This window comes from Meles meles, chromosome 18, assembly GCF_922984935.1.
Source record: "Meles meles chromosome 18, mMelMel3.1 paternal haplotype, whole genome shotgun sequence".
In the NCBI taxonomy this organism is placed as follows: domain Eukaryota; kingdom Metazoa; phylum Chordata; class Mammalia; order Carnivora; family Mustelidae; genus Meles; species Meles meles.
The window spans coordinates 63,056,072-63,177,967 of NC_060083.1; the positions used below are offsets into that span (position 1 = coordinate 63,056,072).

The window sequence follows — 121,896 nt, forward strand, 5'->3', positions numbered from 1 at the left end:
GGACACCGGTGACCAGAGTGGACATGTGCTCAAGAAGCCCACACTTGGGGCGCCTGGGTGGCTCAGTGGGTTAGAGCCTCTGCCTTCGGCTCAGGTCATGATCCCAGGGTCCTGGGATCGAGCCCCGCATCGGGTTCTCTGCTCAGCAGGGAGCCTGCTTCCTCCGCTCTCTCCCTGCCTGCCTCTCTGTCTACTTGTGATCTCTGTCTGTCCAATAAATAAAATCTTAAAAAAAAAAAGCCCACACTTGGCATGCTGGGACCGTCCCGTGGACTTGGTGGGCAGGTGGGTATCAGCAGCCTCTGCCTCTCCAGGAAACTAGCTCCTGCTCTGGGTCCCGAGTGCACCCCCTGCTCCCCGGGGAGCGCCCCATGTGTCACACTAGAGCGCCCGCCAGGCAGACAAAGGCAAAACCAGGGCCGCCAACACTTCCTGGAAATAATCTGATCCTTGGTGCTTCCAGAGGGCAGTGATGTCGTGGGCCCAGCTGAGACCCATTTTCGTGGGGGTGGCTCCCGACCTTCCCAGGCCCCCAGTCCCTTGCCCCGTGCCCCTGCTGGGACCTCTCTGGATGGCCTGTCCTGGGGGACGCCCCCGCCTGCCTCTACTTCCGCCCACGCTCCCTGGGACACCCTGGCCCTTTGTACTCACGTGTCCCTCCCACACTGGCTCCTGCGGGTGCTCCCCTTGGGGGCTCCCCCATGTCCAGCCTCCTCCCGAGGACACAGCCTCCAAATGCACATCCTGGCGGCTCAGAGGAAGGGCCAGTCCAGCCCCAGTGCGGCCGGTTTACAGGCCCACCTGGGGCTCTCACTGCGAGTGCCCAAGTCTGACTCTACACTTTACTGGAAGCAAACAGTGGTCCCAGCCCCTCGCAGGGAGGCCCTGCTGGGGGACAGAGCCTGGCCCCAGCCCCTGCGGACTGTGGGATGTGGGCCGTGGCTCACGTGGGAGCCACACTGGGCATCAGGACCACCCGGTGCCCCCCCCACTCCCTACTCCACTCCTACTCCCCCCCTTCCCTTCCCCCACCCCAGACAGCCCCACCTGGCGAGGGAGGGGCGCCGGCCCAGGGGTACCTGCCGCCGTCACACTGGAAGGACGGGTAGAAGGCACCTTCCCAGGACGCAGCAGGGCAAGGACAGCAAGAGGGATGTAGGTTAGACCCTGGGATTGAGCAAGTTGCTGCCAAAGGACACGGGCTGCCTTCTCGTTTGGCTTCAGGAGGTCCGGCCGGCCGCGCCACCCAGCGGGCCTCACTGCCCACCCCGCCGCAGCGAGCCGCAGACTGCCGGCCCACCCCGGCAATGTCTCCTGCTTGTGCCCAACGCTTGCGGCCAGGCGCTCTGCCCACCCCACCACGTCCGAAGGCTGGGCGGGCCGAGGGAGCGCCCCCATGACCTGCGCGTGGCTGCTCTGACCGGCCAGCCGGGCCGGGCACCTGCCCCGACTCCAGGAAGCCCCGCGGTCGGCAGGCTGACCTGCCGGGGGGGTTGCCCCCGAGCCCCACTCTTCTTCAGAAGGACACATGCGTGTGCCTCTGCCCTTTCAACCCAGATAGGCGAGCCCCGCACGCTCAGGGGGCTTCCCTCCACCCTGTGCTGGCGGGGTGAGGACCAGCGACGGGCGGGGGCCCCACGGGGCACAGACCGAGCCTGCGGCTGGGGACCCCAGGGGGCACGGGCCGAGCCTGCGGCTGGAGCCCGTCACTGGCGAGCCCTTCCTGCCCACACGGCTAGGGTTGGAGGGAAACCCTCCCTTCCAAGGCCAGGCCAGGGCTGCCAGTCTGAAGTCTGGGGACGGAGGGGACTCGGTTCCCGGGGGACCCCTGAGTGCCGCTGACGTGGTTCGCTCCTAGAAGGAACCTCACCACCTTTCCCGCTTCCTGTCCCACGCCGGCTCGTGTGGGGTCACCCTGGGTGTGCACGTGCCCACATAGTGAGGAGCACACGGGAACCCCTACCAAAGCTAGGCCCCCAAGATGGGAAAACGCCCTAGAAGACTCTGTTCCTGGCCACTGGTGGGACAGGTGCTCCCCACAGCTCCAGACACCCTGGGAGCCTACCGAGGGTGAGGGCACGTCACCAGCTCGGAGCCATGGGGATGCCTATGACCATCAAGGCCTGGGGACTGCTGGGCTGCAGGGGGAGAGGGGACCACTGACGCGGCTGACGTTTCCCGCCCCGCACCGTGTGTCTGCTGACAAGTGGGTCTCGGTTCTTTGGGGCTGGGGGCCTGGGCTGCTTCCCCTCAGCCCAGAGGGGTGCTCTCTGCACGCTTCCTGCCCCAGCTCCGTGAGGCCTCCTCGAGGCCGCAGCCGGGGACCAGTGTCTCTGCCCTTCAGGGATCCTGCTGATGTGCTCTCCCTGTTGGGCCCTGAGGCTGCAGCGGGCCTTGGAGGTCTGCTCCGGGAAGACCCAGAAAGGAGGAGGCTGGCCAGGCTCAGGACCTTCCGGAAGGCTCTGAGAGGCTCCTACCCACCCAGGACAGGGCCGTTCCTGGCCCTCACACCCCCTCTCTCCTCTGCATTCCTGGGCCAGTCCAGGGGCTCTGGTAGGACATAGACACAGAGACAGGTCAGTGCCACCGGACAGGGTCACTCTGAGAGACAGTCATGGCCCAGAGTGACCTCCATAGTACCAAGCCTCAAGTCCCAGAGCGAGGATAGGCCTCCCAGGATGGAGCCATGGGGAGGCCGAGAAGAGTGGGGCTGGAGGGGAGAGCTTGGCTTTCCCCTCTGTGTGCCGGGGACCAGCGCGGCGGCCTCCCTGACGTCTGACACGCCTGAGGTTTCAGGCCCCGGATCTGTCTGTTCCTGGAACTGACCGTGTCACGGCCAGCGCTGGAGCAGAAGGCCGGTCAGAGAGAGCCAAGGATCCCAGGGAAGGAACAGCAGGGCCAAACGTGGGCAAGTAAGCAGAACTCCAGGAAAACCGCGTTCTGGAAAAGTACTCTGAATGCTCAGGAAGCATTAGAAACACCCCTGCTAACGAGCCTTATGAGATTACGCTGGAGGACCGGTAAACACCATCATCCGATAGCGAAAGGCGAATTCTCTCCTTACCGCAGCTGTACTGGGGCTCGGGGTCCCCACGGCCCCACGTCTGCGGGGGTCCTGGCGGGCTTGCTGATGCCTGGGCCAGAGGCTGGCAGGCAGGAGCAGAGCGGGGTGTGACCCCTCACCTGTACCCCTCACGCCCAGCAGGCTCAAAGCTCGTGGTTGCAGCAGCACCCGGTCTGAGGGGTCCCCTCACCCACCCCACCCCCACTGCAGGGTCCCAGCACGCTCTGGGCCGGGGCTGGGGCCCGAAGCACGACCCCCGAGCTTCTCTAGAAGAGAAAAGGGCTCTGAGCCCCTGACACCGCCCCAGGAGGTCCCCATCCCCTCCCGACAGGCACATGTCCCCAGACTCAAAGGGGACTTGGTCTGTCTGGTGTAAAATCCGTGCTCAGACCTCATCGACGACCCCCTTCCCAAGTCTGAGCCTGGCCTGAGGGGTGCCCTTGCAGGACAGACCCTGCACCCTCTGCCTTTTCCAAGGGCCTGCAGAGGGAGCATGCCCGCCCCCCTGCAGTGGGAGGGACGACCCCGCCTCTAGGCCCTTCTGCCCACGGCATGGTCCAGGGGTGGGGGCAAGACAGAGGACCCCCACCAGCAGCTGGGCCATCTCGGCCTCAGCTGTGCCCTCCCCGTCGGGGGTCACCAGGCTTGGGACCGCTCTCCTCCAGGGTACAGTCTAGGGGAGCATTCCAGGGACTGTAGCCCGGGCAGGGGCAGGGGTGTGCGGAGAAAAACGTTTGGGGGAGGGGGTGGCCGTCCAGCCTGGCACCCCACTCAGGGCCCCCCAGGGCCCCCACCTGCCCCTGGAAGACCCCAGCGATTGTTTCCTGGAGCAACTGGAAGCCGGGGTCAGCTGGAGGCCAGGGCAAGAGCCGGACGGGGTTGCGGGTGGGAGGCCCTGGGGCCCCCGGAGGGTTGGGGATGGCCCGGCCGGCCCGGGAGCCACAAAGGGCAGGGAGAGTGCAGGGCTGCGGCGAGCTGCCAGCAGGCCTCCAGCAATGTGGTTTCAATCTAATTGTCCCAAAATATTGTTACAGCACGAACCACGTGCCATCCACTCACCTGCAACTAATCAGCAGCAAAGCTACCGAATAAATCGGTTCCACACCCGTGGGACTGGGCAGCCCAGCGCGCGAACCCCGGCACCCAGGCCAAGGCCACCGCAGCTGGGGCCTGTTTCCTGTGGGGGGCGAGAATGGCCGGGACAAGGGGGGCACCCTCAGGGGCTCCTCCTCTCTCTGGGACCCCCACCCTGACTCTAGGGCAGAGCGGGAAGGGCCAGACCCTCAGGTCACGGCCTGTCCAGGCCTTAGAGAGTTGGCCGGGGTGCTGCGGTCACGCTGGGGCCGAAGCCAGGCCAGTCAGGGTCCGCCTGAGCCCGAGGAGGCCTCAGCGGGCTCTCTCCACCCGGACCGCGCCCTCCCGAGACCGTGACCATGGGGACCCTGCACGCTCACAGCCGTGATCACATGTCTGCCTCCCAAGCCACCGAGCCTTTGGGGAAGTATGACTTGGGGGGACCCTCCAATGCTCAAGGGAGCTGAGGGTGTCCTGCTTGGCCGACGAGGAGACGGAGGGCTGCAGAGGACCTCGGACATGTGGGGGTCCGGTGCGGGCACCTCGCGCGCCGCCTGCCAGTCAGACGGGACACAGGCCCTCTTGGAAGGGAGTTCAAAGCCCAGGCCTTGGGCTCCAGGGAGTCAACAAAGCAGAATACTGGGGTCATGGGGCACCTGGTTGGCTCAGTGGGTTAAAGCCTCTGCCTTCAGCTCAGGTCATGATCCCAAGGTCCTGGGATCGAGCCCCATATCGGGCTCTCTGCTCAGCAGGGAGCCTGCTTCCTCCCCTCTCTCTGCCTGCTTCTCTTGCCTACTTGTGATCTCTGTCTGTCAAATAAATAAATAAATCTTAAAAAAAAAAAAACAAAAAAGAATACTGGGGTCCTACGGCTCCTTCCCTAGGACGGTAGCCTTGACCCCCACAGATCTGCCCCTGCGGGTCGTTTGACGGTGGCCAGACAAGGACCCGTCTTCCAAGGAAGCTCACACTCCCAGGTTGCAGGTGGACGTATCTTTTGGGGGGAAGGGGAGTGGGGTTCTCGTTGAAGCCCCTGCATAGAGACGGCCTCGCCTGGACCCCACGCTTGAGAGGCCGTATTCTGAGTGTCAGACAAGTAAGTGCCTGTCCTACAGGCATTCTCCCAGCCCCAGCTGTAGGTTCTTCAGAGGTCGGGAAATGCGGCTCTGAGAGGTTAAGCATCTGCCCTGAGGCAGCACAGCCTGGAAACTGTGGCGCCATCTCCTCCTGCAGGATGCGGTGAGGCCCGAGGGTGACCCTGTGGCTTTGTCCCAGCAGGGGCTCAGTCACGGGCATCCAGCCCCATGGGGGCCGTGAGGGGGAGCTTGGTCCTGGGGCCCCACCAGGAGCCCGAGGCGCAGGCGCGCACAGAGACCGATATTCCTCCCACAGACCCCGTGGGGCGATTTCCGTGCAGCCTCCATGGCCCGGGAAGGGGGCTGCGGGCCCAAACCAGCCCGCGGGCCGTAGGGGACAGGCCCTGACTCAGGCTCGCATTCCTGCGGCAGCCCGTGGGCCAACAGAGCACCCCGAAACTGGGGCCGTGGAGGTGCCGACGTGGGGACCCATAGACGAGGCCCAGTCTGCGTCTGTGCCTACGGGGTCGCCCTTCCCCAGCCATCTCTGAAGAAGAAGGAAGGGGGCAGAATTGCTTTTCGGCTCCTGGGAAGCCGGGCAGGCCTGGCAGGGACTCCAATCCTCAGAGGGGTGGGGCAGGGAGGGGAAGAGCCCAGGGAGACTCTCACCAGGGCCTTTCCTTTACAAATCGTTGTTTTCCTGTGCTAAAGCATATATAACAGATAATCGCACCATTTTAACCATTTTTAAAAAGATTTTATTTGTTTATTTGACAGACAGATCACAAGTAGGCAGAGAGGCAGGCAGAGAGAGGAGGAAGCAGGCTCCCTAAGGAGCAGAGAGCCTGATGCAGGGCTCCATCCCAGGACCCTGGGATCATGACCTGAGCCGAAGGCAGAAGCTTTAACCCACTGAGCCACCCAGGCGCCCCTTAACCATTTTTTTAAGTAAGCGCCACACCTAACATGGGCTTGAACCCACGACGCCGAGATCAAGACCTGGGCCATATCAGGAGTACGACACTCCACCTACAAACCACCCAGGCGGCCTCTGTATATGACTTTGAAGGAACTACCAAACCCCCTTTCTCCTTCAACACATTTTTAATCTTAAAAAAAAATTGGGGCGCCTGGGTGGCTCAGTGGGTTAAGCCTCTGACCTGAAAGGCCACACTCACAGCCCAGGCCAGCAGTGGCTCTGAGCCTCCAGGGGCCCTGTGGGCAGTGGTGTGGGGGCGCTCTGACCCCCCGGTTGCCCGGAGTTTGGACCAGCCTGTATCTCGGTCCCAGCTCTGACACCGTCCCCCCACCCCTGCCCAACCCGGCCCAGTGGAACTCCAGCCCTCTGTGCCTCGGTTTCCCCATCTGTCCAAGGTGGCTAGAACAGGATCTACCTCTCTGGAGGTTCCTGAGTGTGGAGGCAGGTGCGGCACGGGGTTCCTCGTCCGTAACCTTGGCCTCAGGACACACAGCCCCCCTCTGGGGATAAGGTCCTGGCCCCTCCAGCACCCAGCCCGGGGTCCCGGAGACCCTGTCCACACCGTCTGGCTCATCTCCCTCTAAAGTGCTCCGAGGGCCCCAGGGCAGAGCGGGCTCACAGCCCCCACAGAAGTGGATCTGGCCGCCTGGAGACAGGCCAGGCAAGGTGGAGAGCAGGGGACACAGGCTTCTCCCTCCCTCACTGCCTGCCCCTCCCTGGGGGCAAGGGTGCAGGCTTGCAGGGGCTGACCTGCGGCCCAAGGCTCCGTCCAGCAGGGGGCCCTCTGTCAACCTGGCCTTTCCCGAGGTGGGGGAGCTCTTTCTTGGTCCAGCATAAACCACCGGCTCTGGGTCTGGGGTGCGCCCCATGTTGCATCTCCCCTGACTTGCAGAGCCCAGCACAAAGGTCTGGCCATGCTGGTCTCTCCCCACCGTGGACCCCAGGGGCCGAGGTCACTGGGGTCCATTGTCTCACCCTGGGCGGGCTGAGGAGGCACTTGGAAGGGGCTCGTGGGGGGGCTTGTAGACGAGGGGAGCAGCCCAACCAGGTGATCGCAGGGGAGGTATGGGTACCTATGGGGCCATGGGGAGCCTGCTTGGGATGCCTGGCCTTCCACACTGTTCCTAGGGCGGACGGGACCCAGGCCGCCGAGAGAGGCTGCTTCTGGGGGTCCGGCCTACAAGGATGAGGCGGGGGCTCACGACGGGACTCAAGGCCCTGGCCTCCCTGCTCCGGGGCTGCCCAGATCACCCCAACTGCTGCCCAGACCCCCTGTGGGCCCGGCATTTCCAGAGGAGGGATTGGCCTTCCCCCAGGCCAGGCTGCCGGGCACGTCCACAGATGACCCTGCAAAGTTTCTTTAAAATGCGTAACTTAGAAAAAATAAAACCAACACATCACGCCTCCGACCTCACAGATATGCTTGGGACGAGATCAGGTGGAAAAGCCCGTGCACTGAACGGTGGTTCGGGGTCCGGACACACTGAGGTTCAGGGCGTGGCCCCCCTTTCCCACCACGCAGGGGCCCAGGTGAGGAGCGGGGAGAGGCTGGGCAGGGCAGAAGCTGTCCCTTGGGGCCTGAGGGAGCCCCTCCAACCTCCCTCACGACGCTCCCGGCTAGCCCAGCCCCGTCCCCGCAGGTCTTCTGTCTGGAGCCCGGGCAGAGGCAGGGCGGTGACTCCTAGCTGGCCGGGGCCCATCTGCTCTGCACCCTGCCCCGGGGCGGAGTGAGAAGCCTGACCCGACTCCAGCACCGATGGGAAACCCCACCCTAGGGCCCTCGGCGGGACAGGTGTGGCTGGGTGGCAGGCTCCCTCCCACACCCACACCGGCCTCGGGCCAGGGCGGCCGAGCCCAGCCTGGCAGCTTCCCCTGGCAGACACCATAGACACGGCTCCCTGGGCCCAGGACCCAGGATCCAGGCCGGAGTCCCAGGCCCTCGGCGGGGGGGGGGGGCAAAGGGGAGGGCAAAGGGGGGAGGTGGGGAGCCCCCTGCTTTGACGGCAGTGCCGGACACTGGGGCTCCGGCTCTCTTCAGACCCAGAAGCCGCGCCCCGTAGCTTGCCCCCCCAAGCCCAGGGCTAGGTCCAGGCCCTGAGGGCAGGGGTGGGATCCGTCAGTTTCCCCACACCCTCCCTGGTAGAGGGGTCAAGGACCGCTTAGGAGTGGGGGTGTCCCTCCCAGGGGACCCCTCGGGGGGGCTGCTTGGAGCACCCCATCAGCCTCACCCAGGCATAGTGGCCCTGATTCCTCCTCTGTTCCCTCCTCTTATTGGACCCAGGCACCAGGTTGGCCCCCAGGGTTAGCTGGGGAGGGGTGGGGCAGGGTCCAGGCTGCTGTCAGGCGAGGCCTGTCCTGCTGGGCCGGGGTCAGGGGGACACAGGGACACCCAGCCTCTCTGCAGCGGGCGGAGTCCTCAGAGAGGCTACGTTCCTGGGAACCAGGAACAAATTCCTGCCAGAGCAAAGAGCGAGGCTCCGGGGCGGGGCCAGGCAGGCCGGTCTGGGGGACTGAGAAGTAGGACTTGGGACTGTTGTGGGGAGCAGGGGGTGGGAGATGGCCAGTGCCTGCTGGCACTGGGGCGCAGAGGGCTGTGCCCTAAGCCAAGCCCCGCTGCCAGCCTCCCCCTCTGGCTGGGGGACTCCGCTCCTGTTCTTTGGCCTCACGGCGACAGGTAACAGCCATCCTGAGGGGGAGGCAAGACCCGGATGACGGCTCAGAGTCCCCCTCCCGCCCCAGCCCGCCGCCGCCGTCACACAGGGGTGCAGAGTCCTGGGCCCTGGGCCCCTCAGCGGAGAAACACGGTTCTTGTCTCGAGCTTGCTGACCGCGGCCAAGGGAAGGACACACGGATGCAGAGGTGCCTGCCGGCTCGGGGGACCAAGGGGAGCCTGGTGCCATGAGTGAGGCGCACCTAAGAATGGAGGGAGGCAGAGGGGATGTCCTGACCAGGAAGAGGCCCGAGGAGGGGAGGGCAGCCCAGCCAGCCACGGCCGGACATCTCTGGCTGGGCCTGGAGGGGCGGGGGAGTCGCAACGCGAGCTCTGAGGAACAGGCTGTCTGTCCGTCCGCCTGCCTGGAGCTCCCAGGCCCCAGGGACAGCTGAGGCTGCAGGGAGCAGATGGGCCGGACCCAGAGCCCTGTCCCTGCCCTGACCCACCTGCGGGCCCACGCGGCGCCCCAACCTCCGGCCCCTTGCAGGATCTCATGCACAGGAAAAGCAAGTTAAGGGAGGAAGGGCAAAATCTGGTGAGCGGGCCTGGAGGTCTGTGCAGCCGGTGGGGGAGGCTGAGGGGCTCTGCAGGCTGACTGGGGTCTCAAGGAGCAGAAGAAACGGGCTGCAGCCAGCCCGGTGACTAATGAGCAAAGAGCAAAGGCCACCAAGGAGGGTCCGCGGTGGGAGCGGCCTCATGAAAATGCAGAAGGCCCTGTGGCTGCAGGGGCGCTGCTGGGGCGGGGGTGGGGGGGTGGGGGGGCAGACTGTGTCCTATCCCAGGGACGGAGCTCCTTGCCCTCAGGGGCACCAAAGAGCCTGCCCAGGGCCATGGAGCTTGGGGCGGGGGTGGGGGGGTCCCCAGGAGTCCACACCAGCCCACAAGCCCCTGACCCTCTCTGAGCCCGTTTTCTCTTCTGCGGTTTGCTCTTGGCCAGAGAGAGACGCGCTGGTGGCGGTCACGCTCTCAGGCCCGTGTAAGCCCTCCCCGCGGACGGGAGCAGCCCCTCCCCTGCGAGTGTGCAGCGCGGGTCTGGGGCACTGATGTGGGCTGTCAGCCGGGGCCTGGAGCGGGAGGCTGAGTCAGGACCTCACCCCTCCCTCCTCGGGGGCTGCCGCAGGGGAGAAGCCAAGGGGCTTAGGGCCCAGCTCCCTGCTCCCCCACTGGGGGCCTTCGCTCGGCGTTTATATTCCCTCACCCCTGCTTTCTCATCTGCGGAATGGGGAGCAGAAGGACGCCTTCCTCCGGGTGTCACCGTGCCTAGTGAAGCAGGCCAAGTCAGCTTGAGCCGATCAGTCACCAGCTTCTCCGGAGTTTTAGTCTTTCTTGGCCTCAGTTTCCTGTTTAAAAACGCGTTAAGGGGGCTCCTGGGTGGCTCAGTGGGTTAAGCCTCTGCCTTCGGCTCAGGTCATGGTTCCGGGGTCCTGGGATCGAGTCCCGCATCGGGCTCTCTGCTCAGCAGGGAGCCTGCTTCCTCCTCTCTCTCTCTGTCTGCCTCTCTGCCTGCTTGTGATCTCTCTCTGTCAAATAAATAAATAAGATCTTTAAAAAAAATAAAAAATAAAAATAAAAACGAGTTAAGGGGCTCCTGGGTGGCTCAGCGGGTTAAGCCTCTGCCTTCGGCTCAGGTCATGGTTCCGGGGTCCTGGGATCGAGTCCCGCATCGGGCTCTCTGCTCAGCAGGGAGCCTGCTTCCTCCTCTCTCTCTCTGTCTGCCTCTCTGCCTGCTTGTGATCTCTCTCTGTCAAATAAATAAATAAGATCTTTAAAAAAAATAAAAAATAAAAATAAAAACGAGTTAAGGGGCTCCTGGGTGGCTCAGCGGGTTAAGCCTCTGCCTTCGGCTCAGGTCATGGTTCCGGGGTCCTGGGATCGAGTCCCGCATCGGGCTCTCTGCTCAGCAGGGAGCCTGCTTCCTCCTCTCTCTCTCTGTCTGCCTCTCTGCCTGCTTGTGATCTCTCTCTGTCAAATAAATAAATAAGATCTTTAAAAAAAATAAAAAATAAAAATAAAAACGAGTTAAGGGGCTCCTGGGTGGCTCAGCGGGTTACGCATGCGACTTGGTTTCGGCTCGGGTTGTGATCTCAGGTGCAGAGCTGGAGCCCGGCGTCAGGCTCCACATTCCCCGGAGAAGTCTGCTTGGGATTCTCTCTCTGCCTCTGCCCGTCGCCACCCCATCGCACTCTCCCTCTCTCGAAAATAAACAGACAAACAAATGGATAATAAAAATAACCCCAGGGCCCCTGGCTGCCTCAGCCTGGAGACCTGCGACTGGATCTGGGGGTTGAAGTTCGAGACCCGTGTTGGGTGCAGAGATCACTTAAAAATAAAATGTTTACTGGGGCGCCTTTGGGGGCTCAGTGGGTGAAGCGTCAGCCTTCAGCTCAGGTCATGATCTCAGGGTCCTGGGATGGAGCCCCACATCGGCCTCTCTGTTCCGCTTTCCCTCTCCCTTTGCCTGCCCCTCCCCCTGTTTGCACCTGCGCTCTCTCTCTCTCTCTCTCTCTCTCTCACACACACACACACACTCTCCCTCTCAAATAAATAAATACAATCTTTTTTAAACAATTTAAAAATGAGTTAATGACAGCAAACTCCTGGTGTGCGTATTTGAGACAGGACTTTGTAACTACCCTGGTTTCCCCTTCAAGGGCCTCCTGGAGAGCCTCAAGGCCATCGGCCCTCAGGGGTAAGGACACGTGTCCAGGGCTGGGAGCAGTCCTTTCAGGAGCATTTGAGTAACAGAACCGCCCCCTCGTCAACACTGCGGACGCCAGAGCAGTGACTGTTCGGGCCTGGAAACCAGGGCCCACGCTAAGATCCGCGAAGTCCTAGTTGCAGGCTGGGCGCTGCCTGAGGGCCCCGGGAGAGATCGTCCTGTAAGGACATACAAATAAAATGTATTTGTGTATATTGATTCTGTATCCAACAGCTTTTTGGTTTTTGGTTTTTTAAGTTTATTTATTTAAGTAACCCTCTATACCCAACGTGGGCTCGAACCCACGACCCCGAGATCAAGAGTCACCACCCCCTCCCAGCAGCTCTTTTTAAACAGATGCCGTGGCGTCTGCTCCCTCTCCTCCCTTTAAAGCAAATCTCTGAACCACTTGGGAGTCCCTTGTAGGTGCTGTGACCGTGTCCTGCACACCAGGCCGTCCCTCGGGCAGGCATCGAAAAGGCGGGCTACTGATGTCCAGGAAGGGCTTTCATGCATCATCGCACGCAGAGACCAGTGGGCACCAGCTACCGGGTCCCACTCTGCTCCTGGTCCCTGGTCCTGTCCATAGTCCCGGACAGCAGACCCCCCAACCCTGAGGGTCCGGGACACTGCCTGGGCCTTGCACTGCAATTGCTTGTCCCATGTCTCTAACCGCCTTCCCTGTAAGAGACGCCCCGACTTGCGTCTTCCTCGCCGCTGGCCTTGGACAGCCTCCAGAGTGCTTGTTCTGCACGACGTCCTCTGACTGGGGCTTCCCCTCGTCGGACCTATGGCTCGGTTCAGGGTAGGTATCCTGGACGAGAGCAGAGACCGCGCTCCGCAGTGCGGCTGGGTTCCCGCCACGGCACCGTCGGCCACACCCAGGTCCCCCTGACAAGGCTCCCTCATGTGGCGCCTGTGGTGTCTCCTCTGAGCTGCTGGGGGGGGGGGGGGCGCAGCAGGGAGGAGGCGGGACCCAGGAGGGCTAGAGGTGAGGGGCAGAGAGCCTGAGGTGTGGGGCTCAGGGTTCCCTGGAGGCCTGGGAGCAGGGCAGCACCAGGAGAAATCCCTTCCCTCGGCAGAGTCTCCAGGAAGATCCAGAGGGTGTGGCGCAAGGGACCTCGGGGCACAGGGTGGGACCTCTGAGGGGCTGTGTCCCGGGGAAGATGGGAGCAGCCTGACCTCTCTCTCTCTGCAGCCACTGGTACCCGGAGAGGAGGATGAGGATGAGGCGGAAGTGAAGACATCCCTGACTTCCCAAGCTCTTCTCTGACAGAATCCCAGAGGTGGTGAGGCTGGCGGAGAGGGGAGCCCCTGCCAGGTCTGAGCCCCAGGTGTGGGGGCTCAGAGGGCCTCTGGGAAGGCCTTTGCGTTGCTGTCTCTGGCTCTCCCAGCACGTGAGGTACGCTGTGCCGCACCAAGTTCTAGGACACGAGATCAGCGTGTGGTTGGCATCTGCCAGGGCCCCACCGGCCCACCCAAAGACAGCCCCGGGAGCACCTGCTGCAGGATGGAGGGCAGAGGAGGGGCGCCCTCCTGGGGAGGAAGGGCCGGGACAGAGGCATTCCTGGAGCCCAGGGAGAGCAGAGTCGGGAGCCCTTTTCCACCCATCCTGGCCCCACTCACCCAGGGGAGGTGGCCTTGATGCCAGGGGAGCGGCAGCAAACCCCCCCCACCAGGGTCGGAGCCGTGCACAGCAGGGCAGGGGCAGGCGTGCAAGTCAGGCCCATTGGGCCCCAGGAACTCAAATCGATCAACAAGCATAGAGCAAATTCCATTTCAATGAAAACATCACCAAATGGCAGATTCCCAAGCCCCGGGATGGGGTCCGAGAGCCCATGGCCCCAGCTGGGCTCACTCACCCACCTGTCAGCATCGGCCCGGTGGGAAGGGGCATGCATTCCGCTGTACAGCCTGGTTCCCGCATCTCCCCAGCGGCCCAGCGCCACCCTTCTGAACGCCCACCGTGTTGCTGGGCCGCGCTGGGGTTGAGAGGACCAAGGGCCTGTAGGCGGGGACCTTGGGGATGGTCTGTGGATTGTTAAGGTTCCTGGCTATGTGTGGGTTTAGGAGTCGTGAGGAAGGCTGGGTCCGGGAGGCGGCGGGGGGGGGGGGGGCAATGACACATGAGGGACAAGGCTGAGAAGGGGACTTTCCTGCGAGAAGAGACTTGAGGGGCAGGATGGGCGGGACTTGGTGTAACCCGAGGTTAAGGGTGGGGAGAAGGGGCTCTTACAGTCCACATTCTTACCATACCCCACCCCAGGGTGCCTGGGGATGGCCTCGGGCTGGGGCCCTGCCAGGACAATGCCCCAAAGCCCACGGAGACTGCTTGCCAGCTTTCCTGAGGCCAGGACACCATTTCCCACAGTGACTAGAATGGGCCCAGCCTGGGTGCGCCGAGGCCCCCGGTCATGGTAGATGATCCCGAGCCCAGGAAGCCCGGGTCAGCTGGGTGACTCGGGGCCATGGACACAGCCACAGGTGGGAGGAAGGGCCCATCGGGGGCCCTGCTGGGATGACGAGTTTTGTCTTGGACAAAGGCAGGCTTCCCCATCAGGCGGACCTTGTTCAGTCCTGCTGTGTGGCCTCGGGCAAGCGACTAAACCTCTCTGTGCACCTTGTCTTCAAGTTTAACAGTCATTTCCACGGCAGGCCGGCCATGGAGACCCACAGTGCCAATGCTGTAAACGTGGCAGGACAGGGCAGGGCAGCTCGGCAGTGCTCTTAGCGGGCCTGGGGCTGGCAGTGTGGTGGCCCGAAGACCACCAAGCCCACGGAGGGGTCAGCATGGCTAAGGGTAAACAGAGGATGGCTGAGGGGGGCCACAGGTGGTCTCTGCACCTGCCAGGTGAGTGGAAAGGCCTGTCCAGCTGGGGCAGACAGCTGGGAGCCTGGTTCCTGCAGCCCAGCCGGGCTTCTGCTGTTCTCCCTGCCCTGCCCCCACCGTCTGCCCCCATCTTCGCCCCTCCCCCTCCATCTTAGTCTGGCTCTCCCAGCTTCGAGCTGGTCCCATTGCAACCGCATGGAGGTGCTGGGGAGGGCTGGGCGGCGGGAGTGGCGGCAGCCCAGGCCCCTACCCCCTGTGCTGACCCTGCAGCCCATCCAGGGTCCCGGGGGGTAGTTGGACTAGCCACGTCAGAGCCGTCCACAGAGCTCGCTGGTCACCCCCAGGCCTCCCAGGCCTCTCTCCAGGGTAGGGCCTGGGCGTCTGGGTTTTCACCAGGGACCCGAGGGCCCCTGCACGGTCGCACCCTTCGGAAGGCGCTGAAGGCCAGGCAAGGCCGCTGTGCAGGGTCCTGCTGGGGACGGGCGCTGGGCCGGGGCCGGCCCGGGGCGGCTGAGCCCTGATGTGCGGAGGCTCTGCCACAGACTTGACTCCCCTCCCGGCCCCTGCCGGGCATGGCCCACCTGGCCCCGAGCCCAGAGATGAGAGAGAAGGGGCTGGGCCTCTTTACAGGATGGGGGAGTCCCGGGGAAGGTCTCCAAGCACCCAGCACCCTCTGCTGGAGTGGACCTATGAGACCACGGTCACTTGTCTCCAGATGGGGGCGGGTGGCTCTGCTCCCCCACCCCAGCCCCTGGCCACCCTCGCCCGCCTCTCCTCCTGGGCTCGCAAGGGCCTCCTTCACCCCCAGCCTGGAGGTCTCTGGGCATCCAGTCAGGGTCCCCCCCCACACACCTCCCTCGTGAAGGACATTCTCGGCGTCCCCAGGAAGTACTCCAGACACCCCCATGAGACCCAGGTCACACAGAAAGAGAGCCAGGATGGGGGGTGCAGGGGTGGCTCCGCCCCTCCGGAAGCACCCTCACACCTGCCCTGGCTCCGCTGGCCCCCCCCAGGGGCTCAGCCCCGAAATTGAGGGAGGGATTCCCGGCCCCTCTCATCATGCTAATGGCTTTTCAGGGTCCCAGTGCACCGGGGCCCCCGACTCCCCGCTGGCACGATTAGCAGTGAATTCAATGCCAGGAAAATTATTAATTTCCATCCTCAAGTTGACTTCTGGGGAAGTTCGCCAATTGATTCTGCAAACCGAGGCAGCCAGAGTAAAAGGGAGAAGCAGGCAGGGACCCGGGACATTCTTGGTGAGAGGTGGGGGGGAAGCGGGTATAGACGCCGTCATCCTCAGGAGACTGCAGGGCTCAGACACAGCAACCAGGAGCCCCCTCCAGCTCCTACCCACCCATGGCCACCAGCAGGTGGCAGGAGGGCAAAGCTGTCCTGGTCTCCTGGGCCACGGCTCCTAAAGAGTGTGTGTGTGTGTGTGTGTGTGTGTGTGTGTGTGTGTGCGCGTGCGCGCGCACACATGCTGTGGGGGTTGGACTGGGAGCCCCAGCTCTCACAGTCTATCAGTGTGAACAACAACACTGACAGTTTAGCGCCAGGTCCGACTGGCAGGAGCTGGTGGCCTTGGGTCCTATGACCGCCAGGGCCGCAGTGCTCCGGGTTTTCCGAAGTCTTGACGGATGGTCCCCAGTCCTGGTCCTTCGTGTGCTTTCTTTTTCCCTTTTGTGCAAAGCCAGGCCCCTCCACTTCAATGCCGGCTCCCCCAGCTCTCAGGGGTCCCCTGTCCCTGCTCTTGCCTTGTCCCGCAGTCTGGGCGCGGGGTGGGCAGGGTCCGAGTGCTGCGGAAGGAACCAAGGAGACACGCGTGCCGGGCCTGTCTGGGTCCCGGGGCCCCGGCAGAGAGCCTCAGCGGGAGTCGGGGGACCCTCCAGAGGCTTCAGGAACCGGAATGCGATCCACACACAGGGGAAGGAGAAGGGTGGCAGAGCCTGGGGGGGGGGCTCCTGACAGTGGGGGGGAGGGGCGGGAGTTCTAAAGGCAGCAGGCAGGCTCCCTCCGGACCTGAGGAAGCGGCCCTGCTTCCCGCGGGATGAGCAGGGGACCACCGTGCCCAAGAGCCCAGGGCCCTGGGGGGCAGTCCTGCCCAGCAAGCTGCCAAATGTCTGGCTCAGGAATGCTGCCCCCAGCCCGCTCTGCAGCGTCCAGGAACAGAAGGGCAAGGCCTCCGAGCTACTTTTCTCTGCTTTTTCAAAAAGCGGCCCAGAATATTCCACTTCTGCCAGCCCGAGGCCCGGCCTGCCCTGCTGCCGCCTCTCTGTCTCCTGCAGCCCCCGGCCCGCTTCAGCCAGGCCGTGCCGGTCCCCCCACCAATGCCCTAGCTGCCCCCACCAGGCCCCAGAAGTACTGAAAAAGGTAAATTAAAATAAATTGCATTTTGAAATCATGAGGAGGGGCGACGGTATCGCCTTTAGCGCATCACAGCCACTAATGAAGTCCAGTCCCCGCAGCCTGACTCGCCTGGAGACCGGGTCAGGGCCCGCCGGCCACGTGGGCTGGGGGACGCGGGTCCCGGCCACGCACCTGGCGCAATGGCAGCGTGAGTACACGGATGGGCAGAGCCAGAGGCTTCGGGGAAAGTCCTGGAGGCCACAGGTCAAGCCCCTGCCTCCTGAGGGATGGATCGGCCCTGGAGAGACCTGTGGGCCTGGGGTGGGGGATGGGGGGAGCTGAGACCTCCCCACTCGTTCCTGACAGAGGAGGGCGAATGCAAAGACAGCCTTCCCTCCACACTCCCCCCACGCCCCCCGGCACAGGGGAGCAGAGTGGGACCGGCCTGGCAAGGCTCATGCTGGAGTCCGGATCAGCTGCAAGACCCAGGCCCCAGGCCACATGTCCCAGGCCCAGGAGCTAGCCTGGCTTTTCCGGGCCCCTCCTGGGCATGGCCACTTTCCGGGGCTTCTTGCGCCACTATGGGAGGGGCCTGGGAGGGCGAGAGTCCCCTCCTCTTTCTACACTTGCCCTGGGAGTCTGCAGGGCTGAGGCCGTAGGCGGAGTACGGGCAGCGGCGGGCAACAGAGCTCCCCAGTCTCCTCCCCGCGGGCAGGTGGACAGGCCCTGCGGCCCATCAAACCCTCTGTTCAGCGTCGCGGTTGGAACAAGACCATGTGCCCAACCGAGAGAGCGAGAGCGAGCGGGAGACCAAAAGCAGCCAGTACCACGTACACAACTTGTGCCGAACTCCATCCCCGGCCCCCGCCCCAGCCCCCAGGGCCGCGGCCCATTAATCTTTAACTGCCTCTGGGCTAGCGCTGACCCCGAAAGCAAACAGGAATAGGATTCCTGGGGAAGGGACACTCCGGTTAGGAGCTGGGGCGGAAGGCTCCACCTCATCCCCCCTGCGTCGCGCCCCACCGAGGCTGGAGAAGGGCCCTGTCTCCCCAGTTCAGTTCGGAGCCCTGCGGGACCCCAGGGCGGAGGCAGATTTCAGAGCCAGAGCAGAAAGCCCAGCAGGGGGTCGGGGCAGGGGCAGGGGCGGCGGTCCCGCAGCAGCCTGGGGGCAAAGAGAGCGGTGGAGGGGGCGCTTCCTCCAGAAATCCGCCGGGCTATTGTTAACACTTTCCGAGGCCAGGGAATTTTTCCAGGAGGCCGTGACAGCCCAAAATAATAATAATAACGCCCCTCCCCCGGCAGCAGGAATTCTGGAGAAAACAGCTGCTGCCGCGATCCGGCCGAGAAAAAACCAGGTCAGGCGCCGCGACGATCTAATTTAAGGCGCGCACCGGCATCCGCAGCCGCCCGCGGCACGCACCGCCCTCGCGCCCGAGAGCGGGGTTCGCGGCCCCGCAGGACCAGGGCGCGCGCCCGGCCGGCCGCGTCGTGGCCCGAGTCTCGGCGAGGCCCTGGCCTGCAGGGCTGCCGCGGCGGCCCGGAGGCCGACCCCAAAGGGGGACCGGGCGCCGGCAGGCTCGGGGCTCCCTCGTGTCCACAAAGCAGCCCGCCCGTGGGGGAGGGGAAGGAGCGGGGCGACCTCAATCCGAAGTGACAGCAGCAGGGGCCGCGGGCGCGGGCGGGCCGGGCCACCCAGCCGCATCCGCGCCCCTGTCCTGCGCGGGCCACACGGGGCGCCTTGCTCCGCGGGGCGCAGGGCGCGCGGGCTCCGAGGCTGCGGGGGGCGGGCTGGGCCTGGAAAGTTCCTGGAGCTGACGCCCACTCCCCGCGGGCCGCACGGGGTCCGGGCTGGAGGGCGCAGCGGGTCCGCGAACGCTGGGCGTCCCGGAGCGCAGGCGTTTCGCACGCGGTGGCCAGGCCCCGCAGCTCCGGGTCCCCAGTGTCCCGCCGAGGGTCCTGCGCGGAGCCGCTGTCCTGGCAGCCGCTCCGGCCCCCCGGGTGCTCCGAGGGCCCGAGACTTCCGGAGCCGCTGCTGGGCATTTCGACGTTTCCAGCGACCCGGAGGAGCGGCCCCAAGCCTGCTCGGGGGAAAAGGGCACCAGTGCGCGGTACGGGGAGGGCGGGCTGGCGGCGCCGAGCGGAGGAGGCCGCAGGGGACACGAGGTCTGCAGCTCCGGGTGTCCCCACCCCCCACTCCCGCCCCGGGTGTGAGTTCCTGTCTCTGGGGCAGAAATCAACAAACAAATAATTCTCGGTATTTCCCAAACTGGGGAACCGAGGCGGGGGCGGGGGGGGGGGGGCGGGGGGGTGAGAAGGAATGATGGAGAGAGGAGGGGACAGGGTCGAACCCGCTGTTTTTTTTTACTTTAAAAATTATATATTTTATGTCACAATCGCTTTTCGTTAAGACCACAAACATCCAATTTGGCTTGGCGTAATAAAATCAGTCGGAGCTCCCTTAAACGGAGCCATTCCGGTGAATGAAGTTGTGAAATCCAATCTATTGTATCCATAAAGGAGAAGCTTTCGTTGTAAATTCGGGCTATCAGGCAGCCATACCTGGGGCCCGCCTCCCCTCCGGATTTGCTACTTGAAGGCTTATCAAATTACTTCAAAATGTGGGGCTCCCCTCTCCATATCTCATGGCAACAAAATTAAATATGGCAACATTTCTTTTAATAGTAGGAAAAGGTCAGGTACAACCGCCACAACAAGGGGGCATAATTAAAAAAAGACTTTCCCCCCTCAACCCCTCCTCTGTGTTGGGAAGCGCGGTTACTATTTTACCAATTAATTCAGGTTTCTCCAACAATCCAAACGGGCCAAGGCTTCCTTCACGTCCTCTTCAGCTCCGAGGCTGCAGAGCATCTAGGGCACAGCTCTTGGATGGATCGCACTTGGGCCGGGAAGACCTGGACTGCTGGACACCCGGACCTCCGGTCCCCCTGGTGCTGGGACCTCTTGGCTCAGCCCCAAGTGACGGCCGCCTCCCTACCCGCGGCCTGCGCACCTGGGCCACATAAGTGCCTGGGAGTCCCGCTCGCTCGGGCCCCGAGGCCTAGCACGCTGTGGGTCGGGCAGTCTCCGCAGTGGCCCGCCAGACAAAGGAGTCGCTCAGGAGGGGTTAATCCACCCCCAACCCCTCTCCATCCCCACCCCACACCCTCCTAGGGCAGCGTGGGGCAGGGAACGGGGAACACCCTGGTAGTATTGATCTGGTTGGCAAACCGGTCGGGGTCTGGGCTGCTGTTCCTTGCATGGGGGTCCCGTGTCCCAGGCCCTCGCGGTCCAGACCACACCCTCCCCCTGCGACATCCTCCAAGTCTGAGAATTAACTGACTCCAGGCTTGGGCCAGGGGCATTGTGCATGGGCCAGAAGCCGGGCCCCGAAGAATTTTCCATCCATGTCCCCAAAGAGGGGTGTTGGGTATTGGGGGGGCCGGCAAGGAGGAGGTGGAGAAGCTCGAAACTCCCAGGTAACTGGCTCTGTCAGGCCCTCGCAGATTTATGAGGTGCGGTGGGGTGTCGGCCAGGCCTCCCAGCGGCCAGCGCACCCCGCCTAATCTTGGACTTCCATCTAATCATTTTGTTCCTGCCACTTTCCACTCAGTGTCCAGAGAAGCAAACAAAGGGAGATGGGGGATGGGGCCACTCGGCAGCAGCAAGGGATCCGCGGGGCTCTCCCCCCAGCACAGTGGGGGCCCCTTGAGCCCCAGGCTCCTACCCTGCGTGGGTCTCTGGGAAGGCAAAGGAGGGTGATCCTAGCAGGACGTGGGGGACTCACCCTCCAACCCGGCTCAGCCTCCTCCACTGGTTAGGGTGGGAGCCGCGACCCCGAGCAGGTCTCAGAGCCCCACGCAGTCTGCATCGTGTCCAATGGGCCTCCAGGCCGGGATCCTTGGGAGGAATCCCCATGAAGGCCCTTGGGCGGCGGGAGAAAGAGAAAGAAATACTTTCCCCTGAATCGCAATGGAAGGGGTTCGTGGAGAGCGTTGGGCCAGGTGCCCCCAACCGGGGGTGGTAGAGAAGGCAGAGGGAGGCCGGATTTCTTTTCTTCCCACCGGATAAAAATCCGCCCAAGCGGGTAAGACTTAAGGAGTGAAACGCGTTTTTTCATGTAAAAAAAAAAATCTAAAATGGAAAATGGTTTTAGTGGTCACCACCCATAAGTCAACTAAAAACAGGGATAATTAGAGTGTGGGGAATTCGGGGGACCATAAATCTTCGGAGCCTTTTCTACGGGAATCGGGAGCCTTTACGGTTTGTTGAGTTTTATTCCAGGGCTTTGGTGGATGCGGGTCTGCGCCGGGAGCTCCACGCCGGGGCGAGCCGGACCGCGCGCAGCGAGGGCGCCGGGAACCCCTCGTCTCTGTCCCTGGAAGGTGGAAACCGAAACTGCGCGCTCTGCCGAGTGGAGGGGCTTTTCCTGTCGTCGGGGCCCCCTCTCCGCGGCCCTGTAACCGCAACTTGGGACAACGTGAAGCAGGGTCTCGGGGCTGGGTGTTGTACAGAACCCACCCGGGGCGGGGGCCTCCTCTTCTTTCCCGACCAGACTCCAAGGAGAATATTCGAGTGTCCACAGGGACGGGGAGGTGAGGCATTTTTTACAGCGTGCCCCACTCGAACCCCCACCCCTTTCGCCCAGGCCCTTTGTTCTCATTTATGGGGGGGGGGCAGGAGAAAAAGACACGAAATCGCCCCCTCCGTCGCTTCACTTTCAGTATTTCCCCCAAATGGCAAAGAATACATTTCACTCCATGGGGGATTTTCCCCCACCGGGCAGAGACCAAATTTCCAGTTTCCCACGTAGGACTCCTCCTTTTGTGAAAGTCTCCAAACAAAACCACCCCACATCCAAACACCACCTAAAGCCCCATCAAAAGTGGGCAGAAGGAGGTGCGTTCTCCTCCTTAAAGTGCCCACCAGATAAAAGCGCGCCCTTTCCTTCAGCTCTCTCCAACCCTCCCCTTTGTTGCAAAGACTCAGTCCATCCTAAGAACGGGGGGGGGGGGGGCTACAGTCACAATCAGAAGAGTTCTCCCCCCAAAACGATTCTCAGAGGACTTCTTTTGTTTGACGTGGGCATGGGGGAGGGGAAGGAGCGCGCCGGAGGGCGGCTACGGGGCCTCCCCTATCAACCCCCCCAAAAAACAAAGCCCGCGGCCTCTCCTAACCGGCAAGTTCGGGGCTCCCGGGGCTGGGAGGGATCACGACAGAACGAGGGGAGCTGCCGCCCAGCATGGAGCCAAGGCTGGGTCTCCCCGTTCTGAGCTCCCGCCGACCCTCCCCCAAACTGAGCTTCACAGCTCTGAAAAGAATCCGGGTTTTCCATGGCATGAGGGTGAGAAACTGCAGGGAACAAAGCGCCGTCGCCGCGCTCTCGGACCAGGCAAGGCTCGTGGTCTCTTCGGCGAATTGAACGGAACCTGGAGAAAACAAGCTTTTGCAAAGCGGCACGAGGTCCCAGCCCCGAAGCGGAGCGGAGGACGGTCCCCCCGCAGGGACCGCAGGCGCAGCCCGGGCCGGCGTGCACCCGCCTCCTGCGGCCCTCCCAGAGCCCTGCGGAGACACGCTTGCAGCGAAAGGCTCTTACACACCAACCGGGTTTTTATTCGTTCGCTACCGGGTGCGCTCCGGGCGCGCGGGAAACAAGGAAACCACGTACCTGGCGGCGCTCCGAGGGCGGCCTCGCGGGCCCTCCGCCGGCGAGGGGGCCCCCAGAAGCCACTCCCCGCCCGGCCGGTCGCCCCACGGCCCGTCCCTCCCTCCTCGGCGACGCACCCCTCCGGGTCAGGTCCGGAGCGCCGTGCGGGCGCAGCATCCAGCTTCCAGTCCGGGCGCAGCATCCAGCTTCCAGGGCGCCGTCCCCGGGGAAGATCCCCGCGGCCCTGCAGGCCGGGAACGGGCGCCGAGGCCGGGGAGCGGCGCGTTCCGCCGCTGGGCAGGGGCTCTCGCCGCAGGTCGCACCCCCGGCCCGCGCGCATCCTTCCCGGCCTGGGCTCCGCGTTCCCCCGCTCCCCGCCGAGCTGCGGAGACGGCCGCGGAGCCCTCGGGGAAGACGAGGAGGCGGCAGCGGCCGCGGTCCCGGCAGGAGCCCCGGGGCGGGAGGGGTGCTGGGCGGAGGGGCGGCGGGGCGGAGGGGCGGGCGGGCTCCCGGCGCCCCGCGGCCGCCGCCCTCCAGGGCACCTCGCCCCGCCTCCGCTCGGGAGTCCTCCCCTCGCGCCCCGCCCCCCGCGCCCCGCCCCCTCCCCGCGGCGGGCCGCCCCCCCACTCGGGGCCGCCGCGACTCGCCCCCGTCCGCCGCGGCCCAATCACCGCGCGCCGCCGCCGCTCCCTTTGTCTGGGCCGCGGGCTCGGGCCAATGGCGGTGCGCGGACACGCGGGCGGCGCGCGTCTGGCCCAATGGGCTGCCGGGACGGGCCGCGTGGGGCGGGGCCGGGGCCCCGGGGGTCCGCGCGCGGCCGGGCGGCTTCGGGCAGGCCCGCGCCCGCGGCCCGGACGGCGGCCCCGAGGCAGGTGGCCCGCCGGCCGCGGCCCGCAGCGTTGTCTCCCCCTCGGAGTCGCCCCCGCTGTGCGGGAGGGCGGTGGCACTGCGGAGCGGGACGCCGGCGCGCCCTGGAGCGCGAGGCCCTGGGGGATTTGGCCCCCTGCGCCCTGCAGAGAAAGGCAGCACAGCCCGAGGGCGCGAGGGTCCCTGAGAGCCAGCGCCCCTAGGGACGTGCCGCTTAGAGCCGTCTCCTCCCCGAACTGGGTCCCCTGGGGTGGGAGTGGGGCCCAGGAGCCAGTCCCGGCCGCGCTCCCTGCCTGGAGGCTCTCAGGTCACCCTGGATAAGGAGTGGCCCTCTGTCCCCCTGAGCGGGGTCATATTGAGGGGAAATGTCAGAACGCCAAGAGCCGGCACCCACAGCCTCTCAGATCTGGGGTCTGCACCGCCGGGGCTGCACACCTGCTGCCCTTGGGGTCCTTCCGCAGGTGGGCTTCCTCCAGCTCCCCTTGGCGGCCGGTCCCGGCCGGGTCTGCCTGTGCCCTCACCCAAGCCCTGTGGGAGGGAGAAAGGTTCTGACCTCTGTACAGTGTCCTTGTTGCCTCCTCACGGAGGGAGAAGGTGAAAATCTCCAGGATGTCAGATCGCTCCTTCTGGTTCCCTTTCCCCTAGGGAAACACACACACGTCGGCTTGCTTCTTCATGGAGGCTTCTGCCCACACCGCTCTGGTACCTTCTTTGAAAGTAGAAGACATGGTCTTAATTCCACAAGGAGCAACAGCCACCACGCATGGCCCCAGCCTCAGAGAGGGTGGCTTCCAAATCTGGGCTCAGAGTAAAATCACCGATGAACCCGAGTAGGATCCTGAGCACAGTGCTTGTGGGTGGTTCCCTTCCAAAGCACTGGACGTGGAGATTGGGAAGGTCCTGCTCTGTGGGGTGAGTTGGACACTGGGACGAGGTGCTGCCTGCCACAGGGACCTGCCATGTCACAGGGTCCCAGGACTCGTCGGGTTTGGCTGAGGTTTCTCGGTCCACACATCACTGAAGCTGATGTCACCAAAGTCGCCATGCAACTCTTCTGTCTAAGGCCTCCAGACAGTGACCTCCAAGGCCCCACTATGGGGTTCCCCACTCTAGGCCTAGGCGACCCTGAGGCAGGCCTGGAAGGCCAACCCTAACCCTGGTGGCAGCCCCCAGACCCCATCAGCTTGTCCTTGGAAATTTTGCTCCCTGGGATGCAAGTCCTGAGAACTGACCAGGTTCAGATACCACAAGGAGATTGAGTAAAGATGGTGGTCTGGATCCTTCCTGGCAGCCTCTGGACTTCCCCTCAAACCTGGGAAATGACAGAGAAATTTAAAATCCATTCTAACCAGGAGCACAAGAAGGGTGCCCTCAGTGGACCAGAGATCCCAAGGGGTTCCAGGAAGATGGGTGGTGGTGGGACCGGTTGCTCTGCCCCAAGGGGAGAAACCGAGCTAAAAGCAGAGGCCAGGGCCCCTGGGTGGCTCAGTGGGTTAAGCCTCTGCCTTCGGCTCAGGTCATGGTCTCAGGGTCCTGGGATCGAGCCCCGCATCGGGCTCTCTGCTCAGCAGGGAGCCTGCTTTCCCCTCTCTCTCTCTCTGCGTCTCTGCTGGCTTGTGATCTCTGTCTGTCAAATAAAGAAATAAATCTTTTTTTTTTAAGATTTTATTTCTTTATTGGACAACAGGGATCACAGCTAGGCAGAGAGAGAGAAGGAAGCGGGTTCCCTGCCGAGGGGAGCCCGATGTAGGGCTGAGGCTCGATTCCAGGACTCCTGGGATCATGACCCGAGCCGAAGGCAGAGGCTTTAACCCACTGAGCCACCCAGGGGCCCCTAAATAAATAAATCTTAAAGGAAAAAAAAAAAAAAAACAGGCCGCAACTGCTGGCAGGTGACAGGAGCTCCACGGACGCTGCTGGGGCCACAGGGACAACTGTCAGGGCGACCCCAGGGTGGGGGCCTTGTGGGGGCAGCTTCACCCCTGGCTGTGCCAAGCACCAGACAGCAGATAAAGAGGAGAGCCTACGGGTGCCTAATGCCCGGAAGGAACATGGTCCCCTGTCCCCTGAGCGGCCTGCTGGACCCTCCACACAGTGGCCACAGGCCACCGACAATGTGCTGATGGACAAACGGGATGCCTGGCGTCTGAAGAGGACCACAGACCTGGAGGCGGCGACCCGGGAAGTCCCCGAAGCAGGGCAGAGGCCGCAGCTGTCCGCGGAGATCGGGTTCCCCGGTCCCCTGGTCGCGGGCTAGACTCCGCTTCCCAAATTCCTTAGCAAGTAGGTGCGGCCGGGACACCAACCCTTGTCCAGGGGAACTTGAGCAGACGGGATTGGAATGGCCCAAACCCCCCTCCCGGGGGCCTAAATGGTGACAAGCCCGGTGAGGGTGACGGGAAGCTTCAGAGAATGCGGGTCACTGTCCTGGGCTCTGAAGGCCGGGGTTTAGGCCACCGCCACTTGGAGCCCTGGTGCGGCTTCTCCGGAGACAAAGCCGCTCCTCTGAGATCGTGTGGTCACGCCGGTTCTGCGCGCCGGGGCGGGCAAACCCCCGAGCTTCACTGCCCTGCACGAGACTCTCCCGTCCACCTGCAGGCCGTGGCCTCCGGGGCAGTGGGAGGCACTGCTGTCCCCATCCCGCAGTGCGACTCCGTCCGCCCGCGGGTTGTCGGCCGGCGCGTGGGGAGGCTGCACTGGAAGGGCAGAGGGCACAGTGCCATGTGGGGGGGGGGGGGCGCCCGAGGGGCCGCCCTGCGTCCAGGCCCCAGCGACCCTCAGGGCTGCGAGTGTGAGCATCCGCGACTGTGGCCCTGCCGCCCGACGCCGGGTGGTTTGTTTGCGGCGTCGCTGTGGCAACGGCTGCCTAACCCGCCCCCACAGCTAAGGCAGAAACGGGTGCCCAGGGAGCAGGTGTGACAAAGCCTGAAAACATGTGGCTTCGTGCTTAGCTCCGGGGGGCGCGGGGGGAACAGGGAAGCCGACATGGCGAGCTGGAAATAATAACACACTTCCTTTGTGGGTCGTGGCAACGCGTTCGGAAAAACTGGGGCAGTGATCGCCAAGGCCCCAAGTGCAAGGGCACATTGGTGGTCTCTGCGGCTTCCCTGTGGCCTCAAGCAAGCCAGGGCCGGCTGGCCGCGTGGCCAGGGGGGCCTGGGACCTGCACGTTGGAAGAGCCCCGCGCTCGCGCCGCAGAGTGGGAGTCTGCACGGATGCGAGAGAGACTTGGGCTTTGGGCTGGGCCATCTCCGTGGAGAGGAGGTGCTTTTCTCCCTGGGGAAAGCCTGGGTGCTCCTGAACCTCTGGAGGCCAAAGGGCAGATGTCTTAGCTGCCCAGCCCTGGGCCCCACGGCACGACCCTTCCCTGGGTCCCCTTGCAATTGGTGTGACCAGGTAAGCAGTTCTGTCCAAGAGCAGGTGCGAGAAGCAATGCACATCAGCTTCAGATGAGCCCGGAGACCTCTCCTGAGACTTTTCCCGGGACTCCCCTTACCACGGCCGGGGTGGGGGCAGTCTGAGCGACCGTGGGTGGAAGCCACCTGCTGCAAATAGGACCTCCTACCCCTACATGGGACGCTTGCCCTGGGCAGGTGAGAGCTTCAGAAGCTTCTAACGTGCACAGTTGCACGCAGGGTCTCAGTGTTACCGGACTTGAGCTGTGCTGGCCTACAAAGAAGCAAGAGTTCCCAGAACACACGGAACGTGTAAAACAGCGTCCGTAATGCCATCAGAGGGAAAAGAAGAGATTTTATCCTTTGTTTTATTTTAAGATTTTTAAAATTTATTTATTTATTTATTTTTAAAAGATTTTATTTATTTATTTGACACAGAGAGCAAGAGATCACAAGTAGGCAGAGAGGGAGGGGGAAGCAGGCTCCCTGCTGAGCAGAGAGCCCAATGCGGGGCTCGATTCTAGGACCCTGGGACCATGACCTGAGCCGAAGGCCGAGGCTTAACCCACTGAGCCACCCAGGCGCCCCTAAACTTATTTATTTGACAGAGACATACCAAGAGAGGCAACACAGGCAGGGGGAGAGGGAGAAGCAGGTTTCCCGCCAAGCAGGGAGCCCAGTGGATGTGGGGCTCAATCCCAGGACCCCGGAACCATGACCCAAGCGGAAGACAGATGCTTAACAACTGAGCCACCGAGGCGCCCTGATTTTACCCTTTAAAAACAGCATCTGGGGGGCGCCTGGGTGGCTCAGTGGGTTAAAGCCTCTGCCTTCGGCTCAGGTCATGATCCCAGGGTCCTAGAATCGAGCCCCGCATTGGGCTCTCTGCTCAGCGGGAAGCCTGCTTCCTCCTCTCTCTCTGCCTGCCTCTCTGCCTAGGTGTGATTTCTCTCTGTCAAATAAATAAAAAATATTAAAAATAATAATAATAAAAATAAAAACAGCATCTGGGGAAGCAAACTCTCCGATTTTTGTTTTCTTTTTCTTTTTTAGTAATTTTATGTATCACACAATTTTTACAAGAATATGTTGTTTACATGTTCAGAGGAACAAAAACAACAAAACCGGGTTTGTTGTGAAAAAAATAAAAATGAATTTTAAAAGATACCTTCCAGAAGTCAACTATCTGGGGACATAAAAAACGTGGACGTTGAAATAAACAATATGTAAAAAAAAAAAAAAAAGGTTACTCAGGAGCACGTGGCAGGCTCAGTCAGTGGAGCATGTGACTTTTGATCTCAAGGTGGTGAGTTCAAGCCCCACATTTGGAGTAGAGATTCCTTTTTTAAAAATGGGGGGGGGGAGGCCAAAGAGTAGAATAGAAATGATGGAACTACAAACTAGTGCGCTGGAGAATTCTCTAGAACACAGTCAAATGCAAAAAGTTATAAAGTAGGAAGAAAATTTAAGAAGCATGAAAATTAATTCCACAGTTTCCTACATCCCGTTATTTAGACGGAATTCCGAAGCACGGAGACTAGAGGGAAAGCCATCTACTGCAACAAAGAGTCCAAGGAAAACGCCCCGGCCTCGAGAACACACATGACAACACTTTGGAACGCAGACAAAGTGAGCAAATAAAAGCTCCCAGTGGAGGGAAAAAAAAGAACATGTTACTTCCCAAAAAAAGAAAGAAAAGGATAAGCCTGATGTCAGACATCAGCAACTTCGGATTCCAAACAATTCAGGGCACCTTCACAGTTTGGAGGGGAAATTATTTGAGCCTGTGATTCTCTGCCAGGCCTAACAGCCATTCAGCTGGGAGGAAAAACAAACACTTTTTTGGGTCATGCCAAGTGTTCGGAGAGTTTATTTCCAACAAATACTATCTGACATAATTACTAGATTATATGCTCTAGCAAAATGAAAAATGAATCCAAGAGGAAGACAGGGCCTACAGGAGTCAGTGAAATTATTTTTATCGGGGAACTCGTGCTGGAAAATCCTCTCAACAGCCTGGGAGGAAAGTCCCGATGACCTCATCCTGAGCAGGGTGGAGACAGGAGGAGGGAAATAACGCTGGAAAGTGTGTCTTATTCATGGGGACAATCTGGATCCTGATTAATTCTCAACATGGGTAGGAAAAGGTAAGTTCACATACGAATGCTAAAAATTTTAAGTAACCACTCGATGCATAGAAGTATGGTATAAGCCTTCCGAGCCATTAGAAGGGAAAGCTGGAGCAAAGAGGACTTTTGAATCTAAGAGAAACAGGAAATGGGGTGGGTGGGGGGAGGAAGCCTCCACATGGAAAGCTGAGGCTAGATCACAGAACTGGATTTCAGTACCCTGGTGATCACAATAAACGCGAAGGAGTTAAAGTCATGCATTCAAAGGCAGAGACGCGTGGGATAAATAAAGGTTCAAAATCCAGACCCCGGCTGTCAGGGAGGCTGATCCCGGCACCCAGCCTGGGCCCATAGAGAGAGCCTGAGGGACTTCCGGGGCCTACGAGGAGGGTTAGGACAGAGTCATCACCCTTCTCTTCTCTCATTTCCCACTACAACTTGGTGTTTGGTGCAGGCATCTTGAAGTACTGTTTCTGTCCATTAACGCTTCCAAATTTTGGTAACTATGTAATGTATTAATGAAGAAGCTCAAATCACATACGGATGTTTATGATATATTAACACACACGTGTATAAAACATAAAAAATCATATAGACGTTGATGATTGTATTTGTATATAGTTGGTTTCTCTTATAATCCTATGTGTTTTCTGTATTTATTTTTTTTTATTTTTTTTCCCATTTTATTTATGTGTTTTCTGTATTTAAAAACCTTATTCTGAGAAGGGATCCACAGACCCCCAGATGCCAAGAAGAGACCAGGCCAGTCTCCGTGACTCGGCTGCTGAACCCACACCCGGGCAGGGTGGCACGCACACAAAGGGACATGTGCTCCAAGGACTCCAGGACAAGCCCATTACTTCCGTAAGCGCTCCCGCGGGCAGATGCTGTGGTCTTCCCCTGGATCCTGTTGGGTTCGGGTGAGAAGCCTGCAACCACCAGTCCCCTCACCCAGCCTGAGGGCGGTCCGGCCCCTTCCCACCTCTCGGAGTCAGAGCCCAGGAGCCCAGGTCTGCGAGAGACACTGACGGACCCCAGCTGCCAGCTCCAGCGCCCGCCCCCTCTGTCGTGTGAAATGTTAAACTTCATCACTGTTGATGCCAGGGGGAGACGGTGTCTCTGCTTCCTGCACCCCCGCCCAGAAGAAAACATGGAACAAGCAGAGAAAATGGCCAAAGGTGACAGCGGCTAACGGGCTGCTCTGCCGTCTGCCGGGGGCCGCCCTGTGAGAAGCTGCAGGGCCGCCCATGTCCGTTTTTAAAGATTTATTTATTTCAGACAGGGAGAGAGAGAGGGGACGTGCAGGGGGTAGGGGCAGAGGGAGAGTCTTAGGCAGAGTCGGAGCAGCACCGAGCCCTACGCAGGGCTCCATCTCAAGACCCTGAGGTCGTGACCTGAGTCGAAACCAAGAGCTGGTGGCTCGAGCGACGGTGGCCCCAGGTGCCCGGTAGAACAGCACATTTAATACCGGTCCGCGTCCGTGTGTGTGTGCGCGTCCGTGTGTGTGTGTGTGTGTGTGTGTGTCCTTCAGTTCACCGTTTTAAAAAATGCCATACCAGGGGCGCCTGGGTGGCTCAGTGGGTTAAGCCTCTGCCTTCAGCTCAGGTCATGGTCTCAGGGTCCTGGGATCGAGCCCCGCATCGGGCTCTCTGCTCCACAGGGAGCCTGCTTCCTCCTCTCTCTCTGCCTGCCTCTCTGCCTACCTGTGATCTGTCTCTCTGTCAAATAAATAAATAAAATCTTTTAAAAATTTTTAAATTGAATTTAAAAATGCCACACCAATGGTGATGGTTGCACAACAGTGTGACGGCTCCTCATGTCACCGACTCGTATGTAAAAATGCTTTAAATGATGGATTTTGTATGTACAGTTGACCACAACAAAAAGGGAGAAAAATCCAGAGGATCAGAGAAAACATTGCTAAAGCAAATGCTAACAAAAGGGAACATATGTGTAGTGCTAGTAAGAGAAATGGAATTCAAGGCAAAAGGCGTGTAAAGCGATCCCCCAAAGCCCACTGCATTTCCCTTCCAGGCGCTACAGGGCCGTGCCAAGTGCATTGGCTGTCCCGTAGCCATTCAGCTGCAAATGACAGAAAACTTAACAGACACTGACCTGCACGTTGTTTGTCTCATGCGGCAAGAAGTGCAGACATTGTAAGTCTAAGATTAACAGAGCTACCCGAGCAAATTGTCAGGGGCACGGATTCTGCCTTTTGGCAGCATGTGGCTTATGTCCTCATGGTTACAAGATGGCTGCTGTGCCTCTAGTCACATCCTGTTTCCAAAAATGAGCAAGGGAAAGGGCCAAGGGGTAAAGCTTTATTTCCACACAACTTCCCTTTATTTTTAGGTGGAGAAGTCCGCAGAGGTTTCTGCCCACATCTCCTTGGTCAGGACTAGGTCACACAGACACCCCTGTCGTCAAGGGAGGCAGAGTCCGCAGCACCAATCACAAACTGCTATAAACCAACTAACATGTCTTCAAAACACAGAGAGCAAAAAATCACAGGGTTCACCTGACTGGCTCAGTTGGTGGAGCACACGATCTTGATCTCAGGGTTGTGAGTTTGGGCCCTGCATGGGGTGTCGAGATTACTTAAAAATAAAATCTTTTTAAAAATTATAGGGGCACCTGGGTGGCTCAGTGGGTTAAAGCCTCTGCCTTCAGCTCAGGTCATGATGCCGGGGTCCTGGGATTGAGCCCCACATTGGACTCTCTGCTCAGCGGGGAGCCTGCTTCCCTTCCTCTCTCTCTCTCTGCCTACTTGTGATCTCTGTCAAATAAAGAAAATCTTTAAAAAAAATTATAGTGTACACAAAGCTGCCCATAGATCTTAACACAGCAGTCTCAGAAATGGAGAGACCCAGTGCACAGAAAACAATGAAGTATATGACAGCTTTAAAAGGCACAATTAACAAACGTGATCCCGCAGATCTCTGTGAGAGAACGTTGTGGTGGATGAACAGAAGCTCTATTATTTCACACGTATGGACCAGTCACAGAGCTGTCCACTTCTTGGGTCACAAAAGAAATAAATCTCATAGATTGGGGCACCTGGCTGGCTCAGTTGGTGGAACACTGGACTCTTGATCTCAGGGTTGTGAGTTCAAGCCCCACAATGGGTGTGAAGCCTACTTAATTGAAAAAAATATATCGACTAGATTACCAGAGCAGAAATCATGCAGTTCCCATTCCTTGACTACAACGAAGTCATTTAGAAATTAAGAGGAAGTCGTTTACATAAAGATTAATCACGTGGATGTTTAAGGACATCGACATAACTCTTGGCTAAAGGAGGAAATCAAAATAGTAATCGTAAACTATTATAAATGAAGAAGCAATGAGAGTATTATAAGCCTGTGTGCTTATCCCCAAGGAATAACTGAAAATGTGCACCCTAAGTGCATTATGGGAAGGCAAGAAAGACTGAAAAGGAACAAATCCAGCCTTTGAGTGGAGAAGTTTATAAAAAGCAGCAAAGAGGGGCGCCTGGGTGGTTCAGTGGCTTAAAGCCTCTGCCTTCGGCTCAGGTCATGATCTCAGGGTCCTGGGATCGAGCCCCGCATCGGGCTCTCTGCTCGGCGGGGATTCTGCATCCTCCTCTCTCTCTGCCTGCTTCTCTGACTACTTGTGATCTGTCTCTGTCAAATAAATAAATAAAATCTTTTTTTTTTTTAAGATTTTATTTATTTATTTGACAGAGAGAAAGATCACAAGTAGGCAGAGAGGCAGGCAGAGAGAGAGGAGGAAGCAGAATCCCCGCCGAGCAGAGAGCCCGATGCGGGGCTCGATCCCAGGACCCCGAGATCATGACCTGAGCCGAAGGCAGCGGCTTAATCCACTGAGCCACCCAAGCACCCCAAATAAATAAAATCTTTAAAAAAAAAAAAAAGCAGCAAAGAAATCCCAACATTTCAGTTAGGGTTTTTACATTTGTGTTCATAAAGGAACATGGGACCTTGAAATATTTCTGTTGGTTTTCCCCTTTGGGTTGGTAGAAGAATCAGGACGATCCCCGTCTTCTCTGCTTTGGGGAGGGGGGGCCCTATCTGTCACTCACCTGTTCCATGAAAACGTGGCAGAACCTTCCTTAAGGCCACTGGAGCCTGGTGACTCTTCTATGGTAGATTCTCGACAACTTCCACTGATCATTTCTACTTCTTCCAGAGTCAGTTCTAGGCTTTTCTTCCTCCTCGGAAACTCTAGGTTTCGGTTTCTATCTTGTTGGTGTACACGTTCTCCTGCTCAAACGAATAGACCCCCCGCTTTGCATTTGTATGTTTGGTCCCTTTCCCCATCCCGTGCTTGTGTGCGTGTGCGTGTCTACCTTCCCGAGGGGTTTTCCTGCAGCTCCAGAGCGGCCCTCACCCCGACAGTGACTCTCTGCTGCATCCTGTCACCCTTCTCTCCCCACGGGCTCTTCTCTCCATGTATAGACGCGCCCGGGAAGTAAACAGCGTCAGCACAGCAAGCCAGCCCCAAATGCCTCCTGTGCGTGGACTTCCCCTTAGCCTGTGCTCTCCTCCCCTCCCTCTCGTCTGGGCAAAACATCTGGAAAGGGTCGTCAGTCCACTCCAAGGCTTCTATCCTGTTTTGGTGTTTCCCCAGTCCTTTGGAACCGGTACCCCTGTCAAACAGACTGAAATGAATGACTACAGAAATAAAACAAAACCCCAAAGGCATCCACAGTGCGGGCCCTAATTTTGCTGGATCCCACAGCCATCGACCGCCCTGCCAGCTCACTGTGGATGTTGCTAAGTGCTCTCTCTGGGCTCCCGAGCTGCTCAGCTGGGCCTGGTGTCCTGCTGCGAGGGGGATGCTGGCCCACTCTGCAATCCACCGCCCTGGGCCCTGCTTCCACCTCTCCCTGCTTGGCTAGCGGCCTCCAGAGGCTCCGGAAGGCCTCCCCTCCCTGGGCAGCTCCCTCCAGGCCCCCTCTGGGCCTTTCCTTCACTGAGCTTGCTCTCCAGTCTCCCCTCCTTCCTCTGTTTCTCCCCCTTTCTCCGCCCGCCCAGTGCGCCCTCTTCTCTTGGCCCTCTGCGTGCTCTCTGCACGACCACACTGTGGCTGGCTCTTCCACCCTGCGTGCCAAGAACGTCCAGCTCGACCCTCTCGCCTCCTCCCAGATGTCCACTGCACCCCTCTGTCAGCGTCCCTGTGTTGACATGGGTTCTTGGAGCTAACTGGGGAGGATATAGGTTGGCTCACAGACTGGAGTGCAGAGCAGCATAGCTAGGCAGGGGGCAGGGGCCCAGGACAGAAGCAGGGTTGCTCCTGGAATCTAGGGGGCAGGAACCCCCGGGGGGTCTGCTCAGGCTTCTCCAAGGGAAGTTTCTGCCCTGCTCTGGCCGCTAACCCTGCATGACAACCCTGAAGACTCCGCGGCTAAACCCCCACTCCCTTAGCCTCCTGCTTCCGTGAGCTGGAATCTGGACCTGGTGCAGGGGGTCCTGATCTCTGCTCTGCGAGATCTGAGGTTTGGGCTGGGAAGACACCTGGGGGTGACTTGAACAGCCTGGGGCCTGGAATCATCTGGAAACACCTGCATTCCTATTTCTGGTGGTGATACCAGCTGTGAGTCTCTCCTGTGGCCTCCTGCCCTGCAGCCTGGGGCGCCGAGCTGCTTACCGCTCCGTCCAGGCCTCGGAAGGGAGAGAACTGAGCCGAAGCTGCTGGTCTTTTCTGACCGAGCCAACCCGGTCAGCAAGACCAGCCCTGGGTGGACGCGGCTGGGGAGACGCAGATCTACCCACTAACGGAAGGACGATGAAATAACTTGTGAGCAGTTTTGTTTTCAGACGCCGGCAAGAAGGGAATGTCGCAGGAGCCTCGGTCAGCTCTGCTGGAGTGGAAATTCCAGGGAGAATCTGACTGCTGAGCCCCTTCGTATGCAGAAAGGTCCCCGGGGGAGCCCGCTTCTAATGCAGCCTGCAGGCCCGGAAGTTCGGTCCCGGATTCAGGGTGGGGCCTGGGAAGCTCACAGAATCGCTCCCATAGTGATTCTGATGCGGGGTCCCCGGGGGACACTCACTTTGAAAGACATCAGAGCGACTTTCTCCGGGTTTTTCCAAACTTGGTGTGAGCCATCAAAATCACCACACCCGGCCGCAGCCAGAGCTGGTGGATCCGTGACGGACGGGTGGGCCCAGGCCTGCCTGCGGGCGTGAGGGAGGGGTCGGCCATCAGCGGGAGACGCGAGAGATGGGGGCCAGGGGTCATGGTCTAACGCCTTGCTGGCCACCTCACCTCTGTCCCCTCGCAGCCTGCGCGCCCCACGCCGGCAGGGCCCTTTCCTTGTTTCCTGTCCCCCAGTGCAACATCTGCTCACAGCACCCCCACAAATCCTAGGAGTCGTCTGGACCCGCTGTGTGTGTGTGTGTGTGTGTGTGTGTGTGTGTGTGTGTGTGTGTGGCTTAGCCAGGGTTGTGGGCTTGAGAAGACTTTTGTCCCCGGAGAGCTGGTGGTTCTCCATCTGAGTGCACAGCAGCACCAACGTCGGGGGGGGGGGGCGCCTGGGTGGCTCAGTGGGTTAAGCCGCTGCCTTCGGCTCAGGTCATGATCTCAGGGTCCTGGGATCGAGCCCCGCATCGGGCTCTCTGCTCAGCGGGGAGCTGCTTCCCCCTCTCTCTCTGCCTGCCTCTCTCTCTACTTGTGATCTCTGTCTGTCAAATAAATAAATAAAATATTTAAGAAAAGAACCAACATGGGAACCTCCAGAAGGCCATCGGGGAGTCCAACTGAGGCTGTGGAGATGACCCGGACGGCGTTTCTTCCCAAGCACTCAAAGTCGTACCTGCAGGAGCAAACGTACATAATAAACAGCGAACGGCTGTGTATTTGGCAACTATACAAAGTCACACTAGACCCGCGCACATACCGTCGCTTAGGATCTGTTGTTACGCTTTTTATTTTGAGATGATTATGGATTCCCACAGTTGTCGGAAAGAGCGCAGAGAGCGCCGGCCTCCCCCTCCCCAGGTTCCAGCCGCGGTCACACCCTGTGAAGTGATCCCGCAGCGTCCTGACCTGGGTATTGGCCTGGATGCCGTCAGATACAGAACACCGGGTCACGCCAGCGCCCTTCGTGCCGCCCCGCCCCCGTTACCCCCGGCGACCACCCGCCCGGGTCCATTTCTATACTTTCGCGGTTTCACGAGTGGTTTCACGAGTGGCGTGCAGGAGGGGTCACACAGGCGCTGACCTCTGGGCCTGGCTTTCCACACTCGCTGTCATCCTGGGAGCTCCCCCACCCGCCAGAGGTCGCGTGCGCTGTTTTCTGGTCTTGACCGTCACCAGCAAAGCCGCGGCGTCCACTGGAGCTCGGGGTTTGGTGTGAACACAGTGACCCCCACACACGCGACCGCTCAGGGAGCTGTGAGTTCGGTTTTAGGAGACCCCGCCAGGTTGCTGTCCAGAGTGGCTGCATCACAGCGACCCCCACGCTCTCTGGCTGTGGCTTCTGCGACCGGAGGAGCCCTTCTGTGGCCCGTGTTGGAGACTCGGTGTGCCTTTAGCTCCCGTCTCCCTGACAAAGGACCTCGAGCCTTTTCTCAGGGGCTCACTTGCCACCTGCAGGGCCCCTGCAGGGAAATGTCTGTTCACACCCTCTGCTCATTTCCTAACCCAGTTGTTGTCTTTCCACCGCTGGGCTGGGGGACCTGCGCCAGCAGCCCGGGGATGGGTTTGCGGTTTGCGTGTCTTCCTCTAGCCTGTCTTCCTCTAGCCGGCAGCGTGGACCGGCCCGGTGGCTTTTTTTTAACTTCGTACTCTTTTTTTTTTTAATTATTTATTTATTTGACAGGGAGGGAGAGACAGCGAGAGAGAGGACACAAACAGGGGGAGCAAGAGAGAGAGAACCGGGTTTCCCTCCGAGCAGGGAGCCCGATGCGGGTCTCGATCCCAGGACCCTGGGATCTTGACCTGAGCCGAAGACAGACGCTTAACAACTGAGCCCCCCAGGCGCCCCTTAACTTTGTGCTCGTGAGCAGTTTCGAACTTACAGAAAAGTGGCTGTTACACAGTCCCTCTGTACTTCGCCCAGACTCCTCAGGTAGTGACGTTTGGCCACACTGTGTTGCCCTAGCGTTTCACAGCTTTTTTGAACCACTGAGAGTCGCAGACACCATGCCGGTTATCCCTTCACAGTGCGCACGGATTTCCTCAAACGAGGACAGGCTCCCACACCGCCAGGGCACAGCAATCGAAATCAGGACGCTACTACTGGTGCGACGCTACTCCTCAACCACAAACCCCGGGACATTGCACGGATCGGCCCAAACGTGTCCTAGAGAGTCCAGAATCCAACCCCGGGCCACAGGTCGGTCCGTTGTCTCGTTCCTCCGTCTCCTTCGATCTGGGATCCGAGTCTTTCTTTGTGACTTCGTCACGCAGGCTTGGGAAAACTCACCGGCCACACTTCGGTGTGACGATCAGGGTCAGTGCCTCGGCAGTCAGGAAGGCAGGCAAGCTAAGCAAAGCGTGTCGAACAGAAGGGTAAACTGAGGCCATGAAAATGCAGGGGCTTGTTCGGTGCGGCCCGGCTGGTGGACAGCGGGGTTCCCGAACTCGCCAGCCCCTTCCCTAAGGCTGTACACACCTGGGACTCTGGATGTTGCTGTCCGCTGATAAGGCAATCCAGAAGGTCAGAGGACAAAAGGGTCGCTATTTCAAAATCTACTTAAAAAGTGATACACTGGGCGTGCTGCTGGCTCTGTGGGTGGAGCACGAAACTCTTGAACTGCAGGTCATGAGTTCAAGGCCCATGTTGGGTATAGAGTCTATTTCAAAAAAAATTTAAGAAAAAGTTTAAAAGTGGGGCACCTGGGTGGTTCAGTGAGTTAAAGCCTCTGCCTTCAGCTCAGGTCATGATCCCAGGGTCCTGGGATCGAGCCCCGCATCGGGCTCTCTGCTCAGTGGAGAGCTTGCTTCCCCCTCTCTCTCTCTCTGCCTGCCTCTCTGCCTACTTGTGATCTCTGTCTGTCAAATAAATAAGTAAAATCTTTAGGAAAAAAAAATATATATATTTTTTAAAGTAACACCCTGGACCACTTTTTTACACATACCTAAAAATAAGCTCCAAATGGCTTCAAGACTTAAATGTACGAGTTGAAACCACAAGCCTCCTAGAAGAAAACCTAGTAATTTCTCTGACATCGGCCTTCGTGGTATTTTTTGGATCATCTGTCTCCTCAGGCAAGGACAAGGAAAGCAGAAATGAGCAAGCGGGACTGCACGAAAATAAAAAGCTTCTGCCCACTGGGGTGCTCGGCAGACTCAGTCGGTGGAACATGTGACTCTGGACCTCAGGGTTGTGAGTTCGAGTCCCAGGTTGGGTGTAGAGATTACTTAAAAAAAAACACCTTCCGCACAGCAAAGGAAACAGTGAACCGGAAAGGTAATTTACTGAGCAGGAGAGGACGTCTGCAAGTGCCCGTTCCTGGCAAGTGGCTAACACGCAAAATGTGTAAAGAACTTATGTGACTCGATATGGATAAAACCCAAATAATTCAATTAAAAAATGCGCAGAGGACCTGAACGGACACTCTGATGCCCAACAGGCACGTGAAAAGATGCTCTTCATCACTCAACGTCAGGGAAATGCAAATAAAAACCACAATGAGATCTCACTTCCCCCGTCAGAACGGTTAAAATCAAATAGACAAGAAGAACAAGTGTTGGTGCGGGTGCGTAGAACAAGGACGCTCATGTACTGTTGGTGGGGTTGCGCACTGGTGCAGCACTGTGGAGAACAGTATGGAGGGTCCTGAAAAAAACAAAAGTAGAAGTACCGTCCAATCCAGCAAGTCTATGTCTAGGTATTAATCCAAAGAAAACAAACACACGAACTCGGAAAGACTTATGCGCTCCTTTCTTTGTTGCACAATCATTTATGATAGCCAAGACATGGAAACAACCCAAAGATACACAGATAGAGGAATGGATAAAGAAATGCTGTGCACGTGAGCTCTCTCTCTCTCTCTCACACACACACATACACAATGCAATATTACTCAGCCACAAAAAAAGAATGAAATCCTGCCGTTTGGAACAACGTGGTTGGAGCCAAAGGGTATGACGCTGAGTGAAATAAGTCGGAGCAAGACAAATAGCATATGACTTCACTTATAACACAGAAATCTAAAAAACGAAACAAACACGCAAAACAAAACAAAACAAAAGACAGAAACAGACTCAGGTACAGAGCACAGACCGGTGGTTACCAGAAGGGGCATGGACCAAATGGGTGAAGGGGACGGAGGGGGTGATCTTGGGGTTACAGGGAGCGTAAGACACAGGGACGTGAACAGCATGAGGAACGCGGTGCTGATACTGTAACAACATCGTAGCGTGTATAAGGCAGCACCACTCTGTCCTGCACCTGAAACCCATATGATGTTGTCTGTCAACTACACTTCGATAAAAATTTTTAAATGTGATACATCCGGGGTGCCTGGCTCTGCGCTGTGAGCGTGGGACTCTTGATCTCCGGGTCGTGAGTTCTAGCCCCAGGCTGGGTGTAGAGCTTACTTTAAAAATGTGGTAAGTAGAGGCGCCTGGGTAGTTCCCTTGTCAGGAGTCTGCCTTCGGCTCAGGTCGTGGTCCCCAGGTCCTGGGATGGAGCCCCACATCAGGTTCCCTGCTCGGCCGGAAGCCTGCTTCTCCCTCTCCCGCTCCCCTTCTTGTGTTCCCTCTTGCTGTCTCTCTGTCAAGTAATAAATAAAATTAAAAAAAAAAAAAAGGCAAAACAAACTTTAACTTGAGAACTGGTCTTTATATTTCGTGACTGTGATATTCTTGAGGGGTACAAGTGACTGACTTGGTAAGCCATTGCTCCGTTTGGGTTTGTCTGATTTTCCTCCTCGTTGGGTCCCACTTCTGCGCTTTTGGTGAAATCTCCCAGAAACGACATATTGTTCTTCCTGGTGGTGGCACCGGGAGGCACATGACGTCTGTCTGTCCCAGTGCACGCGGTATGGACATTTGCCACCCGGTGAAGATCACGTCTGCCAGGTTTCTCCACCATAAGGTCAATTAATTCGTATTTTGAACTCACAAAATTAGTAAGCAATAATTCCTAGAAACCTGTGAGGCGATGTGCTGTGTCCGCGTGGACACCCCGTTTCTCCAGCCTCTCTCGCTGGCCAGCAGCTTCCTGCAGGCTCTTCCGTGAGCCGCGACTACGTGCCGCCGGCCCCGCTCACGTTCGCCGACTGCCGCGAGCCCTCTGCGTTTCAGGCTCTGTTTCCCATCCCGTTTCTGTGTTCGCTCATCTGTTGGCAGCACGGGTCATCTCTGCGGGGAAGGAGGGTGGTGGCCCATCACGATCTTCGCTCTGTTGCTCCGTTTGTCCCCGTGCGGCCGGTGGGTCCCTCTTCAAGCCTCTTCTGACTCCCACGCCTTTCCCTCCTTCCTTTGCACACGGCCTGCCTTTGTGGCCCCACAGGCCTTTCCAGGCACATCTGGAACCTTCCCTGCCCCAGCTCTGGAACCCGCCAAAAAGCCCTGGAACCCGTCTCCAAAAAGCCCTCGTTCCTTTTAGAGGAGAACGGAGTTTGGAAGTCAAGGTCTGGGCTTCAGGTGTGCTCACTGCCCCCGGGACTTCGGTTTCTGGGCCCTTTGGGCAGACGGAGCCGAGAAGCACGGCGCTCGCACATCCCCGCGCTTGTTTCTATATTAAAAAACCAGTTCATACCAATAGGGGTTCCCCCAAGACGAGGGGCGGGACCTGGGAACCCTGTGCTGGCCTATGTTACCTGACTCCACCTGTCCCCGGGGACGTGCTGGCTGGGGGACCCTCCGCACGGCAGCCAGCATTGAGCCCAGAGCCCCAAAAGGGAACCTGTCTTCATTATTCCAGTCTCAGGGCTGCGGGGCTTTGGGTCTCAGGTCCGGACAAGCCAGAGCCGTCCTCGGTGGGCCGGGGCAGCAGTGAGCCCATGCTGGCCCAGGGCGTCTGAGCCAGTGGCCTCGTGCGAGAGCGGGACACTCCCTGGCTGGGAATCCCAGCAGTGAGACAAGAGGGCTGCACTCCAGGGCCCCTGCCCCATCGGTGCTTGTCCCCTCCCACCACTGTTCAGGCTCTGCTGTGCTCTCAGAGCCATTTGGAACCCACCCTGGGCCTAAAACCTAAAAGACAGCCTGTCCTGATGAGCACAAGCCCTTAGCATAAAGGTTCTGGAACTTGCTCCCTCCAGCAGGGGAGAGGGGAGGGGGGACTCTGTTCGGTGTTGGCCGCACCAGGTCAAGCCTGGCATCTGGAATTCGAGAGGGAAATCGAAGCGTGCCAGCCGCTCTCGGAGGGGGAAACTGAGGCCCAAAGAGAGATGACACACCTGCAAGCCCCGGCCCTGTGCACAGTTCAGTCTGGAGCTCGGGGACCGACCTGGAAAGAGCTGGAAGGCGCCTCCGCCCTCGGAGCTGGAGCGGCCCTTCTCTCCTGACGCGCAGGGAGGCGCGCGGCCCTCTGTGCTCGCAGGTTCATTTGTTTGATGAATTTGTCATAACTTGAAAGGCCCTGGTTTATAACACTCACTTCCTGTCCCCATCCCGCTGCCAACAGAACCGCAGGCCGGTTAACTGCACGTCCATCACCGGCGGGGGGGGGGGGGGGGGGGGAGGTGGGGGGGGGAGGCGGGGGGGGGAGCCTCCTGGGGGGGCCCAGCTGCGCTCGCTCTGGCCGCACCCAGCCCATGGCCTCTTGTGCTCCAGCGCCGCCCCCCCCCCTCCACCGCTTCCTGTGGGGCGGACCCGATGGGGACAGGAGGACGGACACCCTCCGTGTTTGCCAAAGAGGCCCAGCCTTCCTGCAGAGTGGCAGAGAGCAGTCATCGGAAAGCGGCTTGGGCTTGGAGGACTGCGGGGAACTGAGCGGGGAGGCGCAGCAGCGTGGGGCTGGCTGAGGACGGCCAGGGCGGCACCAGGCCCGTGGAGTATCCCTTCCCTCGGTCATCTCTACCGTCTCTACCGCGTGGACTTGGTTTTTAAGTATTATGTTATTTCCCTCGGACCTCCGTGGCACTTTCCCACTCACTGGGTGCCTGAAAGCAGCGGGAATTGGCACTCGGACCACTGGAGAGACCACAGGTCCTAAATCAAGGTGCGGGCGGGGCCAAGCACCTTCCAAAGGCTGGGGGGGATTCTTCTCCGCGTCTTCCGGGGGCTACCCCCCGGTGTCTGCCTCCCCCTCACTGGACTTCTCCCTCCCTGTGCCTCTGAGTCTGAAATGTCCCTCTACCTTTCTCTGATCATGAGGACGCTATCATTGGACTTAGGGCCGAGCCTAAGTCCAGGATGACCTCATGTGAAAATGGGATGTAATTCAGAATGAGGAGGAACCGCGGACCTGGAGCCCAGCCCCCAGTCTAGAAATGCAGGTGCATGGCCCTGAGAGGGACCTGGACCTGGCTGGAGGCCTCAGCACCCAGGTGCCTGTGCGGCTGGGCTGCCTTCCCAGCTGGGTTGCCTTCCCAGCGCCCCTTTCCTTGGGCCCAGGACACCCTGGCTGGGACCAGGGCAGGAAAGCCACAGAGAAGTGCTGAGGTCTCTTTGAGACCAGATCCAGGTGCTGCTGCAGAGACCAAGTGGGGCCAAGGGGTCGGGGGTGCCCGCCTGTCCCAGCGGCCCCTCCTGGGGTGGAGAGCCACCCCACAGAGCCGAGGAGCCCGTAAGGTCCTAGTGTTTGGGGTCAGGCAGCCCTGGGCCCTGTCTGCAGCCCTGGTGTCTTGGCTAGTGATCTCTGCTCCTCACCTGGAGGCCCCCCTCCACTGGGGTTTCCGGGGCGGCCTGTGCCTATTGCTTTGGTCCAGCTACCAGGCTTCACCCAAGACGTGGCCTTGGGAGAAGCGAGCAGGTGGCCCGTTGAGCCCTCCGTGCTCCCCTAGCTCTAGAGGTGGCCAGGCCCAGACTGGGACCCCTTCCTTGCAAAGGTGTAGGGCCAGGGGAGGAGGGAAGGCCAGGGGCCCACGTTCGACAAAGGCTTCATGCACTTCCCCCTTCCGGAAGCGGGATCAGGTCAGAAACTCGCACAGGAGACTGAGGGCTCTGTGTCACTGCCTGCGGGGCCGAGCTGAGCTGAGAGGCGGGGAACCAGGGACACAGCTCAGTGCCCTTCCTCCACCAAGCCGTCTGGGCAGCTGCAGACAGGGGGACGGTGATACCCAGGAGCATGTTGGGGCCCAGGGAGGGGGCCTGCAGCTCTCCCCGCAGGCCAGAGGATCACCAGCTGCTGCCCTGGGCCTGCAGGACACCGGGCCGTGCCTGGCTTCCCCAGGGCTCCCCCTCTGGCCTCCTGAGCTTGGGACAGGAGGGGCTGATTCAGGACATCACCTGTCAGGACTTGGGGCCATTTTCCGCCCCAGGGGGAGCAGCCAGCTTGTCCCAGCATGTCCTGCCTTTTGGGCCCCCGGCTGCCCTAACCCCTCTGTCCTCCCAGTGTTTCTCTTCTAGAGTGGGGTCAAGGGCTGGAGGCCTGGGGGTCCTGAGGGAAGCTGCTGGCCCTTCCTGGGCTGTTTCTGCAAGGACGGCCCTTCGCGCCCACAGAGTCCTTGGAGGGAGGCTGGAGAGCCCAGTTTTCAGATGAGGCTCGGCAGGATCGGAGCCACCCAGGGCCCTCCTGGCCGGGGCTTGGGGGGCTAGAGCCAGAGGGGGAGAAGCAGGGTCCCACGGGCTCCCTGTTCCTGCGGGGGGGGGTGTTCCCCAGCTCCCAGGGATGCAGGTCCTAACGGGGTGACCAGAGTCCTTTCACGTGCATTTCACCACTATCTAAAAAATAAGTAGAAATTTGAAACACAAAAGAAGAGGGAGGCAAAGGGAGATTTGAGACACAGAAGAGATGGAGACTGGCGGGACTGCGGAGACGGGGACTGTCGCGGCCACCAGAGGCCAAGAGGCATGACCCAACTGTCCCTCAAAGCCCCGTGTGGCCTGGGACTTCTGGCCTCTAGAGCTGCCAGAGGACATCTGTGGTTCTGAGCCTTCCGGTGACACTCACACCCAAGTCCTCCGAGTCCTGCCGCTTTGCTGGAATGAGGGGTGGGGGAGGAGGGAACCAGGGCACCGCTGGGGGATGGCAGGCAGGAGCCCTTCCGTCCCCAGCGTGGGTCCGACTAGGGCTTCGGGGAGTCCTACCCTGCCAGGAGGGCTTGCTGTAAGCACAGGGTGCCGGGACACTTTAGGGACACAGCCGGGCTCACGGGGCCCAGAGGGGCTGGACCTCGGGGCTGGGGCCTCCCCACAGGGTGAGAGGTTGGGACCAGGAGGCCAGCTCAGGGAGGGTCCCTGCGGTCCACAATGGGGTGGGTGGTACTTGGTCTTGCTCTTGGTTGACCCAGGGGACCACACCTGCTTGGTAAGACCTTCCTGTTCCAGGCTTCCATTCCCTGGCCTGGTGGCCCTCTTGCCTCTCCCTGGCCCTCCCCACCGAGCCTGTCCCTCCTCACCCCTGCACAGACCTCATCCACACCTCTGCTTTCCATCCGAGCCACACTGGGACACCCCCCCACCCCCTCCCCCGCTCCGCCGACTCTGTAAGCCGGTGGCTGGCTCTCGGCTCTTGCTCACTCCACAGGCACCTGGCTGCTCCAGCTCCGGCCCTCCCCTGGCTGAATGCCCTTCCCTGACCTGCAGCCTCCTCCCCTGGGCTTGCCCCCTCCCCCCACCCAGTGGCCTCCCAACTATGGCAGCCATCTCAAAAGCTGCCCTCAAAGCTCACAAACCTCCACACTCAAAGCTCTCCCCTGGCCTCTCATGCCAGTCTTCCCAGTGCTTGCAAAGACCTCGGGGATCCAGCCACTGGCTCCCTCAGCCCCTTCCTCATCTCGTCTCCCCTCTACCGCCATTGAAGGCCCACTGGCCCCCTTTCATTCCTAGAAGCCTCAGGGCCTTTGCACCTGCCAGCCCCTCAGCCTGAAATGATCCCCTCCCCCTGCCACAACTTTCATGACTTGGTTCCTCATTTCCCTTATTGCTTTGCTCAAATGCTGTCTCGCGTGTGCCCTGTCCGGATCTGCAACACCCCTCCTCCTCCTGGGGGCCACGCACTCCCTGCTGCAGAGTTGACTCCTGGGCAACCTCTCGCCCCACCCACGCCCACTGCAGCGTCAGCTCCGGGGTCAGCCCCTCAAGGTTCCAGCTCTCTGGGCACCCAGGGCAGGCCCGCAGCCGGTCCCGGGCGACAGTGTGCGGATCCACAGGGAGGACTCCTGCCCGGCAGGCGGGCTTGACTTCGGCATGCCCCTTCCCTGCGAGCCACCCCCACTCTCATGCACAGTATCTTCCAGAAGGCGTGCTGGGCCTCGGGAACCTGCCTGGGAGCGGCGGCCGGGCCTCCGGGCCGTGGAATCTGGCCTCTGCGGACACTGCTGTGGGGCTGGTGGTCCTCGGCGCGGGAAGGGAGAAGGCCACAGTCTGCGGCGGAGAGAAGTAAGCTGGGTGGACGGACACTTGGAGGCCTGGCGCCCAAGACAAGCTGTCCAGCGGCCTCGCGGCCTCCTCTGCTCCAGCCGGCAGGAGCACTCACTGGGCAGTGAGCAGAAGCCTCTGATGATCGGCACAAAAACAGCAGAACAGACCAACGGAGCGGGAGGGAGGGTCAGAAGGAGGAACCCCCCAACCCCATCTTCCGATCAGCTGGGCCACCACAAGGGCGGTCTGGCCTCTCATCCGAGGCGCCGTGTCAGCTGGATTTGGGCGGGGGGGGGATGACCCTTGATCCCTACATCACACCATATACAAAAACTAATTAAAAATGGATCACAGACTGCTATGTGAAAAGTAAAATCAAAAAAAGCTTCTGGAATAAAAATAAGAGAACCTCTTCAAGACACTGTCACTGGACAAGATTGCTTTTATAAGATACAAAATGCACTCTCCATGGACGGTTGGACTTGTTGAGTTTAAGGACATTGGCTCATCAAGATGCCATTTAGAGGGACGCCTGGGTGGCTCAGTGGGTTAAGCCTCTGCCTTCGGCTCAGGTCATGATCTCAGGATCCTGGGATCAGGCCCCGCTTGGGCTCTCTGCTCAGCAGGGAGCCTGCTTCCCCCGCCCCCCCGGCCCTCTGCCTGCCTCTCTGCCCACTTATGATCTCTGCCGTCAAATAAATAAATAAAATCTTTAAAAAAAAAAAAAGACGCCATTTAGAGAGTGGAAAGTTAAGCCACACACAGGGAGACAATACCCACTCCATACATCTGTGTATCTTTTTTTTTTAAGATTTTATTTTTAAGTAATCTCTACACCCAGCACGGGACTCGGACTCACGCCCCGAGATCGAGTTGCATGCGGCACGGACTGAGCCAGCCGGGCGCACCCCCATCTGTCTGCCGTGATAGACAGACAGGTACCCAGCCGCAGCCGCCTTCCTGGGCAGAATACATAAAGAACATCCACAAAACCATCAAAACAAGACAATCAAGCAGTTTTGAATCCGGTACGACACTCGGATAGGTACTGCCCAGACCTGTGGGGTTTCCAAGTGGCCAACACGCAGGTGAAAAGGAGCTCAGTGTCCTCGATCATCAGGGAAGCAACCGCCTACGAGAACTGGGTGCCCCTTTTTCCCGTCTCAGGACCCACGCGGAGTCAGGGGACGGCGGGGTTTCCCGCGGACTTAGCCGCACGACCGCGTGGCCGGCTCCTTACACGCACTCCCTCTGTGCCCTGGAGCCCTGCGCCAGTGTCCTGGGGCTGCCATCCCCAGAGGCCCACGGAGTGGCCGGTTCAGAACAGCACAGATACCCCATCCCAGTTGGGAAGGCCGCAGGTGTCCAGCGGTCCCTGTGTCCGGAGCTCCCTCCTGGCTTCTGGGGGCTTCAACAACGCTTGGCACCCTGTGGCTTGCGGTCCCATCACTCCAGTCTCTGCTTCTGTGGCCATGTGGCCTCGCCTCTATGCCCCCTGCCCCCCAGCCCCGCTGGAATGAGGACATTTGTCACTGGGCTTAGGCCCGCTCTCACCACGGTGGCCTCATCTCCAGATGACTAACCAGTTACGTCTTCTCCTAAAGAGCCGCGCGTCGTGGCGCTTGGTAGACTCAGCCTGCGATGGGGCCACGTCACTCAGCAAGTCCCTGCGGCGCAGGCTCTCTGGGGCTCACCTCTGTCCTGAGAGCGCAGAGGAGGACGGACACCTCCCTCCCAGGGACCAGCTCACACCCTCACCGTGCGCCCGGGCGCGGAGGAGCTGCCCGCGGCCAGGCCCGTGTGGGGGTTGGCGTCCTAGGCTGGTCACACAGAGGACCCCAGACCGGGTGCCTGGCTTAGCAGACACGTGCTGTCTCAGGGCGGGAGGCCACGGTTCCAGATCCGGGGCTGGACGGGGCCGCGCTCCCTCCCGAGGCTCCAGGGGCTCAGCCTCCCTCTTTTCCTCCCGCTTCCGGCGACCCTACGAGGTCCTCACCTCCGTCATCATGAGGCCGCCCCGAATGCCCCGTGAATGCCCCGTGCCTCTCTCTTTAAAGGACACTTGCCATTGGGTGTGGGTTTGGGGCCCAACCTGATGCGGAACGCCCTCCCCCCACACTTTCCCCTTGGTTGCATCCACAGAGAAGACTTCGAGCCAGCCCACACCCACAGGAGCCGGGTGGACTCTTTTCTGGGGTCACCATCCAGCCACTCCAGGAGGGCTCCCAAAATATCAGAGCCTGGGGACACAGTCACCCTGGCCGTGTGGTTACAGAAGTGGAGTGTGGGGTCTGAGAGCTGTGGGCAATTCACCAAGAGCCTCAACCCCAAAGCCAGACGAGGACAGGCCTGTGTGGGGAAGGGGCCCCGGGCAGTGGTTCAGGCCGGGGAGAACGCTGGCAGTGGGGACACAGGCCAGGCCACCACTGTGCACACACACTTGCCTCCAGGCTTTTGCATGTCATCGGGACCACCCTGCCATCCAACCTACCTCTCTCGTCCCCACCGAGAGAGCATCTTCCCTGTGACTGTGGGAGACACGCTGGGCTCAGGGAGGTGGGGTGCCCCAGCAGTCCCAGACCTCCTGAGCCCAAGGAGGCCTTTGCCTGCCTGGCGGTGGGCTGAGCCTAAGCAGGTGCAGCTGGGCCAGAAAGAGTTTGCAGGAGGAGAAGGTCCCGCCCCAAGGCCTGGGGGACTTGGGCCCTGCGGATGCCAGCCCCTGAGAGACGGAGGAAGAGGGACCCTGGAAGTGCCCCCAGAGAGTCCATTTCTGGAATGGTGTGTGGTGGGGGCCGGGCACCGGTGCGGGCCCACAGTGGGGCTGCGTGTGGCCCAGGCAGCCAGAGACATGAGGGGCTCGGGGGGCCAACTTCCCCTCCATGCAGCTGGCTGGGGCCTAACAGGGCCTCTCTTGTCTCGTGGCCCAGAACGGACGGGGCCCATGGGGCCGGGGGCCATCGGAGCTGATACGCCCCTCGGAGCTTTGAACTTTGTATCGTGGGTTCACAAATGCTGCGAACCCACCCAACGGAGGAAGAAGCAGGCTGGGTCCCCGCACGTCCCCTCAATCCTGGGGCCAGGCCTCACCCTTGTTCGGTCCCAAGTGCCCTGGGCTCTGGCTCAGCCCCTTCCCCGCAGACCCCACAGCCCAGCTGGCCACCTCCATGCTCCAAGGGGCCTGTCCCGGCGGGGAAACAGTCGAGCACCTGCGACCCACTGGGCAGACGGCAAAGACGCCGCCGTCCTACCCTACCTGCATTTGAGGGGGGGGTGTCTGCGGCATGGCCACGGGGGAGGATGAGGCCAGGAACAGCTGCTCCCCCCAAAACACTCTGCAGAGCGCCCCTTGGCCCTTCAGCCGTCCGGGTCAAGTCGGCTGTCCTGAGCCAGAGGCCAGCAACGGCCCCTGGGAGGTGGCCCATCGCCCAAATCCTACATTTCTCTGTTTTGGGGGCTGGTGGGCAGCAGCGAGAGCGCAGACTGAGGCCCCCGGGCAGGGCCCAGACGCTGGCCGCTCTCCTTCCTGCCTGCGCGGCCTTGGCCGGTGGTGAGGGGTCACCGGGGGCTGCGGCTCAGTGCTCAGAAACCGCCCTTCTCCCTCGTGGTCAGTGAGGATGGTGCGGCTGCTGTGGCCCAAGGCCTAGCGAGGACGCGGCCCTTTCTATCGTCTCCCACTTCCGTCCCTCCCAGCCCCCCTCCAGATTCCTTTTCGTTCTTTTCTTTTTTTAAGATTTTATTCATTTATTTGACAGAGAGAGACACAGCGAAAGAGGAACACAAGTAGGTTAGTGGGAGAAGGAGAAACAAGCTTCCTGTTGAGCAGGGAGCCCGATGCGGGGCTCGATCCCAGGACCCCAGGATCATGACCTGAGCCGAAGGCAGACACTTAATGGACTGAGCCACCCAAGTGCCCCCACAGATTCCTTTTCTGACTCCGTGCAGGGAAATCTCGGCCGCCCCTCCCCAGGGGAGGGCCCTAGGCCTGCTCTGTCCACCCCCAGGCCCCCCGGCACCCCTTCGGCCCAGTGCACGCTAAGCCAGCGATTCCCCGGAGCAGCCTCTCGCCCAGCAGCCTCCGCGGGACATCCCTCAGCTCCCCCACACCTGTCACCCTCATGGGGTCTCCTAACCCATGGCCCTTGATCCCGGGGTGGGGGCAGGGCAGAGTCCGTGGCAGTCCGGCCAGCAATCCCTGTGGTGAAAATAGGGCAGCCGGCCACAGGCCAGGCGTGGTCAGGGCACCCAGCCTCGTGCTCGCCTCAGCTCACTGTGCCCATCCATGAGACATCAGGAAGTTCCTTCCATGGGCTCCCACACGAGGGTGTGCCTGCCTGCGGCAGGGGACCCCAAACCCCGCGTGAGGCTCTCCCAGGGCCCTGACAAGGCCATCACTGCGCAGCTTGCACCCCAGCCACGGCATGGAACGTTCGGGGCTGTGGGCCTCTCACGAGTGGGGCCTGCTGCCCAGGGCTCACTTTACGTGGAGGCTCAGAAGCCAAGTGCCCCACTTTGGGGATGGGCTTCTGGGGGCTGGTGGACCAGACTGGACCCCGTGGATGGAGGGACGAGAGCCAGAGCAGGGGACACCCACCCTGAGCCCAGCTGGTGGCCTCCATAGGGCCTGGGGAAGGGGCTGTAGGGCAAACTGAGGCACCCCAGGGCCTACAACCATCAAGGGGTCGGCAGATGGAGCAGGGATGGGACCGAGGCTCCTGGGGAGGACCGAGAGCACTGAGCTAGTGATCCCCAGCAGTACGGCCAGGGGGGTCTCTGGCCCAGAGATGTGTTGGGGGTCATGCCTATTGTTTTGGATTCTCTGATTGCAAAAAGAATACTTGCAGGGGCACCTGGGTGGCTCAGTGGGTTAAAGCCTCTGCCTTTGGCTCAGGTCATGGTCTCAGGGTCCTGGGATCAAGCCCCGCATCAGGCTCTCTGCTCTGCGGGGAGCCTGCTTCCTCCTCTCTCTCTGCCTGACTCTCTGCCTACTTGTGATCTCTGTCAAATAAATAAATAAAATCTTTTTTTTTTTAAGATTATTTATTTTATTTATTTATTTGACAGAGAGAGATCACAAGTAGGCAGAGAGGCAGGCAGAGAGAGTGAGAGGGAAGCAGGCTCCCTGCCGAGCAGAGAGCCTGATGCGGAACTCAATCCCAGGACCTCGAGATCATGACCTGAGCCGAAGGCAGAGGCTTAACCCACTGAGCTACCCAGGCGCCCCTAAATAAAATCTTAAAAAAAAAAAAAAGAATACCTTTCAAGAGAGAGATGTGAGAAGTCTAGGAAATTATAAAGAAGAGAACCATCCTGCTCCTACCAAGGGGCCTGAGGCTGGAGGGGTGGGCCAGACAGGTATGGCCTGGGCCGGAGACGCTGCGGCCCCGGGCCAATTCAAAGCCTGCAAATCACCCTCATCTGCCCCTCCTGACCTCCACCCGCCCTTCCTGCCTCCAGGAAGCCCTTCCTCACCCCCACCCCCACCCCAACTCGCTTCGAAGTCCCTGCAAGGTCCTCCGGCTTCCAGCCAAGGATGTCTGGGCTCTTCTCCCAGCTGGGTGTCCCCGTGGTCAGGGAAGAGATCCGGCAGGGCTGACAGCTGCCCGAGGCGGGCGCTGCTCCATGACCGAGAGCTCCCCAAGAGTGAGGTGCATGCCGCAGCCGGCTCAGGAACGGGGAGCCCTCAGGTTGGGCTTCTGTTCCCAGACGGGTACAGGAAGGGAATCTGGGGAAGGCTGAGTTCGTCTCAGAGCTACCGACCGCCACCTGGAACCCCCCCCTGCCCCCGCCACCCCCCCACCCCCCGCCAAGGCCCATCCTCTCATCTTCCCCCCCCCCCCAGCTGCAGCCATTTAAATCCAGAAAACATTTGGTTTCACGACACTGTTTTGAACCTTGGGTCCTGACACTGATTTTTACCCTTCTCCTGCATGCCGCCAGCCCCCAACCACAGAGCCAGGCGAAAACTATGCATGCAACACCCACTCAAGGGTTAACTGAGACCAAAAAGCAGAGCCACAGTTGTTCTGCAGGCCCCCAGCCCCGGGCGCTGATCCCTGGTCCCGTGGTGACCACGGGAGTGTGGGTGCAGACAAAGCTGTGTTCTTCCAGCCCCGGGTTTGATGATAGCAGCACAAGGACCCCATTCTCTCTTGTGCCCAGCTGTGTCCCCTCCCCCAGTGAGCCTGACACCCCGGGAGGGCCCCCAAGGGCACAGGCTCAGCTGCCGGGGCTCGGAGAAATTCACAAGGGGCCTCTGCTGGGGAAGCCAGTTCTGCGTGAAAGGTACAGACAGCTGCAAGTCCGCGCATCCAGCCTTGGGTGGGAAACTGCCTGCATTGTTACAACTGATTTTTGAACCTAAAAGTGGAGGTTCATATCCAGCCTGTTAAACATAATCTTATTGCTTTCAGTCCAATGTGACCTTTTGGAATCTGGCTTCCAGATTCTTCCCATATATTAGCAGTTCTCCCCAGCTGTAGAGATGGTGACCGGGCCCGGTCGTGCCTTCATCCCAGGGACTCAGAAAAACAGGCCTGGCTGGCAGACTGCAGAGGGGACTTCCCAGGGAGAACGGGGCCCCTGCCATCCTGCTTGTGGGTGCTGTGGCCCACAGTGTGGGGTTATAAGGCCCACCTGTTCCTGCTCTCCATCTCCAAGCATAAGGGCTTGGAGAAGTCAGGACACAGTCCGCCCGGTGCATGAGTCTCGGGGCTATCAAGGACCCACAAGCCAGTCAATTCATGTCCCGAGGTTTTGCAGAATCTGGGACCCCAGCACCCAGCCCCTGGGTAAGAACACAGGCCAGTCCCTGACTGTCCCTGTCTCCATTTGCTCATCTGTAAGATGGGAGTGACCGTCATGCCATCTGCATCCCAGGCTACTGAGGGATTTAAATGAGGGTCCAGGACACCATTTGGCACCCAGATGTCCATGTAGTCACATAGACCAGAGAGATGGACCAGTGGAATTGGCCCAAGTCTTGCCCTCTGGATCCTGGTCTGGTCCTGCCACCAGGAGTGAGGCCCTCCCCAGGGCCTGCCCCTTCTTGGCCAGAGCCCAGCTCAGCCAGGTTGCCAGCCTGGTTGGTACTGTGTTTTCTCTTGAGGATGTGGGCCTTCCTTTTTGCAAGCTGCCCCCACTGGGGTCCCTCACTCATTCCCTCTCCCAGAAGCAGACCCCTCACCCTCCATGGTTGAAAGCCAGGCCCTTGGCCCCAACTGCACACCGCACAGAACAATCCGCCCCAGCCTGGAGGTCTCAGGAAGCCTCTGGCCTGGCGGCTATTGGGCCCCGGGCGTCCTCCAGGCCGCCAGCAGGGCAGGGGGAGGCCGCGGCGGAATGTTGCCCCTGGGCTGGCGGAGGGGATGGGGGGATAGAGTCCAGCTCACCGGCCGCACCTCCGGCCCGGCGGCGCCCCCCCCCTCCCCCCCGGGCGTGACCTTCGCCGGCGCGCGGACAAAGGCCGGCGGGGCGGGCGGCGCCTTTAAGGACGCGGCGCGGCGGGGTCGGTGCCAGGAGGCGCCGGGCGAGCCCCGGGGGAGCCGCGCGGCGGGAGGAGGAGAGCGGGCGCCCGCGGCCAGCCCCGCGGCCACCCCGGGCGCGCCCCGCGGGTCACTCGCTCGGTGGGGGCGGGATGGGGCAGCCGGGGGCGCGGCGGGGCGGGAGCCACTGCGGAGCGGAACGCGGCGGGGGTCGGCGGGCCGCGCGTGGGTGCGGGGGGGGAAGCGGGGCGCGGTCTCGGCCCCCACGCGTCCCGGCCGCCGCGGCCCCGAGCAGCAGCCCAGCCGGCGTGCGGGGCGGGGGCGGACCCGCTCGCCTCGCGTCAGTGTCCCGCTCGCGGTCGCCGGCCCGTGGCGGGGGTGGCGGGTGCCCCTCCCGGGCCGCGGACCTGCGGTCGAGGCGCCTCCAGCCGCCTGCGCGCTCCGGGCACGGGCGGGACGGGGGAGCGCGGCGGCCGCTTCCCGCGCGGGGACCCGGAGCGGGACCGGATGGGGACCCGGAGCCGCCGAGCCGACGGGCCGCCCCCGGCGGGCTTTTGTTCCCCGCTCGCAGCCGGGACCCGCGCTCCCACCCGCCTGGCGGGCGGCTCCGGGCCTCGGGCACTCGCGCTCCCGGAAAACACGAGCGCAAACCCCGGAACGGGCGGCGCCTCCCCGGGCCCGAGTCCGCGCCTGGGGACCGACCCGTCCGCGCCCCCGCGGCCCCGCGCCCGCCGGACGCCGGGCCCGCAGCCTGGGGCTCGCGCGCTGGGGACGCCGCCGCGGAGGGGGCTCTCGGGGCTCGGGGCACCGGACGGGCCTCGGCGCTGCCCTGGGTGCGGCCCCGCTGCCCATCCTGCCTTGCCCTGCTGGAAAGGGGACTTTCCCGGGGATTCTCCCCGCCGCCGCCCCATCCGCACGCAGCACTGATGCGTCATGGACTGGGCCGCGGTACACATTCCTGCAGGTCAAAACCCCACAACAACAACAACAATAATAAACGGGGCTACTGGATGATCTTTCAATTGAATGGCTCTACTGTCCTCTTAACAAAAGCGGGTGTGCGGGGTGTGCGGGCTGCAGCGGTGGTCCTGTGGCCATGCCTGGGCCAGGCCCTTTGCTAGCCTGGGAGGAATGAGAGGAGAAAGGGCTTTGCCACAGCGCCCAGCTGCTCTATGGGAATTTTGATGGGAATAATTGACTGTTGGTTCATATGGGCTGCAGGCGAACAGGCGGAGGGCTCAACCCCCCAGCAACACGGAGGAAGAGAATAGGCAGATCCGCTTCCTGCCCAGCCCGGGTTTCTTCCTAGACACAGCCGGCTCAGCCTTGGCCATCCGACTGAGAGAAAAGTCCTAGGGAGCACAGGGACAAGGGGAGGTTGTGAGGCGTGCCCACCCCATCGAGCGGGGTCTGGGATGTGAGTGGGGAGCGTGGCCAGCAGCAACTTCACAGCAGGAAGAGAACAGGAGGGCTGCCAGACTGAACCGTCCAGGCCTCTGGCTTTGTGTGTCAGAGGCCAGTCTGCACCAGGCAGCCCTGACCATCTGGAGCCCTCTGCTGGGACAGAGGCAGGAAGGGGAGCCCAGCAGGGTGGTGGGGGGTGGGAGGCTCCCACCTTTGGGAATGTGAAAAAGTCCAACAGGGAAGTTTGCTTCAAGGTTCCTAGCCACTCTGGAGGCTGGGGTGAGAAGGGGCAGGTGCCATTTCCCCCTACATCTGGGGGGAACTGGAGCTCAGAGGAACTGTACTGGTCATGTGTTAGGGGTGGGGTGTGAGGAGCTGGGAGCTGTGGCCAGCTCAGTCACCTGAAGATCGGGCCAGCCTGGTCCCGAACGCGTCCTTTAGGTTTTGCTCCTGGCCTTGCCTGTCTGTCGCGGCTCGCCAGGGCCAGCTGGATTTTATCAGAGGAAGCCCTGACACCCAGCCCGTACCCCCTCTCAGCCCCCCCACCCCCGTGTGAGATCAGGCCCAGGAAGCCCCGCCCCAGAGACCCTGTCCAGACATACCTCCACAGCGACATGCGTAAACACACCCAAACGGCCTAAGGCCGGCTGGGAAGGAGCGGCGCACAGCAGCTGCCCACTTGGCTCTCCCCCCGGTGGGCGTGCGAGGCCTGGTCTGGGAGGAGGCAGGTGTCCTCCCGGAGAAGGCATGTGGCCAGTCTGTGCGGGGAGCAAGGGGCGGGTGCCCAGAAGCACCCTGTACCTGGCCCCTCATGAGGTCCAGCACTTTCTGTCCCCCACCCCGGTCCGGCCCACCCCCCTGCCAGGGCTGTTCCAGCCACTAGGCCACCCACCTCCATTCCACTGGGCTGGGGCTGGGGTCTTTCCACACAGGCAGGAAGAGGAGGGCCTGGTTTGGGCCAGCCTCCTGCAAGGAGACCCCCGTCCACAGTTTTGGCTACGGAGGGTGATCATCGGTGGGGAAGGTGCTGTTGGCCTTTGGGGCGGGCGGCCTAGTACGTGCTATTGATTCCTTCCCAGACATCCCAGTGGGGTCCCTTGCCTTCTTGTAGCCCATGTGAAAAGGTGTCCAGGAGGCTGGAGGACACGGGGCAGTAAGGACGCACTGGGGGGCTCCCTCTCCTCGGGCCCTCCTCACCCCTGGGGGTCCTGGGCGTCTCCCCACCCCTTCCTCCTCTTCAGCAGCACTAACTCACCAGTGGCCTCCCTGCCACCAATCCAACATCTGGGAGGGGAGGCTGGGCAGCAGGGACGCTCCTGCCTTTTTATGAAAATCACTTCGATTTAACCCAGATGGGTCTCCTGTTGATAACCTCACGCAACCAGCACCCTGAATTATACTGTAGGTGTGAACACACTGGGTTATATTTAGCTGCAAATTATGACTCTGTTTAACAAGCACCTTCCCAGAGCTGAGGGGGCTGGGCAGCTTCTGACCTGGTTGGACCAACCAGCGACAGAATCACCCCCCAGGCGGGAGGGGCCTGGGAAAGCTGTTCATCCGATTTCAAAGTCTGGCTCCCCAGCAGCTCCTGCTGCCTTTTGAAACTTCCAACCATATCCCCGAGGCTGTCCTGGAGCCTGTCTGTGGCCCGCAGGGACCAGCTGTGCCCCGGCGGGGTGGGGTGGTGGTGGTGGTGGTGTCTGGCCTCGGCCCCAGGCTGGAGCAGGGACTTGGGAGACACTGGGCCCAGGCCCCCGGGGCCTGGCAAAGCTGGAAGGAGACTGCCGGGGCAGGGGTAGGAAGGACCCTCCCACCCTGGCCTGGCCCCGGTCAAGTCTTCTTCCTCTGTCTGCCGCCTCTCCCCATCACCTGGGTCACCTGGCCTTTGGTGACAGGAGGCATTGTTTTCCAGTGGGGAGGGGATCTGTGCCTTCCTCTCCCCTCCAAAGTAGGGCTGCCTTAACAAAGCTTAAGCCCCCAAAGAGGACAACGTGGCAAGAAGACCATCCTCCAGTCTAGGCACAGAGGCCCCAGTGCAGCACCTTGGGGAGGGTCTGCGGGGGTCCAAGCTGCCCCAGCGAGGGAGCCACGTGGGGGAGAGGGCTTCTGGGGTCTGGGCTGGGGCCAGTGCACACTGACCTTCCCCCAGCACCTCTGCTCCCTCCAGTGCCCCAGCCAGAGGCCCTGAGGAAAAGACCCCCCATGTGGTGGCAGAAGGACCTTTCAAGGAGATGGGAGGGCCTGGCTTCGGGGTGCTGGGGCCGAGCTCCTCCAGCTAAGGTACTCCGGGGAATGTGTCTGATTTTTTCCTTTTGTAAAAAATCCCTCTTACTTGGGCAGGGGGGTGAAAACTCATCTTTTTTTTTTAAAGATGTTATTTATTTGACTGAAAAAGAGACACAGTGAGAGAGGGAACACAAGCAGGGGGAGTGGGACAGGGAGAAGGCTTCTCGCTGAGCAGGGAGCCTGATGCGGGGCTCGATCCCACAACTCTGGGATCACCACCTGAGCTGAAGGCTTAACAACGGAGCCACCCAGACGCCCCCAAACTCCAAATCTTTGTGCGGTCCTTGGAAAGAGCAGATGTGTACCACTCTCCTCTTGGGCGAGGGGAGGGGGTGCTGGCTCAGTTCACCCCCCTTCGCTCTCCTGCACAAGCTCTAGACGCTGGCCAAGTGCAGACCTGGGGGTACAGGGTCCCCCTTAGGCAGGCCGGCCTGCCTGCCCTCTGGACCTGGCCCCCTGAGCCTGGGGGGGGGCTGTAGAATTAAGAGTCAATTTTTGTCAAGAAAGTGTTCCTAATTTGCCCTTTGACTAATGGCCCAGGGAACAATGGCGAGACTCCTGACGCAGAGTTACAGAGCACGCAGCTCCGCTGCTCTCTGGCCCAGGCGGGCGCCTATTTGGAGCAGGGACTAATTCACAATTTTATGTAACTCACCCAACAACCCCACCCTCTGGTGTTAAAAATGATTATTTCACGATTTCAGACGGAGCAGGATGGCGGTCCTTCGGGAGCTGAGACATCTAGACCTGTCGCCGCCTCGCGGGGACCCTTGCAGATGCTGGGGATGGGCTCTGGCCGGCAGGGGCCCAGGCTGCGTGGGGGGAGGCAGGCTCTCCAGATCCTCGCTGACACAAGGGCCTGCTGTAAACACGTGTCGGCGTGGGGCATGGAAGTGGGTGTGCGTACGTTTTGTGCACACGGGGGTGTCGTGTGCTGTGCGATGCCTGAGTGATGTATGTGTACGCGTGGGACGTGAGCACGCGGGAAAGGGCACATGTGTGTCGTGCGGTCTGGGAGAGCACGTGCCCAAGTGTCCGAGAACGGCTGGCGGCTCGGGGATCTCTTTATCTTCTTCTTGGGGCCAGAGGGCAAGCCAAGAGGGGTGTTCACCAGGAGAGGGGTGCCAGGGTGTGCCAGCAGGGTTCTTGTAGGGAGGGACCTTGCTGGGGGCTCACCTTGCTGGTGGTGTGGAGGTGGGGGCAGGCATGGGGGCTGCTGGGGTGTGAGAGCCCCTTCTCCCATGAAACTGTGGGTGACTGCAGGGCCTGGACACCCCAGCTCAACCCGACTTGCCATCAGGACCCTTTGCTTCTCCTCTCTGACCTCTCCCTGGTTTTCTCTCCCGCCCCGGTGGAAGGCAAGTCTACAGATCCCTACACCACGTTCCTCTAAAATTAAAAACATTTGTTAGCTCTGGACAGCAGGGAGAGTGAAAAGGAAACTGGAGGTTTCCTTGGAGCTGAGAGCACTCCCAGCCAAACATGCCCGGCCCCAGCCTCAAGGGGGAACACTGGGAGCTCATTTCCGCGGCACTTCGGGAGCTGCCTAGCCACCGGCCCGGTGCCCAAGCTGGGAGGCTGCCAGCCCCCACCGCATCCAGAGGCCGTCTGCAGTCATTTGCTGTAACAACTGTTTTGAAACAGCATTGGAGGAGGGGGGGAGCCCACCAGATTTGTTTTAAGTGATGCTGGGGGAAGAAGGAGGGGTGGGGGGCCATGGGTGGGCAGGGAGCAGTGAGGCCCAGGCACAGCCAAGGTAGGCAGGCCCTCGGGAGGCCTGCAGCCTGCGCCCTGGTGCAAGTCGCCCGGGGGGGCAGGGCACAGCAGTGGAGAGGCTCCGAAAGCAACTCTCACCCCCTGGATGAGTAAACTGGTGACGGTGAGCTGCAAAGCCTCAGTGAGGGCGATCTGTAACCCGCGGACCGCAGCCTGTCCCCGGCGTGGTGGGGGTGGGGCCCATCAGCGAGGCTCCAGGACCTTCAGACCGTCTTCTGCCCGCGGGGGTGGCAGCAGGGTTTGCGATTTCCCAGCCGGCACCCTTCCTCGCACACGGTGGGGGATCCTGGAGGCTAGAAGCCCCTGCGTCTCCCCCAGCAGGTGGTTGAGAGGCCGGGGATCCCCTCCGGGCTCATGGGCACCCGGGTCGCAGCGGCACACTCAGGGAGCTGGGAGAAATTCCAGGGTTCCGCCCGTCGCCAAGGTGTTCTCTTGGATGGAGGATCCTTTTTCTTTTAAGTACTTTGCTCACGTATATATTTAATTTCAAATGGCGCTTTAATACTTAATGTTACATTTAAAGATTAAAAAAAAAAAAAAGGTTCCTGGGCCAGAAAACAAGCTTATTGGAGAAAGTCAGCAATGGGGAACTCCGTTTCCGAGCCAAAGCAGGCAATACGCGGTCCCCGAGGGGCGCTTTGCGGGGGGTCGGGACTCCGAGGCTGGAGAGCAGGGCCGAGGGGCTGCGAGAAGCTGGTGGGGACCCCAAGGCGCACGGACCGGGCAGCCACCGCTCACCAGGCCACCGGAGTCCGGGGCGCAGTGTGAGCCCGGCGCGCTCCGGGACGCGCGGCAAGCCGCTCCCAGGCCGAGCTCCCGCCCCGCGTGGCCCTGCCAGCGGTCCCGGGGCGCAGGACGCGGCCGCCCCCGCTCCCCCACCCACAGGTGAGGCTGATTTCTCCCGAGCCGGGCCGGCTTTCCAGGATGTGCGCCGGAAGCGGGGGCCTCCGTACGTAGCCACAGGGGCTGGACCCGGAGGAACCCAGTCCCCCCAACACACGCCGGGGCCGCCACGGAGACTCCATCCTCCGGAAGTCGCGGCCCGAGCCCGGTGGCCCGCGTCAGCCACCCCCGCCCCGACGGCCGCGCCAGCCCGAGCCGCCCCCCCGACCCCCCCCCCCGGGTCCGCAACGGGGACCTAATTCAATCGCCCGCGGCCTAATAAATAGCCGCGCGCTAATCGGATCCCCGGGCTCTTTGCGGATTTGTGCGGGCCGCCTCCTCTCCACGGTCGCCGCGCGCCGCCCGGGGTCGTTTCCGAAGGCGTCGGCCTGGGGGCTGGCCGGGGGCTCGGGCCGCGGGGGGGTCTGTCCCCGCCGCGTCGCGGCCTCGCCCGAGGCTCACCTCGGGACCGCGCGCCCTTTCCCGCGATCGTCGCGTCCCGGCGCTTACCTGCCAGCCTCCGGCTCTCCCGAGCGGCTCCGCCGGCCGCGCCGCCCGAAGCGGGCGCCCAGTCCCGGAGCCCCCGCCCGCCGCCCGAGCCCCCCAGCCAGGTCAGAGATGCCCGCGGGGCAAGGCCGGCCCGGGCCGTGCGCCTGCTTCCCCTTTCTCTCCGGATTCCTTTGATCCGCGGGCTCTGCGGCGCACCTCGGCTCCTGGGCTGCCAGGGTCGGCCCGTGGGGGTCCTGGAAACCGTCCCCAGCTTATCTCCTTTCATCAAGCGTCCTTGGGCGCCTTGAAACCGCGGAGCCAGTAATTGCTTTTTTCAGGAGGCCCTGTGCGGACTGGACAACAGCCAATCAGCGCCTTGTTTACACTCGGTGATTGACAGCCTTCTGGCAGCGTGCCAGCCAATCCCGGCGGTCCCGCGGGAGCGGGTGGGGGGGCGGGAAAAGGAAGGAGAAGACAGAAGGCCTCGGGCTTAACCCCTTCGTGTCCCTATCAGAATGAGCCGGTGGAGAATTTGTAATGCCTGTGCATGCGTTTTTTAGCATCTAGTTTAAATATCGTTTTTTTTAAGCCCCCCAGAGGGGGAGGCAGACATTCACAGTAAGAAAGAAGAGTAAAAATAATGTACCCATCACTACTGAGACATCACCCTGACTCCCGGAGAATAAATAGCATTCTGTTGGGAAACCAAATTCCAACAGAAATATTTATTTGGAGACTATTTTAAAAAGTGCTTTGCATCTAATAACGATGAAGAAAATCGTTCAGTGGCTCTTTTTGATGGGGGAGAGAATTGAGCGGATATGCAGAAGAGTGGCATTGAAAAATACCGCTCAGGGTTTTCGCATTGTGCGTATGAAGGTGAACATATTGTTAAAATCTAGTTGCAGGTGAAGAAAAGGGCAATCTTTGTCTTGGCCATAAATTCCGCGATTTTCATTTTGATCAGTGCTCCGTTGCAAAGTATGGCCGAGGGAGATAAAAATGAGAGTTGACAGATGGCCAGAGAGGCAGGACCCGCTCCCTGAGGTCTGATCCGCAGGCAGGGAAAGGAGACAACCGGGCAGGTGACTCTGGGGCCCTGCGCTGCCCAGCCGTCGGGCGTGGGGGCATTCCTGAGCTCGGTCGGAGCAGGCGAACGTCTCGGAGTGGTGGAAGGGCCGGCAACCCGAGGAGGCCTCTACGTCTGGTGCTCAGGCCTACTTGCGCGGGGTTCAGCCACCTGCCAGACAGATCCCAGGTATTAAAAAAACATCTGCCTTCACGGGTGTTGCTGTTTCTTCTCCCGGCCTCTGTGCACCAGAAGCCAAACGTTAGGCCTGCTGGATTAAATTTAAAAAAAAAAAAAAAAAGGAAGAAAGAAAGAAAGAAAAAGGAAAAGCCTTCCCCTATGCGCGGACACGCGCTCCCACTCGCCTTGCTCCCTCTCCCGCCCTGCGCCACCACATTCCCATTCAGCAGCAACGATCTGCGCAGAGGAGCTGCGCAGTCGCCGGGCTTGAATTAGGCGCCATCGGGCTCAGTAGTAGCCCTGCTGCTCCCTGATTGGCAGCTCTCTGGCCTGGCGCCAGCCTATTGGGAGGCCTGTTTACGCCGAATGAGTGGCACGAGCTCCCGGCCGCGGAGGGCCGCGCAGCCAATCAGCGCGCCGGCTGCTCGGGGCTGAGTGGCACGAGCTTATTAGTATGCAGGGCCCGTGGCTCGCCGCGCCGGGCTGCAGGTTTGAGAGCCGCTCTGGATGGGCTCGCTAGAGTCGTTGTTGTGGAAGCGGTGCATTTACAGTGCAACAGTCAGCACATTGAAAATACCAATAGGAATACAAAACAAAGTCACATTTACTGATTTAATTGTATTGCATTCAATTGTGTCCAGGAAGCAGCCTCCAGTAAGTAACTGAAATTGCTTTCATTTTTTGTTTTTGTATTTTTATTATTATTTTATTTTTTATTTTGGCTTTGGGGATTTACATTTTTTTCTTTTTAGCAAGAGAAATTCAGGGTTGCGATGTTAAGAAGTATATATCTTCCCTTTTAAAAATTCCGTTATAATGTCGAGTAAGCTTTTTTTTTTAAGATGGACTATCTATAAGAGCGATTTTTTTTCCTCTGAAAAATCTTATCGATCGGTTTAAAATTCCCCCCGTAACGCGTCCTTGCTTTGCTCTGAGCGCTTGTTGTCTCGATCGACACCCAGCATTAAAAATAAATAACCGCGACAGGCCCGGGACCGCCAGGCTGCGTCCAGCGCGAGCCGCGCGGGTGGCTCCGGTCGGCGGTGGGCGAGGACCCGGGCGCCGCCAACGCGAGCCGGGCTCCCGCGGCACCACGGACGGACCCCGGTTGTTCGCCCCCCACCTCGCTCCACCCCCGCGAGGTGCCGCGGCTCGGCCCCACCCGGTCGCTCGGCGGCCCTGGGAACGCGCCGGCTGGGGGAGGCTGCGGCGGCGCGGGCCGCTGGCCGGAGGGGCTTTCCGGCCGCCCGCGAGGGGCCGCGGTGGGGAGCGGTGATGCGAGTGCTTCGGGTTTCGCTTTCCAGAGCCTAATTCATTGCAGAACATTTCAGAAATTCTTTTCCTGGGAGGCGGGGGTGCCGAGGACGGGGAAGGGGGGCACGAGGCCAGCGCAGCGGGGCGTTTTCGCCGCGTGCGTCCCGGGCAGCGCGCGGGGCTCGGGCCACGGCCGGCCCGGCGGGGTCTGCGGGCGAGTGCGCCCTGGGGGCGCGGGTTCCCGCGCGGCTCCGGCCCTCGGTCCTCTCCCGCGGGGGCGGGCGCGGCCGTTTCGCAGGGAGCGGGTTCTGCGGCGGCGCCGGAGCCGACCGCGCCCCGGTGCGCCCCTGGCTCCAGCCCAGCCTGGAGGCCCCACGGCGCCCGTGCGCTGCGAGACCACGCTGGAGGGCCGCGCAGAGAGGGTGCCCCGAGCCCTAGGGCGGCCGAAGCGGTGGCGCGTTGTTTTGGTCCTTCGGCTAGAAGCAAGGCAGACCCCAGGAGCCCCGGATTCAGGAGCGCGCGAGCCACGCAGAGTGGGGGCGGCAGCTCTGGGGACCGAGCCCGCTCCCCGGGGAGGAGCCCAGCGTCCCAGCGGTCCGAAGTTCGGTTCTTTCCGAACTGCTCGTCGTCGTTCCTCCGCCCGGCGCGAGGCCCCTGCCCTCCGCCGCGTTCGCTGCGCTTCCTGCTCTAGACCCGCCAGGCCTCTAGCCGCGACCTTCGGCGGCGCTGGGGGAGGGGGCTGCAGCCCGGGCACCGGCGGGGGCGGCTCGGCGGCTTCGGTCCGGCCGCGGCGGCCGCGCGTCCCCGCCCAGCGCCGTCCTCCGCCCGGGCACCGCAGGCCCAGGGCCGCCCGCCGGCCGGCGTGGAGGCGCCGCGCGGCCTCTCCCGGAGCGAAGAGCACAAAGGGAAGTCCCTCCTGCCGCGTAGGAATCGCAGCTGCAGGGGCGGGCGACCGTCCCCGCGCGCCCCCAGGGTGCGTACCGAATCTGACCCGGCCGCGGGGCGCGCGAGACTGAGACCGCTGCGCGCGGCGGAGCCCGCGTCCCGAGAATCGCGAGCAGCTCGCGTCGCAGTCCCCTGCGGGGAGAAAGGACCCGCCGAACAAAAGCGTAGCGCCACGAGTCCCCGGAGGCCGCCGGCAAGCCTCGCGCCCCCGCGGGCGCAGCCCCGGCCCTCGGCACCTTTGAAGCCGCAGGTTCCAAACCTCCCTCCCCTCCTTCTCTGTCTTTGTCCCTCCCGGAGGCCCCCGGCCCGAGCCGCCCCTCCCCTGACCCGGCGCCGGCAGCCAGCTCGCAGGCGCTGCCCTGGCCCTGGCGGCGCGGCGCTCGCTTTGCAGGCCCGCGCGGCCGCGAGCCGGTTTGTTTGTTAGACCGGGGCAGAGAGCCGGCGATCCTGGAGGCGAGGGAACCCCAAACCCCTTTGTATGAAGTTGAGAGACAAAGAGAACTCTTTGTGCAGGTCCCGTTTATGTACAAGGCGAAAGTTCTCCGGATAAATACGGAGAAAAGCTTATCAGCTGAGCAAATATGTGTTCACTTAATACATTATGTTTTCGGTTATAGATTAAATCAAACACAAAATAGTCTGCAAATAAGACGTTGTAGAGCCCGTAGCGCTCGACGCGGCCGTCTAAACTGGCGTGCACGGCCTGGAGAGCACCCTAGCCGCTGTGCTGCCCGGCGGGTAGCCGGGGCCGGGCTTTCCGTGGGGTTCGGCAGCGAGAGTACCGAGCCTGCCCCTCTCCCTTCGGCGGGAGCTGACGCCGAACGCCGAAACAACGCAGATTTAGGAAGATGGGGGGAAATATGCAAAGTGAAAGCGGTCCACGCGCGCGCCCGGCCGTGCAGGTTCTGTCGCCGGGTCCGTGTTTCCCCACCTGGCCTCCCCGTGCACTCCCCCGGCCCGTGGGGGTGGAAGGAAGGGAGGCGGGTGTGTTTCTAAGTGGCTTTGCGGGTTGGGGGAAACCCGGGGCTGAGTCCCGGGGTCTGCTGGGACCTGAGCTGGGGCGAAGGTTGCGGGGGGCCGGGCCGACTCCCCGCGGCTGGAGGGCTGAGCCGGCCGCCGCAGACCCCCGCGTGCCCGGGCTGCGCGGCCGCTCGGAGACCGACTGGGCTCCGCAACCCGGGGCAGGCGCTGCAAGGGGGAATTCTGTGGCCGATTCGGGGCGCCAAGAGAGAGCACTTTCTGACTCTCAAAGCATCCCCCACCTCACCCCACCCCCGCCCCAAAGTCCCCAGTCCGCAGAGGAAGATCCTGGGCGAATTTGACTGGGGGGCGGGGTAATTGTTCCAGCCTAGCCGGGGAGCTCCCAGCTCGGGGACGGCAGGCCAGGCATTGCGGCGTGGCCGCCCAGGTGACTCCGGCGGCGGACGCAGACTCCTGGGACACTAGGGAGCTGGCCCGGGGTCCCGGCTCGGTGCTGGGGGTGGGGGCCTTGTCGGGGGCGGCGGGTTCTAAAGAATGGGCCGAAAGACGCATGGGGGGATGGGAACAGGGGAGAAAAGGAAGGTTATAAAAAAAAAAAAAACTCTTGAGTTACAATCAATAAAATTACTCGCTTAATTAGCATGGTTATTCGGTTAAGCGGAATGTAGTAAAAGCTGGACCTCGGAATAAGGGGGGGGAGGCGAGTGTGGACCTCAGGCCTTTTCCTCCGAGACACCTCTGGGCAGCGGGGGAGGGGAGGGGGTGTGCGTGTGAGTGTGTGTCTGTGTGTGTGTGCGTGATGGCTTCGCAGATTTGGGTTTTTATCACCCAGCGGAGCCAGCAGCCTTTTGCCGCGGCGCCCTCGCCGCAGGGACCCTGGGGGACGCGAAGGGGAAGCGGCGAGCGCTGCAGCCGGGTTCCCCCAGGCTCTTCCGGGCCGAGCGCGGCCGGGACGGTGCGTGTGCGCGCGGGGACCGGGCGGCCCGGGTGGCCCGGCGAGCGCGCAAGCGGCGGGAGACGCGCGGACTGCCCCGGGCCCGGCCAGCGGGCGGGGCGAGGACACCCCCCCAGACGAGCCGAGCCCCTCGAGTCACCGAGTCTCTTCTGCTTGCCTCCGCAGACTATGGACCCGCACGGCGGCCGCCGGCTCGGCGCGCGGCTGCCCGCCGAGGAGCCCAGTCCGCCGTTGTGCTGACCCGCCCGCCACCCCGCCACTGACCCCGGACGCCGCCTCCTCCGCGCCGCCCGCGCGCCGCCCGCGCGCGTCGAGCCGCCCCGGGGCCCCGGCCGCGCTGCTCCCCGGAGGAGGCGGCGGCGGGCCGGGGCCGGGGCCGGGGCCCGGCATGGATGGCCGCGACTTCGCGCCGCCGCCGCATCTGCTGTCGGAGCGCGGGAGCCTGGGCCACCGCAGCGCCGCCGCCGCGCGCCTTGCCCCCGCCGGCCCGGCCGCGCAGCCTCCCGCTCACTTCCAGCCCGGAAAGTACTTCCCGTCGCCGCTGCCCATGGCTTCGCACACAGGTCAGTGCCGGCCGGGGTGGGCGCGGGAGAGGAGGCCCAGCCGAGAGGCGGGCACGGTCCGGGGGGACGGGCGCGCGCCCCTCCTCTCCGTGGAGCCTTCGCGGGGCAGCTTCGCTTTCATTTCCCCGCCGGGGCCGCGGTGGTGGGGCCCCGAGCCGCCGAGCCGCGGTTTAGAGCGGCCTTGCCGGGGTCCCCGGGGTCGCGGAGGGCAGCCCCGCAGCCGGCTAAAAATAAAGCCTTCCCCTCCCGCCCCTCCCCCACCCCTTCCTGCAGAAAGCCCGAACTCCCCCGGAAACCTCGTTTCTGCATCTGCATTCACATCCTTGAGACATTCCGGGGCCGGGACAACGAGGCACTTTCTGCGGGAACAAAACGGCTGTTGTGCCTGGGGGCGGGGGGCGCCGCGGCCGGCGGATTAGGGCGGTGTGCGCGCGGGGTGCGCGCTAATAGGGACTGCTGGTGTAAGACGAGCAAATCCTGTTTCTATATAAAGCCCTGAAGTGTCAGGGTGAGAATGGGTTTGCAGGGGCTGCCTGGGCTTTAACAAGTGCGTCCGGTATCCTGCTAAAGCCGGACAGAGCGCGGCCGCCGCGCGGCCCAGGCTCCCGGCCCGCCGCCCCGGGGGAGCGCAGCGCCCGGCGCCGGCCTGGCTGGGGGCGGCGCGGGGCCGCCTCGGCATTTCGATGCAGGCGAGTGCGCCGCGAATTTGCTCCAAGAGGAGTGAACGGGCCTGCCCGGCGTTCCCGTCCCAGCGGATCCCCTTCCGAGGAGCGTTGCTCCGGGGCAGGGCTGACCCAGGCCTCCCGAGCGGCCCTCGCCCCCGCGGGCGGCTCTGATATTACCGTTGAGCAAGGTCAGGGGAGAAGCAGCGGGAAGCCCAGGGGCGGCTACCTCGAGGAGACCCTGGAGGTCACCCGCCTTAGCCCGCAGAGTTTGCAGGAGTAAGGTTTGGGGTTTGGTGTGGGGGCCTGCCGGTCAGGCTTGAAGGCTGGCTTGCTTTTGTTTACAGTTTGTTCTAAACATCGGAAATGCAGTTTGCCGCTTTTTTGGGTTTGTTTGTTAATTTGGCAGTAACAGTTATTATTGCTAGCTTGATGAACTGTGAATACTAATAAAATTATATCTGCTTTAATGGGATTACAATTAGTGTGTGGATTAAGACGGATGGAAGACTCGGGCGAGAAGGGAAAATGTCAGAAGGGAGGGCAGTCAGAAAGAAAAACATAAATTTCCTAAAAAGAAAAGAATATGCAAAATTCCGTAATTACTAATGGGCTTTTAGCATGTACAACACAGAGAGGTTCAGAAAGTTAGATGGAGGCGTGAGCAGAGGGGCTGGGCTCCCGGGCTTCTTGCACTCAGCCCCCGGCGAAGGGCCTCCGCGAGGCTGCCCTTCTTCAGCTTTCTTGCTGTTCCTCTTTCTGTCCTTTTCTTTTCTCCTCTCTAGATTTATAACTTGAAAGAGGAAACGTACTTGCTTGGGAAATTGGTGATTTAAAAATATCTGTGCTGGCTGTCCCTGGAGTTAGTGTCTCTCCTGCTCGGGGTTTGGAGGTGGTGCCCACCGGGGGCAGCCTACACTGAGGGGCTGCGGCGCAGGGCTCCTGCTGGCCACTGGGACAGTGTAGCCTCCCTGCCAGCCCCTTTTCTCGGACTGCAGGCTTGCAGCCCCGCTGAGGGTGGGAAGGCTGAGCCTGCAGGTTGGGGGATGGGGAGGGAGGAGCTGCAGCCTCCCCCCCCCCCACCCCCCAACGCTGTGCCTGCTAGCCGGGCAGGTAGGAGCATGGCCGCCTGAAACGAGGGTCTGAAGAGGGTCGGGAGGGGCCTGACGCCTGGGCTTCCCCCAGGCTATCCCACTCTGGGGAGGCCCAGGCAGGTGGGATTCCCCATCCATTCAGGTCACAGCTGCCTCCGTGGTCCCCACTCCCAAACCTGCAGCCTAGCCTAGGTCTTGGTCAGCGGCCATGTCCCTTTTCTGCTGTTCCTGCCAGATGCAGGCATCACCAAGTCAGGTGGGAATGTAGTCGGGGTGGCCCGGACCATTGTCTTGATCTTTCCAAGTTTGACCACGTGGTTCTTGGAGCAGAGTCCATGCTGGGTTTGGAGATCCCGGGTGGGCCCTGGCCTGGTCTGTGTCCTTGACCTAGACCCAGCCCTCCTCCCCATAGGCAGGGTGCTCCAGAGGGCGCTGGAGGTCCCCAGGGCACCCTCCGAGGGGGGCTGAGGGGCCACGTGTTCCCTGTTCATGGAGGCCATTTCCACCCCCTGGGGGACCAGAGTGCTATTGTGTTTGGAGGTGTCCGACCCATTAGTGACAGAAAGGCTGGCCCGAATGGGCATGGGCGTCCAGCGAGAAATGTCTGCTGCCGAAAGCCTTTTGAAATTGCTGAAAGCCAGAATATTGTATTGGTTTTTAAAATTTAGCTACATCATTTTTTTAAAGGAATTATACCCCAGATCACTTTGCTTTGGTCGGTATCTATCTATGATCTAGTTTAGAAAGACAAAAAGTATAATTAAGTTAAAAACGTTTTTTTCCCCATTTGTGTGCGGATTTCCAAATGGCTACTTTGGCGGACTTTCTTCCCATTTCCGCAGATGGCCTCCGAGCCTCAGGCCAGGCCAGGCTGCCTGCAGCCTAGCCGCCCCTCCCTGCCCGCACTGCTTCGACTGCCCCCAAAAGGAAAATTGCCCCGAAGCTCCTTCCTATGTGTCCAGGTCTAACCGGGAGTGGGGTCCAGCCACCGAGGATGGAGTCCTGGCTTCCCAGGACTCGTTATCCCCGGCTGGGGGCTGAGCCAAGGAGCTCCCTGTCCCCCGCCCCCGCCCGCCCCGCCCCGCCCCGCCCGCCTGTGCTGCCCCACCCAGTGCTTTCAAGATGTCAGCTTGAGGACCCTGATGGGACGTTGGGCTCCAGGGTTTCTTCTATTGTTTTTCTAAAAATGAAAGTGCTGGTAGCTTTATAATCGGGCTGTAGGGTTTTATGGTAAAGTGCTGTTCCAGTAACCTTGTCACCAAAAGGTGCAATTAAAATGTTTGGAATCATTATTTTTAGTGCAGTGTTAGATTTTGTCTCTAATACAGATGGTCCAGAGGCAAAGCTGTGAAGTCTAGGGGGAAAAAAAAAAAAAAGAAAATCAACAACACATCAACCCAAGATTTTCCATCAGCACTACCGCCTGGAGCGGTTGGGGGACCGCGCCTCTCCCGGCTCCTTTCAAAAAGAGGCGGTGGGGCCTGGGAGAAGCCGGTCCCCACCCCCTCTTCCGGCCGGGTCAGCCCTGTCCTCCATCCTTCTCTGTCCATCCCCCGCCTTGGGCCGAGCCTCGGAGAACCACCGCGTGCCGATGTCTGCAGTCTGGCTACGTGTTGGGTTTTCCTCTCTGCCTCTTCTCTTGTCTCTTCTGGGGTGTAGATGGCCCAGCCCGGAGTCCAGGGGCCGTGGGGAGGGGGGCGTTGGGAGCAGGGCGGTAGCAGGTCCTTTCTGTCCGGACGACCGCAGACTCCTTCCCTGCGTAAAGACGTTTCGGATTGCCAGCCTCGAAAAGAAAGAAAGCGAAACGCACTGGAGGAAGAAAGATAATTTCCTAGTGTGAAAAGACCCCATCAAAGGTTCCCCCTCCCTCATCATGTGATATTTTTTTGTAAGGAAAAAAAATGCATTTTCTTAAATACCTCATTAACTCAATGACACGATGGTGTTTCTGCAACAGTTACCAACATTAAGTAGGTGTGAAAAGAGTTACTTTCTGAAGACTCTACCCATCCTGCTTGGGAAGTGACAGAACCAGACATCAAAGCGGGCCGCCCCGCTGCAGAGCCCCGGGGATCCGGCGGCCGCGTAGACCAGCCCGGCCACAGCCGCCCTGCCTGCCGCTCCGAAGCCATTTTTGGAATGTGGGTTTTTTCTCAGTGGGGCTGGTGCTGCCCATGTCTGATTATTGCCTATAAGGATATTCCTGTAGGAATATCCAGGTCACGTGAGTAATAAAACAAATTAGCCAGCGAGGCAGGGAGCGGCCTCGTACAGATAGCACATCTCCCCAGGAAAATACACGCACCCCAAACGCTGTCCGGTTATTCTTAGAAATCTCCCTCCTCTGCCTCGAGACTGGGTTCAGCAGCCCGCACAGACAGGACCGAACGCATAGGAGTCTGTTCGAATAACATGGATGAGGCTAAAAATACCCCTCAGAAACACACATAAAAAAGCCAAATCCAACAACAGAACGAGCTAAAAATATTCCAGGCTTTGGCAAAGAGCACAGAGTTAAATAAATTATACAAGAGCCATTCATGGGAGCAAGTTGACTTTCTCTCTTACGGGAACTTGGTTCAAGCTAATAAAAATAATAATTTACTGGCCACTGAGCTTTGCATGAGTTTAAATTTAATTGGTGGGGTTTCTGGCGTTTGTCACTTCTTGGCGATTATTAGTGGGCTTGCCCTGGCCTTGGGGCGGGGTGGGGAGGGGGCGCCGGGCCTGGGGTCCCTGGAAGCACAGGATGGCCTCTCCTCGGGAGGAGGGCCTGGGTGCAAGGGCACGTTGGCCCCCGGAGGCCAGGCGGAAGGAGGAGGGAGGTTGCAGGGCTGGGGAGAGCGGTCAGGGGAGGCAGAAAGGAGACGGGCTAGGTGCGGCTGTTTTAATTTGATAAATGATTGTACACCTTTAAGAGTGTGTTTTAACAATCAAGATACACTCCAGCAAGTTGATAGGATGTTCCTGTCAACTTACATATGTCATCGGAGCGGGCCGCGAGCATAAATAACACGGAGTGCGCCGCAGCCTCAGCGGGCGTGGGCAGGTAGCACCCCTGTCCCCTGGCTGGCGCTTCTCTCTCCTGGTGTCTGGGGTCAGTAGGCAGAGGAGGATAGGAGTGGAGGGACCCGTCAGTGGAGGTCTCTCTTCTTCAGGGAGGTCTCGGGTCTCCCCGCCAAAATAAGAGTTCGGTCGTCTTGCTAGAGAAGCCACTGTGGGAGGACCTGAGGCTGGTGACCTCGGGCAGCAGATGTCTACATTCAGCCACTTTAGGAATGTCAAATTTGCACCCAGGGATTAGGGTCCGAGTAATCCCCTTTGGTCTCTTCTCTTCCTCTGTCGTTCCTTAGAGGACCACCCAGGAAATCCCTGCGGGCTCTCCTAACTCCTAGAAGACTACACTTCCCAGGATGCCCCTGGTCCAGCTCTGGGGTGGGGGTGGTTCCCAGGCACGAGAGTTCAGCCAGTGCTACCGAGAATGAGGGCTTTCCAGGAGGCGGAGAGGGTCCTTGGTCACCACCCCCCTGGAGCCCCCCTTGCTTGCCTCCTGGGAGAGGCTTCTGGGCCCTGGCAGTAGGGAGCTGCCCCGCATCCTCGGACCTGCATGGCCGCTATCTTGACTGGTGTGACCAGAATCCCTGGGGCCCCACCGCTGCCCCTCCCCGTTTCAGCCCACAGCTCGTGCCTCCCTTCTACGTGGCCTTCTCAGAGGGGCCCTGGTCTCCTCCTCGGGGACCAATGTGGAAGGGATGCCGGGGGCCCTGCCTGGCCCCCAGGCTGGTCTCTGTCCTGGAGTCCCACGAGAACACCCTTCACAGCCTTCGGTGTGGCACCTTCTCCCGGCCTCACGTCCTCAGTCCTTGCCCAAGCCAGGCGGGTCTGCGCGCAGCCTGGGAGCGACGTCAGGCAGTTTCTGAGAAGAAACCATCCCCCCAGGACAGATGCCCTGGGCTCCTAGGACAGCCCAGCTCATCATCACCTTCCAAAGAAGGTTCTCAAACTGGCTGCCACCTGCAGCCCCCCGGAGAGGGGGCCTGTCCTAGGTGCCCCTTGCAGACAGCCTGTCCCCCGCCAGGTCCCCCCCACTGCGAGGTCCTCCTGCGTCATCCCATTGCTTTCTCCACGCGTGACTTCAGAGTGGCAGGAAGCACAGTGCGCACCCCCTTTGGCAGATAGGCCATGTGCTCTGATGGCCCCCCGCCCCCGTTCGGCCACCAGGGAGCCGCTCCCGGGTGCCCCAGCCCCCACTAATCTGTGGGGCCTTCTTTCTCATTCCAGAGACTGGGTGGGGGGTATCGCCACAAAATCCAGGCGTGCTCGCAGCGTCCCGAGCACGTCCCACTGTGCCCTGCCAGCCCCGCCGAGAAGGGGGGCTCTAGCTCCACGCGACTCTGACGTTTTCGCGGGGTGACATACCGCTCAGATCACGCAGGTCTGTGGGACAGCGGGCCGCCTCTGTTTGTTGTCATATACGATACGGGTGCGTCCTGCGGCCCTGTGAGCAGCTGCCACCCGAGGCCGGGCGACCCCGGGGGGGTGGGGGAGGGTCGCTGGAGGAGCCGCGTGGGCCTGGCAGGGAGGCGTCCAGCATGCGAGCCGGGAGCCAGGGCGGGCATCGGAGGGCCAGGGGCCGCCGCAGCTGTCTGGGTGATTAGGTTCCAGATGGAATCAGCCAGGAAGTGGTTTTTTCACTCTGACCCGGGCTGGGGAGAGGAGGAGAAGGGAAGGAACAGGTGGGTTGGGTTCCCTCCCCCCTCTCCCCCCTCCCCTCCTTGGCCCCCCAACAAAGAGTCCAATGTCTTTAGATGCAAAGGCTTTTGAGGCTTCGTAGGGGGAGACCCACTGTGTGCCTGGAACTGGATGGAAAGAGGAAGCAGCCCTTCCCCCTCCCAGGGCAGGAACTTGGTTTTCCACTGGAAATTTCCAGAAATGGGGGAGGGGCGGAGAGGACCCCTGTGCCGTCCATAGAAGCCTCTAAGCAGCCAGCTGGGGTCCCCGAGGGCGGCCTGGGAACAGCGCCCTGTGGGGCACCCTGCCAAGAATGAGAGAGTCCCAGGGTGAATTACGTCAGGACCGTACAGTACAGCCCAGGCCATCTTCCCGGGAGGGAAGGGAGGTCGTGGCTGGGTCCCTCTGTGGGTTCCTCAGAGAAGCCAGGGGCTTTCCTCCTGGGCACAGCCACAGGCGGCTCGGGGAGCGGACACCCGGGTGGCCCGTCCTTCGCGGAGGAGGGTGTGCTGGAGCCCAGCTGGGCCGGGGTGAGAAGGCCCGCGAGGGACAGCTGGACAGGAGACGTGAGCAGCGGAGCCCAGGGCGGGGACGCAGTGATGGGAGTGGGAGGGGGCTGGGCCCGCGCTGCCCGCCTGGCACCCGCCCGCCGCAGGAGGGCTCCACCTCGGGCACGGACAACAGCCCCTGCCTCCTGGCACAGCCCCCCCCTGCTCCGTGGGCAGAGGTGGAGGCCCACCCCGCAGACCCCGACGGGGGCACCGGCGCTTCTCCTGGCCGAGCTCACGTGTGCGCCGGTGCGTGGACGCAGGTCGCCTCCCGCTCACCCGTGCTCAATCGCCGGACCGGCCTTCACGCTCGCGCACAAGCAGCCTTCAAGGAATTCAATTCCGGCGCCCCTGGGAGAGCCAGCTGTCCGGTGACCTGAGTGCGCCTGCTGGTGCCCCTTCCTGCACCTGCTCTGTCCTTGAGGTCCTAGGCCCCCGGCAGGGTGGAGCCCACAGGGGGCCCTTGCTGCGCCGCTGCGCCCTGGGGAGCCGCGGACCATGCCTTAGCCCCTCTGTGCCTGTCCCGCCGCAGCCCCGCGGAGACCCCGCTCCCCTTGCCAGAAGGGCTTCACGGATGGAGTCCCCAGCGTTCTCAGCACTCCACGCCTGTGCCCAGCCACCCAACGGCTCCGGCCCCTTCCGGAGCTGGCCTGCAGCCAGGTCTCCAGGGGGCCACCGACACAGCCGCCCGTGCCCAGAGCTTGTCACCCGTTGGGCGCTGCAGCTGGCCCCACCGGGTCCGGGCCTCACCCACTCTCAGAGCCTCCCAGGGATCCCGCCGTGCGGCTCTACCTGGGCCCCCCCAGCCCTGAACGTAACCCCATGTTCTGCCCAGACTCCACCTCTCCTTCTCAGGAGGGCCTCCCTGGGCCTCTGGCTCATCTCCCATCCCACGGGCTGCATGGCCTCCCGGCCCTGACCTCCTGGGTGCCCTGGGCCCCCAGGTCAGCAGCGGGCTCTGCCCAGCTCCCCAGACCAGTGCTGGTGGAGTTGGAGCCCTTCCCCATGGGGCTGCAGAGTCCTAAGTCTGGGGCGTCCTCCATCCCTTCCTTTCTGCCGGACCCTGGGGGTCCCCAGGTGGGGGGGTGTGCACGCTTGGGGAGCACGCGTGTGCCTGTGGGTACAAGGAGAGCCTCGTACGGGTTTTCTCCCGCAGTTTCACTCCCACGTTGGAGAAAAGGGAAGATAAGGACGGTCTCTGGGGAACGCAGTTAGGGGGAGGGAGTGGGGGACGCGCCAGGGTCTGCATGACCCTTGGTCTCTGCACTAAAAACCCAGGCGCTCTGCCCGCCGGCCTGAGCGTGACGTGGGCGCACGCTGGCAGTGCCCTCTGCGCGTCCCCAGCCTGTGTGGACCCTCCCGGGGCCAGGTCAGCTTCTCACCTTCCAGAAGCATCTTTCTGTCATAGACTGTGTGCCGCATGTTAAAAGGTACGAGCACTGAACAGACGGACAGAGGGAGCCGTTCCCCTGCTGGCGTCACATCTGGCGGCGGGGGTGGGGGGTAGAGACCAGAGGCTTCACCTGAGTCCTAGGGCACTGGTGAGTGGCGAGGGATGCCGGGGAGGGCTGCCGCTCTCCTCCCCGCGGGCTGTGGGCGGCTGCCCAGGCAGTGGACTTGCGTGTGGTGGGGGCCACCGGCCGAAGGAGAAGGAGGACGCAGTGGAGACCCGGGAGCTGGGAGAAGGCGGGGCTGTGGCATCTCCATCCCTCAACACGGTGCCACTTTGCTCTCTGGACCTTGGCGCCTGGCCTGGGAGGTGTGTGTGGCGGGACTGGCCGTGTCCAGGCCTTCTGACAGCTGGTCGCCCCTGCTCTGTCCCTTAGGAGCCCATTAGAGCTGGCTGGACACACACACTTGTACACACCTTGACCCCAGGATGTGCCCAGAGGCCTGGAGAGAAACTGACTGGTGCCTGTGTCTTGCAGGAGGGGCTGCCTCCCTGGGGACGGGCGGGGAGGCACATGGGGCACCTCCTGGGGGACCCCCTTCATGGGTCCCAGTCCCCAGCTCCCCGTGGTGTCTGTCTAGAGGGCCTGGGGTCTTGAGCACAGAGGTAGAAAGCGGCACCCAGCTTGGGGTCCTGCCGTCCTTCCCCTGGCTGGCTTCTGCTTCGGGCGGCCGTCGCACGGGGCACGTCAGGTGTGTCTGGGCTTCGTGGCCACAGGGTTTGACATCATAGGGCCGGAGGTGGAGATGCTGGGTCTGGGCAGGGCGGCCTGCGAGTTTGGGAGCCCCATAGGTGGGGGTGCTGAGCCTGTGTCTGGAGATCACAGGGAGCCGTCCAAGGCCAGAGGCAGGATGGCCCATGGGAACTTTAGGCCGACAGCCCGGGGCAGGTCCCCGGGGGGGTCCGCGAGGAGGAATGCTTCTGTGAGCTTCTCGCTGACCTCACTTCTCTCATGTCCTTCCTCTGTCTGAGCGGGAAGAGATGCTAGTCGTCCGGGGGCCAGGACTCCACCTTGAGCCGAGAGCGGGCCTGGGGTCTCTCCCTTCCCTGCGCTTCTGTCCCCGGCCCACCCTCCTTGTCCTCAGCCCCCAGCCCTCCCCCGCCGTGGATGTGCCCTGCAGCCTCCTCTCTGCTCCCCCTTTTCCATACCCCCAAACCCGGACACCACACTGACACCTGTGCCCGGCCCTGTGATTTGGGCCAATGAGAGTGAGGCTCAGTGAGGGCAGGAGTCGGGGGGGCAACCGGCTTGTGCGTGGGGACGGCCACCTAGCCGCGGCGGGCTGGCTCTGTCCCCTGCCGCTCAGTTCCTCACTGAGCACAGGAGGCCTGGAAACTCTGGGGTCAGCGCTGGCCTCCCTTTCTCCTTCCTCCCTTCCTTCCTCCCCTCCGTCCCCGTCTTCAGGCTCTCCATGGGCAGCCCTAGAGCCGAGCCTCTCTGTTGACCTAAGCTGGGCACATCTGCTGGGAGGCCCCGGTGGGCGGCCGGCTGCCCCAGCCCAGGCGTGTGGTGGCCCCAGGGAGCGGTGGCTGGAAGACGCGTGTCTCTGGAGGCGTCTCCCACTCCCCTTCCCCTCCGCTGCCCACCTGCCCCCAGGGGATCCCCGAGCTTCACGTGGTTTCTGGGCCTTCCTACTCCCCCTCTCCCCCTGGACCCTCCACCAGCCTGCGCGTCTCACTGAGGTCCTTCCCCACAGCCCTCCTCCCCCAGTCCTGCTTCCTGCCCAGTCCCTGCTCCTGCCTTCCCTGCCCCCGCTCCCATAACCCTTGCCCATGCACTCAGCGGGACACCAGCCCAGATGCCGCCGCCCCAGCACTCTCCAGGGCGCTGGTGGCCCTCAGGCGGCGGGTTCCGGACCGGACCTGGACGTGACCATGGTGAGGCACAACACACCTGCTTTCTGGCCTCGGCGGTGGCACCTTGTAGGAGGGTGACGGCAGATCCCTTTGTCCCTGGCCAGGGCACGGGAGGGAGTGGGAAGGAGCTGGGCTCCGGAGCCTGCGGGACAGCGGTCTTGCCCACTCAGCCGCTGAGTCCCCCCACCACCGCGGCCAGCAGGTCACTCGTGGGCACTTTGCCTGAAGCCAGTCCCCTTTCTGGGACTTTTTGCATCCCTTTGGGCCTCCTAAAAATAAGCTTTTAATTTATTTTAAATTAACGTTAGAATTAATTCTAAATTAAATTGTAACGCATCTTTAGGCCAGCTCTTAAAAAGTCCTTAATGTGCGTGAATACAGAAAAGACTGGGAAAAGTTGGGAAGACGTTCATGAGACTGTCCCATCCCTCATAACCTGTTGTAGGTTTGATGGCAAATACCCAGCAGGAATCCGGAAAGATTAAGTCTGGAGGGCCCTCGAGATGGGCGGCCGGTCCTTAGAATGTCAGATGCAAGGGGAGGGGCCGGGACGCGACCCCACGCAGGGGCCTCTGTGGCTGCTGGTGCCTGCAGGGATCATGGGCTGAGGTGACCTCGGGCTTGGCTTGAAGGGAAGCTGGGGGGACACCTGTGTGTCTGTATTGCCAGGGTCGGGAGGCGGCCATCCCGCCAGGGTGGGGCCGGGGATGTCGGGCTTTTCTGCAGAAGCAGGTCTGTACCCTGAGTGGCCGACTCCCCTCCTGATCCTTCTTGAAGGTTCTTTCCTTGCTCTGGGCTCCCCTGTAAATGCAGCAGAACCTCTGCCCGCCTGGGTTCTGTGGCTTCTCTATGCGTTAGTGCGCTACTGCTGTGTAACAAATCATCCCAAATTTGGCGGCTTAACGCAGCAAACACAATTGCCTCATACTCCCTGGGGGTCAGGAGTCGGAGTCGAGGTGGCAGGGCTTGGTGGTTGGGGGGGTCCCCTTCCAAGCTCCCCTGCGTGGCTGCCACAGGCCTCGGTTCCTTACTGGGGCTGGCTGGGGACGGCGGTTCTGTAGAAGTGAGTCTAATCCGTCCCACGCCCAGGCGAGGGATTACATAAAGGCACGAATACCAGGGGTCAGTGGGCGTTGGGAGCCGCACTCGATCTGGACCCCTCCCGAAGCTGTCACGGCCCCAGAGACCCTGGGGGTTGTCCCCTTGTTCTCCCCACCCTCCCGGGCTCCCTGTGTGGGACCTGGCCCGGCCTCTCAGCCTCCGTCCTCTCTTGTCCAGCTCAGCCCCCTCCCTGCTCTGCAACCCTGTCATCACTTCCTCACGGTGACCCCTCCCTGGCCTGTCCCCTCCAGAAGCCTGCTGCCTGCTCTGTAGAGGACCCAGACCAACGGGACCTGCTCCTCTGCGGGCCGGCACGCTGTCCTCTGACCACCTGTGCGGCGTCTGCTTCAAGACATGCCACCCGCAGGCCTGCGACTCGGCCCCAAAATGGCCTTGAGGACAGTGCAGGTCACTGAGAGATTCAAGGGCCATTGTTAGAGGCCAGGGTGGCTGGCCTGCGGTTTCCTTAGCTTCCAGGCTGGGCTGCGGTGGGGCTGGGTGACCCCGTGCATGGCGGGTGCTCTCCGTAATTGTTTGTCTCGTGAATGACCCGGGTTAGAGTTTCCGTGTCCGGACGGAGCCCAGGCTCCAGGCTGCGGCTTGGGTGACAGGGACGTGGCCTGGGGAGGTCTGGGCAGCACTTTTCACTGCTGTTCCTGAGCCAGCTGCCTGCCCCAGGGAGGTCAGCAGGTGCCCTGGGCTTACCTGCCTGCCCCGGGAGCCAGTGCAGGTCGGGGCAGACCCTGGGAACCCCGCCAGACCCTGGGTCCCTCTGAGGCTGTGTGGGAGGTGCCCGCTGGGGGCCTTGTCCTGTCCAGGCAGCCCATCACAAAGCCCCTTCCCTCCTCTGACTGTGTCACGCACAACCCTTGCTCAGAGCTCAGGCTGTGAATTGGGCTGAGGGGATCAGTCCTTAGGCTCAGGGACAAGCCCCCCGGGGCGGGGTCCTGGCGACAGAGCTCAGCGAAACCACTTGCTTGCCCTGAGGTCACACGGGGAGCAGTGCAGAAGCACAGGGCTCAGGCTGGAAGCCCACGGCTGGTTTTCTGCCCCCGTGCCTCCCGCCCTGGCCTCTGGCAGGCCCCAGGCCTCCGAAAGCCGGGGGGGGGGGGGGGCACAGGGCTGGACCCTGAGGTGGGAGCTGCAGGGCGCACCGCGGAGCCTTCCCTCCCCGGGGGGGTTCCTGCTGGGCTCCCCCAGGCATGGGCCGCCGGGGGCTCCCCTGGGCTGGCCGTCAATCCGGCCCCATTCTGGAAGCCACCCCTCCCGCCTCAGGGGTGCTCCTCTTTCTGGGGGGTCTCGGATCCGGGGTCTGCTGTCCCCCACCACAGAGCTGCTCTTCTTGTCCCTCAAGAGTCCCCAGAAACACCATAGTTTCACCTCTGAGAAGTGAGGTTTCCCTTCTCCTTCGGCTCACTGTTTCTAGAGCTGAGAATTCCTTATCTCTGTACTTCTAGGGAAGCTGGAAGGACATGGACAGCCCACGGGGCACACCCCATCCCGCGCCCACCGCGCTGCCCTGAGAGCACCGTGGGCCGAGCACTGTGCACCCAGCACCATGGGCTGAGCACTGTAGGCTGAGCACTGTGCGCAGGGCCGGGTCTGTGCCTCCCGCCAGGAACCAGGAGCAGCCCCAGGGGGAGCCAGGCCTTTCCCTGCTTCTGGCCCCGGGGACTAAGAGGCAGTGGGGAGGGCTGGCCCCTCGGAAGTTCGGGCTCCCTGGAGGTCTGTGCCAGGAGAGGCCCAGGCCCCGGGTCACTCGGCCCTCCTCTCTGTTGGGAGTGTCGGGTGTGGGTGCCGCCGGGCTGGCCCAGATCCAGTCTCCCTCTCAGGGCCCCTTAGGGATTTGGTCACACTCGGTGGCTCGGGCACCAGTCACCTTGGCTCTCTTGGCAGGACTCCCCCAGGCCTCCACGTGGCTGAGGGCATAGGCTTGGTGGGCCTCCCCGGGTCCCCCTCCTCTCCCGCACCTCGCCCCACACCACCCCTGCACGGCGATGCGATCTCGCTGGGAAATACAGCATTTTTCGCTAATCAGAACCCCGCCCTTTGCCCATCGCCTCCCCGACCCTCATGTCTCACACCCACAGAGCACTGGCCGCTGCTCACGGGCTCATCGGAACCTCCCTCCGTGTCCCCAGGCTCTCCTGTTTGTGGCCTCTGCCCCGGGGTGCTCCCTGGCCCTGGGGCACCCGGGTCAGCCCGTCGCTGTTGCTTGTTCTCCATCAGGCTGAGGTGCTGGGAACCCTAGACTCACCCGGGGCGCACGCGGGCCCGGGCCTCTTCTGCGGGGGCAGGAGGGTGTTGAGCCGCTCAGGGGCGTGGCTGGGTGCCGAGCTCAGGGCCCGGTGCGGGGTCAGGCTGAGTTTCGCAGAGGAGGCTGGTGCGAATGGGGCCTTGAGAAGTCAAGAGTCGGGAAGGGACATGGTTTCCTGGAAGGGGCAGGAGGGTGAGCCCTGGTGTGGCCGGACAGAACCGTACCTGCTGTAGTTGGCAGGGATACGAGGAGAGAGAGTGGCGCTGGCCGCAGGGACCTGCTGACCTTCTTGGGAGAGTGCGGGTCTCTCTCAGAGACCAGAGGCTGGTGCGTGCAGCGACCTGCGGCGGTCTCAGGTTCCCCTCCTGGCCCCATGCCAGGACACCGCAGCCCGAGCCAGCCCTATTCTGGGAGTCAGGCCCTTGGTCCCCTGCCCTTCTCGGGCACGAGGCGGCAGAAGCCGGCCTGAGTGCTTGGAGCAGCCAGGGGGAGCTCTCTCAGCCCAACATGGTAGCGACGCCACGGCCAGCGGTCGGGACCCCAGGGTGCACAGCTGTCCCTGTCCCGTGTCCCGCCACCACGGAGCTCCTGCCTGGGCGTGGGTGCAGGGGGCTGGCTCAGCCTATAGCCTCGCTCGGTGTCTTCGGGAGGGGACTTTGCATCTCTCCACGCCCACCCGAGCCAGCCTGACCTCTGGGCCTTGCAGGGTGCAAGGTGGGAGCTGAGGGGGCGCTGGGCAGGGTGTGGATGTCCCCTTCCTCCCCTGGGAAGATGTGGGGCCTCTAAGCGCCCCGCCCCGAAGCCACCAGCCTCCAGGCAGGGGGCGAGTCTCGCCTTTACTTAGGACAGCGGAGGGGTCTGCGAACTCCACTGGGAGCAAGAGGCCGGGCTTGGAGGCTTTGGTCCGGCTCGGAGGACTGAGGGACCCGCCTCTGCAGCCAGCGGGCTCGGGGGACGGGGCTTGGAGGCTGGAGCCTGGGCAGCTGTAGCCCGCGTGCCCTCGGCTCCCTGGCTGGTGCCCAGCTCGACCAACAACGCTGTGGCCTCCAGGTAGGGGAGAGGGGTGGCAGGAGAGGAACTGATTGTGTACCTTGGTCGAGGGCTCGACTACCCATAGGGGAGGGATAATTGGACGGATGGGTGGACGGACGGGTGGACGGACGAGTGGATGGACGGGTGGACGGATGGGGTGGACGGACGGGTGGACGGATGGGTGGACGAGTCCACAGGATGGGACGGGTGGACGGATGGGGTGGACGGACAGGTGGACGGACGGGTGGACGAGTCCACAGGATGGGAAGGTGCGCCAGATGGTGGTAAGCCTGACCCCAAGTGGCCTTCATCCCACTGCTGTCTCCTACCCCTTAATTTCCCCTGCCTGCTGCCCTTGGAGCCTCTGCCCGATGCTGGTGATGATGTCGCCTTCGTGGGGCTGGGGCAGGGGGAGGAAGCTCACACCAGGCCATGCGGGACACTCGGCAGACAGGGAAGGGCCGGCCAGCAGGGCAAACTCCCCACCCTTCAGGCATGGAGCCTTCCACTGGGGTCCATCCTGTGCTGGCGTGACCAGGTCAGACCAGACCCTGTGAGCAGACCTGCCTGGGCCTCTGTCTGACCACAGCTAACACGGGGCAGGTCCAGGGGAAGCTGGAGGGCGTGGGGGCCCGGGCCCAGGGCACAAGGGGGGACCGGCATCCAGACCCGAGCGGCCACCTCCTCGCAGCTTCTTTCAAGATGGCTTAGGCCTTCCAGCTGTGGCGCGCGGGGGTGGTGCTGACCAGCTCTGGCCACCTCCCCACGCCCCCCCCAATACTTTCCTGCCCTCGGGAGTGTCCTGGAGGTGGAGGGGCTGGCTGCCTGCCAGTGAGGGTGTGCAGGGAAGGGAGGCTGCGGGAGAGCGGGGGCGAGCAACAAGGGGGCGGCCCTTGGCCGCTGCTGCCTGGACCCCCCGGCCGAGGGGCCCTCTGAGTCACTCTCCGCATCGAGTCCGAGGGCGGCCCCTTTGCCCAGCCAAAGGGCTAAATTTACCCTTTTAATAAGAACCAGACTTATATCCGATTTTCCTTTTCTTTTATTAGTTCTGGGCTGTTGGTGGTTGGGCCTCCCCTCTCATCTTCCCTCCACGTTTGTCTGCTGGGTGGTTCGGCAACCACAGAATTTTCCTATTATGGCCTGAGAACCGCTGCCTTTGGGCCAACCGGGCTTCTGGAAGGTTCTCCTGGGCCATTGGAAAGGGGCTTCCCATGTGACACACTCGTGCTTCTGGGCGGGTGCCCCTCACCCTGGGCTGCCTCCGCCTCGTAGCGCTGGGCCAGCCAGGAGGCTCCCCCGCGGCCTCACATTCCTGCCTCCTGTCCCTGTCCCTCCCCCCACCCCCCCCCGCCCGGTGCCTGTCTCAGGCTCCTCGTCTTGTCTGGCCACCTTCTCGGATTGTGGACAGCAGCTGCGATTGCCGGGAGGGGCGCTTGGGGACTCCCAGGGCCGTGGTGGCAGAGGGCTGCCTTAAGGCCGGGCAGGGCTTGGGTCTGGCCAGACCAAATGAGGGAATGGTGCTGGACAGGCTGACATCCGGGGGCTGCCAGCTTGCGGCCGGAGGGGACTGCCCCACCCAGATCTGGACGATGCATGGGTCCTGGAGAAGCAGCCCAGCAAGGCCAGCCCTGCAGGGGGGCGTCCCCGATCAGAGAGGGCTTTGTGCCAATCTAAGCCGCTTCTCCGCGGCAGAGAGGGTGGGCTGCTTGTGGGGAGGCGGGCCTGGCCACGTGGCCTGCCAGCTGTCCCCCAGCATCCACACGACTCCTGGAGCCACGTTCAGGTCCAGGTGGCCAAGGCTGAGCAGCTGGCTTGGGGTGCGGGAGTTGGGGGCGCGGGAGCAATAGTTTGGGGCCAACTAGGGCTCCCTCCCACCACCACCAAGCCAGGGCGCACACCCGCCTCCCGGGTTGGAGGAGGTGGTGGGCAGGACCCAGGCAGCCAGTCCGCCCGCGGTCCCCTCCCATGGCACCCCGCGGCGCAGACAGAACCAAAGGCCAGAACCAAAGGTCAGGAGCCTCTTCCCGGGTCCTAGCGGGCAAAGGGACTGGTTTGGTGGCCGTCAAGCTCTGGGAGGCGGGTCTTGGGCCCCACACACAAGAACACGACCGCGTGTGTGCTCAGAGCGGCGTGTCCACACCTGTACCCAGAACGCAGACTGAGCTCACCAGTGCGTGCACCCATAGCCACGTGCGCACGCTCCCAGCCACGCAGCCAGGCCCAGACACCACACGGGTGCCCGCACACCGTCCCTCTGCCACCCCTCTGCCCCGTGCGTGTTTGCCCACCATCGTCTCACCCCTGGGCTGATGGTGGGCTCCAGCCCCGCGGGACCGTTCCCTGGTTGCATCTGGAAACGGAGCCTCCAGACTCGAGCACACCCAGAGCGGCCCCACGGGCGGCAGTGCGGCACTGTGGGCTTCCTGGCAGGGGCGGTCCCAGAGCGGCCCCTCCCTCCAGGGCCTGGTCGCCCCATCCCTGTCTCCCTCCCGCCACCTGCTTTCCAGCAGGCTAGGCCGAGTCCTCTCCATTGTTGTCCATGCAGGACTGAGGCCGGACACCAGCTGGATGCACTCCTTCCTCGCGCCCTGTCCCGGAACGAGAGGGCTGTGGTCAGGTCCCTGCCGTGGGCTGCCCGTCCTTCTGCCTCTTCTTCCTGACAGCTCCTTCCGGGCCTGGCTTGGCACGGGGGGCCCTTTGGTTCCCTAGGCAGACCTCCCGTCCCTCCAGTGTCTCGGCAGCCTCTGGTGTGCTGGGGGAGACCCAGGGATGGCCCCAGGGGAGTTGGGGAGCCCTGCAGGGCCTGGGGCGGTGGGGAGCCCGAGCAGGTGTGAGCGGGTGGGTGGGCGCTGGTGGACACAGAGCCGGGGTGTGGCGTGCCGGCAGCTGGGCCGGGCTCCAGGAAGGGCTTGGTTCTCAGGAGCGGCTGCAGCCGGGCTGGCCTTTCCTTCGAAGCACATCTGGGTTTCCAGAAAAGGAGGCGGCTGTCCCGGGGCTCACTCAAGACAACGCAAATACTGCGCCCAGCTCTCTGAGCCCCTCTGTCTGCCCGTCTTCCCTCATCTGCCCTCCCGGCCATCAGCCTGGGGTCATAGGGAGGAGACAGACTTCCCGGTGTCCTCACCGTAGGACAGCCTGGTGCGGAGGTGGGGGCTGGACGGAGAGGGGGTGTGCAGTGGTACTGTGGGCGCCCGGCCTCCTGAGTCCCCAGGCCTAGGGTACTGGCACCCCAAACCCCGTGTTGCTGCCGGTCGGTCTCCGTGGTCCCTAGACGGGGGGCCCCCGGCTGCAGCTGTGCTCTGGGCCGTGGCAGGTGGGCCTCGCAAACAGATCAGCCGTGGAAGGCCCAGCTGGGCTGTTTGGCTGGGCCCCACGGGGCCACCCCTGCCAGGGCCGACGCAGCTCGCCGCCCACTGCCCGCCGGCCGCCAGGCTCTCTGCGCAGCAGCCTGGGGATGGAGGCGGGGCTCAGTGGTCACTCAAGCCTGGCTCCACGGGGCCAGGCGGCCACGAGGGACACAGCCGCCACAGCCACAGTCCGGGTCGTCTGGGCCTTGGGGTGTGGGGTCAGATGGGGCTCAGGGCCAGGGCTGTGCCTGAGGAGCCAGGCCGCTGAGGGGAGTCGGCAGGCCCTCCCAGGAACCCTGGCCCCTGAGCCGTCTTCCCAGCCAGCCCGGCGCCCAGGCCTCCGCGGGGTACTAGCCGGGCTTGCGCAGTGCTGGAGCCAGGACAGGAGCTCTGTGTCCAGCTGGGGCTGGCCCGGCACTGGGGGCCTGAATGTGCAGTACAGACGGGCCGTCTCTGGGCCCACGGACACCTCGCACCGCGTCCAGTCTCCTTTCCTGAAGTCATTCTACGCATGTACCCTATCTGTGATGAGATCGGACCGTGCACGCTGGAGGGGCTGGGGTGGCCTTGGAGAGGACGGGCCTTGTTCCAACCCCAGCTGAGGTCCTTGGGACATGGAGTCCAGATGCCCCGTGGTGGGCCTGCCGTCAGGACTGCATGGAAGCAATTACTGGGAGGGTTTGCAGAGCTCCTGATCTGAAAGGGGCCGGTGCCAAGGGCTCTAGGATTGGGGGTCCTAGCCGGGGGCAGGGGTGTCCTAACGGAGCACCTCTCTGGCCTTCCCTGATGCTCCAGGCCCCCACTGTCCCCTCCCGGGCCGGTGACCGTGGCAGTCTGTGGGCAAGGACCCTGCCAAGAGGAAAGAACCCTTCAGCCCAGTTCCCGGCCAGACTTGGCCGCGAGGCTCAGCCCTGGCCGAGGCCCAGGCCGCCTCAGCTCACGCTCTGTCTGGGGCTGGCTACTGGTTGGCGGGAGGGGCTGGGGAGGCAGCAGCCAGGTCAGCCCAGGCCCCTGGTGGCCAGGCACGTTGCCATCTCCACGCTCCTTGGAGGTGGAGGTGACCATGAGCACCAGCTAGGGTGGGGGGCTTCCTCAGCCCACCCCCTGCCCCCATGCCTCGTCAGCCCACCCCCTGCCCCCGCCCCCCATCGTCACAGCCCCCCCAAGCCCCAGGCAAGGCTGGCCGGACCTCCAGCTCCTTCCGAGCACGGAACGTGGAGCCCCCCGGCACAGGATTCGGGCCAGGGGACCGGCCTGCAGATCGGGGGTGTGGGAGCCCCCCACCCCCCCAGACCTGGAGCTGCAGACTGGGGATTTAGGAGCGAGTCTGTGACGGTGGCTCAGGGATGGGGTGTCCGTGTGGGCAGCGGGGGGTGCCGGAAGCCCCCATGGCGCTGTGTCTGGGCGAGGGCCCTGTGGTGTGCCCTTGGGGCCAGGGGCCTCCAGTGACCCCTGCTTCCTTCCTGGCGGGCACTTTACAGTGACGGTGCACATCACATTTGTATGACAACCTCCTCTGTTTTCAGCATGAAAGGAAAAGAGGAGACGCCCCCCAGGTGGACGATCTGAACCAGCCTACCAGGCCGGGGGCCACCAGGGGCAGCAGGGTTCCATCGGGGAGCAGGGTGGCCCCGGAGGGTGGAGGAGGGGCCGGGCTGGCAGGCGGCCCCACCCCTTCGTTGCCCACGCCCTGAGGCACGGGTGGCTTCTCTGGATTCTGAGAAACCATCTCTCCGAGGAACCCCAAGAAGGTTCCCCCCGCCCCGCCCCATCAGGAGATAGGCTGTGTGGAGCACGGTCGGCCCCAGGCTTGGGGGCTCTGGCTCAGTGGGAAGTATGTCTCCTGCCCTATGGAGCCGAGACCTGGGCTGAGCCGAGGTGCTGCCCCTCCCCCGCGCCCCTTGCAGTGTGAGCATCCTTCTGGGACGGTGCCAGAGCAGGGCACCCCGAGAGTCTCCACCCGAGGCCAGGATCCGCCGCCCTGGGCCATGGTGTCCCGGCACCTGCCCCCCCCAGATTTCAGCTTCGGACCCGCCCCAGGCCTCAGGCCTGCTCCCCGTCTGAGGGGTGGGTCTTCAGAGGTCGCCTGCTGCCTCTGGGAGCACCCAGGCCCGGGTGACCCTGTACGGGACCCACCTCCAAGCCTCAGCGTCCCTGGACCGGAGGGCCCTGTGCGACTCTGAGCTGCATTTCCCGCCCAGCCTGCGGCCTGGCCCTCCGCCTCGCCCCTGCGGTGTGGGAGAGCTCAAGGTGCGGGCTTCTCAGGCTGAGCTCCTAGAGAAATCCTTTATCCAGACCCAACTCTTGGACGCGGTTGCCTCCCAGTGTCCCGGGAGGAGCAGGGTGGGAGGGACTTCCCTGGGAGGGTGCGGGGGTGGGAAGCCCTGGGAGACTCGGGCTGGCCTGGGCGAGGCAGGAAGAGGCCTGCTCATCCCCCAGGCATGGCCCCCCCAGAGTCCCCAGAGCCCAGCAGAGGCCGCCCTCCCACTCCCGCCCCTCCACCCACGGCCTCTGGAGGCCAACACTTCCCTTCCCAGCCCCGAGTCCCCTCCCCTGGCTGGACGCCTGTGGTCTGGCCACGGCCCATGGCAGTCCCAGCCCTGCGGTTCGGGAAGTCCCTGGCTCCTGGGCACCTTCGTCCCCTGCCCCTGGGTCCTCTCGGGGTCTCCGGGAAGCCTGACACCACCGCAGAGGTCAGGTTGTGGCCCGGTCCCCCGCCAGTGCTCACAGACCTGCCTCAGGGGCCTCCGCTCAGGGAAGACCCCTTTCCTCCAACGATGTCCCAGTCGCTCACAGGCGGGGTGGGAGGCCAACAGGGTCCCCATCGGGGCAGTCCCTCCCTCACCCCTGCTCTGGGCTCTGCCTCCTCTGTGCTGAGTCACCCCCTGTCTGGGAAGCTCCCAGGGCCAGGCCAGACTGGGCGAGGAGTCACAAATTCCCCCTGCCTCCCGGGCTGGGAAACAGCCGCCCTGACTCACCTGGGGCAGGGCCTGCTGCCTGCGGGGACCCCCGAGCCCCTGCGAACCCCACCGGGACCCTGCACTCAGCCCCACGGGGCGGTGAGCCCCCAGGTCCCGGCTCCCCGTCCCCTGGGATGGTCCCAGGCCAGGCTCACGGCCCGTGGAACAGAGGGGACCCGGTGCAGCCAGAGCGGGGGGCTGCCCAGCCCAGCCGTAAACCACCGGCCAGGCACCCGGGGCTATTCCTCGAGGAGCAGTCTGCAAACACACGTGCCCGGTTGGTGTGGAAATCCCGGGAGGCCTGCTCGGCCTCGCCGCGGCCTCTGGATTTGGGCAGAGGGGAGACCCAGTGGCCCCGGAGGGCCGTGAGGCTGGCTTCCAGCGGGCGCGCAGAGGGTCCTGCGAGGCCGATGACTGTGTGCAGCCGCCTGCCAGCCCGACTGGGGCCTGACCCCGAGAGCCCCCTGTGGCTCTGAAAAGCGGGTCCTGGCCTCCTCCTCGGGCTTCTCTCATTTTGCTCTGTGGCCCTCGTTCCAGTCTCGCTCACCTGGGACGGGGCTGAGGAGTCTGTCGGACAGGGCAGGGGGGTGAGGACCCCACTGTGGGGAGAGGCCATTCCACCCCCGTGCTGCCCTCGCGGTGGGCAGAGGCCGCGGGGCCCACTGGGCTGGGGCAGGGGGTCCGGGGACACTGGCGCTCTCTTGGGAGGTGTGGGCAAAGCGGTCTGGCAGGTCGGCCGTGGCGGGGGGACCATGACCTGGGAGACTCGCTGGGCGGCTGGCTCCCCACGGGCGCAGCGCTCCGCATCCGGCTTGGGGGGCGGCAGAAGCGCAGACAGTCACGGGAGGGCAGCAGACCCCAAGCGCGCCTGTCGGGGGCCTGGGTGGGTGGGTTCTCCTGCCGGTGACCTCCGGGCTCTTTGAGGACAGAGAGTAGGGGGCTCGAGAGTCAGCACCGGGGCAGGGCTCCCCGGCGGGGCGGCTCGGCTCAGACTCACTCTTGCCCCCCCCCGCCCCCCCCGTGTCCACAGCCGGCAGCCGCCTGATGGGGAACTCTCCGGCCTCCTCTTTCGTGGGCAGCTTTCTCACCGGCAGCCTGGGCTCGGCGGCCCCCGCGCACCCCAGCGGCCCCGCCCCAGCCCCCTCGGAGCAGGCCTACCGCGGCGCCTCCCACCCCGCCACCTCCCAGATCTGGTTCTCCCACTCCCACGAAGGTAAGCCTGGGGGGCGGGAGGCGTGCGCGGAGGGGCTCCCTCCCCTGCTGTGGCCTGCCGAGGAAGCCCCCATGGGGGAGGTGGTCACTGGTTGGAAACGGGGTGGGGGGGGCACCAAGCAGTGGTCCCGGCCAGATGTGCTCACAGATGAGCAGGGGGAGGGAAGGCGGTGCGGCCGGGAGGGCTCTGGGAGCGCGGCGGAAACGTGGAGCACAGCTGGGCCAGCGGAGGCCGGCTGCACCCTCTGCTGGGGCTGCACCCACCTCCCCAGATTCCGCGGTGTGGGCTCCAGATGTGCCGGCTGGGAGGGCGGGGTGGGGAGGGGAGAGCTGTCTGTATGCTCGCCCGCCACCTCGGGGGCCTGGCCCGGAGCAGAGTCCCTCCCAGGCCCCAGGGCTCCCTGTGGAACGCAGCCCCCTCTGGGACTCTGGGGCTCCCCGCAGTGTCCCCCGCTCTCCCCAGTCTGTTCAGTCCCTTGGCGCGGCGATGCCGGGAGCAGCCGAGCCCCGTGCCTGCTGGCTCCCGTGCGGCCCCGGAAGGGTTAAGGCCGACGGCACTGGCTGGCACGCGGAGAGGTAATTGCAGTTGGCAGCGGGCACGGAGGGCTCTTGCCTCCTGGCACCGGCGCCGCCGTAACTCAGTGACGGCTGGGTGGCAAGCTGGGCGTTTGCAGAGCGCGTCCCCACACACCGCGCCCGCCGCCGTGTTCCAGGCCGGGAGATTAGCGCCCGGCGCGGCTGGAGAGCCAGAGAAACTTCTTTGTGCAACAAGAAAGGGGCTGTTTTCCAAACAGGACAGGTGACAAGTGAAGGACAGTTGTTAAAATAATCTGGGCTTTAAGCGCTGTGCGGAGTGCACATGACGGCGGGGCGATAAGGAGCCACTCTCCTTCCCCGTGGAGGGGCGGCGGGGCGGCCCTGGCAGGCAGGGCGGGACCCCTGGCCCCTATGCCGCCCAGTGTGGGGGTGGGGGTGGGGGAGTGGCGGGAGGCTTGGCTGGCAGCCGTGGGTGGGCCCCTCCAGCCCTTCCCCCTTCTGTGTCTGCCCAGTGGCTCCCAGCCCCTGCGGGAGCATCTGGAAGGATGTCTGTGGGAGGGAGGAGGGCGGCCGAGGGGGGGGGGTGGGCAGGGGGAGACCTGCAACAGGCACGGGGGACCACCTCCAAATAACGAAGTAACGGCCGTGCCGCACCCGGGTCCAGCTGCAGGTGCACGGCGCTCCCTGGCTAGCTGACTCAGTTTCCCCTCCGTGCGGGGTTGGGGGGGCCGTGGTCCGGACAGCAGCTCTGCTCCAGGAGGCACGGAGCCCTCCCCTCTGTGTCACCCTTGGGGACCGTGTCAGCATGGAGGGCGGTTTGTGGGCAGCGCCACCTGCCTTGGGGCCCAGGGAGAAGGTGTCCCTGTCCTGCCCCCCAGGGGGCTGCGGGGAAGGCGGGAGGGAGGCAGCCTGCAGACAGCGCCCTCAACGGCCTCCCGCCACTCGCTTCCCCTGAGCCAACGGCTGCCTCTGCATCGTGAGACCTGAGACGAGCTGCAGCCCCTGGGGCAGCTACCTGGCAGGGGCCCCCAGCCTCTGCCCCGGCCTCTGGGGCCTCCTACCTGCCCTGTGTGCTCCAGAGGAGCTGCTTCTCTGCAGCAGGGCCGGCCTGAACGGGAAGGGGGTCAGGGCTAGAGCACCCTGAGGGCACTTCTCCCTCTCAGGCTGGCCCTGAGGTCTGTCCGTCCCCCCCTGTCCCCCCCGACACAGCCTGCACCTGCTCGGGCTCGACCCGCCCGCCGCCTGGTGCCTGCCAGGGCGAGGGGCTACGTGGGCAAAGGCAGGTGGGCAGAGGCGGCGGCCGGGTAACCAGCCAGCCTCCAGAGCCGGGGCGTGTGCGGAGCAGCCCGAGGCCGAGGCCCTGGAGGGGGAGAAGGGGAGAGTGCCCCCGACCTGCCGGGTCCTACCTGAGGGAAGCTGCTGTGTGTGTGTGGGTCCTGGGGACCGTGCAGCCCGTGCCTCAGTTTACCCCCTCACCACTCCCCTTCCCTCCGCCGTCCGGGGAGCGGCCCCGCCTCGGGATCTCCCTCCTGCGGGGGTTCCCCTGCCCTCCGCCCTCTGCCTGTCTGCCTGCCGCAGCCTCACTCCCCGACAGGCCACGTGGTGCCGGCTGCCTCGCCGCGAGCTCGGAGCGTGAAGGCCGGCGGGGGGGGGGGCCGGAGTGAGTGGCGGTGCCTGCTGGCGGGCTGCCCTGGCACGGTGCCTGCCTGCTAGTCTCACTGGGTGCCAGCTGGCTCCCCCGTGCCGGGGCCTGTTCTCTGCCGTGTGTGTTCGGAGAGAAGGGGGGTGAGGCGGGCGGGGGCACGCGACACGGCCGGAGAGCGGGGGCCGCCAGGCATGGTGGGCTGCCTGGGCGGGCTGCTGCGAGGGCTGGCGCTCACCCTCGTCCTGCTTCCTTCCGCCGCCCCGGGGCTGGGCAGGCTGGCAGGCGCCCAGCAGAGCCTGCTCACCGCCCCTCCCTGGCCGGGGGCTGGCCCGGGGCTGGGCTCCTGAAAGGCCAGGAGGCCAGGACAGGGCGGCAGGTGGGGGCCAAGTCAGGGGAGGGGTCCGAGGGACCCCACTGCACCCCCAGCTCCAGGCAGGACTGCCCGCTTCTCCGTTGGGGGACCTGGCTCGCCATCTGGGGGGCAGCCGTCCGAGCAGCGCCCAGGCCTCCTGCTTCCCTGGCAGAGCAGCTGCGTGCAGGGGGGGTTGGGCTGGGGGAGCCGCCCGGAACATCTGGCCTGGGGCAGGGCCTGTCGGTCCAGCCCCCCGGCCTCCTGGCCTCCTAGGCTCGCCCAGAGGAAGGGACCTGCCAGAAGCTGGACGCTCCCCTCTGAGGCTTAGCGGGGGAGTGGGTGGCGGAAGTGGGGGGCAGGGGTGAGCCAGTGTCCAGCCAGCCTGCCCTGGGTGGGTCCGGGGGGGGAGCACAGCACAGCTGGTCCCATTGTCATGGAGCCTGGCCCCTCTCTCCCCACTCCACCCCCAGCTGCGGGCTGGGACCACCCACAGGGCCGGTGAAAGGGGTTCTGCTCCTGGGGGCTCCGCTGGGGAGGGGTGGGGCCCCCCCGGCTGCGCACCACAGGCTCCTGCAGCCTCTCGTGCCACCTGGACAGGGAGCCGTGGGAGGAAGCAGGCACTTGTGCCGTCCATGGCAGTGGCCCCTGGGGCGCTCTCCAGCAGAGGTGGCTACTGCTCCCCCCCGGGGCTGGGCCAGCCTCCAGTGGGTGCTCCCCAATGCTCCCAGCCCCCCACTTCCCCTTGCAGACGTTGGGGAGGGAGGCTGGAGCGTGTCTGTGCGAGGGGCGGAAGGGCCGCCCAGCACCCCCCACCTCCGTGGGACCTCTGGCCATCCTGCCCCCCAGAGCCTGTGTTCCAGAGCCACGGAGAGGAGCTGTGTGAGGGGTCTCCGTCCTGAGCCCCAGCCCCTCTCCCCCGACCCCGTCCGCTCCTTTTCCCTCTCCTGGCCTCAGTTTCCCTAATGGCCTGGGACTCTGACCCCACAGAGCCACTGACGACCGCCCGTGTCTGTGGTCGCCCTCACCCTGCCTCCCTGACCCCAGCCCCTGCTGGAAGGAAGGGGGAGGCTCGTGGGACGGCTGGCCACTCTGAGATCTGAGGACAGAGTGTGGGGAAGGGCCCCAGCTCCCCGGGTCCCAACGTGGAAATCAGGGAGGCCCATCTCCTGTGGACCTCGGACCCCCTCCAGAGCGTCCTTGGGGCTGTTGCGTGGCCTTTCCTGACCTTGACGGGGTCCTCTGCCCCTGGCTGCGCCTTGTTCTGGTCCTTGTCCCCTGCAGGTCCCCATCTGCTGCCCGCCTGCCCCACCCCCGCCGTGGGCCTGAGTCTGGCACTCGGGAAGCCTTCCTCCACGTGGCTCCTAACTTGAGCAGTCGGTTGCTGAGGGCACAGGTCCCGGCCTGACCCCCGTGAGGCTAGTCCCGGGCAGGGCCCCTCTGCCGGTCGGGCCTGCCTTTCACTGCTCCGGGTCCTGCCGCCACAGGTGGCCCTGAGGGCAGGCGGCCAGGGCCAGTCCCTGGCTCTAGGTCAGGCCGGGAGCACGAGTGTGTGCTCAGGATAATGGCATTTCGTGCTGACCCTGGCCCAGGGACAGTGGCACTCGCCTTGTTTACTTCTCTGAGTGACACCGTGGCAGGTGGGCGGCTTTTCACCCGTCCTACAGGGGAGGAAACAGGCTGGGGAAAGTGCGTGGCGGGCTTTGAGTCTAGACAGCCCAACTGAGAGACTGTCCGCCCCTCCCCTTTCCTCGGCAGCCCCAGGTGCCCCCGAGCCCTGTCTCTGTCCGCCTTCCTCGTGTCGGGAATGGGCACCCCCTTTCCCAGCTCCTGCCGGGACCCGGCCAGTGTGCGTGCCCGGGCAGCCGTGGGGACAGGGGGTGGTCAGGACCCTGCTGGACCAGACCCCTGGCCCTTGCAGGGGTCACCTTCACTGCTCAAGTGTAGGTCCCGAAAGGCCGGGGGAGCCGTGGCACCCCCGGGCCTCTGTTGCCCCATATGCACACGGCTGACGGGGAGCGCCCTCCTGACCCAGCGTGGTCCGGTCTCACACAGCCCGCTGGCCAGCCGGTGCCTGGCAGAGGCCTCCCTGAGTGCTCGCCGGTGACCACTCTGTCCTGCCCGTGCCCCGTAGCAGCTGTCCACTGCTGGGCTGGGGCCTCAGCTGCTTTCTGGGCCGACGCCTGTAGTGGGAGCAGGGGAGGACAGCACCGTCTGGGCTGGGGAGAGGTCCCCATGTCACTGCCGGGCAGATGACCTGTCTGCGGCACAACTGTAGGTGCGGCTGGGTTGGAGTGTCCTCGTGGCCCCCAGGATCCCCTCGGCTCGATGACTGCTGTGGCCGGGCCACCCGAAGCCTGGGGCTTGGAGCCCTCTAGAGGGCAAGTAGGCCGTCCCTGGCGGACTCCCGAGCAGCCAGGGTTGTCCTGGGGGATCTCCATGGAGGTTCCGGGGGTCACGCCGGTTTGCCCCCAGCCCTCCCAGGCCCCCAGGCCCCGCCCCGCTCTGAGGGAGCTCTGCATCTGTGTTCGGGGCCACATGTGCCAGGAGCCTGGGCTGTCCGTGAACTGCCTGGATCCCGGGCAGGCTGCCCGCTGCTTTCGTGCCAGAGCCGCCCAAGGTGCAGGGCCTGGCACCTTTCCCCAGCTCTTAGCGCTGCTCTGGGCCTGGGATGAGACCGGCGCCGCCAGGCCCTGCACCTTGGGCGGCAGGGGGGGCGGGGGGCACCGGAACCGGGACGCTGACAGATGCTACGAACCCGGAACCACCACGAGCCCACGCTTCGGCCCCAACCCCCAGTGCGGGAGGCCGAGGCCTGGGCGCTCCCCGAGGGCTGAGCTTCCAAAGCCCACTCCATCCTGGAGAAGGGGTCTCCCTCCGGAAGCCCGGCCTGGACAGCCACGGGTCCGACCACCGAGTGTGACGGGGCCTCTGGACGAAAGCCGGGAGGACGTGGGGGGGCCGTTGCGAGGCTCCTTCCCCAATACCGGAGCGGGGTGGCGCATCTCCTGCTCACTGCCCGTGCCCCCGTCCTGGGCAGGGCTCTGGTCAGTCGTGGCACTCAAGGTGCACGTGGCTGCAGCCTCAGAATCCTCCTTTTTTCCTTAAAGATGTTACCGATTTATCTGACAGAGATCACAAGCAGGCGGAGAGACAGGCAGAGGCGGGGCGGGGTGGGAAGCGGGCTCCCCGCAGAGCAGAGAGCCCGATGCGGGACTCGATCCCAGGACCCTGGGATCATGACCTGAGCCGAAGGCAGAGGCTTCACCCTCTGAGCCGCCCAGGCGCCCCTCAGAATCCTTCGTAAACCAGCACTCTGGGGGGTCGCTGTCACTTAGTAGACTTGCGTGCCACACTTGGAACGCCCTGACATGCTGAGAGGGGTGTCATCGGGAGAGAGCCAGCGTCCAGTCATGGGGCCAGGACCTCTAGCTGGGCCTGTGTGGCGGGAGCATCCCAGGGCGGGTGGGATCCGCAGGTGGGAGCAGGACACCCACTGGGGCTCCATCTGGAGGCCCTGACCCTTGCTGAACCCCGCTCCCCGAGAGTGGTCTGGCCCAGAGGAGACAGGGCCTCTGATTGGCCAGACGGGCATTTGGGTTCCTCAGAGCCGGCCCTCCAGGGTTGTGCTGCGGGGAGCTGCCTTCGGGGTCTGACGCGGGGACCCTCCTGGTGGCCCGCAGCCATAGCTCGAGGCCTGATGGCCGGTGAGAACCTTCCAGCTTGGAGCCTCAGGATAGGGGAAGGGTCACCCTCCAGGGAGACAGCTCCACGGTTTGTCAGGGTGGCCTGTGGGACGGGGCGTCTGTTGCAGAAAGGCAGAGCCCTGGGGGAGGGAAGGTGGCCGGGGCCCCCAGAAGAGTTTACCGGACTCTGTGGACCTGGGCTGGGGGGCAGCTTCCCCCAGAGAGCCCTGGTCCTCTGGTTGCCGGGCCACACGGGAGGCCCCATACCCCCAGACCTGGCTTCCCAAGTGATGTGAGAGCAGGGCCCGGGGCCTCCCAGGGGGGTGGTCTCTGGGAGGTCAGGGGGGTGGGGAAGTAGTGTGGCGAGACCCGGGAGCAGGGAGATGCTGCGGGGTGGTCCTGGTGGCCCCGCTCAGAGAGGAGGGCAGACATGGGGGTACGGCCCCCTCCTTCCTCTCTGATGCAGAAGCAACAGACCCTGGGTCCTCCCAGGTACCCGCCTCTTCACTGGGGGGGAGGTCGGGAGAAGCCCCCGCTCTATCATTCTTGCCCGTATCCCCTGTAAAGTGTCCCTGCCTTTCTTCCTATCCCCTCTGTGCATCAGACTCTGCCTCCTGGGCAGCCCCTACGTGGGAGGGCTGCCCGCTCCCCACATGTTCCCCAGCATCCCCGACTTCCCCGGACAGCCAGCAAAGGCCCAGGGGATCCCGGGAGGGGTCTCGGTGTGAGGTCGCTCTGCCCCCCCAGCAGCCCAGGGACCCGGAAGGTCCTGCCCCTGCCCAGTGCCTCACTCTGCTTCATTGTCCCCACCAGGTGAAAGCCTTGACCCTCTGCCCCGTTGTCCCTTATGTCACAGGATTGGCTTGAGTCTTTTGTGGCTCAGAGCGGCAGGGACAGGATGTAGGGTGTCCTCCATCCTGTGGAGTCCTGAGATGCCCACTGAGGCTCGGGGCTCCTCCTCAGAGCTCATCGAGGCCTTCCAGGGCCTCGCGGGCAGACAGAGCCCAGGGACAGGTCTGGGGCCTGGCCCCCCCACCCTGGGCTGTTGCTCTACACACATTTGCCCCCTGTCCCTTAAGGTGGTCACAGTAGCCCCAAACCCAAGGGGGACAAGGGATCCGGGAAGGAGGTCCCAAACCACGCTGTCCCCTGCAGGGGTGTGGACGTGAGGAGCTCTGGTCCTGGGTTCCTGGGTGCCCAGCCCCCTCCCCTCTCCCTGTGCCTCGAGCCTCGAGCCCTGCCGACAACCACAGCCCCCACGTTGTCCCCCGCATAGCCCCTTCAAGGACCCCGCCGTGGGTCCCAGCCACGGCGGCCTGGCTGGTGCCCGCTCAGTACAGCTGCTCTGTAAAATCGGCTTTTCTTTCTCCAGGTCAGAGAGGATGGTCGTGTTGGGGGAAAGAAAGGGACCTTTCTGTGTCCGGGCTGGGAGGCCCCCTGCCCCGGCCCGGGTCCGTGCCCTTCTGCTGCTGCTTCCTTCTCCCCCGAATTCCCCTGTGGGGTGTCCAAGGGGCAGGCTGGGGGTGGGAGGGGGCCCCTGCGCCCGGACGGCCACCAGCTCGGAAGGACAGGTTTGCGCACGGCGGGCACCCTCGCGGCGCCACCACGCAGCGGGTGGGCGGCAGGCCCGGACCTCCCCGGGGGTCACGGTGGGGGGTGTCCACGCCCGGGAAACGGGTTCTGGGCAGGAGGAATTTACAGACTTCTGTTTACCAAAACGAGGCCCGTAAAACATTTCACAGCAGCCAGTTACAAGGGGACAGCTGTGGTTGCTGAGGCTCTGCCCCGCACCCCGGCCCCCGCCCCACGGCTCCCGGCCTGGCCCGCTCGCGGCTGTTGTCAGGGCCTCCAGGAGCTGAGTGTGATCTGGGCAGCAGCTGTCCCACATGCGGCTCCGCACACAGACCAGGCCTGGCAGGCCGGACTCCGTGCACCCAGCCCTGCCTCAGCGGGAGGGCTGAAGGGGACGGGCCGGGGTGGCGGCTGGCACCCTTCCCGAGCCCTCGGGTGAGCCTGGGGACGTAAGCCTTAAGCAGGGACACCTCCGTCCGGACCGTCCTGGAGCCTGCAGATGGGGCTGGTGTAGTGGGGAGCTTCAAGCTTGTGGGATCTGCCTAGAACATTCCGTGGGGATGGGCAGGAGACTCCACAGCTTCCCCTCCGACCCGCAAGGCCAGAGAACCACCGGTGGCGGCATTGGGGTCTGCAGGGGCTGATCCCGGCGGGGGCTCCCAGCGGGCTCCTGTTCGACGCTGGCCGGGTTCCAGTCCAAGCTCTGCCCCTGCAACCCGTTCTCAGCCTGCGCTGGGGCAGCACGGCCCCCCTTAGCCTCAGGCCTGGCAAGGGGCCTCCCGGATGCCTGACACTCACGGCGAGCTGCCCCCCCGACCCCCGTGCAGCTGCAGCGGCCCAGCACTGACCTAGAGCCCAGGCCCCACCGGCCCGACCCTCCACCCCCATCCCTCCCGCAGCCCCGCCAGGCCCACCTCAGGCCATGAGCCAATGTCCCGGCGGAGGACTAGGGCATGGGGGCCTGGAGGACGGTCCTGTGGTTCTGACCCCGCCCCTTCTGGAGAGGTGGTGCCCTCGGGGTATCCCACGGAGTGCCCAGCCACCAGCCGGTACAAGCAATGTTCACTGGGTCCGCAGAGGGGTTCGGTCATAAGTGCAGTTCGGGAAACAGCGGGCGAGTGAGAAGGAAGGGACTCCCCCGTGACGCACTCCGAGGGGTGCAGCTGCCCCCCCCCCACCCCCGGCGTGTGGCCCCAGCGTGTGGCTCCCGGAGTCGGCCGCAGCAGGCGCTTGCCTGGGGACCTGGCCTCACCTGCCTCCGGGACGGCTGTCTACAGGGCCCTGCGGCGGCTCCTCTCTGGGGAAACCCCTGGATGGCTGCTCCCTCTTCGCAGCCAAGGCCACCCAGAAGGGTGGGAAGCTGCTCCAGGAGCCAGTCGCTCCTGGGACAATCCCGGTGTCCCCGAGAGAAACTCCTGCAGAGCTTTCCGTGGAGAAAGTGTTGAGAGCGTGCGCTCAAAGCGCGAGTCTTAGAGTGAGACTGCGTCCTCCCGCCTTAGCCCAGCAGGTGACCCGGCTGTCCTGGTACGGGTCCCCAGCGCCACCCCTCCCTGCTGGGCCAGGTCGGGAATCACCAGCGGTGAAGAGCCACGTTCAGGGTGCCTGGAGGCTCTGGGCATCCAGCAGACACAGCTGGGCCGGGCCGGGGCAGGGGCGCCAGGAAGGGCCTCCCGGGCCTTGCTAACTCCTGTCTGTCTTCATCCCTCTGGGGGCGGTGTGTGTGTACCAGGTGGCGGGAGCTCCCAAGCTCCAAGGCCGGCGGGGGTGGGGGATGGGGGCAGGGTGTGGCTGGCGATCCTGTGCGGGGCAGGACAGGGCCAGGCCTAGAGGACAGTTTGGGCCCTAGGGGCACAGGGAAGGGCCTGCCAGGCATGACTCAGAAGTGCCAGGGAGGGTCTCCGGGCTGGGGGCCAGCTCCCTCTGTAGGTCTCAGAGCACAGAGGAGGCCCAGGCAGCGGAGACACCACAGGGCCGGCAGCCTCCAGCCAGACGGGGCTCGGCCATACCCCGACGGCGCCAGCCCCGGGGTGTGGGCTGCCCAACCCCGGAGCTGCCCGGTAGCTTGGATGGTGCAGGCCAAGGTGGCGTCTGGCCCCGGCCGTCCTGCCTGGGAGTTGAGGCCATGTCCGGCGTGCGTGTTCTCCCAGGGTGCCTCTCCAGGGCCACTTTCCTGCCCGGCCCCGGAGCCCCCACGCCACCGTGGGCAGCTGGGGAAGGCACCACGGGCCCCTCCTCCACCGTCCACCCTCCTCTCCAAGCTCATCAGCAATTCAATTTGTACCGCGCCGGAGGGATGGTGTTGGTCTAGCCAGGGCTAATGTGATGTGCTGATGGGTTGATTTCCCGCCGGCAGACGACACACCAAGCCTGGCGGGGCGTTGCCCCTGGGCCCCCCGCTGCTTCTCACCTCCCTGGGGTCAGGGCCGGAGCGGCCAGGGCCTTGGCCGTGCCTCTGCAGCCAGTCTCCTTCCTTCCCTAGCTCCAGGGTACCCCAGATTTTCGGGGGGTCTGGCATCCACCTTCCTACCCATGAGCCACTTGGATCACCATGGAAACAGCAATGTTCTCTATGGGCAACATCGTTTCTATGGAACCCAAAAAGGCAAGTGCTGGCTTGGGGCCGTGCTGGGGTCCGGGGCGCAGGGCATCCTGGAGGGTGGGGAGGATGCATGCGTGCACCCACACACACGCACACGCACACACACTGTGCAAAGGCCCGATGTCCAGGGCACGGACCCCGTCAAGGAGGCCGCGGGAGGTGTGGCCCCTAGAGAAGGGACAGGTGCGGGACGCGGCTGTAGGCTTTCGTGGCCTGTCTCGCAGAGTTTTCCGGGGGGGACTGGCCTCTCATTTGGGTTTTAGAAAGGGCTCTCTGGGCTGGTGCCCGGGAGACAAGCAGGGAGACTGCTGGTTTGGTTACGTGTTTCTGATGACACGAGCTTGAATTGGTCAGGAGGTCCTAGATGAACTCCCATCCGTGGCCAGACCCTGGGAGGGCTGTAGCTGTGGAGGAGGGGAAGGGGGGAGGCCACCTCCCACACAGAGGGACTCAGTGGGACTCAGAGGGACTGAGATACCTCTCAGTGGTATCCAGGAGGTGGCTGGGCACACGTGGTGGGGGTCGGTGCCAGGGAGCCCCCTGGATGAGGATAGACGCAGCTCGGGGAGCCCCAGGAGCCCTGAGACTGGGGCTCTCCTGGAGGCCAAGGAGGCCCCCCCAAGCCCACGGCGTGGTGGACCGGACGCCGGGCAGGGTTTCAGGAGGTAGTGTCAGATCAGAGTGTGCCAGAGCGGATCTCAGGCAAGGAAGGGGACCCTAGCAAGACGGCCCAGCACGGCCGATTTGGGAGTGAGGCTTCGGCCAACCCTTGTGTCCTCCTACCCCCGCCCCAGCCCTTTCTCCCGGAGAGCCTCCCACTCTAGGACACTGGTGTGTCTTGCCGCCTTGGGCCTGGCCGCGTGGCCAAGGTCCGGAACGCCCCAGACTTGACCCCGCCCTGGACTGGCTGGTGGGGATTGACGCAGATGAGACCCTGCCCGCGGCGGACAGGGCCGGGAAAGCCCCCCGCCCCATCCCCAGGGGGTGGTCAGCCCCCCACAAGCCCCGGGCTAGGTCCCCCAGACTCCCACACGTGCAGCTGTTTTGACAGCGTCTGTAGGGGCTGAACCAGAGCCCGGAAACTCCCCTCCAGCCGTGGGTCGCCGGCATCCCGAGCGCTGGTGGCCTCTTGGCGTTCGGCGTTGTGGCAGCGTCCCATCCAAACATTTGGGTTTCGGAAATCAAGCTAATTAGGGTTCACCCAGGCTACCCTCTTTCCCCTTGTTTTAATTAGCAGGAAATTGACAAGGAACTTCTGCGACTGAGGAAGGTTTTACAAGTTCCAAATGTTTCTTTGTTCCCCTCGTCTGCCCCCTCTGGGCTCCAGGCCCTCCCCTGTCTGCCACCCCAGTTGGCTGCAGGGGGGTGGCCCCCCAGGTCCCCGGAGATAGGAGCCCAGCCCTCGCTCTGGCAGCAGTGGGCGTCCCCAAGGCTGGCCAGGGACCCCCAGGGATGGCATGGCCGGCTTGGCCCAGGGCCCGGGCTGGACAGCAAGCCGTAGCCCAACAAGGGGGCAGGGGCTCCGGGAGGGACCTCGAGCCGCAGGGCTGTCCAAAGCCGATAGCAGGCTAGAAGGAGCGCCGGCCAGCCGGGCCATGTCCTTGTCTTCCAACTCTGAGCCGTCACTGGAGCCCTAGCCAGAAGTGCCCACGGTGACCACCGTGCAGAGGGGCCTATCCTCAGACAAGGCCTCACTTCGTCCTGGGGGGGTCTTAGCTCTCACGGGGGCCTGGTCAGAGCCCGGTGCTCGGCGGTCATCCACGCGGGGTCCCCAGGCCGCAGGCTCTCTCCTGCCGTGCGCACCGTCCACGTAGCCCACGCACGGCCGCAGGTCACGCCCTGCCCGGTGTCGGGGCTCTGGTGGCTGTGCAGACCGGCCCGGTCCTCACTCCGCCTGGGAAGGGGGGCGCCTGGCCTGTACACGCTGCCCCTTGCTCCTGCCTCTCCCCCACTTGTGCGCCTGGGCACTGGGCGGGGGGCTGGACCCTTCGCCCCTCCTATCTCCGGGGGGCTGCACGCCCGTCAGAACCTTCAGGGGAGGCACAGCTTCGGTTTGGGGTGACGCCCGAGTCTAGGCGGGTGGTCGCATGCGTGAGTGTGCTCCGTGCTCTGACGTGTGCGCTCACGCGCGGCGAGCGCGGGGACGGCATGTGGTTTCATGGCATAAGCTCCTTGTGACAGCCACCGCGGGTCGCTACCAGCTGCTGGCGGGGAGAGGCTCCTAGAGCCTGTGTCGGGGGGCGGGGGGGTCCTGACCTCTCCTGCCCACGGCCCAGCCCTCCCAGTGACCTCGGTTCTCTTGGCATGCAGATAACTTCTACCTGCCCCCCCAGCCCACCCTCCTGCCTGCCAACCACAGCTTCCCCGGCGTGGCCCGAGCCGCCCCCGGTCACCCCATTGGCTCCTGCAGCCGTGACCGGGGCGAGGCTGGCCCCCTACCGAAGGGGGCCAAGGAGTTCGACCGCTTCCTGCTGGGCAGAGAGAAGGCCGGCAAGGCCGCGGAGGGCAAGGAGCGGCCGGCGGCCGAGGAGGACGGCAGCAAGGAGCGGCACAAGCTGGTGCTGCCCGTGCCCGCGGACGGCCACTGCAAGGAGGGCGGCGGCGTGCCCCGCGGAGCCTGCGAGGGCCGCCCCAAGCACCTCGCCTCCTGCCTCCTCAACACCAAGGTGCTCAACGGCGAGATGGGCAAGGCCGCACTGGCCGGCTGTGCGGGTGGCATGCTGGTGCGGCCCGGTGTGGCGGGGGCGGCCCCCGGGCGCTGCGCCAAGGAGGCCGCAGGCCCTGCAGAGCCCGGGCCGGCCTTCAGCGAGTGCCTGGAGAGGCGGCAGATGCTGCACCACGCCGTGGCCTACACGGTGCCGTCCGGCCTGCCTGCCGGGCCGCCCCCGCCCCTCAGCACGGCCGCTGGCTCCTTCCCCTGCCTGCAGCTGCACGCGGGCCCCGACGGGCTCTGCCCGCTGCAGGACAAAGTCCCCCGAGACCTGAAGGCCAGCGGGCCCACCTTCGTGCCTTCCGTGGGACACCTGGCTGAGAAGAGCCGCCCCTTCCAGGCCACCGAGGCCTGTGCCGTGGCAGGTGAGGGCAAAGACCGGCACCTGGACGGCGCCTTGGGCCCTGAGCACGCTGTGCCCTACGGGGTCTCCTACACCCAGCTGAAGGCCGAGGGCAAGGGCGAGCGGCGGCCTGGGGGCTTCGAGTCTGCGCCCAACCCCCGGCTCAAGGGCCTGGAGTATTTCAACAGCCCAGGCCCCGAGACGCCCTTCCCTGCCCTCCCCAAACGTGGTCTGGACAAGAGTGGCTACTTCGAGCTGCCCGCCCACTCGCAGGACTGTGCCCGTCCAGGTCACCTGGACCCGCTGGGGGGGAAGGTCCCCCAGGCCTGCTGCACTTTAGAGAAGACCTCCGCAGGCCCCCCCGGGGCCCAGAAGGTGGCCCGGATCCGGCATCAGCAGCACCTGGTGACCCCCGAGGGGGAGCCGGGGGGCGGCAGCGGGGCTGAGGCCAAGCGCAAGTCCCTGGCACTGTCCTCTCTGGGTTACGGCGGGCCCCACCTGCCCCCGTGGAGCATCCAGTCGGGCCAGGGTGCCGCCATGGCCGTGGGCGAGGAGCGGAAGGGCGGCACCTACCTGGACCCCTTCAGCGGCGGCCTCCAGCAGGCCGGCCTCCTGCCCCAGGACCTGCCCGCGCCGCCCGACGAGGTCTCGGCCATGCAGAGCCTGCTCAAGTACAGCAGCCAAGCGCTGGTCGCCAGCCGGAAGGCGCCCTTCATGGGCCTGGGCGGCCTCAAGGCCAGCTGTGCCCAGCAGGAGATGAAGTTCCCAGCCCCCAAAGGCCCCGCCCAGGCCCCCAGCGAGGCCGAGAGGCCCGACTGTGCCCGGAGCCGGGAGCACGACGCCCCGCACACGCCGCACAGCGACGCGGAAGTGAGGCAGCCGCCTGTGGGCATCGCGGTGGCCCTGTCCCGGCAGAAGGACACGGTGAGCCGGCCAGAGACGGCCTACGGCGCCAACACCGGGCGGCAGGGCCGGGCAGCCCCTGCCTTCAAAGGTAGGCCCCTTGGTGGGCAGGGAGGTGGGGAGTGGGGCTCCCCGGCCCTCATGTGCCCGTCTGAAGCTTAGCTGGGACGGGCCCTGGGCTCTCCTGCTGTCCCCTCCCCACGTCGGCGGTCCCGTCCCTTGCAGGGCTGGCCAGCCCGCCCCCATCCCTCGGGGCCACCGACTCCCTGCACCGGCCTTCAGCAGAGCCCCTCCCTCCGTTCGTCAGCCCCCTTGGCTCGAAGTGGGGTCCCTGTTTGCTCCAGCCGCCAGCTCCCCGGCCACCCCTACCCTCCAGCCTTCTGCCTTCTCCTCCCCGTGCAGCAGGTGGCCCGCCCCGCCCCGCCCACACGCTGGACCTGGAGGCCGAGGAGGAAAGGGCCCGGCTGCCCGAGGACCGCCTGGGTCTCGCCGGCCGGGAGCTGCTGCCGTAAGGACGGGGCTTTGGCCACCATCCGGGTGCGAGCAGGACTACAGCTCCGGGACAGAGCGGCCTGACCGGGCCGTCCCCGGGCTTTGCTGGGGTTTCTGCCCCTGTTGGGTTGGGGGGAGGCTCTGCTGACTTTCCCGCCGCTATCAGGGCCGCGGCTGGGGTGGAGACACCCACCACCAAGGCCCACCTGCTCCTGGGCTGTCCCAGTGAGGCTCCAAGCCCCTCCCTCCAAGGCTGATGTCGACAGGATGGGGTGGAAGGACTGGTTGGGTGGCCAGTGGCCGTGCTGAGTCCCCCTCCCACCCCCGGTGACCCGCAGAGACAACAAGGACCGCCTGGAGTTCTCCCGGATCCACCCGTCAGGCGGCTGCCCCGGGGACCTGGCCCCTCACCTCATGATCGCCGGCGGGTCCTCCCTGCAGACCAGCCAGCTGGGTGGGGACCCGGCCTCCCACCCGCACCCTGCTCACCCCCCCTGGCTGCCCCGCACCCGCAGCCCCTCCCTGTGGATGGGGGGCCATTCGTACGGTCAGTGCTCCGACGGCAAGCGAGGGGATAGTCCGCGGGCGTGGGGCAGGGCCGGCATGGGGCCGAGCGGCCCTTGGCCTGGTGCGGGAGGCCCGAGAGCTCAGGGCCTGGCCGGACTGAGCTCCCCATTCCACTCCCCTCACCGCTGTGCCTTGTGTCCCCAGGCCTTGGGCACCCTGCCCTGCACCAGAACCTGCCCCCAGGCTTCTCCACCTCCGTGCCAGGCTCCATGCCCTCCGTCTTTCCCCTCGCCCAGGACAGCCCTGCACAGCTCGTCATTCTGCCCTCGGAGCCCACCCCCCACACCACCCCCCATGCGCTTGGTAAGAGCCTCCTGGCCGGGCTGCCTGAACACGGAGGTGTCGGAAGCAGGTCTGAGGAAGGGAGCAAGGAGGACGGGGTGGCGGGGCAAGCCCCAGGCCACTGCCCAGCAAGCAGGCAGGCGGGTAGAGGAGCTGCCAGGGAGGAGGGACAGCGTGGGGGAGGGGGGGTAAGGTGCTCAGGAGGCTGGGGGCCGCCCGCAGCCCATGCTCGCTGGGTCTGATGGCTCCTCTGGCCCTGCCCACAGCCGACGTCATGGACCAGGCCTCCTTGTGGCCCCCCATGTACGGGGGCCGGGGCCCCACCTCGCACGTGCAGCCGCCCAGCCAGCTCCCAGTGTACTCGCGGTCGCAACTCCTGCGGCAGCAAGAGCTCTACACCCTGCAGCAGCAGCAGCAGCGGGCAGCCCCCATCCAGGTACCCGCTCCAGGCCGCACCCGGCGGGGACACCGTGCTCCCTCCCTCGCTCTGCTGCAGCGCGGCCCCGGACTCCGCCCCCCACCCCGCGGGATGGCGCCCTGAGCCTCTCCCTCACCCCGACAGCGGAAGCCCGAGGACCATCACCCGGAGGTGGAGGAGCCCGCCCAGGAGAAGACCCCCAAGTCCGCCCACAAGCCAGTTGCCTTAACCCCCGCAGCCAAGGGCACCCCCCCCCCCGGCCGCCGTCGGCCCTGCCAAGCTGTCGCCTTGCTACCACTCGCCCGCCCCGAAGCCCCCCGCCAGCCGCCCCACAACACCGCCGCGCCCCAGCGTCCCGTGCACTTTAGCTCTCTGCCCCTCAGGCAGCCCTGGGCCTGGCTCCAAGCTGCCCAGCTCCGAGGTCACGAGAGGGGAGAGCCGGCGGGCTGGCGCCGACCTTGGCACATTGGAACCAGGTGAGAGCGGCGGACGCTGGGCTGACCTTGGCCCGCCCCCTTCCACTCCGAGGCCTCTTCCCATTTTTGGAGGTGCCGAGCCGAATTGCGGGACTGCCTGGGTCTGCCTCGTGGGGCCCCTGCAGGGGTGTCCTCCCCTCCCCAGGGCACCCCTGCTGTGCTCTGTTCTTTCTCTCCTTCCCCATCCGCGGTCCTTCCATGGTGGAAGCTCTCAGGGTCCCGCCGTCCCCTGCCATCTCCTCCCCAGTTCCCGGCAGGCAGGGTAGGACGAGGGACGGGCTCTGTTGGCCTGCAGTGGGGGCCACCAGTGACAAAGTGCCTGGCCTGCCGGACACGGTGGCCGGAGCTTGACCCAGCTGCAGGGCCGGCTCTCAGCCCCCCTTGACGTACCATGTTCCCTGTTTCTATCTCATCTGCTCCAAAGGCAGAGGCCGAGGGCTGGCTGGGGACCCTCCCTCCCAGCTGTAAGTCAGGGATCTGAGGCCACCGTCTCCCCATCTAGAACAGAGCCCCTCATACCCCTGCTGCCCCCTGACGACGCCTGCTCTTTCCACAGGCCTGCCTCCTCGATACACCTGCCCCACGGCCAGCTCGGGCTTCGCCCTGTCCCCCAGCACGCACTCTCCTGACCTCTCGGACCCCAAAACTATGCAAACTGCAGCCCCCAGGGTCCAGCCTGAGCCAGCGAGGACGTTCCCACCCGGGGAGCTGCCCCCCCAGAGCCCACAGGAGCCGGGGTTGTCCTCAGGGGCCAGGGAGGCCACCCAGGACCTTGCCGCCACCCCCCACCCTGCTGAGCGGGGACCCCTGGGGAAGGCAGCAGACCCCAGCCCACTGGAGGGGCTTCGAGAACTGCGATGTGGGGCCCTCCTCGAGGGAGGGGGCCCCGAGGCCGTTGCCCAGGCTCAATCTACTCAGGGAGGGACAGCAGCGGAGGGGGGTGGGGCGGTGGGGCTAGGGCCCTCGTCGGGGGCCGGCTCCCAGGCCCTGCAGCAGCAGAGAAGCCCCAGCGCCCTCGATGAGGCCCCCCCCGGCAAGCAGCAGGCCCCCAGGAAAGCCAGGTCAGAGGAGGGGGATGAGTATCAGGAGGATGAGCCAGAGGAGGAAGAGGGCCAGGGGTCAGCTTGCAGGAGCAGCCACCTGCCCAGGGCGCTCCTGGGCCTGGACGCCCTGGTCGCAGCCACCATCGACCTGGGGGACCTGCCGGGCATCGGCCCGCGGGACCCGCAGCTTGCCGCTGCCCCGGGGCCCCCACGCACAGCCCCTTCGCCCTGTCGCTCAGGGACTCATGGGATCGCCCTGCTCAGTGAGCTGGCAGACCTGGAGATCCAGCAGCAGAGGCGGGAGCCAGCCTTGCAAGGTGAGCACCGCCCCAGCCTCCGGGAGCCTGCTAGGGCTCAGGGTCGGGCTGTGGGCTTCAGCTCAGCTGTCCCACCGTGGGGCCCCCACCGCTCACGCCCCCCCCCCCCAGCCCCGTCTGCAGCTGTTGGCTGGGGACAAGGTCCTCGGCTTCTGGGATGTCAGTGACGTCCTGGTCATGGTGTTCACAGTGCCCTGGGGGGACTCGGGGTGTCCCGCAAGGATGCCAGGGCCGTCAGGGGGCCCGGTGGCTAACTGGGAAAGCAGGGGTGGTTGTGTTTTCCTCTGTGGGCATTCAGCCCTGACCCGCTCCCACGCAGGCCCAGAGGAGGTCGCCTGAGGCTGATCACACTGTCCCCAGGCCTTGGACCCACATGTCCCCAGCAGTTTCCCCAGGGCTGGGGGCTGGGAGGCTGGTCCTTCCTGCCCCAGGGCCGACCTGCAGGTGGAGAGGCTCCTGAGCTCCCAGCACCTGGGAGAACCCCAGGGCGCAGGCATAGGGCCTTGTGCCAGCCCGTGGGGAGCGCCGGACCAGAGCCCGTGGGGTCCCCCCACGGGCCGGCAGACCCTTCTTCCTGCCTGAGCAGGAACCTCGAGGGGCCCGAGGAGACTCCCTCCTGGAGGGAGCACCCCAGCCAGGCACTGCGCTCGTGACCTTTACAGAAGGAACCCGACCGAGCTCTCTGGGCTGGTCCGCTTGTCTCCCTGACACAACGCTCCCCACGGCCTCCAGGGCTGCCGGGAGGAGCCGACCCTCCCGCAGAGGTCGTCTCCCCGGAGGCCTCGGTGTCACTCTCCGTCCACCCAGCGGGGATGTCCACCCACAGCTGTACCACTGGCTCCCCGCCAGACCCCACGGAGGGCCTCGCTTAGGGCTGGGGGCCGCAGGGTGCGGCAGGGGCCCCGGACAGGCCCGGAGACCCGTGCGCGCCGGCACAGGGAGCCAAGCGGAAGCCGGGCGCGGCGTGTGGCCAGCCCGTCGGTGCGCATGAGCGCCTGCTGGACGGGCGCCCATTCACTGCGTGAACGCTCGCGTGGAGGCCACGTGCGGCCCAGCACGGGCGCTGCTGCTGTGGCCGGGCCGGATGCCCGTCACCTTGTGCACAGACCAAGGGGGACGCCGTGGCCATGCCTCCACTCTACCCTCCCCCCTGGAGCCCCCAGACTCCCACCTCCCCTCCTGCTGCTCCCAGACCCCCACCCTCCCCTGCTGGAGCCCTCAGACCCCCCACCCTCCCTCCCCTCCGGGAGCCCCCAGGCCCCCCACCCACCCCTCTTCCCGGTTAATGGCCAGCGTCCGCACTCGGAACCAGAGCTGTTCCCTGTGAGCACAGTGAGCGCCTCGCCTGAAGCGAATCAGATCAGCTGTATTCTCAGATGACCAGGGAGATTCACAGAGGGTTAAAGTGGGAGAAATAGTTCCCTGAAAGCAGAGGCCAAGAGGGACAGCGGAGTCTCCTGTCCCCTCCTCCCCAGAAGGGATGCCCTGAACTCCCCCTCGGCCAGGCATGGTATTTGGTGAAAGTCCCCAGGCGCCCCTGGGAAGTGGGGTGAGGACGTAACCAGGTTTGCAGCTGGACTGTGGCGGGGCAGGGCCTCAAACCCCAAGCCATTGGCTCGTGGGCACCCTCACCAGCCAGGGTGCTCAGACCCCCTCCAGCCCCACCCAGCTGGCCTCGGCTGCAGGACGCTTGACCTGCCCCCACCTGGGCCCGGGTTGGGGGAAGTGGGCGGGTAGGCGGCCAGGCCCCCAGACTCCCGTACCAGATCCATCCCAAGGGACTTGGGCCCCACACTGAGCCCTGGGAGCAGGAAAGGGGTTTCGTCGGCAGACGCTGTGTCTGTCTGGCCTCGGGTAGTGAGGCCTGCACGCGGGGGCCCAGCCCTGAGGCTCCCAGCAATCCTGCTCTTGGAGGCACCGCCTGAGCCTCCCATCCTCCCCAGAATTTCCGAAGTGCAGTGCTGTCCCTCCCGGAGGGCGGATGCCCCTTTTTTCCTGAGGGAGCCTGAAGCCAGGGGCCGCTGAAGCAAGATCCCGCCCCGGAGCCCACTCTGTGTGGGTCTGCTGACCTCCATGCTCCTCCCCGCTGCCTGACCCTCACCCCTGTCCTGGCGGCCCCAAGCCCCCCAGCCCCCCACCCCATCGACCCCATGAGACAGGACCGTGGCGGGAAGCCTGAGCCTCCCTCTGCAGCTGTGTCTGTGGGGTGTGGTTTGAAGCTGAGAGGAGCCCGCCCCAACCCATCTCCCCACGCGCACCGGCCTCCCAGGCTCACCCGCAGGGTTGTGGTCTCCGCAGGACTAGTCTGGGGGGTGGGTTGGGGCTGGGGGGGGGTGGAGCAGAGGGGCTTCTGGCCGCCACAGTGACCCCAGCAGATAGGACCCGGCGTGGGACTTCCAGCTGATACAGGGCTTGGGGATGGCCCTGTCCTGGCTGTGGAGGGACCCAGCGGCCCTCAGCCTCCCTCTGGCTCCCATGCCCGGGCACCTCTGATGTCACAGCGCTCTGAGCGCCAGGGACTCCCACAGCCGACCACGGCTCCCACCCAGCGGCCAGAGGCTGGCACTCCCGGCACCCGCCTGGCGACTCTGTCCTGTTGCTGAGGCTCACTCTCCCGGCAGCGCCGCGGCCGTGGCCGTGACCAGGCATTTCCCCCGGCACACAGCAAGGATCTCACAGGCAGTGCCTGAAGTGGGGTGTTCTCCGGGCCCCTCGTGCGTCTTCTCGGGCATTCATCTCCTACATCCGTGTGGCTCATGGTGTCTTACTCTCTCATTGGCTGTGACGGACCCGTCTTCACTGTTTATCTGATGATGGAATTGTGTCAGATTGAGCCCCACGGCTGGCCCATGTGGGCGCCGACGTGTCCCCATCACTGTGGGACCTTTCCTGGCTCTCCACACACCTCCCCTGCCCCTGGGGCCAGCCGCTTCTCTGAGAAACCCGGGCCCTGTCCTGGTGGGATGGTATTAGAAGCCAAGTTCAGGGTGTTGGGGTGCTTACTGCAACTGGGGTTTTGCCCCTCAGAGGTTTTGCCTCTCAGAGGGCAGGGCTGTATGTCCCCAAAATCACAAGTACCCTTGGACAGCTTCCATCCCAGGCACCCCATCTGACCACCCAGGGCTCCCCCCGGCTGACCCTCCTTCCCTGGCTGTGGCTCCTCATGGTGTCAGCCTGCCCCAGTGTGCCTGACTCCCCATCTCTGCCACCACCCTCCCATCCTGAGTCCGGGCTCCGGGCCTCTCCACTGGACAGATGCTGCCCTCCACGGGCTCAGCCCTGACCCTGCACTGGGCCATTCCTCTCTCACCCCGCTCTCCACGGGGCAGAAACACATGGGCATTTTCTGTCGGAAGCATGATAAGCCAGTCCCTTAGTGCGTGAATGCTTTGGGCACTGCCCCTAGGTCTGGGCCATCCCAGCTGGCCTGGCCCACAGCAGCCAAGAGAGAAGTCCCCACCCCTCCTCGGAGCGGAGGCAGGGGCTGCTGGGGGCCTGGCCCTGTGCCCATCTCGTGGCTCCCAGCCGCCTCACCCTGGTCCTCAGTCCCCACGTTTTGGGGAACTGGGCAGCTTGGAGGGTCTGGGCCAGGACGAGATGCCGGCTGACATTGAGAGCCTGTCCAAGGGGCAGGATGTGCCTGCCGCCCACACACACGCTGACCCTCGTGTCCCCTGCAGAGGAAGAGGACGTGCTGGCATTCGACCTGCGGCGCCTGGCCACGCTGGCCTCGGTCTGGTCCCTGGTGGAGGCTGCTGGGCTGGACAGCCCGCCGTCCTGCGCCCAGCCCCCGGCTCCCGACCCCTGCAGGGCACCCACACTCACCCCCCGCATGCAGATCCTGCAACGCAAGGACACCTGGACCCCCAAGGCCAAGCCTGTGAGTGGATGGGGACTGGCTGCCCCAGGGCTGGAATCCCAGGGGACCCCTGAGTCTCCCCCACCACTGGCCACCCCAATGGTGGGGACCGAGCCCAGCTCACAGCGCACCTGCCCAACAGGTGTGCCCCCTGAAGGCCGCCATCGAGCGGCTGGACACGCAGGAGGTGGAGATGCGTGTGCGGCTGGCGGAGCTACAGCGGCGCTACAAGGAGAAGCAGCGAGAGCTGGCGCGTCTGCAGCGCAGGCATGACCATGAGTACGGCCAGGCCCGCAGGGGGCGGGGGAGGGGGCACAGTGGCACAGCCCAGGGCCGCTGCCTCAAGGTCAGGGAGTGCGGGTGCCGACCTGGACTGCAGGCTGGGGTCTGGGGCAGCCCCCAGACGCAGTGGAAGGAAGGATGAGGAACCAGCCTGCGCATGGGGACCCGGCTCCCTGGGAGGGCCTGCCCTGCCCCCACAGCCCTCCAAAAGGCCGGTGCCCCCTGCACCCCACCCCAAACCCTCTGGGGAGTCAGGTTGGCGCCAGCCTCTGACCGCCCGTCCTGCGGCCTCCAGGAGAGAGGAAAGCTCGCGCAGCCCTGCACGGCGAGGGCCCGGCCGGCCGAGGAAGCGCAAGTACTCCAGCCTGCTGTCCCCTCTGCGTCCTGGGGGCCAGCTGCCCAGGGGCGACGGCAAGAAAGTCAAGTAAGTCCTGGGTGCGTGTGCGGGCACCGCAGGGCGCTTTGGGCCAGAGTGGGGCTGGAGTGCCCTCTAGGCCCCTCTTTGCGCCCCCAGCGCCCCCGAAGGCCCACCTCCTCCCTCCCAGAACTCCAGTCCTGGTGAGCGTCCAGGGGAGGAAGCTCCGCCGCAGGCATCACCTTCCCGACGCTGTGCTCCAGGCTCGCTGCTCCCAGCTTCCTCTCGGAAGCCCCAGAGGGCCTGGAGCGCAGCCACACCCGGTCCACACCCCGGCCGTGGCCTTGCCCCCACAGAGCAGCCTCTCGGGCTGCCCCCGGCTGATGCCGCGGGTCACGCCCAGCACTGCTCACGCTGCGGCGCCGTGTTATCACCCATTACCCGCCCGGCGCACTCGTTGGCACGCTCCCGGGCCGGGCATAATTGTCCTTCTCGGCTACAAATTGCCTCTCCCCGCAGACCTATTTGCATAAATCCTACGAGCTCCTGCAAAGCCGATTGGTGAGCGCGTGTGTGCCCTGCATCAATCCTGATGATTTGGTAATAATAGTTAAATCGGCACTAAATGGTTTCTTCAATTAAGACAGAGGCAAAAAATTAATCTCAGGGCTTTATGTCACAAAACATTAGCAAATGCAGGGAAGGTTATGGGGAGGGGGGTCCGCCCGCCTGTGGGCAGGGGCGGGGAGAAGCCACATGGCTGGAGCCTCCCCAGCCATTCCTCCTCCTTGCCCAGGTGCCACTCAGCGGGGGACCCCCCCAGAGTTCCCCCTCGTGGACCCACTAAGGCCGTTGGGACCCCTGGCCCAGGCGGAGCCCACGGAGGCCAGGGGCCCTGTCAGGGAGTCCCCATGAGGCTGCCCCATGCTTTCCCGGGGCCCCCGGGACCCTGAGCCCCGGCCCTGGAAATCCCATCCTGCTCCTTGCTCTGTGGCCACGTTCTCTGCTGACCCACGAAGGCGGGTCCCAGCTAGAGGGTAGCAGCGTCAGGACGAGAAGGGACACAGCATCCAGGACCCTCTCTTCCCAGGGATCAGGGCTCCTGCCTGAATCTGGGGCTTCTGCCCTCGCTCCATCCTGCTGCGGGGCCTGGCCCAGCACTGCTGGCCGGCAGAGGGGACCGAGCGGGAAGCAGAAGGTCGTGGGTGGGCGTGGGAGGCAGCATCGCTGGCCGGCCGGCTTCCCGCTTGGCTGCCTCTCTGGGCCCCCAAAAGCCAGGGCCCTCAGCCTCCCTCTATGACCCCTTTTCATTACCACCTGTGAGTGGGGGATGGGGCGGGGTCAGGCCCAGCCCCTCAGGCAGCCAAGCTCCCAGCCCACCCCTGTGGGGCACTGGGACACTGAGACCTGGTGTCAGCTGCTTTCTGGGCCCTGTCTGGGACATGGGTGGAGTGCAGGGTCCCCTCCCTCCAGACCTGGAATTAAGGACAGGGGTGTGAGCCCAGCAGCTGGGGTCCCTGGAGGCTGGGAGGCAGAGCCTGGACATGAGTTTCTCTGGCCACTGGGCCCTGTTGTCTTCCTGGCAGTGGCCAAGTTGGAGGGGACCCCACTCTCAGGAGCCTCTCTACTCCCTCCGTGTTCTTAAGTCTGGGGCAAGTGGCCTTGGCCCTCACCGAGGGCCAGGCCTGGGACACGCATGGCCCTACCCCAGGCTTGCAGAGGGCCACAGTAGTTACTGTCCCCATTTTCCAGGTGTGAAGACTGAGGCCACAGTTCGATCACATAGTGGTCCAGCAGGCCTCAGGGCCCTGGCTCCTGAGTTTGGGCTGCCCTCCCTGGTCAGCGAGCAGAGGCCCTGGCCGGGAAGCCGGGGGCTCAGGTCCTGGGACCAGCTAGCAGCCGTGCGCGTGCTCACAGCCCAGTCCAGGAAAGAAATAGGGCCCACGCGGGGGCGGGGCAGGGTCTCCTAGCTGCTGCCACAGGACCCTCGGGTGGACAGGGCCGGGGGGCCGAGGCAGGCTCACATCTGACCCACGTCCACGGGCACCCCCTCCCCCCAGGGCGGTGCGGTCCAGCCTGAGCCTGCTGTGTGCTGAGCTGCGGGGTGGTGACGGGCCCCCGAAGAAGCAGAGCGGACTGGAGGCCGGTGTCTACGCGGGCCTGCAGCCACCATCGGCGGTGAGCGCTGAGGCAGCCTCCGCGGGCTCGGGCAGGCAGCTGCAGGCCACACACCCGCCCCGTGCCAGCCTCCAGCTGGGGTCCCCCTGCCGGATGAGAAAGCGGAGGTCTGGGGAGCCGCAGGTAGCCGGGTGTGGCTCGTGCGTCCCCCGTGTCCGTGCTCCAGCGGAAAGTAAAAGACTGTTCTGGGCTCCAGGCTCCAGCCGTGAGGGCCCGTGCTGTCCACGGTGACTGGGGCGCTCCCTTGCGTAGTGGGCGGCCTCCCTCGGGGGCTTTCTCACGCTGCCAGCGGGCCCTTCCTCTGAACGCGGGCACCCCCCGTCCCACTCCCCATTTCAGGGCCCTGAGAGGGACAGGTGAGACCCCTGGGCCTGTGGGCTCCCTCCCCCATCGGGGGGGGCGGTCTAGGGGGTGCTGCGGAGTGGGGGATGGGTAGGTCCGGTGGCAAAGCCCCACTTCCCAGGACCCGGTGCCCCCTTGGCCTTCGGAGGACAGGACCCGGGAAGTGCGGCTTCAGCGCCAACCCTGGCAGAGGGCCGGCGGCGGGATGGCGGCTCGGGCGGGGGTACTGACCCCTGCCGCCCTTTCTAGGACAAGGTTCGCTGCAAGAGGGGCAGTGGGCAGGGCGAGCTGGCATCCGCCACAGCCCACCAAGTGACCCAGCTGAAGCCGAAGGTCAGGACCAAGGGGCTTCCTGCCGGCCTCGGCCCCTTCAGGCGGAAGGAGGCTGCCCCCGGGGGCCGTATCCGCAAGAAGCTGTCCCGAGGCAAGACCGCCAAGGTGCCCGGGGCAGCCCGGCATGCCCAGCCCAAGGACGGCGGCGCCAGCAGGGAGACACCCAAGTTCCCGGCCCAGGCAGCGGCAGCCACGGCACAGGAGGCAGGCAAGTCGTCGGCATGAGGGCTCCAGCCGGGACGTCCGCTGCGGTGCCCCGGGGCCTGGGAGAGCGGCCCGGCGGCTGAGATGGCCCTCAGAGCCGGGTCAGGACCTCTGAAGGGTGCCGGACCCGGGGAGAGCCTCCCTCTGCAGCCCCCGCCCCAAGGCTGAGCCCGGTGGCTCTCTGCAGGCCACAAGGAGAAGGAGGCCCCCGGACACGTCCTGGACAGGGGGCTAAAAATAGGCTTCCGCCTGCTGAGGGCTGCTTTCCTGCAGTGTCCGGCCGGCCTGACCTGGAGGGCTCTCTGGCCCCCAGCAAAGCCAGGGACAGACGCCTGGGAAGATAAATGCTTCTGCCCCACCAGGCCTTGCCCGCCCCCTCCACGTTCTCGCCTGAGAACGAGCAAAGGGAGGGGAAGAGGAAGCAGGAAGCAGGAGGCCAGTCGGGGAAGGGACTGTCCTGGGGAGGGGCATCCCCAAGCCCAAAGGCGGGCGCCCTGCTGCTCAGGGCGTACGAAAGGCAAGCAGAGGCCGGGAGAGGAAGGTGGAGGGGTCCACCCTCCCCGGAGCAAACGCCCTCCCCAGATGCCTGGCCCAGGTGCCCCTCCCCTAAAGCAGCCCCAAGGGCAACAGTGACGACCCCTCACCGCCCCCCGACGCAGCCTTGTGTGCACAGACCATCGGCCCCGACCCCCCCGACACGGCATGGCCCCAACGCCGAGTCATCTGAGCCCTCGGCCTCCCCCAGGCAGTGGCTGCGACAGCGAGAACTGCGAGAGGTTCCTGGGGACAGAGGCACCCCCCAAGGAGCCCGGGCTGGCGCTGCATGCGGGGGCCGGCGTGACCGTGCTGGGGCCCTCCCCCTCTTCTGTGGTCAAGATGGAGGCCAACCAGAAGGCCAAGAAGAAGAAGGAGAGGCAGGGCTTGCTAGGTAACCAGGAGGCCCGGGCGGGCCAGGGGTCTGCCTCGTGGGGGGAGGTTCCTGGCCTCGGGGACCCCTGGGACAGCCGCCTCCCCCCCCCAGGGGCCTGCCGCCTGTCCAGCCCAGACAGCGAGGTCAAGGTCAAGAGGCGCGCAGTGAAGACCAAGGTGGGCGCCAAGCTGGAGCGTGCCCCAGGGCGCAGGCCCCCGGGCGCACCAGGCAGGAAGAAAGCCAAGGGCAAGGCCAAAGGCAGCCTGAGGACAGACCCAGGGGCTGCCCCCAGCAGGGACGCCCTCTTCAACCCCGCCCGGGCCTTCGCCTGCCGCGAGGAGGGCAGCAAGCTGGCCAACGAGCGTCTCAAAAGAGCCACGCGCAAGAGCACGATCCTCCAGCCGGGGCTGCGGGTGAGGGCCGCGGGCTCCCTGGCGCTCCTGGGGGCCGTGGGTGGGCTACGATGCCGAGGGAGCCCTCACCCCCCCTTCTCTCCCTGCTCGAGGCGGCCTGCCCTGCGTCAGCACACGTGACGCCCCTGGGCGCACGCTCGGGCTCACACTCAGGGTCTGCCTGCACCACGACCCTGGGCACACCCTGGGCTGGCCGTGAGCCAGAGGCCGGCACCCCGCTGACCTCATTCCCTCCCACCCGCCCCAACAGCGGAAGAACGGGGCCCTGTCCATCGCGCTGTCGCCTCGCAACGCCAAGGCCATCCTGGGGAAGGGCAGGAAGGTAGGCTCGGTGCAAAGCGGGGCCGTGGGCCAGCAGGCAGCGTCCCCACCCCCCGGGCGCCGGGTCAGGGCACAGACCTCCCCCGCCCACCCTCCAGTGGGAGTTGACCCCTCTGGCCCCCCAGGGCAAGGGCCGGGCGGTGAGTCGGCTGCTGGAGAGCTTTGCGGTGGAGGACGACTTTGCGTTTGACGACAACGGCAGCTTCGAGGAGGAGGAGGAGGAGGAGGAGGAGGACGGTGAGGAAGAGCCAGCAGCCACCAGCGGGCCTCTGAGCGCCGAGCAGAGCGCCGCCCTGGGTGAGCGGCCCTGCGAGTGCCCCTGGGCACCAGGAGGCGGCAGGCGGGGTGGGGGCCGGGCAGATGCTGACGCCCTGTCCCCTCAGCACGCTCGTGCACCATCCACAAGGAGGACCTGCAGGACGGGTTGCCCGTGCTCATTCCCAAGGAGGACAGTCTGCTGTACGCGGGCAGCGTCAGGACCCTGCAGCCCCCCGACATGTGAGGCCCGGGTGTGTGCGGGGCGGGGGGCGGGCAGGGACGTGCAGGCGGCTCACACGTCTGCCCCCGCAGCTACAGCATCGTCATCGAGGGCGAGAGAGGCCACCGGCCCAGGATCTACTCGCTGGAACAGCTGCTGCAGGAGGCGGTGAGGGGCCGGCCAGGCCGGGAGCGGGCGGTGAGGGGATGCCCCGCGGCCCACAGCCAGGGGAGCTGGGCCTGGCCGCCCCCGGCCCCGCCGGCCCCTCACCGCCTACCTCCTGGCCCCGTGGGCCCCGCAGGTTCTGGATGTCCGGCCGCAGTCCAGCCGCTACCTGCCCCCGGGCACGAGGGTGTGCGCCTACTGGAGCCAGAAGTCCCGCTGTCTGTACCCGGGCAACGTGGTCCGAGGTGAGCCGGGCCGACGTCCGGTGTCCAGGCTCCGCAGACGCGGCTCTCTGGGCCCCAGGCAGGGACAGGACGGGTGGCTCTGGCCATCCATATGGCCCGGCCGGGAACAACAGGGAATGTGGGGTCCCCTGGGCTGCAAGCAGGGGTGTGGAGCCCCGGGGTCGTGCAGGTGAATGCGTGGCTGGGAGGCTGCGGCGAGGCCGTCTGTGTCCTGGCAGCCGGGACAGCCCCGAGGAGGCAAAATGGTCCCAGTGTCTGCGAGGCGCCGGGAGCCCCCCCACCTGGCTGCCGGGGCGAGCCGCGCGGAGTCGGAGAGGGCCCCCTGCTCAGCTGGGCCTCACCCCCAGGCTCCTGCAGCGACGAGGAAGAGGACCTGGACTCCGTGGTCGTGGAGTTTGATGATGGGGACACCGGCCACATCGCCGTCTCCAACATCAGGCTGCTCCCTCCCGACTTCAAAATCCAGTGTGAGCCCCGGGGCGCTGCGGTGGGGCCCCTCCCTGCCACCACCCTGCCTCTTCCCTGCCCTGAGACCTGGGGGAAAGCCGGGCCACGCTGAGGCCGCACGTCCACTCTGCAGGCACTGAGCCCTCGCCCGCACTGCTGGTGTCCAGCAGCTGCCGGAGGACCAAGAAAGCTTCCTTCGAGGTCCCCGCACCCAGCGAGGCCCCCGCCCCAAGCTTGTCCCCTAAGGTGCATGACGGCCCCGAAGCCTCGAAGACCCCCGGGAAGAAGTCCGTCAGCAAAGACAAAGCCGGTACCCACGGGGGCGGGGGAGGGCAGGGAACCCCGGCAGGGAAGCACCTGGGGGGATGGGGAGGGGTGCCCAGAGCTTGGCAGGGGGCAGGGGTGGGGGGGATGCGCGGTGGGACCTCTGACCACCTGGCCTCCCCCCCCAGGCAAGGCGGAGCTCCTCACCTCAGGTGCCAAGCCCCCCGCGGGGGCCGCAGACCACTTCCTGGGCCGCCGGGGCAGCCCGCTGCTGAGCTGGTCGGCGGTGGCGCAGACGAAGCGGAAGGCGGCGGCGGGCAGCAAGGGCCCCGGCGCGCTGCAGAACCTCTTCCAGCTCAACGGCAGCGCCAGGAAGCTGCGGGCCCGCGAGGCGCTGTTCCCGGTGCACAGCGTGGCGGCGCCCGTGTTCGGCAACGGCTTCCGCGCCGACTCCTTCAGCAGCCTGGCCAGCGCCTACGCGCCCTTCGTCGGCGGGGCCGGGCCGGGGCTGCCCGGGGGCGCGCACAAGCTGCTGCGGGCCAAGAAGGCGGAGCGCGCGGAGGCCGAGAAGAGTGCGCGGCGGCGGGCGGGCGGCGAATTCCTGGTCAAGCTGGACCACGAGGGCGTGACCTCCCCCAAGAACAAGAACTGCAAGGCCCTGCTCGTGGGCGACAAGGACCCCAAGCTTGGGCGGCCCCTGCCCAGCCCCAGCTACACGCACCCGGCCCTGGTGGGCAAGGACAGGAAGGGGCGGGCGCCCGTGCACCCTCTGCCCATGGGGCTGGCGCTGCGCAAGTTCGCGGGCCAGGCCGAGTTCCCGCTGCCGTGCGACAGCGACTGCCACAGCTCCTGCTCAGACGACGAGGAGGACGGGCCCGGGCTGGCCCCCGGCGTGCCCTCCCGCTTCCTCGCCCGCCTGTCGGTGTCATCCTCCTCCTCAGGCTCCTCCACCTCCTCGTCGTCCGGCTCCCTGTCCACCTCCAGCCTCTGCTCCTCGGACGACGAGGGCTCTTCCTACAGCTCGGACGACGAGGACCCGGCCCTGCTGCTGCAGACCTGCCTCACCCACCCCGTGCCCGCCCTCCTGGCCCGGCCCGAGGCCCTGCGCTCCAAGGGCGGCGGGCCCCACGCGCACGCCCAGCGCTGCTTCCTGTCCCGGGCTGCCGTGGCCGGCGGGGGCGCGGGCGGGGGCGCGGGCCCCGGCGGCGGCAAGTCCAAGCTGAAGCGCAAGGAGGCTCTGAGCTTCTCCAAAGCCAAAGAGCTTTCGCGGAGGCAGCGGCTGCCCTCCGTGGAAAACCGGCCAAAGATCTCCGCCTTCCTGCCCGCCCGGCAGCTCTGGAAGTGGTCCGGGAACCCCACGCAGGTAGGTGGCCCGCCCCCCGCCGGGAGTCCCTGCTGCCCGGAAGCTCGCGCGCTCCCTCCCTCTCCTCCTGCTTTCGGTTTTTCTATTTCGGGTCAACAAACAAACAAAAGTGAACTTCGGGAAGAACAAAGCTCGCACCAGGCAGGTAGCCGCCCTCATGTCCCCTCCGAGTCCCCGCCACCTGCACGGTGCCGTGGGGCGTGTCCCCCAGGATTTTGCTTCCCATGCAGCGGACCACCGGGGGCACATCTTTCTGTGTCTGTGCACAACGGAGCGGGTTCAGGGGGCCACGGGGTGCTGCCCCACTGCGCGCACACGCGGGCGTCTTTGCCGCGCCCCGTGGACAGACACGCCGTTTGTGCCGCTCTGCCCTGGGAGCTGCACCGCCACGGACACCCCGTGGCTTCCTCCCTCCCAACCTTCCCGTGCAGCGTCCCTCCTCAGTCAGTCATGACCCAGCCTGCAGGGCAGGCACGGGTGGGACCCTAACCCTGGAACGCCCCGTCTGGCCCTCGAAGGCGTCTGTGCACACGCGCTCACACGTGAGATGTGCCATCTGTCCTGCTGCTGTCCCTCCGTCCCTCCCTGTCTTTCTCTCTCCTGCCCGCCAGTCCCCGGGTCCCTCACTGCCATCCGCCTCTGGCTGTGTCCCTTGCAGCGCCGGGGCATGAAGGGGAAAGCCAGGAAGCTGTTCTACAAGGCCATCGTGCGGGGCAAGGAGACGCTGCGCGTCGGGGACTGCGCCGTGTTCCTGTCCGCCGGGCGGCCCAACCTGCCCTACATAGGCCGCATCGAGAGCATGTGGGAGTCGTGGGGCAGCAACATGGTGGTAAAGGTCAAGTGGTTTTACCACCCGGAGGAGACCAAGCTGGGGAAGCGGCAGAGCGACGGGAAGGTGAGAACCGGGTCGGGCAGGGGCCTGGGGGAGGTGGGGACCCAAGGTGGGGGTGGGACACGGGGCGGGGGGGACAGGGGCGGCAGGCAAAACCAGAGGAGCAGCCCCATCCGTGAACACCCCCGCCCCCCGCACCGTGAGGCGTCCCCGCTGAGGGCGGAGGCACCGGAGACAGGTCACCGGGGTCCCTCCTCGGCCGCGCCCCCCAGGCTCCCTGTGGACGGGGGGATGGTTTCACCTCACGGGGGGCACGTAGCCCCCAGCAGGCCCCCTCCGCAGCAGACCCCACCCAGGAGGCCCCCCGCATCCCCTCTGTTCTCCCCCGGGAAGGACACGGGTTTGCAGACGCTGCCGAGAGCGGCAGGACCCAGAGTGCTGGGCCACGGCTCCAGGGTTGACACGAGGGGCCGTCCCAGAACCGGCAGGCGGGCCCCCCGCCGGACGGGGCTCCCCAGCCCGGCCCCGCCCAGCTCCGCGCTCCCCCGACAGAACGCGCTGTACCAGTCCTGCCACGAGGACGAGAACGACGTGCAGACCATCTCCCACAAGTGCCAGGTCGTGGGGCGGGAGCAGTATGAGCAGATGGCGCGGGGCCGCAGGTGCCAGGACCGGCGCGACCTCTACTACCTGGCGGGCACGTACGACCCCACCACGGGGCGCCTGGTGGCGGCCGACGGGGCGCCTATCCTGGGCTGAGCCGGGCCGGGCGGGACGGGCTGGAGCCCAGGGAGCGGCGGAGCGCGTCGGCAAACACGCAAGCGCCCGGGCCCAGGCTTCGCATTCCTCTCCCCGGGGAGCAGCGCCCGGCCCTCGGGGTCCCCCGCCTCGCCGCACCCCCGCCGGCCGCCCCGAGAGATTAGAATCCAAGCCATATTCTCCCTAGTACCTCCGACTGGCTCCCGCCAGGGAAAGCAGAAATCAGGTGTGTTGTCTATTTATTTCTGTGTAAATATTGTATTTCTGCGGGAAGTTTTATGGAAAAAAATAGCGGAAGAGGATTTTTTTCTCCCCACACGCGTGACAGGGTGTATGTGCATGCGTGTGCGTGAGTGTGTGCGTGTGTGTGTAGGTTTCGTTCTGGGGGTTTTCGTTGAAAATGCACTGTTTTGCTCAGCCTGGCTGAGTTCTGACGGGGGCGTCTGTGGCCACGGAAGCAGCTGGGGGAGGGGCCGCCCACGGGAGGGCGGGCAGGACCCTCGGTCACGGCACTGATCGCGGGGTCCCGTGCGATGGAGTCACACTGGTGTTTGTTCCCTTTTGACCCACCTAGTAGGAAAAGCGTGGCGGGGGGTGCGCGGCAGTGAGGGAGGGCCACCCTGAGGGTCCCCAGGGCGAGAAGGGATTCCAGAGGCTAAAATAAAACCCAGGACCAGCTGGTCCCCCAGCCCGGGATTGTGACAGCAGCCATATGTGTATGTTACCTCTGTTCCAAACAAATATGAACAAGTGTTTTAAAGTATCGATACGAAAAAATGACGTTTTGATTTTATTTCCTGAATATTCCAGTTCTTTCTGATTTCCGTTGTGATGGTCAGTTTACCCAAGCCTCCACTCGGAGCAGGGAAGGGACCAGCCCCCACCAACTCACCGGGAGGTTCTGGGGCCTTTTCTGTGGCCGCTGGGCACGGCAGATGGCCTGGCTGGGAGACTAGTGTTTGGGGCATGGGGCCAGCTCGGGTCCCTCCTGCCTGCCCGAACCCATGCCCACGAGGGGCTGTTCCCCCCGCACCCAGGAGCCTCAAAGTGCTGGTCACCCCCTCATTCCTCCTGTGGCAAGAGAGACAGGGTGAGCCAGACCCATGGCCTAGCAGCCCTTGTCCCAGAAACCTACGTAGGGCCACGTGTCCCCACGTGCCACCACACTCCCCAGGAGCCCCAAAAAAGCCCCCCCCCAAGTTAGTCACTATTTCTGCAGCCCAGGTCCCTGGGAAATGTGGGATGTCGGTGGGTGCCCGGCACCCCAACCGGGCCCCTCTCTGGTCCCTTCCTTTCCGGCCAGGAAACCTCTCCCGCCCCACCTCCTGGTCCTGGCTCCACGGGAAATACAGGGGCAGGGAGGGGGGTCCCCTGCCCACCAGCTTACCTCTCCCACCTCGTTCTCCCCTTTGTCTCGGCACGAGTGCAATATTTCAGTCCTGGCGGTCACCCGGGAGGCGGCGCCCGAGGGCCTGCTCGCGGCTGGACAAGCAGAGTGGAGAAGACGCGCCCGGCGCCAAGGCGCTGAGTGGGGACAGCCCAGCCGCAACAGTGAGAGCCCGAGGCCCTTTGCAAGCCCAGGCACCCAGCGAAGGAACAGCCCCTTCTCTTGGCCTCGCGCTGACTCTCTCCCCTCCGTCCCCCCACCTGTGCGCATGGGCGGCGCGGCCTGCCCTCTGACCCAGGGTAGACGGGGCGGAGCTCGCTCTTGTAAATGTGTAAACTAAGAGGATGGTTGGATTTTTTTTCAATGTAAACACTACAAACAAACAAACAAAAAAAACAAAGGTTTTATGAACAGCAAACTCTATGTAAAGGCATTTTAGTATTAAATTTTTTATTGATAACTTGCTTAAGAATAAATATATGAACTATTGTACAGGTGGTCAGTGGTCCGGAATCCCAACTGCCTCGGCGTCCGCGTGACGTCATAGGTGTCTCCCCGGAGGCCACGGCGTCTTGGGGGGGGGTCTCAGCCAACATGCCCACATGCAGGCCAAGTCTGCCCCCCAAGTCAGCCAGAGGGGAGCCCCTCAGGGCACGAGGACTCACACACGTGAGTGAGGAGACTATGCAACCAGAATGGGCCTGGGGTGGCTTTGGCCTTTAAGACCTCCCAAGATGAGGGCCCCTTTCTTTACACATCTCACCAGCCAGGGCAGCTGCTCCTGTAGGAAAGGAGGGGAGGCTCAGCCCCACAAGTCACAGGCACAAGGGGGATGGGTGGTCCTCGAAGTGCCAGCCAGTAGAGGGGTCTGGGCAGACCAGACAACAGACACCCTCCTCGGGGAGAAGCGAATTCATTCATTCAACAAACACTGTCTTAGGTGAGAGCCCTGAGGAAGGGTAATAAACAGTGCTCCAGACCGTTGATGGAGAGCTGATCCCCCAAGGTTGGAGGTGGTCAGAAAGCAGGGTACATCGGGGGACTGGGCAGCCACCCCAACAAGCTGCTAGCTAGAGAGAGCC

General features: G+C 63.8%; 1 protein-coding gene across 1 annotated transcript; it reads left to right on the plus strand.

Annotated features, from left to right (window-relative positions):
* The first annotated feature begins 63,085 nt into the window (after positions 1-63,085).
* BAHCC1 (BAH domain and coiled-coil containing 1) lies at positions 63,086-121,306 on the plus strand. The gene is given in 29 exon segments (XM_045984014.1): positions 63,086-63,890; positions 65,090-65,487; positions 87,557-87,739; positions 98,007-98,129; positions 100,437-102,173; positions 102,485-102,590; positions 102,913-103,121; positions 103,286-103,444; positions 103,690-103,859; positions 103,986-104,099; positions 104,101-104,317; positions 104,874-105,677; positions 109,358-109,557; positions 109,679-109,815; positions 110,114-110,242; positions 112,234-112,351; positions 112,943-113,234; positions 113,976-114,158; positions 114,252-114,553; positions 114,804-114,875; positions 115,000-115,171; positions 115,258-115,372; positions 115,445-115,520; positions 115,654-115,762; positions 116,110-116,229; positions 116,343-116,519; positions 116,662-117,836; positions 118,495-118,731; positions 119,221-121,306. Coding segments are annotated over 29 exon segments (8,421 nt in total). The 5' UTR covers positions 63,086-63,510; the 3' UTR covers positions 119,428-121,306.
* The last annotated feature ends 590 nt before the right edge of the window (positions 121,307-121,896 follow it).